Here is a 144,179-nt window from a genome sequence, read left to right as displayed (position 1 = left end):
TTGGTGATGACGACAGAGGGTGAGTTTCATCATCGTTTCCTAAGTCAGCCCTCGTCTCGATTACTTCCTGTAATCTTCGGGTTGGGAAAGAAGGGGAACGGGCGGATTGAGGGAGGCGAAGAAAATCACTCCAAAGATTTTCCCTCTCGAATACCTATCCTTATTCCATAATGAACTGGAACTTTGTAGTTTTTTCACAACTGTATTTTGGTTGCGGCACTGTGCGTGTATATTTCTCTATGGTGTAGAAATCATTCTCGCGAGCAAAGTGGACATGGTTTTGCATGTTTCACTTCGCACTTATTATGTCGTAGGATAGCGAGATGTGTCGCGTCACATCCAATCACATTCAGAAAAACTGTCAACTACCTTTACACTCAAGGTATCAAAAAAGTCCAAGAAGTCACGCCCGTCACTGTTAATTTTATATGATAACATATTTAGGCTGTTAATCTGATCGCTTTCAAGTTACGCGTTTTCGTGGGCTTGGTCATTATTTTCTACGTGATCCGCGTACTGCACCTGGGTATCCTCTGTTTCCCCAGTCTTCCCTGTGAGATATTTTATTCGGTATTCCTAACCATCGCTCACGATTAAAACAAAACGGGAGACAAGGCATGTGTACAGACTATAGGGCCCTTTTCAGTGTAGAGATTGCTACTGCATCATCATCACCATCACCATCATTCTTTGGCTCTAGGTTTTCAATGCTCTTTGGGTTCTCTGGTCTGATTTTCCAAAGACCCATGTCACGTTTCACGCTCCAACTCCATTCGGCGTTCTATGAGTTTAACGAAACTATGAAAAATCAGAGCTTGCACCACAAGGGCTCCGTGTAATTCTTAACAACTATCTAAACGAATGCAGCCATTTATTCCAATTAGCTTCCAGAGGATAAATATTTCTGACAAACTCTTGAAATCTATGTTTAATACAAATACATTTTCGTTGATTTTTATTGATGCGACCGGTTTTGTTTGGATTGGCATTTTTCTCCTTCCAGGAGAGGCCACATCAAAACGAAACCGGTTCCATCAATAAAATTCAGTGTAAAAGAACAAAGTTTTTGATTTAACACGGGCTTCCGTCACTTCCACCAGGTTTTGCCTGAAGTCATCAAGTTTCAATCTCTTTACACACGAAACACTCTCCGCACCGGATTCCTGACCAAAACAATTAGTTTGGAAGATTCGGTCTTTATATAGCAATGGCGCATTGCAAATATACTAGTGTGTGTTTGTGTTCATTTAATTATTTATTAATAAATTCATAGGTATAGTAAAGACAAACATCTGATTAACATACTGTAGAAAAGTGAATTTACCTATACATATAGGTTTCGGCACAGCAATGCAATCTATACGATGGCGAGAGTCAATGTCAACAAATGAGGTGGGAATCATTACTGAAGACCGGTTGTTGCCTCATCGACCTCGGAAGAAGCAACTCCCAGCATAAGGTGCTTTGCTTCGACCATTCCTAAATTTTATGTTCCAAGGTGAGAGAGTTATGCATGAATTAAATTTTTTGCTGAGCAATCTACTTAGTAAAACTCGAATGACAAAAAATATATATTTTGCTGTTATTTTCCAAATATTTGTATTTTTCCGTACCCTGCCAGCCCCCGCTAGGGTGTGTGACAGGAGGTGAATACAAACCAGAATAATATTGACCCGAATAATTTTACCCCAATTGGCCAGACAACATTATTCTGATCCCTCATCTTACGTGGAAAAAATGAAATCTTAAATCTATCTGTCCTGCACTTAATTTTTCTAACTTTATTGGCATGATCTCTCCTACCGTGGTTTTTGGGGAAAATATTAAACTTTCAACATCGTCGCTCAGGAGACATCCTTTCAATCTATTTCAGAGATTTAATCTTTAATTTAACATTCGCTCCGTGAGTGATTCCCAGCCTAGCTCTCGGTTAACAGAAAATAGCATAATGTCCACTCTCATTACGTGAACTCTTAATTCTTATGCTTCTATTTTTAGGTGTGTGTTATCATTAAATGTCTATTTTTTGATTTAAACTTGAAAAATCGACAGTAACTTTTGGACTTTGACGGAAGCGCCATGCAAAGAATAGCAAAGATGACATTTAGTGAAACATCCTCGACGAGTTACACTTTTGCATTTTTGAAAGTGTGTGGATAATAATTACTTTCCTCTCTTTGAACAAAGCACTTAGACCTGTTTCTTTCTTGTTTTCTCTTCGAGCGTCTGCCTCTCCTCTTTTGTTATTCCCTCATTGCCCACACTCCGCCTCTTTCCGATTCTCATTTGTTCCAAGACAGATCAATTATCTCGGGGCAAATGCGGACGGGGGCACCGAACCAAACCCATCCCCCCCACCCCCAAATCTCTTTTCTCTTCCCGCAGACCGTTCCTCAATTTTTTTCTCCCTCATTATTTGTAGTACTACGGGTTGGCCTCTTCTTTTTTGAGGTTTCCCTCGATGGCGGCCTGGCGGTTATTATGAATCACGATTGCTCTCTTCCTTTTCATGCCTCGTATCACTTGAAACACTACGACTTGGTGCTAAAAGTGCTTCATTACAACTGTTTTATTTCCGTTCATGGCTCCCAGCAGGGTGATTTTAAGCGCAAGGGAGGAGGAACCCCCTATAAACATGCCAGGTCAGTGATCAGGAGTCGGTTAGCAATCTGCGGGGATTGGTTTTTACGTAGCGGCTCCATCCTTTCTCCTTCAACTAGACTCATCTGCTTTTCTCGACACATTTACTTTTCCCTTGCCAGACTCCACTGAGAACCATGCGATCTGAAGTTTAATCTGTTATCTGCGCGAAGAAAGTCTCCGGAGACACCGAAAGGATACGTTGCTCGATAATTGATTGTTTTATGCATGGCATGGTGTAATGAAAGAAGTACAAAACCTTTTGGGTCTGGGCGTAACAAGATCGATTCAAATTCGCATTAAGGCAGATTGATAAATGTGAATATTGAAATGTGAATCGATCGGTATTTTTTCTGTATTCCAATATAATTTAATCTGTGGACACGAAGCTTAATTAGATAAAAGTGAATATTAAAATCAAATAGCTATGCACCGAAACTTTTGGGAACTCCTTTCTTCTAAGGGATAATTATTGCATGTTATCAGATACTCGATAAAATAGTAAAAAAAACTGGGTTAAGTTGAAAGTGTCCCATGTCATCGCAAATCGAACCCGGACCTTCCTCTCGACAGTCAAGACACGTTCCATCCACCAGTCTACAAGGGTAATCCCAGATGTACCCAACCAAACAAAAAATATATTTATTTTTCAACATAATATCCTTTCAGCTCTATACACTTTTCTCAGCAATATTCAATAAGTCTGTTACCTTTTTATAATAAGAACTGTTTTGCTCGTTTATTATTGACGGCTGCCAAACAAATAGTAAACAACGTAGCGTCCTCAAACTTGAAACATATGCTTTATAGATTGCATACTTTCTAAGACAGTGATATTTTTCAAACAACTATCGCCATCTCTAGGTCAGGTCGGGTACTTTGTTACGCGGATGCTGAGGGCTATAGTTTTTACTGCGGTAAATTGAAAAAATAACGACTTCATTTCCTCCTCTGACAAGCATGGCAGACCAGTCACCTGCTAAAACCAGCATATCCAAACTTAAAACGAGTTGATTCTGGGATGTTGGTACCTGGGCTAACGATGCATTTCGAAAGACCTTCTCAAAAGGAAAGCTACTACCTACGGTGTCTTGCAATTTAGTGTGTCTGTTGGTGTCATAACGCGATTGTTTTCCAATGAGGAGAACCATACAAAAGTGCCGCAATTGATAAATTTACGACAATATTCTTATCAGTATTCTGAAAATGTGCCTGTTTGAGTTGTAGAAATCAACATTAAGTCAAAATATTTAACCGTCTTTCCATAAAATACCAGTTCAATTAAGGAAATCTACACCACTTCCCCAAAAGTGTTCAAAACGGCTGAAAAATAAGAGCATTTTCTAATTTTGAGTATTTTTTAATTTTCAGGCCAGCTTTCTAGGAAATCTTCTAAAAGTTTTGCAAGGTCATCTTCTCTATGTTCCAGTCGAAATTTTTATTGATACTTTCGATATGAATTGTTTCATAAAACAATACTTAAACCAAATTTAACATTTAAAAATGGTATGTGCGTAACAGAAAAATGGTATGGATGTAAGGTGACGCGTTACATAGACGAAACACGTGGCGTAAATAAATTATCGAACGTAACATTTAAATGTAAGTTTTAAGTTCGATCGTTGTACTTAACCAAATCAGTGTGAATTTCATTAATGGAGAAACAAATCTAATTCCAATGCGAAAAAAATAATTAGCTGGGAGAAACCGTTGGTTAGAAATAAACATGCAGCTATTTCTTCATTTGAACTTTTCCAGGGACCCAAGAAAAACGTTTAAAGTGTTGTAAAATGCAAATAGTAGGAAAAGGAGAATTTTAACTATGGACCAATTTATTTTTTCACCATATCTTTCCATTTTGAAGTAGGATAATATTTATGTTCCCGTATTGATGTATTTACAGATTGCGTAAACATTACATCCATGTACGAGTATATTTACGTTCCAGTGCTTTAAGCTGAACGAGCTCGTGGCTGAGTGAAACAGAGGAAAAAAATGTAACTAATAGAGTTTAGGGAGGTTCCAAGGCCTACATTTGAGAGCTACATTTCCTGTGGGTATCTTAAGTCCATTTTCAGAGAATGCTCAAAGAAATTGTAATATTTCCGTGAGTTTCCAGGCAGCCCTTAGGAGGTTGCCAGCCCTAATCCCACGCCAATGACACCACCAACCCTCCGTAGGATTAGTAGCAAGAGTCCGTTGTCCCTCCGGGGCCAATCGAGAATCGAGAACAAGACGAAGTGCTCATCCCGGTGAGATTAGCGATTACGCCCGTGGGAGGGCGGCGAAGGTGGGAGGCAGAGGGAAGGGATGAGGGTGGAGGAGAGGGAGGGGGACTCATCGTTAGGGGCGCGATCAATCAAATTTACGCGGCGAAGGGCAACGGATGGACATTAAGGGCAGCAACCGAGCCACGACACGAGCAAATGATAAAGGGGGTTGGGAGGAGTGTTTTGGCGGATCAGGGGTTGATTGGTTTTTCCGGAGCGGGAGGAAGGGGAGGAGGAGGTGGCGGCGGTAGGGTGTTGGGGTTGGATGGGTGGCTGATGGCAGCCGAGGGGAGAAACCAGTGCTCAGCTGCGTGGCCAGTGGCCTGATAGTCCCGTGGATCACGTAGAGTGAAACGAGATCAGATCATAGCGTCAATTCCGCCCGAAGATCCAACGGAAGCGGGGAGATCTCATCGTTCGTACTTGGCGCATTTATTATGCTCGCGATTGGTTTGCGGCAACTCTCTAGATTATCCTGTTCTTCGCAAGTCTCCGCACTTCTCCAAGGCGCCTTGCGGCCAACAAAGCTTCCGTTATTTGGTTCTCGTAGTTCGCTCTCAGAATTACTCCGCGCATCTACAGGCGCGTGTATTCTCCTGTATTCGCCTGTATTCTTCGGGTAAGGTCTTCAATTACAGTGTAGCGCCTATGAAGGCAGCCAAATATTTTTCTTTCTCTTATCTTACTCTTGTAAATGATTCCATTCTTTGACTCTCTCCATCCATCATCACTATTCGATTGCCCAGATTTGCTTACACGCCGCTGCCCTTCTTTTCTCTGCTGTCACTGTCCTTCATTTCTTCTGTCGACTTTGCAAAATTGACGACGGGAAATCACCACATTGTCAATTCCACGAAGAGCTGAATTTCACCATTTTTCTTTTTTCTCGAAAACTTCATCTGCGATCTCTGTTCAACAGATCCTTCAATCTTTTAAGATTTTCGTAACTTTTTGAGGTTTAAGGACGTCATGAACGTTCGGCGGCTTCAACATCTTCTCTACCCTCCCGAAACAACTTGTGTCACTCCAAAGCACCCGATCTACCCATGGCGCAGTCATCATAACTTGCCTTGAGCATTTCATGAGCCTCTTACCCGGTTTTCCCAGTTTCATGAAAATGTGATGGTTTAGCGCGGTTCCAATAACCGGTTCATGACGGAGTTCAAGAGGTCAAGTTATAGAGGCTTCAAAAACGAACTATTCGGATTTGCCGAAGGCTGGAAGCCAATTTCCACCGACTTCCAGCCTTTCCAGAGACGATATTACATATATTTATATAATATATATATATATACATATATATATGTATATATATATTATATATATACATATACATACATATATATATATATATATATATATATTATATATATACATATACACATATATATATATATATATATATATATATATATATATATATATATATATATATAATCGTCTTTTTCGACTCCAAAGGCGTTCTCCGCAAAGATTTCGTGCCTCAGGAACATAGAGTGCTAGGTAGGTTTTACACGAATGGCCACTAAAAGCTGCGGAATGAAGTGCAACGCGTCAGGAACAACTTTCTTGCCAACTCGAGCTGTACCATGGCAACATGCCGTCCCACACCGCCATCCTCCTGACCGAGGGCCTGGCTTAGCAAAAGGTGGCAACGTTCCCCCGGTCACCCTATCTCGCCGTACATCTTTTTGTTTCCAATAATAAAAAGGAGCTCAAAAGACAACCATTTTGGAACGCTGGATGACATCACAGAGGCCGTGACGAGGAGCCTAGGCGAAGTTCCCTTCCAGGAAATGTACCGCGACTGGCTGAGGCACTGGCATCGGTGTGTGAATGCACTAGGCTGTCATGTCGAAGGACTATGTCGCATTGACGAAGCATAATTTCCATCAGAAGAACCAACTACTACCGACTAAATAGATACTCGAATTTTTATGAAATAAACAACATAAGTTTTAAACATGTCCCAATTTTATACAGGACTACACTCAAAGGTATTTCAAATACTATGAATCAGTGGCTGTAATTAAAAGTATATCCTACATTGAGTAGGTTAATAGCAATAGTAAAATTATTGTAAATATCTAAATTCTTCGCCTAACTAGTCAAGGATGCTTTATTAAGATCTGATTTATTTACCAGCTGAAAGTAAATTTGAAAAAAGCTGGAAAAAGTATAAATTTACACAAAGGTTCAATTTCTCGTCCCTTTGAGTAGTGAGAAACACATTGCTTAGAGAAACGTATTTAATAATTTAACATGCATCTTCCACCCTTAATAATTTCTCTTTGGAGTTTTTATAAATTCATTAGCATTAGTATGGCGGAACTAGAGTTCAACGGTACTCTCTTACATTTAACCAATTAATGACACAAATAGGTTTCGAGGTCGTACTAGTATTCTACTTCCGCCACTGGATCCTTATATTTGAATCCACAGATGACCCAAATTTTTAGTTCGGTTCCGAAAGTTTCTCCAAGTCCTGCGAGTGTACTTTGCCAGAAAATTATCGTTGATCCAATACACGAATGCTTGGAGTTGTCAAACTTTCATTTGATTTGGGTTGTTCTATCGTGTAAAGTAAACAATAACAGCATGACGAAATGTATTTAAAGAAGGGAGTAGGTTTCCTTAAAATACGTAAAACCAGGGTTAGTCCCTTTTCCCACCCGAAAGGGAACGGCGCGGTCTAAAGGATTTGAAATCATGATTTCCAGTTTGTATGAGCTTGACGTTAAACTCAAAAATGACCTCTTTATGGATAATAGAATCCACAGGGTGAATAAAAAACTTTGTAAATACTCTCATTGTATTCTATTGTTTCAGGCTTCACTTCGTGGAAGTATTTAATATCCATACTAAAAAGAATGTACCAGATGATGCCGCAAGTCGGTGAATCGCGTTGTACCGTATAATAAAATCTGTGGAAAAGTACGAGTCTTTCTTTTTAGTATGGATACTCTCATTGTGTTTTCAAAATAAAATGGCTTCAGTTTCGACAACTTATGTCACTTGAATGTAATTGTATTAGTCATTAGGAGCGCTTATACGCAGTAATATTGTAGATGGAAGGGAGAAGATCTGTGCAAAGATCGTACGTTTTGCGAAAAGGAATTGGAAGAAAGTGGGTGGGGATCGCGAAGCGAAGATCTACTGAGAAGAGCGTTGTGACTCACAAAAGATAGAAACATTGTAATAGAAGGCCGAAGAAACAAAGAATAAGGGATCAACTGAATATAGTCCAGATCATCTATTTCACAGGAAGAATTTTTTTCAGAATGTCTTGAGTTGGTTTAGATATTTTTAATATCTTGATTCATTTATGACGCAAAAAACCTATCCCAATGCGCACAATTATATGATTGAAAAACTGTCATTCTATTTTTCAAATATCTGATTTCACTTTTTGATGTAGTCCTGATTATTCGCTCTTCGAATTTTAACATTTTTATCTCTTGTGGCGCAGTGAAATTCCCCTCATAAAATGCCCTTATTGGTTCGTTTTTTACCTTGGTGTGGCGCACTTACACTTATACGAGTTTCCTTTTACTCATCTTTATTTGTATTGTCTTATTTTCAATTGCATGTCCTTATCTTTTTCTATCTCTGTTGACGTGCTTACCTTCTCACATTGCTGATCTATGTGTATTACCTCTAGCCTGTCCTGCCCATTTCTTCTTTAAGACCTATCCACTATCCCTACAATCTTAAGGTATGTATGCTCTCAGCCCTTTCACCTTGATAATAACAAGTTCCCAAAACAGAGTAGGACATTTGTTGCCTTAGGCAAAACTTTATGGAATGTACACAAAATATTGAAATAAATAAGTAGCTTCCTTTTCTTTTCCCTCCCATCTACATCCAACTTTTTAACTTTCTTTTAACCCCTCCACCCTCCCTTCCCCTCTCGTTCTGACCAACCCCCTCACTCCCCCCTCGGAAGGTTGCCTTCTGTAGGAACTACCTGATTATGACGTCCAACATCGAAACCTAGGTCGTGTTTTAAAAGAGAGTAGAACCATTTTGAAAATGAAGGGCGACATATATTCACATAGCTGTTCATCTATAATCATGGATGCTAGAAATTTTGTCAACGTCACAGGATATATTCCTAATGTCTCTATTTTACATAGAGTATGCTTTATACGTATTTCATTGACGTTCTATGATAGATTTTCCTGCTTAAAACCGTATTATTCAATACTTAACCGCTCCTCCATTAGTTCGAAATGTAGACCCTGGTTGTCATTAGGGCTTACAATGGGTACCTCGGGCGTAATAAACCGTTTGTTTTGCACTTGTTCTACCCGCGGGGGACCATCGCCAAGTGCCCCCACCGCCGTCTCAACTCCCCCGCTCGCCGATTCGCATCGCGCCAATGAATAATACTATCCGCTCCATCTGGGTCCAATCGCCACGGCCCTTATTAAGCCGTAGAAGGGCGTTATTGCGGGGCTTAAAGGAGGCGATGGGGTGTAGTGGGTGTAGATTCAGGGGGGGGTGAGGGGCAGGGTTGGCGGGGAAGACACGGACACCCTTCCCCATTTCCCCTACGTGTATCGGGGAGGAAGGGCTGTTTCCCCGCCGCCCCCCATTCTACCCGACCCCTCCCCCTGTTATCCAGTGATTTATCAACCGTGAAAGAGATTTCTCCCGGTTCGGTAGTCGGGAGGGAGGGAAGGTGTGGGAAATGATGATGAGGATGGAGTCTCTGGTCTTCCACATTTTTTTCTTTCACCTGAGTGACAGGTGATTGAAGGAGAGAGAAAGCGAGGGACGGATGAGGTGTGAGAAATGGAGACAGGGTGGGTGGGGGGAGGAAGAACCCTTTTGTTGGTCAAACAGTGTCGATATTGGTGTTCCATTCGCCCCACTCTGCGGGCAACCTTCCTTTTCTTACCGGCCAGCCCAGTGAATAGACGCGGGAGTCCTTTCCACGCATCTCATCTCACCGAGTCAGTGGGACAAAAAGCGCCAACCTTCCATTCCTTGTGGCGGGCGATTCTTTTCCCTCTCCCCGCCGCCCTACAACGCATACCTAGGCGCGCGCGCGCGTCTGTGTATGTGTGTGTCTGTATGCTCGGCCGCGACGCTTTTCAGACTCCTTCGCTCCGCTTTGCTTTCAGCGTGCGACTGGACGCTGAAAAACCATCGAAGGAGAGACTGCAAGAAGGGCCTTGTCCGTTGATGGCGGCGGAGATGTCGACGGCAAATAGAGCGCCGTGTGCCCCATTAGCCGCCGTGTGTGTGCGATGACCGGCGAGCGGTCGTCGGGGAGGGGGAAGAGAGACTGGGAGAGCCGGACAATGGGCAGCGCGGGCGTAAGTTTGTCTGTACTTACCCCACCCTTCCCATCCTTCCCTCCACCCCACTTTCCACCCTCTTTTCCCTCCCCGCACACCACCCCACAATGGAGAAGGCTGAAATGCGTTTCCTGAGTGGTCGAGGGACAATGGTGTGGGTGGCGCTTATCTAATGGGACAAATATTTTCCTCCAAGCGTTACAAACACCAATTTTGATGTAGTTAAGCCGGGGAGTTTGACATAAGGCAAGGTGAGAGCCATTGTTGCTGTTGCTGCTGGATATTCGGGGAAGGCGGGAAAAAATTATGGGTGGATGAAATATTGAGAAGTGTCAGGAAGTTCGATGTTGAGATAAACGGGAGGATATATTGGATAAGCGGAAAGAGGTATGCATTCACGACGGCATGAAGGCGGGAAGGTATTATGAAGAGGTGAGTGAGACGATAGAGGATTGGAAAAGGTATTTAGACGGTAAGGAATGGCCTTCCGTTTCGGGAACTATTCAACGCTGTACGTTCGAATTGTCTTGTGAAAATAGAATAGATTATAGCCATTGTCATGTTCAAACTGACTCTAAGTTAGCCGCTATACTGCTCCCTTAGAGTGGACCTAAATTTTAATTATTTAAGTAGCCATTATCCGCTGATAATTAAACTGATATCCGCTAATTCCTGAAAAAAAACTTTCAATACAACTTAATAACGGTTTTAGTGTAATAGGCACCTATTCTTTGGTTACGTGTTCAGTATCAAATTGTTGTTTTTACAACAAGATGATACTCATTGACCATGGCAGCTTTTTTGATAGACCCATTAACCAATGCCATCCCTTATTCGCTACTATTTTTGCTTTTAACCCGCAGTATAGCGGTATCAGTGAAAAAAGGAAATTATTCCTTATTCTGCGCGGCACTCTTGAGTCGTGTCGAGCAGAGCTCTCAAACACGCAACAGTCTTACTCTAAATCAAACCATTCTTTCACTCATAAAATTCTTCACACATATGCTACCTACTTTCTTTTCATTCAAATGGGCTATGTTTTCCTTCTTATGCCTCTCAGGCCCAACGTTTTCGCCCCTATTTCCCCACTTCAACATTCTATTGATAGTGAATATGCCTTGCATCAATTTGATCTTTTCTGAATTTCTCCCTTCTTCCCTCCTCCCTTGATATACCCTAAACTTCTAAGTTTACTTTAATTCCTGTTGATTCCAATTGTGTCTTCCTTTCCCGCGCTTCCAAAGGTATTAAAATCCTCCATTTTCCTTCATTTCCTTACCTCGAAATGAAATGTCTAAGCAGTATAGAAACACGCCCCACATCAAAGTTTTAACGAATCTTTTCGTCGCGTCTTTATTTAAGGTTCTTGGAATCACCTCCGTCCTCATTCAAAAATCTTTTTGGCCTATTTTAACTTTTATTTTAATGTCTACTTTGGGAAAATTTTCATAAAACAAATCCTACATCGGTGGCAATAGTTTTTGCCCATATTCATTCAACTTGTCATCTCAGCCCTTTTATCCCTCCTTGAGAGCCTTATTATCTCTGCTCCCTTATGATTCATTCACATCTCTAACTAGTCATCTATTTATCATCGACTTCCACCCATCAACTGAGTAATTAAGTTTGATCATGCCTAAATTTGACTAATTTGATTATTATCCCACTTACTTTCATTTCCGCCTCCATGTCTTTCTAACAGCTACTATCTTCCCAATTCCTCCACATATAAGCTGAAAGCTGCAATGATAGACACCCCCCAATTTACGCCCCTCACTATCACTGCTCGTTCTGTTTCTCAACTTCTTCCAGTATATGAAGTTGGTTTCTGAAGATCTCTACATTTTCTCACATTATGAAAAAAATCACGCATCGATGCATGAATATATCGTGATGATCTTGGAAATTATAAAATATATTCCAATTGGCCAAGTTATTTTCCATTTCTCTCAAAGCGGAGTTCCTTGCGCCGATGCATTTATTTTTCCTTGTTTCTTTCCACACGAAGGGCTCCCCTCTCACTCTTTACTCTCTGCTCTTTGGCCAAAAATATTTCATTCCTAGTTTCACGTGCGTGCGTTTTTCGTCTACGTCAATGGTACTTATAAAAATCGCCTTCCTCAACATTCTGCTTCTTTAAAAATGTTCTGCACTGATTGTCAATCCTACTGAACCCCAAAGATACTCTTACTCTACTTTTCTTTCTATCCTACCCCATAAATCTTTTCCACCCTTTTACCAACACATTTCTCACGATTCTTAAGTGTTGCGCTTCCTCGCACCCGAAGTGTCTCACCTATTTCTTCAGTTTAAAATAAGAAAGAAAGAGAAATATTTCCTTGTTACTCTTGAGCCTGGTCAATTATTTCCCTCCCGTAGGCGAAAGCCCTTTTTCTAGCGCATCTTTTTATCAAATGCGAAAATAAAACGTACGGCCAGAATATAAAACGAAAAAATTGCTGTTTCCCTAGGAGTCCCTTATTTCAGATTATAGGAATCTCTGAGCGAGAAGTTTAAACGTTCCCAGCGTGGAAGTATTTTTGTGGCATTTCAACCAAAATGTTGGACCACGAATTCCAAAAGGACATGATTGATATCCATTCAGGAAAATCTTATACCTATTATGGGAAATATTTACCAGCTGAGATGAGTCTCTACTTCCTCTAACTTGGATCATTTAGAAACTTCTTTTATGGGAAGTAATGGAGGTAAGTTTTTCAAAACCATTTATTTTGTTTATGGGGTTGGCTTGGATCGTGCTTCGTTATCATTAATTATACGAGGGTCATCCGGAAAGTAGTACCCGTTCGTGAAATAAAGACACAAAAGTAAATATTAACAAACATAAAAAATTTTATTTGAAAGAGGATACTTTAAACTACTTCTCAACATAATCTCCAAGCAAATTAAGGCATTTGTCATAACGTGTGACAAGTTTCTGTATTCCTGCTGCATAGTCCTTCGCCGCCAGCTCATTGAGATACGCGAGGGACCCATCTTGCACAAATTTTTGCATAATGCAGATGGTGTTTAACAATTTCATGAACAATTGTTCGAGAAACATTGGGAAAATGCTCACAGATGTCATCAATTGTGACGCGCCGATCGTTCCTCACGAATTCGTCAACTGAGCTCACCAGTTGGTCTGTAATGACAGACGGTCTCCCCGAACGCTCATCGTCGTGTGTGTTCCCCCTCCCCATGTTGAAGTTGCGACACCACCGCCGAACAGACGACTCGTCCATTACATTGTCTCCATACACCTCCTTTAATTGGCGATGAATATCACATGGGCGAACGTTTCTTGCATTGAGGAATTTAATCACTGCCCTCACTTCACAACTGGCGGCGTTCTCAATTTTTTTAAACATTGTAAACAATCACAGAAACAACACAGGCAATGCTAGCGTCACGCAACTTGGCTCAGAGAAGGCAGACAAGCCACTGAAGCTATCTGACCTCGTCCAGCGGCTACTCGCGTCGTCAGCACTTCATGCGGCACGAACGGGTACTACTTTCCGGATGACCCTCGTATTATTTAATCTTAGCCCCTAAAGAATTCTTAAGGAAGAGAAGGAAGGAAATGAGGAGGAGATTTTAACAGAAGGGAACGGGGACGCTGGATAGAAGGGGTAGGCGGGGAAAGGTTTGCAAGGGGAAGAGTTGGGAGGGGAATTATTAAAACTGTGGGAATAATATGGAAGGTTTTTGGATTGGAGAGGGAATGAAAATGTCTGAAGATTGGGGTAATTAATGTCTAATATTAATACCTGGTTTATTCCAGGAATCAAGGAGCTAGATAAATGCCTGTTCTATTGTTTTGAGTATGAGTGGAGGGTCAGAGGGTGGGATAGATGCTGAAATGGAGACACTGTAGCGATTATCTAAGGGAGTGTTGTGTTCGGAGAAATTTTTTGGGATAGAAGGCATCCCAATCCAGGAAGAATTCTTGCATTGGGTCCGGTAGTTATTGATCCTAATATTTAGGGGTATGGTACCCTGTCTAACATAAAAGGCAGGGCATAGTTGGCACTTCAGGAGGTAAACTACATTGCTGGAAGTACATGATGAGTAGAGAATTGGTGGGAGAGAGTTAAAATTCGGGTGGGAGAGGGTTCGGGTTTTGAAGATAGAACATTTTTGTATCTAGGTTTATTCCAGGTCATGGGAATGGCTTTGGGACAGGGTGGGAATTAAAGGAATGGATTGTTTGCCTACCCTTATCCAGTAGATTACCTTATAATAACGTACATATAATTCGATTTTATCGAATTCCGACATTTTTTTGCCGATCAACAATAACCTGGCTTGTCTTGTCCGATTCATATCCTTTGGATTTGACCAACGAACCGTGCACAGTGTAACAGAGTTTAGCTACCTGTATTCCTCTCCCAAAATTCAAGGGTCTGCCTTTGTTGTAGGATTCCCCGGAAGGGAGTTCATTTTGCCTTCATAAAACTGTCCAATTCGAACGGATTGGTGAGCCTGACGAGAAAGAGCGGGCGAGAGAGAGTGGCGGTGACGATGATGGGGCGATTTAGTTTTCGATTCCTTTCAATCGGGGTTTGATGGGGAGGGGCCGGCCGATGGGTGGTTGGATTCGGGGGGTGGCGGCTGAGGGGTGGTTGGATTTGGGGGGGAGGTTTCGGTTTACATCGGTGGTGGACTGAGGTTTCAAAAGGAAAGGAAAAAGAGAGGGAGGAAGAAGACACTCGAAATGGATTGGCGAAGATTTCCGAGAAAAGGGAGATGAGAGGGGGAGCTGCTAGCTGCGGGGCAGACACGCCTCGGGAAGATAACTATCGATTCGAATCGTTGCGAGGGAATCGATTCGACAAATACGTAGGAGCGATTGTTGGCTACAATGCTAATGGCTCTTTGGAAAGACTACTGTTTCTTTATAAAATATTTTCATAACAGGCTATATAAATTGATTCTCAGTCATATATTTCTTAAATTTGTGGGCAATCTTGGAAAAATTTACCTCGTTGCAGTATCTAAGGACGATTTAGGAATCTAAAGAGCGTAATTATGATTATTAAAGCCAGAAATCACTGCCAATCAAATATAATTTACGGAAGCAGTAAGGATGCTGAGTAAAAGTGTATTCAGGTTCAAGATATGGATGTTATGCTAATTCTTAGATATTTGTAATGGTTATATTAAGTATATATACATTGATATGAATATGTATATGTATAAATTCAAATATTATTTACTTAAATTTTCTATTGAGAACATGTGTTTTTTGAGCTAATAAACTTCTAAAATACTATGTCATTACCATTAGGAATTACATCATAATCTCATTTTAGGGATGTCTTTGTATTTTCGTGCTGTGTTTACGAATGGGGTCTCATCAGCAAAAACTTCTGAGGCAAAGAGAATTTCAGAGGAATACAGTCATGTTGGTATTTTAGAACAATTTGGAACTTAAAAATGCTACTTGGATATGCTAAGAGTCAAGTTGGTAGTTGCCAGAATGACAGAGTTGTAGACATACCTATAGACTTAAAAACTTTCAATTTATATTCTTGCATTCATGAGAACTGGCCAATGTGAATTCATACATACGAGGGTGGTCACTAAAGTAACCGACCAAGCAAAGAAAACACGAACATTTTGGAAAATATGTATTACTTCTCAACATTATATATATGCATTCAACATAATATACATTTTCCCCGATGTGCTCAATAACTTCTTCACGGTTGGAAAATATTTGAGCACCGAACCATTTTTTCAAGTTTGCGAACAGAAAATAAGCCAAAAAAGCTCAATCTGGCAAAGTGAGTGACTGAGGTAGCAATTCAAACTTTAATTCATGAATTTTGGCTATTACAATAACGGATTTGTGAGCTGATGCATTGTCTTGATGGAACAACACTTTCTTCTTAGCCAAATGCGGCCACTTTTGCTTAATGTCTTCGCTAAAACGGTGCAATAAGTTTGCATAATACTCGCCGTTGATAGTTTTTCCTTTTTCAAGATTGTGAATATAAATTATCCCACGCGCATCACAAAAAAACCGGTGCCATGACCTTGCCTACAGATGAAACGGTCTTCGCCTTCTTTGGAAGCGGTTCTCCCTTTTGAATTAATTGTTTTTATTTTTCTTTTTTTCAGGTGTGAAGTAACGGACCCTTGTTTCATGTACGGTTATGAAACGGCGCCCAAATTCTGCTTTGTTGGTGTGAAACTATGCTAAACACTCAATTGAAACATCTTCACGATATTGGTTTTAGTCGAGTGTTAGCAAACGCGGCAACCATCTTGCTCACAGGTTTCTCATGCCGAAATTTTCAGTTAATATGCGATGTATCGCACTTTTTAAAGTGTCTACTATGTCTGTTAGCTCGCACAGTTTAAGTCAACGATCATTCAGTATCACTTTGTGGATTTTCTTCACCGTATCTGGAGTCGTCACCTCATATGGTCGACCAATGCGATGCTCGTCTTGACAGCCCGTACGGCCTCGTTTGAACTCTGCTACCCAATATTTTACTGTTGTTAACGAAGGAGCACTACTCACCGAGAGTAGAATCCAGTTCAGCTTTTATATTGGTTGGGTTGAGACCTTTCAAATGAAAGTTTTGTATCACATAATGATGACCTATTTTCTCCATTTTCCAAAATTCACTGAAAACGGGCGCTGTTAATGGCTGCCAAACAAATATCAAAAAAAGTGTTCAAACTTGAAACATATGATTGATATATTGCATAATTTCTAATAGAGTGATATATTTTAAACGACATCTCTAGGTAAGGCCGGGTACTTATGGGACCACTCTCGTATCTTCTGTCAATAATATAGATAATAAGTACACACACAAAATATATATATATACTATATATATATATATATATATAAACATATATATAATATTATGTATGTATATATATATATACATAATATTATTAAGTAATATACCGTTTAAGGTAGATTTTTGGATGGACAAAACTACTAATTAAATATTTTGTGACTCCTAACAAAACACAAAATCCAGTATCTTACTCTGCATCAGGTCCCTCTTCATCTCTGAGTACTTTCTTCCTCCCTTCATCCCGTCCAACATCGTTATCCTGTTCCTTCCCTTTCCTCGTTTTCCTAACATTATCCCCTCTATTATAGTCTTCAACATCCTACTGCCGGTCAATACGTCCCACATCTACTTTTCCTGCCTCCATAGGATTTCTCCCAACAAACCCCTCTCTTCACCCCCCATGCCAAGTACTTCACATACGAATGTACCCCTGCTGAACCCCCAACAGAAGGAAGAATATGATATATTAATGAAGGCCATTAATGATGGAAATGGTGGCTTGATTTTCCTGGATCTTTTCAGGTCCCTCTTCATCTCTGAGTACTTTCTTCCTCCCTTCATCCCGTCCAACATCGTTATCCTGTAACTTCCCTTTCCTCGTTTTCCTAACATTATCCCCTCTATTATAGTCTTCAACATCCTACTGCCGGTCAATACGTCCCACATCTACTTTTCCTGCCTCCATAGGATTTCTCCCAACAAACCCCTCTCTTCACCCCCCATGCCAAGTACTTCACATACGAATGTACCCCTGCTGAACCCCCAACAGAAGGAAGAATATGATATATTAATGAAGGCCATTAATGATGGAAATGGTGGCTTAATTTTCCTGGATTCCCCTGGTGGAACGGGGAAGGCATTCCTAAAACATTGCTTTTGAACAATGTTCGTGCAAGATCGGACATTGCAGTAGTAGTTGCTTCTTCTGGCATAGCGGCCACATTGTTGGAAGGATGCCGTGCGGCTCATTCAGTGTTAAAGTTGCCGTTAAACCTACAAACTAAAAAAGGGACATGAAACAATTCCAAACAGTCCGCAAATGCCAAAATTTTAGTAGCATATATAATCAACATATAGGGCGAATGCACGATGGCGCACAAACGCGCGTCGAAAGCACTTGACCGGACATTGAAAGATCTGCGCAATGACTCGAGATGCTTTGGTGGCGCAATAATTTTACTGTCTGGCGATTTCCGTCAAACACTGCCAGTCATTCCAAGATCGACTGCTGCCGATGAAATAAACGCTTGCCTCAAATCATCAAATTTGTGGCGCTAAGGGAAGAAACTTCAACTGACAACAAACATGAGAGTTGCATTGCTGAACGATACATCTGCTGACTCCAAGCAATTGTTGTCTATCGGTAATGGCTACCGTGCTCCTGTTAACGAATCGAGCGATTTGATTTCATTTATTCGGAAATTTTTCAACTTCGTTTCATCGAAAGATGAGTTCATGAACAAAGTGAACCCGAGCATCATTGTTAGCTACACAAATCACAAATGTTTGAGTCAGCGAGCAATTTTGGCGGCTAAGAACAAGGATGTGGATGACTTTAACTTCGTAATTCAGAATCAAATCGTTCGTAATCTGCATTCAATCAAATTTATTGACTGTGTAACAAACGAAGGCGAAGTCATCCACTATCCATGTGAATTTTTTAACTCCTTGGATGTGCCTAGCTTACCAAAGCACAATTTACAGCTGATGTTTGGCTTGGTGGTCATGATGCTTTGAAACCTAAACCAACCAAAACTATGCAATGGAACGCGTTTGTTGATAAAAAAAATTTGATGATCATTGTGATTCACGCGACTTTACTCAAAGGAAAATTCAAAGATGAGGAAGTTCTCATTCCGAGGATTCCTATGATCCGAAGCTCTATGCCCTTTGAGTTAAAACGAATTCAATTTCCAATTCGTGTTGCATTCGCGATGACGATTAACAAATCACAAGGCCAATCGTTGAGTGTTTGTGGTTTGAATCAAGATAATTCATATTTTTCCCATGGTCACTTATATGGGGCATGTTCACGTGTTGGTAAATCATCCGCTTTATTTGTTCTTGCGCCTGTTAACAAAATAAAATATGCTAGATACCAGAAGGTGTTTGACTCAAGAGAATAAACCCGTATATATGTACGGATTGAATAAAGAAAATGTCTTTCTGACAAGCCAGTGTAATACTGATTTTTGTAGTTTTATTGATCTTTGTCCTTCTATTTTTAAAACAAGTCAAATATGATTAAAATCGATGCAGCCGTTTTTCATTTATAAATTGTGTTTATAAACTGTTCATTGATTACTAGGTGGTACGAAAGTCGCCGGGACAGCTAGTATATACCCTTATTCACGTGTATAATCTCTTGGCATAGCCAAACTAAAAATAAACCAGAAAGGAGATGAAATAAATAATTCCTTGCGAACTTACAGGAAACTTCATTCATAACATAATCTTAAGTTGAAACTGGCTGCCTGAAGAAGTCTTTAAACGGCTTATAAGGTTACCCAAACTTAGGTTAATTCTCATTAAGACCGCTTTCGACTTAAACGTTTACAGTTATAATCTACACATTTTTAAAGTTCTGTCTTTCGCTAAATATGGCAGATATTTGATGAGCTATTATTATGATTATTATTATTAGTAATCTACCGGTTAAGGTGGTTTTGGATGGGTACAAGCTGTCAAATGGTACAGCGAAAATTCCCGTGTATCTCCTAACATAGCGCAATCCAACATCCCACTCTATAGTAAGCCCCTAATTCCGGATACTTCCTTTCTCCCCTCATTCTGTCCAAGGTCATTATCCTATTCCGGCCCCTTCCTCGCTCTCCTAACAGTATTCCCTTTATCAATGACTTCAACATCCCATGACCAATCAAATTGCTCTGCACCCATCTTACCTGCCTGCTTGTGATTTTTCCCAAAAATCCTATCTTTTCACTCATCATATCTAGCACTTCCTCGTCTCTTCTTCTTTCACTCCAGTTCCTTCTCCATCCAATCTACGCAACTCCTCCCTTTATTTATTAGAAGAGTGCTGGGTAAATGTGAAGAAAAGTTGAAGAGAAATGTAGTCTTTCGTTGGTAAGGCCTGATATAGAATATACTGCTAGTATATGTGATCCTCTCGAGGCTGGATTAATCGCCGAATGGATCACGTGCAGCGGAGAGGAGCTAGATTTGTAAAACGTTGTCATGATAAACTTGGTATCGTATTGAAAATACTAGAGCAACTAGGCTGGAAATTACTCACAGAGTGATGGTTAAATTACAGATCATATTTCTTGCATAAATTGGAAGTCTATTTAGCAGTGATGCTGAAAATATTTTATTACCCCCAGCGCAATACGGTAGGAGAGATCATGCAAACAAAATTAGAGATATTAGGTCTGAAATAGATAGATTTAAGATGTAATATTTTCCATGAACGACAAGGGATCAGAATATCATTGTCCTATCAGGGCAGGGTTACATTCAGGTCAAAATTATTCTGGTGTACATTCCCTCTCAACCACACACCCTAGCGTTGGCATGCAGGTTACTAGAATAAAAATAAAATCACATTTCAAACGCCGCCAGTCTACGCCTATCATTCCGCTTCAATGACCATATTTCCACGTGGTACATACCTGCGCTCCATGCCAAAGTTAAGACAATTCTTTTCTTAAAATCCTAACTCAACCTCCCTGTCATATATTCCTGCCTTTTTATGAAAGTTTCTTTGCCAAACGCAATTCTCCTTCTTATGTCCCCACTACTTTGACCATTTTGTTTCAAAACACTTCTGGTTAGGCAAACCTTTCCAACTGCTGAAGTTTAGGAACCCTCAGTTCGATATACAAGGTAGTTTTTCTCTTTCTGGAGAACCGTATAGCCTTTATTTTATTTGTATTTATTGTCGTCCTATTTTATAAGTTATTAGTTATCAAGGCAAAATCATCTAAATAACAAATATACCCCCACCACCTACCCGAAATATAGGCATTATCAAAAGAACTAACGAATTGTGATCATGAGACATCGTATACGACCATTAAAAACCAAGTAGATCCATTTTTACGAAAATATTAATTTTTAACCTGCTACGAGTATTATTAAGTAGGCTTTCTGGATGAATTCAAGGCTAGCAGGAAATAAGAACTATTGATGGAAATAATGTGCACAACGGTTTATGTGGCAAAAATTTCAAAGGAGTCCATTTGAAATTCAAGATGTGCAATAGTGGAGGGTTTGTGAGATTTGCAAAATCTTTTAGGAGCCTCTTCCAATCGATAGATTGTTTCCATTAACGTTAAAATTGGTAGCCTACCGGTTAAGATAGGTTATGAGTGAACAAAAGAGACTCACCACCGATACACATCTCACACAAGCCTCGCTTGACATAACAGGAACGTCTTACACTGCAGTAAACTACATATCCGAGTATTGCCTACCTAATTTCTCAAACATTATCACTATACTTTTTATTTTTCATTTATTATCCACTTTTCACATGATTCAGTTGCTACCCAATATGACCCGCATCCATTTTTCATCCCGTCTTTGATGTATGTCCAACCGTATTCTCTCCTCCCCGGAAATGCCTAGCAAATCTTCGTTTTTGTTCCTTTCCGGCAGTTTTACTTTTTCTCAACCTTCTTCACATCCGCACTTTATCGTCCTCCTGTGCACACCTTTCCTCGTTCCTTAACGATCAAGTTTCCGGTCCGTAAAAACTGCGTTCCAGTTGTTGTTTTTCATTAATATTTTCTGCAATAACTTTACTCGAGGCCGTTTTCATAAAACCCCTCTCACCTTTACATAACGCATTTCTCTGGCTACTTTGCCAATCTTTAAGCGAAATGCCTTTTAAGTCAGTTAAATCTACCACCTGCTCCATATCATTCACTCCAGTTTTAATATTTAGCTTTGTCTTCCAATAGATGTATTGAACTCCTGATTGCCTTTTCAGTTATATGCATTTGTAAAAATAAAAGTAAGTACTATCGGAACTGTCACGAAGTCATTTATTCTGGACATCTGGAGCTGTAATGGATTAAAAGTTTTTCAGCCAAAAGGAAACCGGAATCGTCCCTCTGTTCAGCGAGCAGGAAGTGTTAAAGCGATGTGGGAGGGGTGGAATGGACTCGCGAATACTTCTGCGAAAGAGAGAGGGGGGAGCCGAGTGTTGGAGACCGTGGGGAAGATGGAGGAGGTGAGGAGGGGGGGGCGTAGTGAATTGGAGGCGGGTCGCCGTCCGGCCGAGGAAAAGCCATCGCCAGCACACAAAACTTGTGGTGATGCTCGCTGTCAAGGGCGCGTGTTATTAATGGTTTCTTCTCTGCAGCGAAGTAAGTGGGGAGGCAAAATTAGGGTTTGGGGGAGGGTGCATATACGATGCGTGTGTATATATATATATATATATATATATATATATATATATATATATATATATATATAGAAACAGATATAAGTAAAAGGGATAGGAACACAGATAAAGGTCTATGTGTGTTCTTATCCCTTTTCCTTATATCGGTTTCTACATAAATGAGTATTTGTTCGCCGTTTGGCGGTATTTCGTGTTTGAATGTATAAATATATATATATATATATATATGTATATATATAAATATATTTATATATATTATATTATATATATATATTACACATATATATATTTATATTTTTATTATATATATATGTGTTTATATATATATATATATATATATATATATATATATATATATATATATATATATATTTTATATATATATATATACGGATCTCAGGGTAAATTGACTATCCTCGATAGCTCAAGTGGTTAAGAGCATCCGCCCGGCAAGTGGAAATATCCGGTGTTCGAGTCCCGGTTGAGGAAATATTTTTACTCTTGTGATCCGTTCGATTCCGCCTTCCCCACCTCTATTGTGTTCGTCCTTTATATGTGTTCCTATCCCTTTTCCTTATATCTGTTTCTGTATATATGAGTATTTATTCGCCGTTTGGCGGGATTTCGTGTTTGCATGTGTATATATATATATATATATATATATATATATATATATATATATATATATATATATTTATTTATTTATTTATACATTCAAACACGAAATACCGCCAAACGGCGAACAAATACTCATTTATATAGAAACAGATATAAGGAAAGGGATAGGAACACACATAAACCTTTATGTGTGTTCCTATCCCTTTTCTTTATATCTGTTTCTATGTATATATATGTGTATATATATATATATATATATATATATATATATATATATATATATATATATATATCCACATTGCAATCCGGACCCTCCCGGAGAGTTTATCGGAGGGGGTGCGGTTGCGGTGGTAAAAAGCACAGAAATCACCCCGGCAGAAACGAGTCGACATACGCTCGCTGCTGGCAGATACGAGCGTAGAGTTTCGAGTATCGCCGAGCCATAAACTCTTAGAAAGTTCCTTTTGGCGCGGAGAGAGAGAAGAGTTCAACGCCTGCTCTAAACCCCAAGCATTTGTACCAGGTGTTCAGCAAATTCACCAAATTCTTCCTATGATTTAGAACATAACATTAGATTTTTCCTATGCAACTCAGCCGTTAGGGTTTGGTAAATAAACCGTTTATTGCTTCAAAACGTTCTAGTAATCGAACACTTGAGTTGAATCTGAATCCTTGTGACTGTTTTACTCATTGTTAAACCATCATGTGACTGATTTCTCATCTTTCTTTAAACTTTCGGATTTCAAAATTGTGTACTGATAATCTCGGCAAATATAATGTAATATTAATGGTTGTCATGATATCTGAAAATAACCGCTTAAGATTTAGAAGTTCGCATGCTTAAACTAATTAAAATATGTATTTATATTTTCAAATACGCATGCTCATATAAATACCAATACTATTTATTGTTCCATGACCATGAAGGTAAACAATGTTAAACTGTCTCACCGTTTTCTACCATTTAACTGTACTACCATTTTGGTTTTGCTTACGTGGATTAAAAAACGATTATGTTTCTTTGAAAAAATAGAAAGATTTTATCTCAATTTTGTAACCATTTACTCCGGATTATTTCCAGAAACAGCTAAAGGCTATACATATCGAATCTGCCTCGTTCTCTGTGATAAATCTGTCGTTATTGCGCGCAATGGGCATCGCAGAGTTATCGTTTTCAGGTAAATTTTAAATACGGCGATCGAAAGGCTTAATCTCAAAGCTTAAAGTCATATGAACTGCCTTGATTCCTTACAAACAAACCCCGTGCCACTCGTCTGTAGAAGCTATAGCAACATTTGTTTTGTTTCAGCAGTCATTCGCTTGTCTGTGCAGGCAAACAACAATGTCCGTGTCATCCCGCCAGCTGTGAATCTTGCATGCAAAAGGATTGTCGGCTGCTTAAATTCTTCAGGAATTATGCCTAGTCCAAGTACCTACAGTTATGAGTGAAAGAAAGGTTAGGCAATGGTACCGTGATTTTTAAAATGGACTAGCAAATGTCCACGACGAAGAGCGAAGTGGCAGGCCCAGTATTCTGACCGATGAAATTGTTTTGCAAGTGGAACAAAAACTGCGATGTGATCGTCGATTGACGATTAATGGCCTAGCTGAAAAATTTCCTCAACTTGGACGCACTACTGTCTATAAAATTGTCACGGAAAACCTCGGATACCACCAATTGTGTGCAAGGTGGGTACCAAAACACTGCTGCCAAAACCGATAATAAAATACAAGATTTTCGGTGGGAACTCTTTGACCACCCACCGTCCAGTCCTGACCTTGCACCTAGTGACTACTTCCTCTTCTTGCACTTGAAACGGTGGCTCGGTGGACAGCATTTCAAAACCTAAGAGGATCTCATGAACGGCGTTGTAAATTGGCTCAACTCTCAGGCGGCGTGCTTCTATGCAGAGAGGTTAAAGAAACTGGTGCAGCGGTACGAAAAATGCTTAGCAGTGAACGGCGATTATGTAGAGAAGTGAAATAGGTTTGTAGCTAATTGAAAGTCCCAATAATATGTGTTTCATATGAGTATATTTTTGTTTTCCTGTGACCAAATGGCGCTTACTTTATGTGCATGCCTCGTGTGTGTGTATGTATATATATATATATATATATATATATATATATATATATATATATATATATATATATATTCAAACACGAAATCCCGCCAAACGGCGAATAAATACTCATATATACAGAAACAGATATAAGGAAAAGGGATAGGAACACATATAAAGGACGAACACAATAGAGGTGGGGAAGGCGGAATCGAACGGATCACAAGAGTAAAAATATTTCCTCAACCGGGACTCGAACACCGGATCTTTCCACTTGCCGGGCGGATGCTCTTAACCACTTGAGCTATCGAGGATAGTCAATTTACCCTGAGATCCGTGGGTCTAATATGTCGCCAAGCGCCCCGATTCTTTCAGCCAAGAGATGGCGTCAGGGGGCTGTTTCACCCACCAAAGGAGAAATAGACAATACACAAGGAAAGGAAAGGACAGTGGGTTAGAATTCATACAACATCATACAGGAAAGGAACAGTGCGTTTCGTGGCACGCATAGCCAGAAGAAAGAGATGAGCCACATTGGCCAAATACACATTCAAACACGAAATCCCGCCAAACGGCGAATAAATACTCATATATACAGAAACAGATATAAGGAAAAGGGATAGGAACACATATAAAGGACGAACACAATAGAGGTGGGGAAGGCGGAATCGAACGGATCACAAGAGTAAAAATATTTCCTCAACCGGGACTCGAACACCGGATCTTTCCACTTGCCGGGCGGATGCTCTTAACCACTTGAGCTATCGAGGATAGTCAATTTACCCTGAGATCCGTGGGTCTAATATGTCGCCAAGCGCCCCGATTCTTTCAGCCAAGAGATGGCGTCAGGGGGCTGTTTCACCCACCAAAGGAGAAATAGACAATACACAAGGAAAGGAAAGGACAGTGGGTTAGAATTCATACAACATCATACAGGAAAGGAACAGTGCGTTTCGTGGCACGCATAGCCAGAAGAAAGAGATGAGCCACATTGGCCAAATACACATTCAAACACGAAATCCCGCCAAACGGCGAATAAATACTCATATATACAGAAACAGATATAAGGAAAAGGGATAGGAACACATATAAAGGACGAACACAATAGAGGTGGGGAAGGCGGAATCGAAGAGTAAAAATATTTCCTCAACCGGGACTCGAACACCGGATCTTTCCACTTGCCGGGCGGATGCTCTTAACCACTTGAGCTATCGAGGATAGTCAATTTACCCTGAGATCCGTGGGTCTAATATGTCGCCAAGCGCCCCGATTCTTTCAGCCAAGAGATGGCGTCAGGGGGCGTATATATATATATATACATATACACACACATTCGTCTGTATGTATGCATCTGTGTGTGTATATTTTTGACGTGCGTGTGTGTGCTCAGAGCGTTTGTGTGTGTGCGTGAGGGAGGAAGAGGAGAGGAAAGAGAAGGTAGGAGGAGAGAGAGAGAGGAACTCGCGGGGTGGAGGAAGAGGGGGTGTAGGAAAAGAGGGAGGGTTGGGCCTTTTTAGCTCGCGCCCCCTTTTATTATGCGCGCTGGAAAACAGTTTTGGAAATGATTCTCCGACTTAAAGGGCAGGCACTTCCACGCCCCACTCCTCCGCCGCCCCTTCCCTTTTTATGGCTCTGGGCTTCTTCGTCTCCGGGGAGTGTGAGTGGAGGGCGGGGGGTGGTGTGAATAGGGTTGGGCGAATGGGCGTGTGGGGCGGGGGGAAGGGGGGGAGCGAATCCCCCTCCCACCGCCCCCTCTTGCACCGTCACGCCCGATTTATCAGAGTGCGCGCGCTCTCTGCGGTAATAAAGATGGCAGTAATAATATTCGTTTTTGGGTCCGGTTCGGTGCTTTGCTACGGAGGAGGCCCCCCCTTATGAAACGGGGGGATGGACATAAATGTACTCCGGCGATTGGCTTTCCGGGGGCCTTGATGGCCTGAAATTGGCGTGAGCGGCGGTGAAGGATGGTGAGAGGGGGGGGTCTGGCTTGAGAGGAACTGTCGGGGGTTGGAAAATGGGAGGTAATTGGTTTCGGGGGATTTTAGCCAGTTAGCGATCACTTCCTTGCGCTCTTAAAAGGCCTCTCTCGGGCGATTAATATTGACGGAAGACCACAGGGGAGCTTGCTTTCTGAATTGCCCTCTGAAAACATCCGCGACGGTTTATTATATTGTGGGTCATTTTGATTGAGTCGTATAAAATAATTATTTATTAGTTATATAAACAGTTTGTACACGTCCGAGAGCTGAATCCTTATTCGGACGATGGGAGTGGGAAGCGGTCGATTAATGACGTCGAGGCGGCGTGAGGCATCGAGGGACGGGATGAAGTGGATTGCTCTGGATATTCGTGACACCAATGCTTGGTGCACTCTCCTTGCGTCGTGTCCCCGTCACGTCGTGTGCGCCGCAGTTTGGGCGGTGGTAAGCGCGCGCTAGCGTTGTCAAGGAACGTCGCTCCACGAAAAAGAACAATTTGGCACGGTGGCGGAAACTTTCAAAAAACAATCCACATTTCTAAGCGGAGGACGATCGAAGAAAAAAACCATCAGAAAATAAATTCCTGCTACATAAATACCTGGACCTTTTAGAAACCACATTATCAGAAATTTAGGTTTATTTTTGTCGTTTGCTTTTTAAAAAAAAGCAAAGCCCAGGATGAATAACGGTTTCTATGGCTTCTTCCTTTCTCACAGTGACAGATGTTTTTCTGGAGTTCTTCCATGCTTGAATGTTCTTATATATAAGATAGTGACTCAGTCAGTATTTTGGACAGAAAAAGTCAGTGGAAGAAAAATTATGAATGTGTGAATAAGGAATGATCAATATTTATGATCAAGGCGGGAAAGATTTCTCTATTTACTAATGTCTAACCTGATTTCACAGATAACCAAATTTGTAGTTGTCACAAGGTTACCATGTAAAAGCAATTCCCTCCATCATTTGAGGACACCACCTTTATTAATTAATGTAATTCTTTTCAGTTGACTGCCCACTGCCTAGTATGGATTTATAATGCTGCGATCTTCTGTATCCTTTTTGAGGTGTTGGCTCAATTCTATTGCTAAGTATTCTATACGTATTTGGCAGATATAAATTGCCTGATGGTTTCGGTAAGCTGACATGTTCTTTTGTCCCGTGGAATACGAATCATGTAGGGATCAGATGATGTGGGTTAGATTTTTGTCTAAAAATGTAGGTGACATTATAAAATATTTTTATATTTCTAATCATTTGCGGTGCAATGGAGCTTTTTGTTACGAAGAACAGTGAAAAACCGGTATTTTGATGATTTCCACACTTGCATTAGCAGGAGTTGCTTAAGTCTGATACTTTCCCTTTATTCGCAATAGTAATAAAACATTTGATGTATGCATTTAGGTTTGAAGAGTAAATTCAATGCTACTGAAAGAATGACATTGGTCAACGTATTTGCTATGGCAATAACTAAAATAATAATTCATGAGCCTCCGAAAATTGTTATTTTTTGGTATTAAAAATTGACTCAAGTAGATCTTTGTATTTTGCTCTAAAAAGTGCATTGGACCTTTGTTTAAAATATTCTAAAATAATTATTATATTGTAACTGACACTGAATACGTTAGTATTGTAATCATTATATGCTCAAGAAAATAGTGAATTTGAATTGGCTATTTCCGCCACGTGTTGCTCTTCTTTTTAGTAATTTTTTTAACAGGGAATTCTGCACCCCAAATTATGCAATTTCTGTAGTATCATTAACAAATGTTTTAGTGTGAACTTTGTGATGAGATGTGCAAAAAGATGAGAATCATTCAAAGAGACCCAGCATTTCATTTCCTACTTATTCTACATGGATAAACTAGAGCTTTTCAAAAACTATCGTTCTTAGTATTTGGACTTTAAGAGTAAGACCTCAGGGGTTAGCATGTGGGAACGCATATGTATAACACGCAGTCATTCCATCATCTCCTGTGGATCTCTCCGATCTTCTCCTATTTCCACCCGTCATTTCTCATTCTTCTCGTTCTCTCGTATGTTTTCTGAAAGGCTGCGCCTGGAATGCTAGTAAGCTTTCTCATCACGGCCTGTTCTACCGTTCCTACCGAGCCATGTTTACGTCCACCCAGCATGGACCTGAGGCTGGGGAAAAAGGAGAAGTCTGGTAAAGCTTTGTGTAAAAAAATTTGATCCTCATTCACAATGTAAAAAGGCTCATGGCAGATCCGAATGCGAGTTCCCTTTTGCTCGTCAGTGAGTACTCACGGTGCCAACTTCGCATACTCAGTTGTTCAGCCCATGTTTTCCTATTACAAGTCGATTAACGTCACTTTTAGGCTTGCTGAATATATAAGGAACCATGCGAACACTTAATCCACGATCCCAGTTCAACAAAATCTTCACTTTTGAAAGATTGTCGTCACTTTTTGCCCTATAAGGGCGTCTTGAATGTCAGGCGCCTTCAAAATCTCATCTGCCGTCTCCAAACAACTTAGGCCAATCAAAAATCCCGATCTCCAATGGCTCTATCACAATACGTTGCCCCAAGCGTTGCCTCCCAGTTCCACGCAACATTTGATGGCGTATCGCTGTTCCCATTTCCGGTTCATGACGGAGTATAATGAGGTCACGTCACAGAGGTTTCGCAAACAAAAGATGCTTTCTCCAAGAAGGCTGGGAGTCAAATACTACTGGCCATCAGCCTTTACTGGGACTCCCATCCCTTCAACCCAGCAAGAGAAAATGCCACCCGTCCGTCCGCATATCCCGGTATATGCATGCATATATATATATATATATATATATATATATATATATATATATATATATATATGTGTGTGTGTATATATATGTATACATACACATAAACACACATATATATATTATTATTATTATCATTAGGTAATCTACCGGGTAAGGTAGGTTTTTGGATGGACATAATTACTAAATAAATAATTTCCAGGTCCCCCTTCAGCTCAGAGTACTTTCTTCCTCCCTTCATCCCGTCCAACACACCTATCCTGTTCCTTCCCTTTCCTCGTTTGCCTAACATTCTACCCTCTATTACAGTCTTCAAAATCCCACGGCCGGCCAATAGCCCCTTCATCCACTTCTCCTGCCTCCATAGGATTTCTCCCAACAAACCCCTCTCTTCGCCCACCATACCAAGTACTTCCTCGTTTGTTTTCTTCTCTGTCCATTTCACCTTCTCCATTCTTCCCCACACCCACATTTCAAAAGCCTCCAATCTACGTCTATCCTCCTGCTTCAATGACCACGTTTCCGCACCGTACATAGCTACGATCCTTATCAAAGTTTTTACGAGTCTTTTCATAACATCTTTACTCAACGTCCCTGTCATTAACTCCCTCCTACTTGTGAAAGCCTCTTTGCCTAGCGCAATTCTTCTCCTTACGTCCCTACTACATTGACCGTGTTGGTCCAAAACACTACCGAGATACGTAAACTGTTCTACCTGCTCTAGTTTTTGCCCTCCTATTATAATGTTCAGCTTAGTCTTTTTCTTTCTAGAAAATCGCGTAACCTTTGTATTATTAATATTGATTCTCATCCCATACCTGTCGCACTGAATTTCCAATTCACTCAGCAATGCTTGCAGCCCCTTGGCAGACTGGCAAACTAAAGCTTGGACATCAGCAAACCTAACTGATTTTACGAATTCCCCGCCCACTTTCATTCCTACCTCCAGTTCTTCCCATGGCTCTTTAATTATTTCCTCTGCATACAGGTTGAACAGCAACGGAGATAATGGGCAACCCTGCCTTACACCCTTTCCTAACACTGCCCAACCAGAATCCCGATTCCCCACTCACACCTGAGCAGTCTGAGATATGTACAGTTTGCGGTTTAGCCTCCTTTCCCTCCAATCTATTCCTATTTTCTGCAATATACTCATCAGTTTTTCCCAATTCACTCTATCAACCGCTTTTTCGAAATCTACGAAACAGGCAAATCCTGGTTGTGTTCTATATTCCTCTCGATTAATAATCTCACTACTGTAATGGCATCACGCGTACCTCTCCCCTTCCTAAACCCAAACTGATCATCCCCTAAGTAATCATTTGCCCTACTCTCTATCCTTTTGTTTATGATCCTGAGAACAACCTTAGCTGCGTGGGATATCAAACTAATTGTCCTATAGTCCTCACATGACGTGGCCTTTACCTTTTTCGGAATAGGAACTAAAACTGATCTAACAAAGTCTTCCGGCCAGATTCCCTCCTCATAAATACTACGGATCAGCCCATATAGCCTCTTCCTCCCACATTTTCCCAAGCATTTCAAAAGTTCCACGGGAATGTTATCTACCCCCACGGCCTTATTTAGTTTCATCTCCCTCAATGCCTTTTCTATCTCATCGTCGAGTATGCCTGGACCTAAGCTATCTTTCTCTACGTCATGCTCCTTTTCTTTGTCTAACTTTGTTGGTCTAAGTTCTTTACTATGCAGTTCTTTTATATATTCCTTCCATCTTTCTTGGATCTTTCCTGTGTCAACTATTATCTTACCCGCCTTATCTCTAACTGCTAGCATAGACTTTCGTTTCGTACTTTTCGATAACGATTTAACTTTGCTGTACAGCGCGCAAATTTCACCCTTCCTATGCAAACTTTCGATATCCTCACACTGCGTCTTCCACCATGCTTCTTTTGCTTTATTTGTAGCCCGCCTTAATTTATTGATTCAATCTTTGTACTTCATTTTTCTTAACTCTGTATTAACATTCTTCCATTTTCTCTGCTCATACATCTTTGTAATCATCTCATCCGTGATCCATGGTTTCCTAAAGTGTCTTTTGCGGCTTTAGAAAACCCTTTCTCGTTACAATCCCATTTTTCTTTGATATTAATTAGCTCTTTACCATCCTCCATGACTTCCTCTACAGCCTGTTTGTACTCCTTTCTTTTCAATCCATTTAATGCTTCTACATTCCATTTTCTAACCCACCGACCCTGCCTTATCTTTTTGAAACGGACGCTACATTTCATAACAATTAAATTGTGGTCAGAGTCCGCATCCGCTCCCGGGAAGCTGTGGAATTCATCTCACTGTTCTTAAACCTGTGTCTAGCCAGGATATAATCCAGCCGATACCTTTCTGAGTCACCTGGCATTTTCCATGTATACCTGCGCCTTATATCTACTTGTAATAGTCTATCCGTTACCTGTTTTATGTTGACGACGCTTCTTCCTACCTCTTCCTTTAATGCTATGGCGACCCCTCGTTGGCTCTCGTCCCAGTCGCTGAATTTTATTCTATAATTATCACTCCAGTAATCCCCGCTTTCCTTCCATCTCACCTCGCGTAGACCTAAAATATCTATATTTCTCTCATGTCGCATAGACCTATTTTTCCCCTTCCCATTTCTCGCCAATAGTCTCCAATATTCCTATCCTCATAACTGTCATAAAATTCCACGTTCCTATTTTAACTAATTTGGTCTTTTTCTCCTGCGTACTCTGTCCTGCTGCGGCCGGTCTTCCCTTGCAAGGGTTTCGTGGGATGACGACCGCGGAAGCCTTGCCTCCCCTGCTGCCGGGCACGATACACGGCCGATTGGGCCGAGCCCCGTAGTTGTCAGGACTCAAAATATCTGTAGTGACCATCATATTTATCTTGGGAAAGATATCCAGTCACAATATAATAATTATTTTAGTATATTTTAAACAAAGGTTTAATGCACTTTGTAGAGCAAAATACAAAGATTTACTTGAGTCAATTTTTAATACCAAAAAATAACAGTTTTCGGAGGCTCATGAATTCTCATTTTAGTTATTTCCATAGCAAATACGTTGTCCAATGACTTTCTTTCAGTATCACAGCTCTAGGGGTCATCGGAACGCACAAACTGTTTCATCACCTCAAGATTGTAGTCCGGGGAGGGATATATATGTATAAATAAATAAATAAATATATATATATATATATATATATATATATATATATATATATATATATATATATATATATATATATATATGTGTGTGTGTGCGGTGGGTCGTGGTAGTCCAGGGGGTAGAGCGATAGGCTGCTGACCAGTGGGTCCCTGGTTCGAGTCCCGGGCAAGGCACTCTGGGCACCTACAGCTCCACCCAAGCTAAAGTGATTTTTCGGGTACCAGATCATCCTGGGAAACCATAACCGGCACAGGGAAAGGAACTGGTCCCCCTACCATGATGTGTGAAATTCACACGCCGTATAGGGCTGAGTACTGGGTGAACTCTACCATCACCTACTCAACCGACCTTCGGGTTGATTACTGTGTTTATGGTTTGTATATATATATATATATATATATATATATATACAAACATATATAAATATATATATATATATATATATATATATATATATATATATATATATATATATACATTCAAACACGAAATCCCGCCAAACGGCGAATAAATACTCATATATACAGAAACAGATATAAGGAAAAGGGATAGGAACACACATAAAGGACGAACACAATAGAGGTGGGGAAGGCGGAATCGAACGGATCACAAGAGTAAAAATATTTCCTTGACCGGGACTCGAACCTCGGATCTTTCCACTTGCCGGGCGGATGCTCTTAACCACTTAAGCTATGATATAAATTATTTTATTCGGTTCAGAATATTACAGAGTTTGTTAGCATTATGCATAATATCAGGTCGCAGATTATGGGTAAATAATGTTTTTCTTTAGTATAAGTGTATACATGGATACATACATGATACATATTCCACATACATATCCACTTGTACATACATACGCACACATGCACATCCACACGCACATACATAAGCATATGCATACAGACGCATACTCGCGAATTTGACCATTAACATTTAGAAAGAAAAAAAGAAAGGAAGACAAGGTCCACAGATATTAGGAGGGAGATTTTAGCTAGCAATGGAAAATTATGTATTGTAAGAAATTATCAATGGCAGGGTTGAAATTATCGATTCAATCAGTCATTCAGCAAAAAAAAAACTCTTCAACGATGGACGAAGTGTGTCCGGCACCGGGTGGCTACCGGACATCACTTCCCAGAGTTCTGATCGTGGCTAGCGTCGCTCCGGTCGCGACTCGACCCCGGGCGACGAGTGCTTCGCCGTTTCCCGGGACGCCTCGTCCAACGGGTCGACGAGCGAGGACGCGGCATTTCGCCACATCCCTCCCCCCCGGCCTCGTCCGAAGAGGAAGAGCCAGCCGTGGTCTCCACGAAGACCGGGTAACTCGGCAGCGTTCCACAGGGGGCCTTCTTCGAAGGAGCCGCCAAGGGGCAGGACGTACCCTCGGGGAGGGTCGGAGTGGCGGACTGGGGCTCATCTGCGGAAGGGTTGTGGTCGGGAAAAATCAGGGGAGATAGTTGCTTGTGGTCCGTATCTTGAGAAGCGCTGGGAAGATCGTCGACACCTTGGCTGTCCTTAATGGGGAAAGAAGATGGGGTATGTGGGATTTTTGACTTTGGGAAACTTGTATGCAGGTCGACTTCCGGGGTCGGTGACGCTTCCTTGGGATGAGCTGTTGGGGACGGGAAAACATCGCAATCAGATGCATCCTCCTTACCTGTCACCAGAGGTTCTCGGGGTGTTTGAAACCCGTGATGCAAGGATTGCGTAGCGAGGGCGTCGATGGCGTGAGCGGGGGGAGGGGGGGCGAAAGACCATCCCTCCTCATTTGACGAGCTCACGGAGACGGGGGCTGGAGGTCGTGTCATATTAGGCGAGGTAATAGGTACGTGAGCCATTTGTAGAACGGTATTCGAGACCAGGAGCTTGGGTTTGTCTGTCCTCTTCTTTTTCGGTTCCCTTTCCTCCGTTGACGATTTTCGCTCCCGCTGACATTTCCCTCCAATTTAGGGAAATGCGGGGGACCGACGGGAGCAGCTGGGACGGCACGCTCAATGAGTAGATGCGACCGCGCTCTCTCCTCCACAGCCACTTCGGGCTCGTCCATCTCCACGGCGGCGTTAGGGTTGGAGGGCATCGTCATTGCCTCCACATAGCTCTTACCTCCCTGGTTCATAAAAACACTTCCCAAATATGGCACTATTTAACTACCCGCTCAAAACGTACTTCGCCTGCTTCAATATTTACGTTCCTTTCTTCTATCTTTTCTTAATCTTTTCCTTCATAAATTTAAACGGTATTTATTGCCTCTAATTTTGTAATTATAATTTGAGGCGCTTTTAATGTACGTTTGCATGCAGAAGTACGAGAACAGAAGTGTTTTTCAATTGACATGATCGAAATTCTTCATCATTTATGGCTTGCATTGAATATTTCGATTTTTTCCACAATCTACTTTTCAGCTTGATTCTCAGATTAGTCTTTTATTTTTGGTGGCGACAACACTTCCATTGACCTTATGGCCACTAATTCATATCATTGATATGAGTTGGATTCATGAAGGGATCCTTTGCAGGTATGTATATCCTATCCCTTTCTGTGTTCTGTACGAGAGAAGGTACGCACATTCATTTTGATAAATTTCGCTTTTATAATATTATATTTTTGGATAAAATTACTTTTTATTTAGCTTTCTTTTTTTAAAGTATTTAGGGAAGAGGGAAATTGGGTTTTTAATGTTGAGGCTTGCTTGATGCTGCTTGATTTTTCCTGAAATTTCCTCACCGCCGCTTCAATAGTGATTTGTTCCTGGCAGACCTTGGGTCATGTTCTAAGGTAATAGGTATTTGCTCCTGGTTTAAGGAAGGAGTTTTTGACGTTGGCGTTCCCTGTTAAAAGGCTACTACATTTTGTGTGAGATGTACTCGGGTTCAATTAGTGGTGGGTTTTCTATAGATGAGATTATGAGAATTGCGGTTTAATTTTAACCAAAGAAATGTCTTAAATTCTCATGATGACTGGCCGTAGACGTTTCCTGGGGAACATCTAATCACATGAAGACTGGAAAAGAATTTATTCAATGATATTTGTGTATTCTATGTTATTTCCTACTAATCCATGTACTTCGGCTATTCATGTAGAGAACTTACTTTTTTGACAAAATTTCTCGGTAATAAATCAAGTTCAGTTGTGATTTGTATCACTAAAATTATTTAATAATTAATTTAGTCTAATTTTTATTGTTTTCTTCATAATTTATTTTTTTGCGATCAAAATCATCTATTAATTCGTTATTAATGTCATCAATGTTATATTTATCATTAATATCATCAATCTTCATATTTAATTGCAGTCTAAGCGACATTAATAATTACCGTCAGTGGTCAATATCTCCATTTATCACTCTTTCTAACCGTTATGTTCCTGCCTTTCTCTCCTGATTCATTTTCGACATACCTCTGCACCTTTGCCTTCCATGGTTCATGCCATGACTGCATGAAGCACGTTATTGCACCTCATCATCATATCATTTGTTCGATTTGTACGGCAAAATTATATGACATAATAATTTAGTTGATTCTACAATGGAAGGAATCATATTAGAGTAAAAACTACACAGCAGCTACTGACCACATCATTAATATTTCAATCCTAGGATTGGTTTACTACAACCATTACATTATTCTCTACTTGAATGCAAGGTTGCATATTCTAGGGAGAATAACGTGGTGGTTTTCCGTTGCCTTCCACATCGCAGTACTGCGGCCGATACCGCTAACTTCACTCCCGCCCGCAGCAGTGGCAGCTGATGCCGGACCGACCCACTCGGTCTGCGCAACCAGTGCCTGATGTTGAAACTGCTGCCTTTCACCATTGCTAGTGACTAATCGAGACAATTAAACAAAGACTTGAGGCTTCGTAGTTTTCCGGGTATTGTTTTTCTTCACATTGGAGAACAAGAAGTGGGGCTGAGCCTGGACGATCGATAGGATGAACAACCAAATGTATGCTGATGCTTGCGAGGTATTCAGCAACAACATTTCTTCTCGCGACTTCTCTTTTTTCTTTTTTCACGGTATCTCCACCCGCTCCCACTCCTCGCCACATTGAGACTTTCGGTTGTATACATAACATTCACCAAACAGACATGATCTTCTCCAAAATGACACAATTGTATATGAGAACCCTGATTTAGTTTTAAACAACCACAGTTTGCCTGAAAATTAATTTGGTGAGCTTAATAATTTTACGAGATAAATACCATCACATATTTTCGCAAATTGGCGAATTCTACTTTGGCCTCTGTGTTTCTGGATAGAGTACGCAGCTGCGTTTAGCCATCGTTAGGATTAATGGTCATTGATGACTGTTAATGGGGACAATTTCCATTGAAGATTACCAGTGTTTGGATCTCATCAGTTTCATTGCGAGGATGCTCTTTATCTATGAGCCAGTGCGATGGTGGATTAGCTTCGAGTAAAGGAAGAATTAATCGGTTGACTAAGAAGTTCCGTAGGACCAAATAATACTACATATTACTAAGTAGAGCTAACACCCGATAAGTCTTAAGTTTATCATAACGAATGCAAATAGTGATGAAAATAAAAATTACTGAAATGGCAAATTATGTAGTGATACAGATCCATTAATATTTCGATAGAATAATGAATTTAAAGTGAAACAAGGCATACGCACTGCCAGGCCGACTATGTCCGCAAGCACAAAGTTGACAGCCCACTGCTATCAGGAACTATGCTGCATTGTCTGCAATACTCATCCAATGTCGACGCCAGTTAATATACTCGTGTAGAAGATATCATTTGAATGTTAAAAATAATGGTTTTTTATAAATTGACGGAATTCCCCTCCTTCAATACAGTGTATTCATAAATTTTAACAATATAAATTGTTTGCATAAAGATTATCGAGAAAAATTTCAGAACAGATTTATTTCAGATATTGCTGCAATGCCGATTGCCTGCGGTTTTTCCACGACTCGAACGGTCCCTGGTGGGCGGATTCCGAAGGGTCCTTATGAGTGTGCGTACTAGCTTCTTTGACGGCACTTTTAGTCCCATGGTGGTGTCCTTTGAGGAGGGATTTCACTATTGGGATTAGGATATATTTTGCTGACGCCAAGTCGGGACTGTAAGGGGGGTACACTCGACTCTGCTCTTGGTCTTCCGTAAAGACCTTCGGGACGGGTTTAGCGAAGATCTTTCGCGTCGCCAATTTTCAGCGATAATAGGGTGTACTATAGTCTTACCACTGCAAATCCGATATGCGATTATGCGCAAAATTAACCGCTGGTCTGAATACAGATTTTAACGCACACGTCAGGAAAAAATTGCTACCGATACTTTTTATGCAAACCTTGTAGTTTCTATGCGTATTTCTATGAAAAGTTGTGTTTATCGCTGTACGTCGAAGTGCCTACATGTGCCTAAGATATCTTTATTAACCAAAAGTAAGATCTCAAAAGATATCTTAAACGGTAACCTTAATTGGGTGTAATTTTAAATTATTTCATTGATTTAAAAATATCTTTTGAGCAAATATTAAGAGTATAAATGTATGAAATCAATCAAAAATAATATGGAAACTCAGCAGCTACACAGAGTGCCCCGATTTAGGATAGCATAGTCGAGATGTTTCATTGCAGCCTTCTGTGGTCCCTCGGCCATTCGAATTCCCCGAGGGACGACGTAGGCGAGGGAAATGCTGCCGCCACCGCCCAACCCCTCCACCAACCACTTGCAGCGCAGTTGCACGCGGAGTGCTGCATCCCCACCTCACCCAGAGAGGCCCCACCTTCCTCTTCCTGCGGTACACACGCGTGCACGCAGCTCCTCGTACCCGCCCCTTTCGCGCCCCAAGGGAATCCGCGGCGGTCGTAAAAATTAGGGCCCCCGCGGTATGCAGTCGCGACCGCCGAGGACGGAAGGAGTCTGTAATTTGGGGCGCTTAATTCGCGCACTCGTAACTGTCCACGGGTGCCCTAACCGAGCCGATAAAGAAGAGTGCGATGTCTGACGGAGGGACCGACCGCTGCCTTCCCCATCCGCGAATCCTCCCTCTACCCCTCTCCTCTCGCCCCCGCCCCTGCCAACAGAATATTAAACCCGCCCCTGGGGGAGGGAGGGGCGAGGCGCGATGGGGTGGCTCCCACTCGTTAAGGCCCGGTTGGCTGGATAGGCCGTTCGGCAGGGGGGGTGTAGAGGGGGGATTCAATAATTCGCTGACTGGAAATTCACTTAACTGCAACTGGGTGCCGCTGTTTTAACGAGCAGGCGACGACGGATCTGGCGGCCATTATCCAATAACAATAATACCAACGCCGAAATGCAAAGAGGGGTCAGCTACCTGCGAATCGAATTCTCTTGGCAAATGAGTTCTTTGGGGGTATCAGTCCCGCCATCTCATCCTCTTTTTTTCGGATTGACTTCATCAAAAACCTTTAATTATGAATAAGGCATCATTAAATCTCTAAGTATGTTGCATGTCAATGTGATAGTGAAATTTCGCCTTCTTGCTTTTCAAATTCTAACTTTCACGTTATCAAATAAATTTCTTACTACATCCTAAGGTGCAATTATTTGTTAGATGATGGCACACTATGTATATGCACACGTGTAAAATGAAAGGTTTTTTACTTGGATTGCAATTTTTGTACCACTGTGGGTATGGGTTTGCATACTTGGGTTGGTTTTGAATGTGGTTTTCTTACCTTTTACGGGTGCGGGCTAACACCTCACGTCACACGCCCTTGCGGCGGTTTGCGGGGCATTATGTAGATGTAGATAAAATCATATATTGTCCCACGTGTTGTATATTTTTATGATTCTTAAAACTTATCAACATTACTATGATCGATGTAAATTTGTGAAGAAAATTAATAATCCTTCTGTCTACATTAAAAAGGTTTCCACTTAGTTTCAATACTCTCTTACACAATAATACCTAGAAATATTCTTTTAATTACTATGAATGCTTGCGAGAAATAAATATCATTTTTGCATGCTTGGATGTGATTGTCTGAGAGGGAAAAAAGGCTGCTCTCTTTTAAAGGGAAGAACGTGAACAGCTTATACTAGCATAAGGTGCTCTATAGCGCCAGGTTGGACCAAAGCCCCATAACTGTTATTTTAACCAAGAGATATATCTTCTTATACTCAAAAACACCTGATATACCCATGGCGCTATTACCATTAGCTACCTTGAGCACGCCATAACTCTCTTTTCCAGTTTTGCCCAGTCTCACGTAAAATTTGATGGCGCAACGCTGTCCCAGTAACCGATTAATAGCAAAGCTTAAGAAGGTCAGTTTCGCAAACCTACGATCCGCACTGCGGAAAGTTTGGAAGCCAACTACCACCGACCTCCAGCCTTTCCTGAGACTCCCCTCCCTTGAACCCAGCCAGAGAAACACTCAACCGTCTGTCCATTCGGGAAAATATATGTCCTCCTACGTTTGGGACAAACCATATTACATATATATATATAAATATAAATATATATATATATATATATATATATATATATATATATATATATATATATCCCACGCAGATAAAGTTGTTCTCAGGATCATAAACAAAAGGATAGAGAGTAGGGCAAATGATTACTTAGGGGATGATCAGTTTGGGTTTAGGAAGGGGAGAGGTACGCGTGATGCCATTGCAGTAATGAGATCATAAATCGAGAGGAATATAGAACACAACCAGGAGGTATTTGCCTGTTTTGTAGATTTCGAAAAAACGGTTGATAGAGTGAATTGTGAAAAACTGATGAGTATATTGCAGAAAATAGGAATATATTGGAGGGAAAGCAGGCTAATCCGCAGCCTGTACATGTCTCAGACTGCTCAGGTGCGAGTGGGGAACGGGGTGTCCGGTTGAGCAGTGTTAGGAAAAGGTCTAAGGCAGGGTTGCCCATTATCACCTTTGCTGTTCAACCTGTATGCAGAGGAAATAATTAAAGAGGCATGGGAAGAACTGGAGGTAAGAATGAAAGTGGGTGGGGAATTCGTAAAATCAGTTAGTTTTGCTGATGACCAAGCTTTAGTTAGTCAGTCAGCCAAGGGGTTGCAAGCATTGCTTAGTGAATTGGAAATTCAGTGCGACAGGTATGGAATGAGAATCAATATTAATAAAACAAAGGTTCTGCGATGTTCTAGATAGAAAAAGGCTAAGCTTAACATTAAAATAGGAGGGCAAAAACCAGAGCAGGAAGAACAGTTTACATATCTCGGTAGTGTTTTGGACCAACACGGTCAAAGAAGTAGGGACGTAAGGAGAAGTATTGCGCTAGGCAAAGAGGCTTTCACTAGGAGGAGGGAGTTGATGACGGGGACGTTGAGTAGGGATGTTAAGGAAAGACTTGTAAAAACTTTGACATGGAGCGTAGTTATGTACGGCACGGAAACGTGGTCAGTGAAGCAGGAGGATAGACGTAGACTGGAAGCTTTTGAAATGTGGGTTTGGAGAAGAATGGAGAAGGTGAAATGGACAGAGAAGAAAACAAATGAGGAAGTACTAGGTATAGTGGGCGGAGAGAGGGGTTTGTTGGGAGTAATCCTATGGAGGCAGGAAAAGTTGATGAAGGGGGTATTGATTGGAAGCGGGATGTTGAAGACTGTAATTGAGCGGAGAATGTTAGGCAAACGAGGAAAGGGAAGGAACAGGACAGGGATGTTGGACGGGATGACGGGAGAAAGAAAGTACTCAGAGCTGACGACGACCTGATGTAGAGTTGGAGGTAGGGTCACAAATTATTTAATTAGTAATTATGTCCATCTAAAAACCTACCTTAACCGGTAGATTACCTTACAATAATATATAAATTTATATATATGAGTCTCAGAGCTGAAGAGGGGCCTGATATAGAGTGGGATGTTGTGTTTTGCTAGGACTTACAAAATATTTATTAGGAGCTGTGTCCATCCAAAAACCTACCTTAACCGGTAGATTACATAATTACATATGTATGTATATATATCTTCGAAGTGGATCGCTCTTCGGTGACGCACAAATATATAAAAACACAAATGTAGATTTTTACACCATAGGAACACAAATACGAACGTCGAAACGTTAAAACAACATATGTGAGTGTCCTTTTTTTGTGTTTATATGGTTTTAAAATCTACATCAGTGGTTTTATATATATATATATATATATATATATATATATATATATATATATATATATGTATATATATATATATATATATATATATATATATATATATATATGTATATATATATATATATATATATATATATATATATAGAGAGAGAGAGAGAGAGAGACAGAGAGAGAGAGAGAGAAAAGGGTTAGGAAAACACATAAAGGACGAACACAATAAAGGTGGGGAAGGCGGAATCGAACGGATCACAAGAGTAAAAATATTTCCTTGACCGGGACTCGAACACCGGATCTTTCCACTTGCGGTGACTTCTTTCCGGTGTTCGAGTCCCGGTCGAGGAAATATTTTTACTCTTGTGATCCGTTCGATTCCGCCTTCCCCACCTTTATTGTGTTCGTCCTTTATGTGTGTTCCTATCCCTTTTCCTTATATCTGTTTCTATATAAATGAGTATTTATTCGCCGTTTGGCGGGATTTTGTGTTTGAATGTATATATATATATATAGTATATATATATATATATATACATATATATATATATATATATATCTACAGCACAATAGATGAGAATTAGCCCGGTAGCAAAATAGAACACAACATAAAATAGATAACACGCGAAAGGACACACATTTTTGAAAGTTTGAGCTTCCGGCATTTTCTGAGGCTTTGTACAGATCAGAGTGGAAGGCCACGGACAAGGGGAATACGGAGTTTAGGTGGGGAGGCCCAGGGTGGGCTGGGAAGGCCATTGTAGATGCCGGTTAAGAGTGAGAATGTCAAAAGATAGGAAAGCTAGTATATAGTATATGCCGATTCGCAAGTTCTCACCTCTTTATTGGTGGCTGAATCGGGTAGGGATTCTAGGATGGTAAGGGAGAAACTGGTCGAATCAAAGGTTGTGGGAAATTGCGTGTGAAAGGTTAGAAAGAGAAGAGAGTGAGGCAGAATAGCAGGACTAGCGGTGTTTGTTCATTCGGATGGGGAAGGAGGTAATGCATTCGCCTATGTAATATGGAGTGCAATGTTAATAATAGGTAGATAATGTTTTGAGAGGCATTTAGCGCGGGAACGAGGTGGGGTGGGATAAGGGGATGAGGGGAAAGTGGAGTATATCTGATAAGTAGACATGCTTTACATCGGGGGTGTTTGCAAGTAGGGGAAATTTGTCATTGAGGGCGCCAAAGGGTTAGTGGATTTCGAAGGTTCTTGAGATTGGCAGCTCGTCTGTATGTGAGAGAGGGGCGTTGGGACAATGAGGATGAGGGAGCGTTAATGCCATGTAAAATAGGCAACAGTTCTTTAAGAAAGGTTTTCAGCCTGCCGAATTTGGGGAAATAGGTGGTAAAAGGGTTGAGTCCTGCATCAGATGTGGGGCTGTTTTTCTGTGGTGTGTGAGGTGGAGTGAAGTGGTGGATTTTATTTTATAGAAGTTTTTCTGGTTAACCGCGTTTGAGGAGTGCAAGATGTAGATTGTCAAGGTATTTGCGAGAGAGTGGCTATATGAGAATGGCTGTGGTGTTGCAAAACCGGTGTTCAAGAAATAGGAATCGAGCGTTTGGTCTGAAAAGGGTGACAGCTGGTGAAATCTAGGTTTTGCTGATGGTTAGTGGCTTTTATATGTATTGAAGTGGTGAAATTGTTATTGTGAAGTGATTTGTGTGTGTTAAGAAAGGTGATGGTGGAGTCTGAAATGAAAGAAGTGAATTTAACAGTGAAAGATGAATTTAAGGCCGATAAGAAATTATTGAGAAACTCAGAGCCATCTGAGTAGCGGCCATGTCATCTATGTAGCGGACTCAGAAGAGAGGTTGGAAGGGTTACTGTAGCAGGAAATTCTCTTTGAGATAGCCTATTAAGAGATTGGCGTATGCCATCCTAGTTCCCATCGCTGTGCCTTTTGTCTGTAACTAAAAACAATTTTGGAACGAGAATGCGTTTTTTGCCAGGGAGAAAGCGGAAAGATTGAGGAGTAATACAGTCGAGGGGTGCTGGGGCAGGGGGCGTAGAGAAATGTAATTCCGGAGGGAGGTATAAAGCGAGGTGACGCCGATGATGGCCATAAGTAGGTTGGGAGTGGAGGGAATGGAAACAGAATTTAAACAGTTGAGGATTTGATGTGTGTCTTTCGTGAAGGAGGGCAAGGAGAGTACCAGAAGGTGGTCGTCAAGGAATGTTGAGATTCTATCGGTAGGAGATTTGAAACTGGAAACTATCGGACGACAAGAGATTTTAGGTTTGTGTGTTTTTGGGAGGAGCTAAATCTGGGGAATTTTGGGGTTTAGGTGTGAGAATAGGGATATGTTTTGGGAGGGGAGGCCTTCTTCTAATCCCAATTGGTGGAGGAAAGATCGAATTTCTGTTTGGAAGGAAGGTATCGGGTTGTTGGTGAGAGTGATAATGGTAGATGTACCATTGAGGTGACTGAGGACTTTGTAAATGCTATCTATAGTGTTTACAGTTAATACGGAGAAGCATTATTCGGTGGTGGTGACTACGATGTTGGAGTTGTAGTGCAGGGTTTTTAGAGCATGCATGTTTAGAGCATGCACGTTTGTTCGTAGGGAGGTTATTTTTATCTTTAAGGGATTCTATGAAGGATTTATCGGAAACTTTTGGAGAAGTAGACGTATGAAAATTTCGACAACATAGTTACTTACTTGAAAGGGGTTTTGGTTCATGAATTGAAGCGGGGCGAAATTTGTCAAGTGCGTAATTGGCGTATATGTGACCGTTTATTTCCAGGAGGCGGGCCATTAACGGATTTGGCAGAAATTGAGGTTATCAGTGAGTATGTTGATGTGGTTAACCTGTGGTTTAGCAGAGAACGATAGCCAAACTACACACTCCATCCACAGATTTCCTTATCGAGCTGAGCCAAATCGTCCTCACCAAAAATGCTTTCCAATGCAACGACAAAATAAATTGGCAAATAAAAGGCACTGCAATGGGCACGCGCATGGCTCCTGAATACCGAGAACGCCATTCTGATAACGACGGCCGTGCAGTCAAAACGTCAAAGCTACATACATTCAACAAAAATTCACTTAGCTTGGGTGGAGCTGCAGGTGCCCAGAAGCCTGTCCGGGAATCGAATCCGGGACCATCCGGTAAGTAGTCCAAATACAGAGAAAGACTAATAGCGCAATCCCAGTTCTTAATTTTAATCATATATATTTTTTTGTGTGTATTTAATAAATATATATGAAATAAATTTAAAATGAGCAATATGAATCTGATGGCAATGAACTTATTTTTATAACGCCATGTGCAATTAGCAAGCAGTATTATTCTGCATGTGTACTTTTTGTATTCATTGGGTTTTTTATTGTTTCCGTATTTCCTCTCAGTAATAACTGGCAGGACGTTATTTTTTATTTGCTATTGTGCATAATAAGGGGCCGTTCTCTTGGTTAAGCTCCTGCAACAAGATTTTCAGTGATTCTTCTCAATGGGGCGGTGAAACAGCGTCGACGTGCCTGAGGAATGGCTTTGGATTTTTTGTCAGGTGCATTCAAGGCATTTCGGTTTTTGCTCCAATATTCCGCTACCAGGTTTCAATGATGGACTAACGAAGAGAGCCCTTTGTCTTGCCTTTTGTTTGTTCATACACCTTCCCTACAGAAATCGTAATGAATGTTCCAAATGAGAATTCCGCTCTTTAGTGAACATTTTTATTGGGATCAAGATACATTCGTCGACGAGAAAGTTGGTGGAAGGCAGTACCAGGTCAAAGAATACTACGAACGGAACGAGGAAAAAGAAAACGTAAAAATTACGTTTTCTTGTTACACTAAAGGATTACGTGGGTCTGTGGTCATTGCCTTTTTTGTTTCACTGAAAACGGCAAAAGTTCACAGAGTAAAACGGTCTTCAAATAGCTGTTAACCCCAGTTTCTTCCATAGTCTGTACCATGTAGCTTCCTTATTAGTTATTATTTATGTAGAAGTACATAATGTGCATGGTGCAAGAATGTGATTTAGTTATCACAATATTCCATTTCAATAAGAGCACGCTGAAATGGATGTAGCTAAAAAAATTCATCGGCATTCATCTAAAAAAATCTTCGGTAAAAACCTATCTACTTACAACTTCGATAGAAAATAAGATATACGTACCAATGACTTTCTTAGGGTTCCATATAATGCTTAATATCGGCAAAACTTTCTTGTACTAACTACATGGCATTCAATTCTTTGTAATTGGAATCATTAAAGGTCAAGGAAAGGTCCACATTGGTCTATTTTGCATGCAATTTCAGCATGAGGAACATCTGGAAGAAATGTTAGGATTCCCTCCAGCGCAGAGAGAAGTATTTAAATACTCCTCAGCAAATCAGTCAACAGTGAAATTAGAAAAAGCATTTTGGCATCTGATATTCATTTTACGAACAATTTGCGCTTACCTGTAATTCTTAATAACTTCCTTGCCACACGCCTTGGTCTAGCTTGCTCATGATACATGCACAAAACATGCAAACCAGCCGCAGCTTACAGGAAGAAGGTATCAAATTGCGTGATGGTGCAAAGTCTTTAAGCGGTAATTAATGCAAAATTCCACCTTGCCGTACAGGCAAATATATATCCTGTATATAAGTATACCTGTGTTTTGACATAAAGTTCTTCATTAACTACTGTCACTTGATAACCATGGTGATTTTAATTTCAAAGGAATTAGACTGCAGTATAATCAATAGTTTATATCCACTATAGACCTTGGTAAAGTCTTTTAAACAATTCTGTCCATACTCAAGTACAAAATCGTTTTAACTGCGAATAAAAAAATCTTCATAAAAAGGAGAAGGAATAAGAATTAGGATTATATTATTACTGAACTTGTTTTATAAGTAGACTTATCAATAAAAAAAGAAAATATCAGAATTACCCAATAAAATACGAAGCACCCTATCATTTTTTCCGTAGTAGTATATTAATGTATTTCTTAAATTGAGGTTCAATAAAATGTAGATAACATATATAAAATATAAATTTGATATAGTTTATCGGTAGTTTAAATTTCCCCGAAACTTATGTAGCGTGCCTTATGTTTGAGGTTGAACGTACTTGTGACAACGATTACATTTTTAGGACTCTACATCATGCCAGTAGCGCTGATAAAATTAGAAAAATACCCACCGTCACGGACTTGTGGAGTTACTGCTTCGTTCCTGGGAAACTTTCGGTTGCAACAGGAACAGTCATTACGTATTACACCAGCAACGAATAAAGAACCTCATTTTAATCTGAAATTCCTATTTTGCACATCAAAATCACCTGCACTTGCACGATAATGGCTTTTGTCCTAACATCTACTGCCAAACAATCCTATCGTTAATGTGGATACGCCGCGAAAGCTGTGTTGCGCCAACTTTAATCATCATTTCAAAATAGAGTAAATGAATTATAGTGTTATGTTATTATGGCATCATAAAGTTTATTTGGGTCAAGGAAGGAGTGAGTCAATCAGATGGCAATATAGGAAGGAGGAAGAACCTTTACATATACTTGCGAATGAAGAGGAAATCCTAGAGGACGCAATGGCGAGCGACGCAGTGCGGGGGTGAAGTGGGAAACACGCGGCCCTGGAGAATGCAGTCACGTGCAGTAAAAGGTCAACCTTTTACTTCGGAAAGCATGCAAGCAGTCGTGAAAGGTCTTTATTAATTGCCAGGAGCCGTTCAAAAGCATCCCTCGACGTATTAAGATGACCGATACTAATTTCGTTTAATCAAAGTAATCTTATCCTTCCATCCCCAGTGATTTGCATGCCTTTTCTATATGTGGCTCTTCACGCTCTCATACTGATGGGAACTTCACCCTCACCTATCAAACAGGCATTCAGGATATATAGACTGAGGAGATTATCTTGATAATATATGTACTTAAAGCCAGCCAGATGTGCAGGTTAACTTTTCATGCTTAACGAAAACATTCCACCGTTAAAAACACTTCAAGTTCGCCGGTGTTACTACTTTCAGTGTGCAATGTGTCCTATATTGATTGTTCCAAAATTATATTTTATTTTGGATTTAGGCAAATTACATGCTCAACATGTCTCTAATGAGATGAAATCCAGTTTTAAGATGGACTAAATATAATTTTTATGAACCCGTTAAACCCTGAGGGAAAAATACTCCATTTTACATTTAGTAGCATTTACAACACAAGAAATTGAAAGTAGTTCAAGTAAACCTTCAACTAATCCTTGATGCTAGCGGCTCGGCTGCCAATGCGCGTATGCGCATCGCCAGGAAATCATTACGACGTGAAGCTGGAAATTAAGCGTCGCAATTGGTTGGCTCGAGCTGCTCATGTCGCTAACAGCACTCACAAATCGGATAATAGGTCTCGCTTCGTTTCCCCACTTCATGGCATCACCTCCCACTTTCCCCCTCATTATTTTTAGTGTCTGTATCTAACATTATTTATTTTATCGACACCCTTGGTTTTCTTCCTCTCTAGCTCTTCCTATCATGTCAATCCTTACATTGTTGTCTCGTAACATGGCCAACCCATTTTCTATCTCGTCTTCTTCACTGCGTTTACAACAAGCTTCTTTCTTCCCCAGTCCTTATTCAGACTTCTTCAGTGGTGATTCGCTCCGTCCATTTAACTCCAATCACTCCTTTGTAACATTACACGCCATTCCAGCTTCCAGTCGTTATCTTTTCCGCTGATAGCAAAAATAATTATCCGGAGCCACCATCGAAGTGTAATGACTGTCTTAATGAATTAATGTTAACTGTTAACACTTATGGAATGATATAGAGTTCTTATAGATTACCATGAGCGTATTAGCAATTTACTCGGAGAAAAAAAAACATAAAAATCAGAACAACTAGTACGTATCATATTGACACACAGTTTAGTGAGCTACTTCCTCTATCCATGCGCTTGGTTGGTGTCTTTGACGACGAATGAGTCGCAGGTGTTTGGTGAGGAAGAGGGTAGTTGGTGAGGGGGTCGGTACACCTTTTGTGTGATTTCGCCGCTGTACCCCGGAGTGATCGATCCTTCATCTGCCCCCTCAGGGGGTAGGGCCCCCCCTCGCGGTCGTTGTGTGGGACCCCCGCACTCCCATTTGTGGCACTCCGATATATCTTAACGAGATCTCCCCCCTCCAGCCGAATCCTCCCCTTCTCATCCTCTCCATCCTCCCCTCCCCCACTCCAATCACACCCTCCCCTCTTTTCCCTCCCGTCACCCCTCTCCCCGCGGCCCTGAGGCATGGGGGGGGGGGAGGGAGAGGGAGAGAGAGAGGTCATTTACTTTGGGGAGGCGCGATGATTGGACCCAAATAGATAGGTTTGGTACACGAATCAAGGCCCTCTCCTTACTTATGGCGGTGCGGTTCCCGGTTTAATTTTATAGCGTCCACTGTTGAAGTTTCCCAGGCGCATCGAAATTGCACCCATTCCTTCCAGCTCGCTCGAAAGTGGGCAGTTGATTCCCTTCCAGAAAAGACTTGGAAAATTCGAATGCCGTGAAATAAATCCTACTTCTTCCTCCGTGCGTTTGCGTGAGCCGCCTGTGTGGGTTGTTTACTTTGGGCGAATAAGCGACCAAAAGTAGCTCCTGCTTAGTTTGAACTCTCCTGTTCAACTCTCCATTTCCCGCTGTAATCATTGGCTTGAAAATCACAGAAAATGAAATCCGCGGATGAGTCCAAAAGAAGGGGGAGCAAACAAAAGGTTTCTATGGCGAAAATCACGATAATATTCAAATAATCGAGCCAAAAAAATGCTATATTGCCAAAAAATCAATTCAGAGTACATGGGTAACCTAAAAAAATCATTTATACACATGTGTAATACATTTTTATTATGATGAATAAAATGTTATGAAAAATTGAAGGAAACATGTATTTGAATGAAAACATCCAGAAAAAGCAGCAAAATACATTTACATAATACCCCGCAAGCTGCCACAAGGGCGTGTGGCGGGGGGTGTTAGGTCAGCAACCGTGAAAGGGAACAAAACCATGTTCAAAATCAACACATACATGCAAAACTATACCCACAGTGCCATATACATTCATGAAAAAATACTTTCATTCGACACACATTCAAATACATATACTGACATCTAACAAATAATGGCACCTTAGGATGCAGTTAGAAATTTATCCAGTAAAGTGCAATTTGAAAAATAGGAAGGTGAAATTCCATCACCACATGGACATGGTATAAAACAGTCTCCCCCTCAAGGAAACAGGTAGCAGGAGGGTCCCGCCACAGAGAGAAAAACCTTTGTGTCTTTCGTGTCCAGTATTTAACCAATTGCAAGTAAATAAATTTAAAGCACAATTTAAATCAATCTTGTTGCCACCGACGTGTACATAGATATATTTAATGATGTATTGCGAGCACGCATTCGAAAATCATAGAATGGGTTTTGCAAAAGCCCTTACAGCGCCCCCCCCCCCCCTTTCCCTCGATTTCCCGCTCTTGAGTAATCAGCAGAAGAAATGTCTTTTGCGCGGAGCTGCGCTTCCGTCGATTGCTGCCTTTGACAGCCGCCGTTATTGATGGATTACGGCGCAGCGGATGTTTCCGGCGTGTTTGGTGTCGGGAAATTAATGAATAAATTATCGCAAGGGTGAGTGGACAGTATATATTTTTGCACGCATGTGTGTTCAAACTGGTTATTTAATGTATTCATTCAACATTCATTAATATAGGCTTCGAAAACTCATGCGTCGGGCATCGCCTTTGTGTGCCACGGCGGTCTCGTTTGATTTTTTTGGACATTGATCTCCAGTCTGGACGTGGACTCCACAAGATAATGACCATTTGAATTACCGGAATTATGGGATTTTCCATAATTCGACGAGCGAGGGTGCATCTTTCTCTCTCTCTCTCTCCCTTTCTCTCTATACCTCGTCCTGTTGATTGATGTCATTGGGGATCAAATAGTCTACAGATTCGACATTCTGTTGAAACATTTCAAAGTTAGTCACCATCGTCATTTTTGTACGAAAAAATTGATTGAATGTGGTCCTCTGTTCTTCCCAATCCATTTCTAAAATTCTTAAAACCTGAGATATGCCTTTTGTTTGACACTGCTCTTTGTGTATTCGTTCCTTGAATTTACCTTTGTCGCCATCTCTTCTGTTCCCTTGTTCATAAGAAATCCATTATCTCTATGTGTACCCATTATATCTAGTTCGTTCTCCAAATGTAATTTTCCTTTACTACTCTTCTCTATGAATGAGCATTGAGACATGACTAGGAGGAAATTCTTCTAAGATTCGACCGATGCTTGTGAGAGCTTTGCGGAGGAAGAAATTTTGATTTGTATGAAAACGTAATGCCAGAGAATAATGGCGGAATTCCACGTGCTGTGTTCGACTGTGAATTTACAAAAAGGTCTAGACAAGGAAGGATACTAGGCATGCATGGCCTTCCTGCAGAGCTACCAAGGTCATAAGGTACACAACGAACTATTTTGATTGATAAGTTGAGTTTATAAAACTTGTGAAATTCCATTGATGATTTCCAAAAGGGCATGATTTTTCCCATTGAAAAGGCAGCATCGGCAATTGAATGCGAGAAATACAGAATCCTTAGCCATCATTTTGTGGTGACTGCCAAAAGGATGGAAATTTCTGGCAAGGAATGCAACAGGGCTGTCATTTTCAGTCTGATTCAACTGCCATATTCAGATGCAACTGGGTAAAGTGGGAGAGAAATTGGAATGAGAAATTCGCATTCGGGGGAGGAAATTGATATGATTCGCTCTGCGGAGAACATAGCCGTGCTGGCCGAGAATGAGTACGACCTAGAAAACATTCCGACTTCAATGGGCACCTCCTATGTATAATTTCATCATTTTCAACGTCAAAATGAAAGCAATGGTGCTACTTAGCGAGGCAAGTTGGCCAACTACTTGTAGAATCATTCATATACATTGGAAGTTGATTAACACTGCGACGGTAAATCAAAAAAAGATGTTAACATTCGCATAAATTGAAGTACGAAGGTATTTAAAAATGCTATCGTAGACTGTTAAACATTTCCCCTGTGTTGGCAAAGTACCAAATGAAAAGGCTCTGCGAAGGGTTCGAGAGAAATCCCTCCATATGAGGGATCCTAAAGAGAAGAGGACTAATGCAAATCGAGCAACTCATAAGAAAAGAAGGGCTAATATTTGTGTCAAAGGGACAGGCCAAGGTAGTAATTCATCGAATTCAACTCAAGGAGGTTACCGTCTGCCCCACCTTCATAGCGATGAAAAGAATGAGCGGAGGCAAAGAATAGTGGAGAGCAGCTACCAACCAAATACAGCGTTGACAAACAATGCTGAACATCTCATCTCCATAAATTGTTGTTCAATTTAATTGCCCTCCGTTTAATCCTCAGCATCCTGAACCAGTGCCAAACTTCTAAGGCTTGCAAGACTTCATTCAGAATGATATGTTAATGGCACAGATGGCACCTAGTATAAAAGTTTAAAGAGTGATGTCATTTGAAAGTTAAACCAGTGTCGGAGTCATCATCTCGATAATTAAGATATGCCATCATTTCTTACAAGGATATATTCTTATTCATAATTCTTTTGCGTGGCAGAGAGCCTAATGGTGCGTGCTTTTTGGCTTACGTACTATAATGGCAAGATTAAAATGATTTCACTGCCCCAGCTATAAAATCTTTGGCTCTTTATCCTTCTTTTATCAACCTTTACCCACTCATACCTTTCACAATACACGACGAGCAACCCCTAAGATTGGAAGTGAGTGTTTTACCCCTTAATACCATGAAATACCTTTTTTATAAAATGTTATTGCATTCCCATCTTTGAGATCTCTCCACGGGACAACCAGAAGGGGACTGACACAGGTGGCTGACCCTATCCCAGACGCGCATCGCGGGCCACTCGACTGTCTCCCCTCCTCCCCAGTCTCCTCTCCCCACACCCTCATGCACCCCTCCCCCTATTTCCCTCATCATCCACAATCACCACCATCATCACCGCCTCGGTCGGCTCGAGGAACGAGAGTTTGTTCGTGCGTGAGTGTATCGAGAGCGGAAGGTTTTTGAGAGAGTGAGGGACACGGACCCTTTTTCGGAAAACAATCTCTTCCGTCTGTCCGCACCGAAAAAATCCCTCTCTCTCTCTCTCTCCCGATGGGAGAAACCAAATAATGCAATTACGTGGATAAATAGGGCGTGCGTGTGTGTTCGCGCCTCCCTCCACCTCAGCCATCCTCATCTGGAGCAGAGAAATGTAGGGGTGTTCGTTCGTTGGATAGGGAGACGGATAGTAGAGGTGAGGGTGGAGAAGATAGGGGAAAAACACGCCACCCTCCCCCGTTCTCCCTTCGAGGGCGAACAAAGGGACAGTTAATGAGACCCTTCCGGAAAAAATTCCTCCCCATTCCCTTCGGTGGTGATATAATAACATGTCCAAAGGTATCAGAGGGAATGGCACCCTATTGGTGTTCACATATTTCTCCCTCCCTATCTATCCGTCATAACGCTCTGCAATGCCCTAGTACCCCGCCGCAATTTGCTATCGTATTTTCGGCTTTTTACGATAGGTTCATTGAAGTTTAATATCGAAACCAAAAAATCAATATCTATTGTTACTATTTAAAGAGGATAGAATGAAAGGATGAAGAATCCCTGTACCAGTCCGGCTGCGGATGGTTTGTATTGTGAACAGGATACTCTCTAAGGGCAGTCAATATTCGTTGCCTTCGTTACTTGGAAGTGGAAGGTTTTTTTTATTATTTGACTGGAATTGAATAATACGAGAGCGATGTGCGGACCGTATAAAGGATATTTAATGTTAATTTAGAGTGTGTAAACCTTTGGTAGAGCATAAATAAAAAATATGATGAATCGTATCTGCGGAGATGAACAGGCTCTGTTGTAGATATAATAATATTGGCAGATAAGAAAGAGGAACAGGAGGTGATGTCAAATTGCTTATAAAGGATAACGAAAGGATTCAAATTTAGGATTAATGTAAATACACAAATAAATTCAATAGTTTTCGAAAAATGACTTGGTACAATGAATATAAGACTGGGGCAGGCAAATTAAACGTTCGGAAGAATTTTTTATTAAGGGAATTGAATCACCTCTGACGAATTATTGGAGCATAGTATGCCGAGGTGAGTTACAAAAAGGAGGAGTCAGAGGAAGGGAGCCAACATTACATTTGTTCAGATAAGGAAACGACTATTAAACCCACACATTTAGAGTATAGTAGTACGTTGTTAGCGAGGCACAGGTGGTCACTGACGCATGTGCTGTTAAAATGGGAATGATGGAGATTAAATGGACCAAAAAAAAAATCCAAAGGAATCTATTTGTTGCGGAGAGCGTTTGTTATGAGCACTCAGATAAAGACCGAGCACATTAATTAGACTGTTTTTACCTTGATTAACTTTTAAACCCAGGGAGCGAAGGAAGGAGAGGGGAAATCCAAGGGGACAGCCAAGAATGGAGTACGCCAAGTGGATAATTAAGAGTCATGAGTGAAGAGAGTGAGGCTAATTCCGACGGAGGGCACATCTGGAGCAAGAGAGGGAGGAGGATAGTTACCGCGAGCAAATTTTCGTAGCGGAAAATGCTGGTGAAAAGAAAATCTCCAATTCAATGGATAAATTAGGGAAGTAATTTGCAACATTCTCTGGGAAATACAGTTTGACATTTTAGCCACTCGTCAATTTCTCCTTGGGTCACCTAAATTGTTCCCTCTTTGTGTTTATCTGGGCAATAATACTCCAGCTCATAAAATGTAATTAGAGATTCATACATTTCTAGAAAGAGATGTAGACTTCGGAGGTGACACATTCCTTAGAACAATGATCATTCAAGTGATTGCTCACCGCGATTTTAAACCCATTAAACAAATCTTATACTATAAATCTCAAAAATATTATTTGGCAAAGTTTAGTGAGTTAAACCTTGCGGAAACCATGTCGTTCAAGTTCTACAAATTCCATGTGTGTCGTCAATAAATGTAAAAAAAAACTTATACTGGAGGTGGTGATTTTATGCAATCGTCTCTCGCCCTATTATTCATTGAAATCAATGCTGGGTTTTTATTATCGTGAATTCGGCCTGACAGAACATTCGATCGACCGCCGATGTTTTGGAATCTTGTATTATCCCATTGATAGAATAATGGCAAAGACTATTTAATGCGTTTGTAATTTACCGAATTATCATAAGTCATTATTTTTATATCAATTGAAGATAATTCCACGCTCGCGTTCCATTTGTTAGGGCTTATTCTCGAAGAGATAGTTCTCTTTGTTATCACATAGAATAGATTATAGTCTTATTATTGCCATTAATCGGCCGTTCCACTAAATACAGGGTCTGGTTCGGCAACCTTGCATTAGTTTACTGAGTAGGTGCCTGCCCCTGGCGCCTATTTCATTACCCACGCGCTACGGTTGGCCGCCGTAGTCGGAGCAATCATTATTGGTCCAGGTGCAGCAGTTCTTTGCTGCTAAAGCAAAACGTTTGCCCTGCCATAACAATGAAGTACTTTGTCAAGGTAAGATGCTAGGATGGCGCCAATTGAATTTAGGCCCATGGTATCCTAGTGGAATAATTTTCATTTACAAACATAACGAAGAAATAAATACGGAAGATGCAAACGCTCTTTCAACTTTCTTCTGCTAGGCGTTGAAATTTTTATTTTTTCTGCAAATTCTATGTTTTTTACTACAAAGATTGGGTTGGTTGTTAAATGTTATGATGAGGTAGCTATTTGTTTGTCTATATATTTTTCACGTAAATCGTCAGTATGAAAAATAATTTTTTCATGCGCTTGCAAATAAAAACGAAATCCTGGCGAGAAAGTGGTACAAAGTTAACACGTTGAACGGCTTTCGCTTTTACCGTAAATAGATTTACCTGCAATTACGACATCCAGGGCAGTTGTCTCACCCGTAAGGTTTCCAAGAATAAAATTCAATCTTTTGTGGAAGTGGGGCATGGATTCTAGTTCAGAACGTTTATCGATGCTATCCCAAAAATCCTCAATGACTGTTTTTCCAGTTTTTCTCATAGCCTCACAGTATTTTTTTGGCAACTAGATTTCCACGCAAACCTTTTAAAAAATGAAAACAGGAGCAAATAAAGGTATGAAAATGAAAATATTTTGAAAACAAAGACTTTGGAATTTTAATCGACTTATTTTTCTTTCTTTTTTGATTAGCATATGCACGCATTCGCTTCTTTTGTTGATTGAATTTGATCTTAATCACCATAAATCCTTATGGATATCCTTGAACTTGCCTTAGGATTTTCCTTTAACACCTGGATTCGCTATCTAATGTAAATGAAATGAAATGGAAAAAAATGGTATTGAAAGGTATGCAAAAATATTAAGTGACGGAGCACCATAATAGGTCGCTCAAATCTTTTCGATTTCTCTCTGCTTTTCGAGTGGCCATTCCACAGTGGGAGAAGTCTTGCATGCATCAAGTTAATGAAGAAGACACAAAATATACTCTAGCAAGGAATGCTGAGACATTTTGTGTCATAGTTAGTATAAATTTTAATATAATTAAATATATGTTATCACGGTCTCGTTTCTGACTGACTGTTGTTACGCTGTGTTTCTGTCGAACAACAAATGTTATGTCGACATGTACTGACGGGCCAATCAAACATAAGCCCTAAAATTGACCATTAAGGTAAATAGATGAAGATTTATGAACACAAGGTAAGCCTATTCCCTTGTTATAAAGAATTAATTTTGATTTATATGGTTCACCACACGATACGCCTTTGTATATATGTATTAATTTCTCCTTATTGGCTATAGTTTTTATTTATTTTGAATAAAAATAGAAAAAATGCATGGGTGCCGGTGCTCAACTTTTGAAAATTAAAAGATTGCACTTAGTATTGGATGATTGTAAGATCAGTATTGAAAAATATTTTTTTCAAAGCCACCTCAAGCGTCACATTAATTTGTGTCATTCATTAACCAATCGAAGGACTTTATGATGTTGAAAGTAACTATAATGGCTTAATTTTATCAAAATTGGTTGCTGAGATTACAAAAATGGCTTTTTCGTTCGATAAAATGGTGCATGGAACTAATGATTTTGCATATATTTTGATAATACTATATGAGGATCTCATTGTAAGTAAATATTTTGGATACGGCTATTTTCTGATGTCAGGGCAATGTTGATTTGGCAATTGGTTGATTTGGCTCCTTCTTCCTCAGGCACGCATCCTTTCGCATTACCGGCCCCGGTGGTGGCGGGGTAATACCCTGTAGTGCCAATGAAATGGCGCACCACTCTGTGGCTCTCTGGGGTACATGCCGTTCCTGAAGACGTCGATTATAGAAACCAAAAGACGCCTGTCTATATCCTTAACCAACTATCCCACCGCAAAGTAAACCTACCATTGGCTGGTTCGAATAAAATGCTGTTTCAGCATCGCAAGCCTGTCCTTCAATAGTGACGAGGACTTGTCCATGTCTGAACCAAACTCGATGTTACCATCTCATTTTGGGAGAGGTCTGCCCCTTCCTATCAAGTCCTTCTCTCTCTTCTGACAGGCGAACTATGAGATGAAGCACGCGGGCCTTTTTTTGAAAAAAAAACATTCTCCCTGACTCTCTGCTATCATCATTTCAGTAACGCATTTCCTATATCCATATTTCGGAACTCAGGTGCTAAAGGATCCATACCTTGACCCGTTCCCTTTACCGACGGCCAACCCAGTCTTCCCGGGTTCATACTACCCCTCGAGTCGATCCTGTTCCACAGTGAATACAACGACACTCCACGAATCTCTCTACAGGGTTCAAGCCCCAACTGTTTGCTTAAGCATCCCTCAATAATTTTCCATCATACGTCCTGGATATTATTATTTCTGAATCGTCAGTATCCTCGTTTTATGGGAATTGTTTATTTTCATCTCAGTTACGACCGGCCAATGCCTCGGTCATTAATTATTACCGGAAATGTACTTTGCTCTCGTCTACTTGCATAAATAATTTTATGACTCCTATTCAGTACACTGTTGGCCAATTTATTGCGCATTTTAAAAAGGCAAAATGCATGATCTGAAGGGAGGAAAATTATGTTGAGACACAGGCTCCGAAATAAATTGCCACCGGCTAATGCTTAATTCGCGGCGATGCTCCCATAACTCTTTAATTAAATTCCGATATGATTCATCGATAGACATGTAATCATTAGCATAAATTTCTCATTTAAGCAAGTGAATTTGTAATAATCCAAAAATATATATACCTACTTAATACTCCGTTCCTCGTTGTATTCTCCGGACATCAATTACGCTCTGAACTGTGTTTCCTCTACTCCGGGATAATTTCTTCCTCCGTCAAAAGTCGTCCGCCTGCTTTTCACTTTCCCTCGGACGGATGAAATCTATCTCCCGACATAAATATCACGTTACGGCTTCCGCAAGGTTCAGCAATCTCTCTCAGATGGTTAACTCCCTTTCAAATGAACGTGTCAGCAAAGTTCTCCCAAGCTCGCTCCCTGAATGATCTTCCAACGAATGAAAATTATGAATTTCTGGTTTAATGAATTTTCATTTTAATAACCAAACCCCTATTTGAGTACTGGAAACCGCGACTGAATCCAAATAAAATTTATTTGCGACACACTGCCGTTTAATTCCTTATTATCAATTAATTTCCTTGCTAAAACTACTAGAGGAATTTCACTTCCATGTCTGATTACACGGAACAAATTGGTAATTTATTTCGCAATATATTATGTTATGAATCTAACGGTCACGCTTGTGCCTGATTAATTTTCATGTCATTTCCACGGAATATAATCAGTAGGAATGGTCCGAGGTGAAACTTCGTTTTTTTGCAAGGTGTTGTTGTGCTTAGATTTACGCTAGATAAGACTAGCTAAGTATATCAGTGCTCAATTCTTTGATATCTCAAGACCCACCTCCTTTGCTAGAATATTCTTATAAGAAAACCAATCAGTGCGTCTGAAAATCGAAGAAATTATTAAGATCACTTATCTTGAGTGTTGTCATCTTTCAAACATCAGTCACAGTCAATAGCTTATTGATAATAATTAGTAAAATTAATGGATTTATCAAACCGAACGGTATTAGGGTTAACCCTGTGAAATTTATCCATGATGGAAAGGAAACAAACTATGAAAATTTCACTTGAATAGATATTTATTCACGACCCGGGTTTCAAACACTTAATGTCATCTTCAGGTGACTATACAGAGTTACATATCCTATATATATGGCAAGCAATCTAAACCCCTACCACCCCCCCCATTGCTTGTCATATATATAGGATATGTAACTCTGTATAGTCACCTGAAGATGACATTAAGTGTTTGAAACCCGGGTCGTGAATAAATCTCTATTCAAGTGAAATTTGCATAGTTTGTTTCCTTTCCATAATGGATTTATGTTCGCTTAACAACGAACAGGAATATTTCATATAATGCTTAATTTTAAAATACACGTGTAATGTACAAATTATTTGCCAATTTAAATTATTCAATTTTTACTGCAAGCCATAACCGTTACAGCTGCTCACAAATTAGGACACTCCAGAAAAGCTTCGTATTACCCTGTTCGTACTATTCTAAAAATGTTGAATGGTATGCCTCCTTTATTGCGGTCCGTTTGACAATGGCTCCCCCCAGTGACGTTTACGATTTTTCATCATGCATGATAACCGCAGGTTTTTAATTGTTTTGAAAGGGGAACACTTCTAATCATTTAATAGAATGTACAGGTATATTGATGTGAGATATGTGTAATGTGGGACGGAAAAACCATTTTATTAAAACAAAGGTTATGGGATTTCCTAGTTAAGAAAGGCTTAAAAAAGGTTAACGCAAGAATTGGAGGGCAAAAAGTAGTGCATGTGGAACATTAGTCAGTAAACCAAGGGGTTGCAAGCATTTGCTGAGTGAATTGGAAATTCAGTGCGACAGGTATGGGATGAAAATCAATATTAATTTAATAAAGGTTATGCGATTTTCTAGAAAGAAAAAGGCTAACCTAAACATCAAAATAAAGGGCATAGACTAGAGCAGGTAGAACAGTTTACGTATCGCGGAAGTGTTTTGGACAAACACTGTCAAAGTAATAGGGACATAAGGAGAAGAATTGCCCTAAGTAAAGGGGCTTTCACAAGGAGGAAGGAGTTGATGACAGGGACGTTAAGCAAGGATGATGTTAAGAAAATAATCGTCAAAAACGTTTTATGGAGCGTAGTTATGTGTGGCGCGGTCACTGCGTAGATTGGTGAAATTTCAAATGTGGGTTAGAAGAAGAATGGAGAAGGTAAAATGGACCGAAAGGAAAACAAATGAGGAAGCACTAGGTATGTTGGGCGGGGAGAGGGGTTTGTTGAGAGATATCCAATAGAGGGAAATAAAATGGATGAAGGGCGTATTGACTGGCACTGGGATGCTGAAAACTGTTATTGAGGGGAGAATTTTAGGCAAACAAGAAGAGGTCAAGAATAGTATAGGGATGTTTGACGGGATGAAGGTAGGAAGGAAGTACACAGAGATGAAGAGGGATTTGATGTAAGTGGGATACTGGATTGCGTTTTGTTAGGAGTAACAAAATATTTATTTGGTGACTGTGTCCATGCAAAACCTGCCTTAACCGGTAGATTACCTAATAAAATAACAAATATCCCATTTATTAAATGATCCCTTCAAATACATTTGCAACGGTATTGAATCGAAAATATGAATTTACACAGAATGGGAATGTATAAAATGTAATCCACTTTTTTTATTTTTACCATATTTTAGAAATTCTGTTTCTACTTCTAGGTATTCGATTTCTAAAATTCAAACAGCATACTGTAATTGAGTTGCTAGAGGATGCATTTATACTATGCCTAGCAGTAATAACGGAAATTAGCCCAAATGGAATTAATTGATTCAGTCCTAGTCATAGTTTTTTTGAGGTGAGGTCACATGAAACCAATTGGGATAGCATTTTAATCACAGCATCATTGGTAAGTAAAGGTATGACAGGGTAATTTTGGGCACCTGATTATTGAAAATCAGTAAAATTATATTGTTCTTGAAGAATTGAAAAGTCGTTTCTGTTAAAATTTAATTTGTATTAACTGACAGGGAAGTTATACTTCTCAAATTTTTACTTCTCTGTTCTTTTTCGTTACTACTTCGTTATATTTAACTATTACAACGAAAGTACATAGTTTGTGATAAAAAGGGAAAATTAGAACAAATTTTTGTGCAATTATCTGCATTATATATATATATATATATATACACATATATATATAATATATGTATATATATTTTTTATCCATATAATTTACATTTTAATGTGTGGTTTTGCAATATTGCATAATATATGTAATATTTATCATGAGATAAAAATTTGGTTTGTCTCTATCCCGATTTGTTCACGTTCTTCCTAGCCTATAAATATACCGAGATGTAATTAAAAAAGCGTTTGATGCATACGTAGAAGTTACATTTACAATATTGGATATAAACTGAGAACTCTTTAGGGAGTTAGTGCTTGCCCGCGAAACGAATCAACAGGCCAGGGTTTGGTCCCCTAATCTGGATGGAACGGTGACCTGCCTCCAAGACCACCGCCCCGAATGCACACCAACTCTATCTGCGGCTCCCGGTGACCCGCCCTACGGCAAACGCAACAGGTCTCGGTTTCGAGTCATGGCTAGGGTCAGGTTATGTGCGTGTTTGTGACGGAGAACTTTTGTGACACATCGGAAGGACGTCCAAATTTGGAATGGACCGCCACATGAGTAAGATGCAAGCCAAGAATGAAATGCACCGCAATCGAAAAACACATCAGTTCGAACGAAGATCAAGATCTCCAGCGAGCCATCGGGAATATACTGATACTCGTACGTATCTGTGGAGAACTGTGACCGTTGGGATATTTTTTTCACCGTCAATGCGACACCTTAGTTGAATTTCGACAGATCCGTTTCGTAAATAGTTTACAGCACGGATTACAACCCAAAGTATACTATATATGTAAAACAGAGAAATATCGTTGAAAGAATACTAAACTACAGTTAAATAATTTTTCAGCATGAAGAGTAAATTTATTGACCGTAGTTCAGTTTCAAATAAAAAATGAAATCATAAACACATGATCTAGATGCACAATTTTCAACAAAATATTTTCGCAAATAGGGTTTTCTTTTGATGGTCACTCTTCTACTTACTACCATATTGTCTTCACTCTGACGCATCCATTATTACTAAGCGAATGTTATGAGGCAGTTTAAATCCACTCACACCACAAGTAGTTATCAATTGTAGCATCTGAAGAATGAAAATAAAACTTTTATTTGCAACGCTCATCGGTACGATTGACCATCGTTGATACAGGTGATATTTGACACAGGTATACAAGGATTTGATTTTTCCCATCTGCTCTGTCCTCCCGAGACACTCATTATCGCGGACGATCGGGAGTCCCATTGTGTACACTCTCTCCGTCAACAAATGAGCGATACGTATATTATTATTTGCGTTTGTACTACTTTATGCTTTCTCCCCCCCCCCTTCCCAGCATCCCTCGCCCCTCGTGAAGGGAAGGTGGTGCGGGGAGGAGGGGGCGGCGAGAGATCGGTGGGAACGCGGAGGCGAGAAGCGGCCGGAGGCGGCGGCGGAGGCTGTTCATCCTCCTCCCTCCCCTTCGAATTCCAGAGAGGTGTGTGTGGAGTATGTGTGGTTGTGGAGGAGGAGGGGCGGTGGGGGATGGAGGCAGGCGGAGGGGTTTCGGTTTGCTAGGCGTCGTTGTCGGCGTCCGCAGCAAATAACAGAGGGGAGCGGACGGCCTCGTTCCCCCCGATCAAACGCGCTGCCAGTTTGTAAACATCAATTAAGGCGCCCATAACCCGAGTTGGGAGAGGAAGGGAGGGAGGGAGGGGGCGGACGGGTGCACGGCGGGATGGGGGGAGGGGGCGGAAGAGTGGGCGCTGGGAGCCTCTCCCCCCGCTCTGTATACACGTACGAACCCACCCCAACTCCTCCTCCCTCTCCCACCCCCCTCCCTTCCTCTCCCCTCTCTCCCCCTTGTGTCCCGTTCTTTCCTCTCCTCCTCTCCTATCATACCCTGCTTAACCCCTTCCATCTTCCCCTCCCGCCCTCTCCCCTTATTTTAGCCCCTGGGGGGCGCAAAAACGCGGTCACCCTGTATCCCCCCGCCCCTCCCTTTTTCCCTCCTTGCCTTCCCTATCTCCTCTCATCGGGAATCGGAGAGAGGAATGGAAACTCTCTTGGCTCGGAAGCGCGAACGTGACGATGAATAATTTATAGAAATCGCCGTTTTGAAAAAGCGCCCGGCCGTTCACTCTTTTCGCCTGCCATCCCGATGATTCGTGTACGTCCGTGTGTGTGTGTGTATGTGCGTAGAGTGCTGTGCTTTAGTTTGGGATGGGGCAGGAGACTCTAATGCCTGGGTCGGCCGCCGCGAGCTGCGCCGGCGCTGTTGGCTAACTCCTTTGGCCCTTCTCCTCCAACTACTCTCCTAATCCCTCCCTCCATCCCCACCCCAAGAACTCCCTCTTCTTCCAAACCCCCCCAATCCCCCATCGTGCATCGGCCCTGTACTCCATCGGCCGCCGACGCTGCTCCGGATCTCTCGAAAAAGGCACTCTTCACCCCCCCCCTCCCGCCTTTCCTCCCATCCCCCTTCTCCGTAATTGCGCCTCCACCCAACCCATCCACCGCCATCATCTCCCTCCCCGCCCCCTCCGGTGCTCTCTCGGGGCGGAATTAGAGGGCGGCGAAACAGGGCGAGAAGGAAAGATAGGAGAGAGGTGTTGCTCGGGATTGCCTGCCCGCCTGCCTTCGTGTGAGAAGAGAAGTGGTGGATGGGAAACGTGGGGGGGAGGGGGTTTGAAGTGTTTGTACCCCCCCTTCCCTTCCCTTCCCTCCGCCTCGCTCGTCCTCCCCGACACTCCTGAGGGAGTTTGTGGGGCGATTTCTTTCCCAAACAGCCCGAGAGGGAGCAAGGGAGGGAGGTCGATGAAGAGGGGATGGAGGGGAATATAGAAAGACGTGAGGTTCTTCACTTCCTTCTCTCTCTCCTCCTTCATCGCCTTGAATATCGACAGAGACATGCTCAAACGGCGTTGCCAAATTAGCGCCGTTATTTCGGCGCTAATTTTAGCGCTGGTCCGGACGTATGGTTGGTAGATTGGTTCTCCACAGTAGCGCGAGAGTCTCTCCTCCTCTGTCTCTCCTGTCTCTCCGTGTCTATTTTCCTCCCCACACCTCCTTGAAACCTCCTCATCCTTCATCTTCCCCGAATGGTGGCATGCGCAAACACCACCGTTGCCAAATTAGCGCTGTTATTTCAGCGATCTGTTTGAAGTTGATCCGGACGCGTTGGAAGGAGATTGGCCTCTCTCACCTTTTGTCTCTCTCTTTATGCCTGTTCTTCCTGCAAATCCTCCTCCTTCATCACCTTCAATTTCGATACATAAGTAGAGGTGTGTGTGTATATATATATACATATATATATATATATATATATATATATATATATATATATATATATATAGCAAGACTGTATATATGTGAACAAAGTAACCATTATATTAAATATTATTTATCACCGCAAAACGCTCAACATTTTTTGAAGGATATGTGTGTGAAGTCTGCGACGTATCACTCTTCAGGCAGACTCCCTGGAGTTTATGATGATTTATATATGGATCAAGAAGATCGTAAGGTCATGTCGGTACCATCTGCCGATCGCGAGTAATTTCATAAAAATTATATTTAAATATTAAAAAAAAACCATACACACAGCAATCAACCCTAACATCGGTTTGGTAGGTGATGGTAGAGTTCACTCACTACAGAGGGGTGTGAAACCCCTCTGTACTGAGTGAACTGTGTTACACCCAACAGGGTGTGGATTTCACACGTCAAGGTAGGGGGGGGGTAGTTCCTTTCCCTGTGCCGGTTATGGTTTCCCAGGAAGATCTGGTAACCGAAAAATCACATAGTTCTGGTGGAGCTTCAGATGCCCAGAGAGACTTGCCCGGGAGTCGAACCCGGGCCCTCTACTTTTTAGCAAGGTATGCCGCGATTACGTCTGATGTAATTTCTGTAATGCGAAGTGCTTAAGTCATGCTTAAGCTACACACTCGAATATTTACTTGAACTCAGGGCAATTCTTTTAAAACTAAATATTTTTCTATTACATGTTATTGCTTAATGAGTTATGCTCACATTTAGGCGCGAAAAGCTCGCCGCACCCGATCCAATAAGGAAAAATTTCCTGGCCCCGGAACTACTATATAAATACAGCGTCTTGTTTCCGGTGCAAGTTGCCTTATAATTTAACGTGATTAGTCCATGCTTTGTTATATCAAAATTTCTCGAGTTCACAGCTGCCTGTGCTTATATCACATTTAAATACGGTTTTAGATCACGCTTCAGTTAGAATTAGCGAAGCTAATTACCCGGCGCACCCCCGAGTTTTCGCTGCCTTATATCCTGACAACTTTACTTACATCATTAGACATTTATTGCTACGTCATGGAAAATTAATCCAGGGAAATAATTGGGGTTATACTTAATTTTTCATTCAAAATTAATATGATACAATGTTGAAAATTAAAGTTAAACCGATGAGTTGTTTTGGAAGACATTTGGACATGGATATTCAAATTGCTAAAGCACTTCCCTAAATATGCTTCGCAATTCTTCGGTATATTACCAATTAATAAAAATGTTGCACCCGAGGACAAGGGCAGAGGGTTATCTGTACACCACTACGGTTAAATCGTTACAGGAAAGAATTATGACCCGTCCTCGTAATACCGGTGAATAAAGAAAAGTTCCATGAACAGGAATTTCACATTGATAACGACACCAGGGAACAAACATCAGTTTTTAAGCGTACATCGGCCATGACTCGGCAAAGAACCTCAAAAGTTCAATCTTTTTTATCTGCTTAACCTGGGATTTTAATTCAACAACAAAATCGCGTAATCAAACAAAATTAGTCAATGGGAGAAGTTATGGGATCATATTACCGTTTACTGATAGCGTGTTGAGACATTGCGTCACCTATTGGCCAATATAAGTAATTTCATTAAAACATGTTTCATTACTGAAAGACTTCATTCTCGGGATGTCACCGCGTAGGTTGTTTTTCTGACAACAGTTTCGCCCCTGTTTCAACGAGCGTCTTCAGGTCGAAGTGCCGAGACGAAAAACGATCTACGCGGTGACATCCCGAGAATGAAGAGTCTTTCATCTGAACGCCGCGAAAATCTACGATCCCAATGTTTCATCACTGTTTCATGCTATATACATAGTATGCATGTTAGGAGTAACAAAATATTTATTTGGTTTTTGTGTCCATCCAAAACCTACCTTAACCGGTGGATTACCTCGTAGTAATAATAATAATAACAATAATATATATATATATATATATATATATATATATATATATATATATATATATATATATTATATAGATATATATATGTGGGTCGTGGTAGTTCAGGGGGTAGAGCGTTTGACTGCTGACCGGAGGGTCCCAGGTTCGATTCCTGGGCAAGGCACTATGGGCAGCTGCAGCTCCACCCAAGCTAAAGTGATTTTTCGGGTACCAGGTCTTCCTGGGAAGCCACAACCGGCATAGGGAAAGGAACTGGCCCCCCTTCCCTGATGTGTGAATCTCACACGCCGTCGGGCTTAGTACTGGGTGAACTCTACCATCACCTGCCAAACCGACCTTCGGGTTGATTACTGTGTTTATGGTTTATATATATATATATATATGTGTGTTCGTCTTTTATGTGTGTTCCTATCCCTTTTTCTTATATCTGTTTCTGTATATATGAGTATTTATTCGCCGTTTGGCGGGATTTCGTGTTTGAATGTGTATATATATATATATATATATATATATATATATATATATATATATATATATATAATGTATATATATATATATATATATATAATGTATATATATTATAAATATATATGTATACACACACACATATATATGCATATATATATTCATCCATACATATATATGTATAGTATATATTTATATAAGCATATATGTATATTCATACACGAAAAACCGTTAATTTGGCGAACACATATGCACATGTGTAGATATAAGGAAAAGGAGCAGTAACACATAAAAGACAAACCCAGATATTGTGGGGAAGGTCTAAGGGTGCGGTTGGCAAGAATGTATCAAAGCATTCAGGAATGTTAATAGTTTAAATTGAGCTCTTCAAATTAATTAAAATGTTTTTTAGAATTACCGTCTTATGCTGAGCGTTTCCTATCACTTAACACCGTCGTGATATATTTATACTCTCGTGCATTAATTTCTTAATAGAGTTTGATTTTCTATCACCAGTGCTACAATTGGCTATCCCCGTCGCTGTAACTTTCCGTTCACTGCATCGTCACCCTCAGACATGGGTTATTTGCGTAGAAAATAAAGTGGAAACGTATCGCGTGGGACTTAAACCGGTAGCCGTAATTTTCGGTCGACTCGACTTTGTTTGCGCGTTTTTCACCACCTGATGTCGTCTTTCCTGTTTAGCTCTCTCTCCGTCCATTCGCTCCGTATTTTGGTCGGATAATATTTTGCTGACGAGAATGGATTTCTTGCCGTGGGCCATTTACTCCCGTATGCATAATGCACGGGAACCGAAACACGAGCAGGCTTTCAACTTGACATGCCTAAATCCTCATTTAAAAGCGACAGGCGAGAACGTTAACAAGGCCCTCGGGCACTTGCTGTAGCTGCCCCTCTCATTTAGTGATCATCGGCACCACCGTAATTACACGTCAAGGAACAGGTTGATCCAGGCATCTACTTCATTCTGTTTGGTTCTATAAAAGTATTCTGATGGACAAATCTAATAAATTAGTTACCATAAGACAGTTTATAATACACTTGGCCGGGATCGTTGGCTTAATATTGTTATACCATACGTTTTGGAAGGGGCTGGGGGTGGTGAAATCCTTTAATGTCCGAAAGGGGAGAATAAATCCCTAGATGAATGTAAATATGCAACGCTGTGATTCATGAAACTCTTCTCGTTCGCCTCATGATGTCATCGAGTGCGGAGCTGAGGGTGTGACCGAGAAGCCCATGGCCCTTGGTCATGCGTCTGTTCATCTTTGTCACTGGGGACTGAGTCCCAGTCACTCAGCGAGCTGTACTTAGGGCTCACGAATCGCAAAAGTTGGAAGCGCCGTGACACAATCGGAGGAGAGGGAGCGCCCACGTGGAGGGAGGAAAAGACTCGGAAATCGCGCACAATGAGCAGTTGCCGTATGGACTCGTAAATGAATAATGAGTAAATTTGCAACGAAACCATAGTCGTGAAAAATAAAAAGTCCCGTGGGTATCGTGGAGTTAATTTTCATCCATTTACTATGAAAAACTTCCACCAAGTAACGCCTAGACAGTATTTTATATAGCCAATAAAAGGGATATGTGCATGTATGGGATGGCTTAGTACTGCAGGTAATAAATAAATATTCGAATATATGATAGGCTACTGAACGAATGATAAGCTTTTCGTATTGGAGAAAATTGTTACTGCCAACCTGAAGGTTGTTTTTTTAGAGGTAAAGTTTGAGCGCACTCCATGCTGATACGTGAAGCGTTTTGAGTTTAACATTTCTAGAATAACAGAATAACGGGGACCGTTTCTTTCTCTGTGTCATTGTTTCGCGACAACTAAGACCTAGAAATCTGAAAATTGGATTTCATTTGAGGTTGTCACGGGGAGCCTCCGGGTAGGATTTTATCGATCTATCCTAACCAGTAGGTTAACTCTCAACTTGAACCAAATTAGATATCCTAAAATTTCAGTATTCACGGTAGTACGTTCACAAAAAAAGACCTATCATGAATATTTTGTTGATATGCACATGATTATTTTGTGATATTGCCCATTTCCCTGTTTTAGGAGTGATCTCGTATTTCGTAAATGGTTCAGCAAGAATGCGGATGTCCTCGCATCCATAGGAAGGTTTTAGTGTAATGGCATTTTGTCCTTGGCGTGTATCGCAGCTTTAATATACGCCTGTAGTGGCTAAGTACTATTGAACGCACTCGAATTGAGGTAAAAAGGAATGCATTATATGCCTGATTAGGCATATGGATGAATGAGATTGAAGAGTTGATTGGAAGAGTTTTTATGAGCTCATTCGCTTATGAGAGAGGAGTTTGTTCAGAAGCCTTTGTTACCTTGTTTGTCCAGGAATATTTATCCCACAAAAAGACAAAAACACACTCGGGCTGACGCAAAAATATTTTTCTTTTTTGAAGAAAATTTGTAGAACTAAGGATCATCAATAAAAAAAAATTATTGCCATTAGTCTACCGGGTTAGGGTAGGTTTTCGATGAACCATGGCACTACACATTGCTGTGTTCCCTGACTAGCATTTCAAGAAAAAATTGTCATATTTCATGCTTCTAATTCCAATTATCTATTCTTTATCCCTGCATAGTTTCCTCCTCGCTAACTCCATTCAAAATACCTTCTCTTTTCCTATATCTACCTAGCTTAACCAGCGTTCTACCCTCTGGTACCCTCTTCAAAATTCAATTTCCTCTACGTACTTACTGCATTCACTTGTCCTGCCTTCTTCAAGTATCTCACAACCTCCTCTCTTCCTATAGAATTCTCACATGCCAGTCTTTCTTCTTCTATCACGCTAGAGCTTCATCGTCTGTTTTTATTTCTTTCAATTTTATGTTCTTCACACTCATATCTTGAAAACCTCCAAGCATCTAAACTAAGCTTGTCCCCTTTCCCTTACATCTAAAACCAAGTGCCTTGGCCATATTCGCTCATTTTTAGAGTTTTAACTCGTCTTTACTTTGTAACCTTAAATTTCTATCATCTATCGCCGCCTCAATACAAAATGTTCCTTCTTTGAATATCCTTATTAGTTCACCCAGTTTCTTCAAAAATACTTTCTAGATAGGTAAATAGTTATGCCTGTCATAGTTAATATCCCGCGACTTAAATTTTTATACAAACCTTCTTACTTGTTTAGGATCTCATTGATTTGGTTTTATAATGATTAATTCTCATTCCATACCTGTAACATTGATTCTGCAATGCGCTAAGTAATGGCGATTAGACTATGGCCAACTTGTTAACTAATGTTTGGTCATCCGAAAATCTGAGTCACTCACGTTCAATTAATTTTTCCTCAACCCTCTCTATGCCAATTATAATTTCTCTAGCATGCACAGGAAAATGAGTAGGTGACATCGGACTTTCATATTTTACACCCCATGCCCAGCATCGCTCATCCCTAATTTTCATTCGACATCCCCAACTGTGCAGACAGATACAATTTCCGGATAAGATACCATTTACTCCTGTAAACTGTAATTTCCTGCAGAATATACATAGATTATGGCCAGTTTTCTTTTTTTTCGAGTGCCTCATTGAAATATATGAAGTATACAAATATATTCTGGTTTATACTCTAAGTTCCCCTATACTAGTGATCTATGATTTCCTATGGTGGCAGGGGCACCCATCTCTTTCTTAATTCAAATTGACCTTCACCTGAGTAATCCTTTGCTCTCCTCTCCATCCTTTAATTGATGATCCTAAGTACTTCTTCTCCTGCATGTGAAATCAAAGTTATAGCCCTGTAGCCCTTTTATACTGCTAATTTTACCTTTTTATGATGTTTATTAATATTTAATTTTAACCTTTAACATTTTCCAATCGAATTTCTCACGTGCAAATGCTATGGATGACCCTATTGCAACTCTTTCTTCCCCGTTTTGATAAATGTTTTAATAATTCACCATGGAGTTTATCTATTCCCACAACCATCTTGGATTCATTTTCCTTTAATACATTTTCTATTTCATATAAATGTATTCCTGGTCCTGAACTATTCCAATGAACATTATACAAATTTACCTTTTCTGTATCCAATTCCATTATCCTTCAGCCTATTATGTTTATCAAATGGCTCCTCTCTTTAATATTTACATCTTTGCGTATTCTCTTATGCTTCGAATAATATTTTCCCGTTCCATTTCTAATAATGTAATGCAATTTCTGGTCTTAATCTGTTGTGATCACACCTTTCAGCTTAGCACATGTTAAGGGAGGTTTCTGGGTCCACAGCGGGCTAAATTCTGACAGTTCCTTGCCTCCAACCCTTCTAGACCTGTCTACGCCCACTCTTCATGTCCTCGCAATGATCTTTCCACCATGTGTCTTCCACCTTACTAGTTTCTCGCATCAGTTGAATGCTTAGCCCTTAATTCTGTGATTACGTTCTTCCATTTCTCTTTTTCTTCCCTTTCTCCAATCATATCGTCTGCGATTCATTAATTCCCGTCTCTTTTTCTATTCACCGTTATTATAGTATAGTTCGCCGATTTTTTATTCTTTCTTTTTTGGTTTTCTCGCTGTTCTTCTGCTGTATCCGTCTCATTGTTCTAATTCATAATTTTGCCAACTCTCTCTTGGTATTGTATTTTTTACGCTCCAGTCAATCCATCTACAACCTATTTTCTTATCTCCTATCTCTTCCCTTTCCCTTAAATTTAACACTAATCTTCGTGAGCACTAAATTATGATCCAAATCCGCCGCTCAAACTATTCCGAAATGTATGCCGAATCATCATATAATTTAACTGTCTCCTGCCTTTACATCGCCGGATATTACATTCCTAGTACGATTACTTTGGTGTTTAAATTAGGTTTTAGCTATAATTCAGCTATCTATTCTGCAAAACTATATATATTTCTCGCCACGGTCATTCAATTCAATCTTTCATCACTGTAAAGTGTTTTCTTCCAGGTCAATTCGCAAACATTTCGTCAAATTTGCCATGCGTACTATCCACTTCTATCTTCCTATCACTCCTTGTTGGCATGTTCACTTAAATTACCCCTATATTGACTGAGTCGGGTTTTGTTTCTACCAGATCAGAAAAGAAAATACTTTGTTCTTCCACTTATATTTTTAATTATTCACGACCTAGGTTTCGACTCACAAGGTCATCATCAGGTATCCTGATCGTGATGATGACTTTGTAAGCCGAAACCTAGGTCGTGAATAATTAAAAACATAAGTGGAAGAACAAAGTATTTTCTTTTCAGATATGAATAGCTCCCACAATGTGACGCCTCAAAACATTTCAATATTCTACCATTCGATTATTTTACGTTCACTACTCGAAGTATCCTCAGCTTGACCTTTCTTACTATAGCTACCCCCGTTGGGTCCCTTTTCCTCCACTATATATTACTCAGTTAGCTATCACTCCAATAATCCCGGATATCTTTCTGTCTCACTAATTTAAGATAAACTTAGAATCGATAAAATTCTAAGTAACGTATTACAGCATAAAATTAATGAAAAAATAATTTATAGGAATGTAGAATAATATAAGTAGAATGATGTTGTGTGCTTCTTGGATTTTGGAAGGGGTCATCAAAATGCTATCGAACACTTGGAAGCTCAAGGAAGTGAAATTTTAAACCTTTCAATTCCGAGATTTAATGGTAGAATCTATGAAAAAAGCCATGGTTATATTGATATAAAGACATTATCACTTTGAAGGATGAATTTTAGACCTGCTAAGAACCAATCCTCTGCCTGGAGCCGATGGCTTTGTTGTACATATACTACGGAAGGAGGGATCATGTTAATAACATTAGAGTGATTACGCATGTAACAGATAAATTTAGGATGACATTTTTTTTCACGAACCATAAGGAACCAGAATAACATTGTCCGATCACGGTAGGGTTATATTCGGGTCAAAATTAGTGTGGTGTCTATTCAATCCCCGCCACACACCCTATTGGTGGCTTTAAGGTACTAAAATATCAAACATCAAGTCGTGGATGAATGTTTTGTCCAGAAAACCTATTTATTTTTTTTAAGGACAAATCTGTTTGAGAGAATCCATATTTTATCCAGAAAATGATTGTACGTATTAGGCGATAATTCCTTCATATTAGCGGATGAGCGTAGTGGATCAGCAATGGTATTGTACACCAAGGTCAGCTACAGACTCGAGGGGAAAAACTTTCACTCCGGAATTTCAAGGAGCCATCTAACCTTAATTACCAACTTCCCATATTGGAGTGAGATGCGCTCGATAAATGCGCCAGGGAAAAGAATTAAGGGTACGTAACATGTAATTTTAGAAGAGGATGTGGAAGATTAAATGCGCGGACAGAATTGCGAATTAAGAAATTCCTCATGAGAGTCTTTGAGGAAACAAGTCGGCGAGAAATTTTGAAAATAACGCATTCGAAGTCCAAAATAACTACTAAAGATTGCGTCCGGAGATGATGAAGCTTTGTGGGTAATTTAAAAGTGCTTATAAAATTGTCAAACTTTTTTCTTCTCATACTGGGATATACTTGGCGCTGGTATTGTGAAGAAATGAAAGGATAAAGCACTTGAGTCGCTCCCGTTATTGGGGAGTAACTGTGGACAGCTTAAATAAGTTTACAAAGCAATGTGAGTGGGTTGGCGCTGATCATTTATGGGCATGTTCACTAACCTGGCTGGCATTCACATTTGGCGTACAAGACGCTCTTCTCGTTTCCCGTGTGTAATCCGGTGAATTTTAATTTTTAGCATGTATTTATTAGAAGAGTAATCCGTAAATGTGATGACAAGAACAAGCAGAAATTTTATCTGTCGCTGGTTATGCCTCATTTAGAATATGCTGCTAGTACATTGGAACCTTATCAAGTTGCATTAATTGCCAAATCAGATCGCGCACAGCGCAAAGGAGCTAAATTCGTAAAACCTAGATATGATACACTTAGTAGCGTATTCAAAATGTTAGAGCAGCTAGGCTGGGGATCACTCACGGAGGGGAGAAGGTAAAATTAGGGTCACTCAATAAATGACACCGTTTCAGGGGTAACATGGTCGAAATCCTTCATAATGAAAGAAGTTTTCATCTTTAAATTACAGATTAAATCTCTTGCACAAGTTTTAAGGATGTCTCTTTAGCAATAATGTCGATAATGTATTATTTCCCCCATTGTACTACGGTAGGTGAGATCATGTCAATAAAATTAGAGAGACTAAGAGTAGGACAGATACATTTAAGATATCATTTTTTTCCACGAATGATTAGTGATCAGAATAATATTGTCTGTCCACGGTAGGAATAAAAATATTCAGGTCAAAATTAGTCTGGTTATAACCCCCTGTCACATAACTTATTGGTAGCTCGCAGGGTACTAGAAAATATCTCGATGCTTTTTGCTTGAGGCTTCGACGAAGTCTAGTATTCTCTCCTTTATAACTCGATTATTGGCTCCTTAGAATATTAGCGTTTAATCTCAACTCAAATATTTTTGAACAAATTGTTTTTAAAGTCAGGTAAATTCTTGTTTTAAAAGTTATAATGCTTAGTAACGTCTATATTTATTTTATGCATGAGAATCAAGTACAGCGTTCATAAATTGAGCCGTTAATTAGAAACCACCTCTCAAAAGTTTTATCCCGGTCCCTGTAATCGGTCGCTACATCGTTTCGGCCACCTGCACACACCCTAATCTTCACATTCCCAACGGTAATGCTCTGCTGTGCATTATTTTGAGTTACCTTTATTCCATCTATAATGCTCATCATTTTTCTCTCCCTTAGCCGCCAAAGTTTTCAATACTATACTATTCCTACTCGAATAATATATACTCTATCATCATCTTGCTCTTTTAGATTTTTTCGATAAGATTTTTTTTCTCGTGCCAGTTTATTCATTAGCCTTCCTTTTATGTGCAATCTTATCTTCCATTCTTCCTTAAATTAATTACTTCGAGGTTTAAGAATCACTTTTCTCCAAGTAGACGGATCTTCAAAACACTTTCATCTTTGCTTACCTATCTTTTCTTCGCGTACTTTGGTTTCAATGTGTGCTTTGTCCTTCTAGCTAACTCCAATTTTGCGAGTGCGGTCTTTCTTTCAATCCACTTTATTAATAATATATTTTAGATTTCATTCGTGAGTAATTTTAGAGTAATACAACAGTACCAGTCGGCGTCTTCTGATATAGTGCAATGCATTATGCTATTCTGGCTAATACGGACAGAATCGGAACCACCGTGGCCTTGCTGGCGCGTTCGTATTCTCTCCCCATCTATCGAGGGCGAAAGTACACGTGTTTTCATCAACACCGTTCCTCAAAAGGCGTCTCCAAATATCCATAATGATACAAGCATTTTCTTCCGAAAGTCTATAGAAATAAGCCAAATTCCAGTTGTTCTAATGCATGCCTTCGTAATTTGATGCTCACCTTATCCATTATGCGTCTTGATGGTCCCTTTATTTTTTCCCATTTCGACCAAACTTCATCATCATACAAGTTGTAATGCACTCATCTATAATACGTCCACACACGCCATCTAGTTATAAAGTTCAGTTTCTCTTCAATAGTTGACTGCGCAAATTGAGCGAGGGTGGATCGATGATCGTGTGGACATCATGTGCTGCGTGAATGCAGAGAGGTGGAAGTGAAAGGTGGACAGGTATTATTGTCGCCCACGTGGCGAGGCGTCGGAGCGAATGGGTACGGGATCAAGTGTCGGGTGGCGCACTTTTATTCTGTTGATTTTGCTATTTCCTCTCGCGGAAAGCGAACGGGGCGAAAGGGGACGCCGCCCACTGCGCCGGGCCCTTCCCTCCGCTTCAAAGGGGCGACGCCCCTGCACAAAGTTCAGGGCCGGCAACTTGAAAGTCTCCCCTCTCACCACCTATTCCTCGTGAGAGACGAGAATGACGCGGCCGAGGCTGGCTTTGGGATAAAAAGCAACGCTTTCATATTCGCCGAAAGCACCCTGACCCCCGTGCACATGAAATGTCAACGGACGGGGGAAGGAAAGATAACCTTTGGGGACTTCCGAGAGAAGTGAAAAGAGAGACTAGAAGGGAATCGTTAGCGGGATGATGACACCACAAGAGAAGGCTCAATTACGTAAAATGGGTGTGTCTGGGATTTTGAACGAGCTGATACCTACTTCACTCACTTGCTAGGAACAAATAATGTCAAACGCGGAAGTGACAATGAATATAACCCGAAAAGGTTAGACGATTGAGTGGGGTGCGGCGTCAATCCATTTCCTTAATAACTACATATCCTGGTGAGGGATTCCGTTTCTTTTGTCAGGACTTTCTTAAAAATAAAATAAACCGAAACACAGCCGTTTTCCTTTCGCTCTCGCATGCCGTGAAATCACACCTCTCTACCCTTTCAGCAAATATTTTCTCCTTTTCATTTTTTATAGAATTGAAAGAAAATCATTTTACTACTCAAGTGATACTTTTTTTATTTTACATTATAGTCTCCCTCCCTATACACAAATACATTTGGTCCAGCAATGTTCCAAAGTCAAAATCCCATCTCTAAAACTCGATTCCTTCTCGCCTGCAAAATACCCGATTACTTCAGCTGTTAGTTCTTTGTTTGAAGAGAATGTCCATCCATCGAGGAAAATTTTGAGCAGAGAAGGGAAGAGAAGGCAATCTAATGGAGCCAAATCAGGTGAATAAGATGGGTGAGCAACAATTCGTATTCTTAGTTCACGTATTTTTGCCATGGTAACGATACTTGGGAGTGGACATGCATTTCCATAATGGAAGATGACTTTCTACCTGGCCGAACCTGGCCTTTTTCCGTGGGTCTTTTACTGTAATTGGTCCAGGACGTTAGCGTAATTTTGACCGGTGGGAAGATAATCAATCAGCAGAATACATTTCGCATCCCATAAAACTAAAGTCATCACCTATTGCCTTTGCTTTCTTCGGTGGTAGTAAAGCAACATGTTCTCACTGCTTCGTGGGTGTTTTCCTGCGTGGGGCTTTGCTAGGAGAGTAATGCCACGCTCTCACTAGCTTTTCCCGCAAACCTTATTCTTTGCTTAGACTTTCCTTTTTAATTTTTCCTTTTCTTCACTGCTATTTACTTTGAGTATGTGTGCATGTGTAGGTGAATCCTAAATTTATATATGTTTATGTATATATATGGATATATATACATATTATTTTATTTATTTATATATATATATATATATATATATAATATACATATACATTTTTTCTTCCTTTTCTTTTCGATGTGCATATCTGTGCTAAATGAATTTTAGTCGGTCTGTATGTATTTATGTGTGCGTAGGAATGTAACTATATGTTTTATGCATAATATAATACGTTTACGACGATGGGTTAAATGGAAGAAGGAAACATTAGGTCTCAATTTCGCCCAAATAAGGACCTCTATCTGTCTATCTATCTTTCTGTCCATCTATCTTTAACTTTCTTCGCTTCTGGGGTATAATGGTGGACCCAAGTTTCATCTGTAGTCACAAACTGGCGGAGAAAATCTTTTTAGTTGCACTAAAATGGACCAAGGATTGTTTGTAAATTTCTATTCTGTTTCGTTTGAGATTCTCCGTCAAGAGCCGCGGCATGCAAATAGCCGATAATTTTATCACATCCAATTCCACAGTTAAACAGCACTAACATCTGGTGGCGATTCTGAGACACTTTTGAGCCACCCTCATTTGAGGATACCATATGTATTTGGCCCGAGAAAAGCCCTTAAGTGGGCCAACAAATGGTTTTTACAATCAAACTATAGACCGTGGAATGTGCCTAATGACAACCGCTGACTCTTGATTGACCCTGCTTTCCAAAAGAAAGTATCTTACCCTTCCTTTCGTCTTGATACCTCCCTCCTTACCTTACCTTCTCTCTCTCTCTCCCTCTCTTCCACCTCCAAAATTATCCTCTTCACATCTAACCCCCATTTTCTCTTGGAATATTATTTAACACCTTGTATCGAAATAAGTTTGTTTTACGGTGCCGTTTATAATGACGTTTATTCTTTAAAACTGCGGTCTTGTTTTCATTTCCCCTGTTTGATCAGTTTATTTTCCATCATTTACCTCCTAAATTCCATTTATTTTCGTTTCTCTCTTGCTACCACCTCTCTATCCCTGTCTCCATCTTTTTTCACGATGTGGTCGGCAGTGACTTATATAGCGCGAATTCATTAATTATATCATCGACTAATGGCGAATTTCGCCGAATGCCAGGCTGGGGTTGAAGGTTGAACTTTGGTGGGGACGTTGCCGAAAGCGAACGCGTCTTTCGCGAGACGTAATGCAGATTTGTGGCGACGAGGGACGAAGTCATTAAATGGGCCATGATTCATGTAACTCATTACCGACGAATGACCTCTGGAGACGGTGCCCATTCTGTTAGGGACGAAAACGCGGAGGATGACCTCAAGGACGCAGCACCGAAAACCGAGCAATCATTGGGTTACTCCAGCCGGAATTGAAAATAATTTCGGCTTGATCTTCTAGGAAGCTGGGAATGTTTATTTAAGTTTTGTATTCTCCTCTTTCGAGTAACTGGTCAATGCCACTGCCAAGCCTAATAGCCAAAATGTCAAAAAGATCTCATCACACGAGTGCCGTGAAGTGTCACTTGATAATCATTTCGCGTTCAAAACTTGTGCTACTTAAAATTCTTATTGCGAAAATTTTTTTTTTTTTAATCTCTGCTCTCGTTTCTCCGTCCATTGTTTATAAAGAGCAGTCAAATGAGGAAATCTAGTTTGTTGGCACATGCGGGAGTAGTTGCGATAGCCCATCTTTCTTTCCTGCTTAAATCTGATAATCTTGGCTGAAACCAAGTATTCGGGATTTATAATCTTGGTTACCTAAGCTCTAGAGGCAAAAATAGCAAACCCGATTCACACTTCTCCATTGTGTTTCGCATGAAACATTATCTTTGAGTTGCTGAAGATTCGCGTCCTTCGTCCGGAGAGATGACCTATTCACGATCACTGGGTGGAGGACAATTATTATACCACTAGTGGATTATTTAGGTTACGTCTACATTTCCGATTAACTATGAGTTCTCTTTTAAATAATTCATTGTAAAATACTAGCCCTAAGTACCGGAGTAAAATGGTGTCCCATGAAGAAGGAGATGGGAAGGAAAAAGGTGGTAATTATTCATAAGATACTTTTCTTAATATGTATCCCATATACAAGGTCTGTCCAATAAATACACTTCCTGAGGCCATAAAAACTTTATTTTGCAAAATTTAGCCTACATCGATTTTTTCCCCTTCAAAGTACTCTCCATTCGTTGCTATGCACTTATATGATCTTCTTTTCCACTCTTTAAAGCTCCCTTGGAAGTCCCTGGCAGTTAGGTTTTTTGATTTTCTCGTCGTTTCTTGCTTTATTGTGCCCACATCTTCCCAGTGATGTCCCCTCATCACATTTTTGCATATTGGGAACAGGAAAAAGTCGCAGGGGATGAGATCTAGCGAATAAGGAGGATGATCAAGGATGGTGATTGAACTTGTTACCAGAAACTGACAGACAATCAATGCTGAATTTGCAGGAGCAATGCCATGGAGAAGTATCCCATTCATCATGTTCGCTTAAAATAGTGTGCACTGTTAATTTTCCTAAATTCAGTTCATCAGCTATCGTTCGGACAGTTTTTCGACGATCGGTAAGGACAAGGGACCGAATGCACACGATCAATATTGACGTCAAAACAGGTGGTTGAAGGCCTTCCCAGCCTTGAATCATCCATAGCGTCATGTTGGCCATCTTTAAAATGCTTAATCCATTTGAATACTGATGTTTTCTTCAAATCATTATCACCGTAAACAGCTGTCAACATTTCAGTAATTTATTGATAACTTTTAACGCAGTTCACCAAATACTTTAAGTTGATCCCTTTCTCCGTGATTTCGTCAATTTCCATTTTCAAAAAACAGTAAAAACAAGGACAGCAGAAACTAGCATAACTGGCACCATACGCACAGCTCGACGATCCGCCAAGCGCAGACGGCTCATTGGGTCTCAGGCAACTGGCGCCGCTAGTGGGCGGGGCTATAGTCCGCGTCATGGCCGCCAGATTGCACCAGTTAGCGTATTTATTTATTTATTGCCTAGACCTCGTATATGGGACACAGATTTCAACCTGACCTGCGTTAATGCTCAAATATCTATCTTTTAGGATGGAATGCTTCCAAAATTACCCAATGTGTTTTTCCTTTATTTTAATGTCCATAGATACTATTCTTTCTATCCGGTAATTTTTCATTGATGTATCCATTAATGATAGAGTTGTAATGCGTATCTCCAAGAATTATATTCCCCAAATTACACTTTCAATAAAAGTCCCGTCTCAATTCCCAACTCCACTCGCTCTGATGCGCATTCAGCTCCTTGCCGTGCCCAATGTATTAGTCCCATTAATTCCTCCGTCTTGTCCCCCGGCTTCGCACCCCTATCAACCCCTTCGCACCCCCATCCACCGCGTCCCCGTCATGACCGCTTTATCCGTCAACCGGCACTCCTCTAGAACGCTCCATTTTTGGGTGGGCAAAAAATATACCAACATTCCGCAACGGAAGCGTGTACCAAACATTACGAGAGAATTCCTTTTCAATCGGATAGGGAGTTCGGTCGGGATAATGTCTCAGTAAAGTTTTTGCGCAAAAGTCATAGATTTCGCTGAAATGTATGTTCGTTTCTCAACCAAACCTACTATATTGCTCTATGGAACTCCGCGTGGATGGATGGAGGGAGAAGACGCGAAAAGACGTTAGCGGCTGCGTATGAGAATTATTTAGTCTCAGAGAGAGAGAAAGAGACACCAAATACGAGTAATGCTTGAAGAATTCGATGGTCTTGAGGCTCTACTTTGTTCAAATTTATGATGACATATTAAATTAACTTTTACGCAACGGTAAGATTTTAATTCCTGGTCTTCGAACATTATCCTACATTATCGCGGGCAAAGCAAATGATGCACTGATTTTTTTTACGGTGACACTTCTCTTTGTTAAATCCATAAAAACATTCCACATGAAATGTATATGTGTGCTTTCATTCAAACTTGTGTAAAATTACCTTATCATCTCATAGATAGACCTTCATTGTGAAATACATGACCACTCCACACTTATTTTTCAATATGAAAATATTCTTAGGCCATTAAAAAACGCGTAAGATGCAAATAATCCTAATTGTGTAAATGACCCCTTAGTTTACAATAGAGGATATTTTAATTTGACGAATCGTTTTCCAGATCACAATTAGAATAAGCATATAAATCCCCCGCTACTCAATCTCCATATTTTTCAGTTCGGCAGGAAAAAGTCCACATTTTCTCGGTTACATGCAGGAAGCAATCATTTTGTAAGAGTGGCGGAAAAATGTAATAAACTATACAGTTTACTATTATGCAAATTCATCCACGTGTTTATCCGCCATTCACCATGGCGCGGATATCCGCATACCCATCCGCGCGGGTTCCATCCCTCCCCCTCCACCCTTCCGACGAAAGCCGACGAGTCAGAAGTGGGCGTGTCTGTCTTCTCGTGAAATTGCAGAGATGCGGGAGACGGAGGGAGGGAGGGTTCGCGCGCACCTCTCTCCCCGTCCAAGGCCACGCGCCCTCGCCCCCTCCAACCACCCCTGCCTCCCTCCTGCCAACCCTCGCGAAATGCCAAGTCGGCGTCGGAGCGGGCGAGAGTCCTAGCCCAGCCCAAGAAGACCGACAAGGGATCCCCGCGCCGGGAGTGGAGAAGGCAGGTGCTGGGCAACTGGACCCGTTCAGGCGATCCTTGCAGCTGCACCGATGACTCGGAGGATTTCATACTATGATATGTTTATATTTGTATCCATTCAATATAGTTCTCACAATGCTCTATCGACACAATAACTGTATCTAATCTGGGGCCATCTTGTGCACGCACATTTTTTCTGAATTCTCCTGTTTTATTTTGACAAAAAGAATAGATTTGAATGACAATAATCAGACGTTTTCTAAACTCAATGGGTTGTTGAAATACGTAACCACCGTTCATTGTCATTAAATTATACTGTTTTGCACACACGTTTTTAGTATTGTTTGCTAGTATATGGGATCCTCATGAAGTTAAATCGATTGCCTAATTGGATGCGCCAGAAAAACAGATGGAAGTGAGGGAAACACAGCTACAGTCTACACACGTATATACTCACAGGAAAATATGAATTTATTTCAATTGGAGTTGAAGAGAGTTGACGGAGCAGCAGTACTAAATGCAAATCTTATTACAAACAAGTTCAAAGAATCTCAATTAAATATTAACTACTACTAAGACATTTGCTTCCCATTGAAAAAGCCAGCCATAAAAAATAAATGAGGCAATAAAGGATATAACTGGATAACAAATGAGGTTCTGACTGCTACAAATAGGCTTCACTACTTAACTAAGGCTAGTAAAGTGGATGGTAATCGGATTCCTTTAAGAAATACACTGAAGTCCGGGTACAGGATGCTGCTTAGGAAAGAAAAATATGACCATGTAAAAAAAATTATTTCAAATTCTTCCAATCAAACAAAAGCGTTGTGATTTGTAGTAAATGATGAAAATACCAGTAAAATTTCAGGGCCTAGAAAAAATAAATGTGTCTCAATAACAATTGATGGCAAAGAAATCAGCGATCCTCAAAATATGGCAAATGAATTATATTATTTCTTCGTAGATCATTAGCGAAACTATAACACAAAAAAACGGACTGATTGATAGCATATAAAATGTGATGTGTAGAATGGAATCAAGTTAGCTAAATTCCACCACAGAAAATGAAGTTACCACCCATCCTGCAACCAAGAGCCCAGCTAAACCTCAAAACAAAGAAAACATCTACACTGCAATGATCCGCCCCCTGCTGAGCTATTCTGCCCCGGTCTGGCTTCAAGCCGCCAAAACGCACCTAAAGAAAATACAAACAACGGAGAATGAAATTATAAGGACATTCGTTGTAGCCATGCCATGGTGCGTACGAAATAGACAGCTAATAAAGGACCTCATTTGATCCCAACACCAATTCTGATCATTGCAAAAGAGATGGCCTTGGGCATGGAAGCATCACTATGAAGTACCAAAAATCCCCTACTGATGGACCTATGGAGTTATCCTACTGCGGATTCTACAACGCACAGGAGACCGAAAATTGGAACAACAGCATACGTCACTGTACTATACTAATAAAAAAAAGAAATTAAAAAAATAATATTAATAGTAAACAAATAAATAGATGGAAAGAAAAAAATAGTATCCCACCTTAATAGAAGTATGCTGTAAACAGCTTCAGCTGGACGCAGCAAATCAGACCGTCTAGTGACCGAGAAATGTCTGCCTGCGCTTTTTAAATTTTCCGTCCGACGCTTTCTGATTCATGTTAAATGAACTTTTGCTAGCACTGACCTGTTTCATTTAAAGCTAAACAATTTAGCAAAAAAGACCTGAGGAATCCACTTTTTGATGTTTATGCTGATCTACACTAAAATAACAAAGAGCCCTGTAGGCCTCGAATCTTATGAACGGAAGACTGCATCACTCCGAGCGGAGAAACCACCAATCAAGTACAGTCAACTTACACGCGACGCGTTGTCGCCATTTCTGGCACATCATCTTTGCCACATAAATAATTTGTCCGGCACTTTGTGAATAGTTTACGATCGCTTATGAGCCTGCCAGGCTAAATGATTTTTCCGTATAAATGTTTGTACCTCTTAGGGCGAATGTAGTGTCATCTCACGGGGGCTGCCATAAGCCTAAGTGCACGGCACCATTAGAGCTTCGCGTTCTTGCCTGTTCAAACCAAGACTCGGGTTGATTACTGAATTGAATAATTAAATAAATGTCTGAAAGCTCTAGTCACTTTCTCTATGCGTGAGAATGGCTGAGGGTCTCCGTCACTATTAATCATTATAAGTCCACCAAAATGGAATAGGTTTTTACGCACCAAGTGAAACTATTATGCATTGTAAACTACACTTCTGGCCCATACTTAATATGCACTTATTATTAATTTTATTACATTAACTTAGTACCACTAAAATACTTCTTTCACTTGAAAACGAAAAACCATGTGTAGGTCCTTTTAATTTTTATTTCCAATTCTGTAGTCCTAAAATAAATATTCTTTTCAAAACATTCCGGATCTCATTGCCTATCATTAGAAATAACCTCATCCACATTTACAATCTTCTTCCGTATTTCTCTCCCTGATATGCTTACTACTTATCTTGGTATGTCTGACTTACGGTCCTTTACGATCTTTGTGCCCTCTATTTTTATCCAAAACTAGCCTCTAGTCAAAATTTAACACCCCTAATCAAAGATCAAGCTTCGTATTTTCTTTATATACGAGTATGATCGCTCTAAGGACATCTTTCTTGATTAGTATTTCGTGGATACGGAATCGATCAGAGAGTTGCTCTTCAAGAATGATATAGTCTGTATTTATTTTTGGCCTCCAGATTGCGACTAGACCTCTGGATCTTTGAATTTACCTTTGTCATCGTAATTCGGTGCCTAATGTGGACTTATATTAAGTAAAACGAGGCTTTTCCAGGTTTTTCCCCGTCTTGGCACATCTCTTGAAACGGCTATATTGTAGGCCTTTTTTCTTGTTACTTAAGACCTCTGAAAAGCGAATAAGTCTTACAGGCTATCGCGAAGTAAAACCTGAAAAAGGGCATATTTGAAACTAGCCTGGCGGAAGCCTAATCTCAGTATTAATCATAGCCGATCAGTAGTGGGACAGACGTAAAATTTGCAAGACGTAAAATGAACTTCAAGCTCATGGTAAAGTCACCATATTTCATCAAAATATTTCGTTGCATTATGTAGTCGTGACAACTTTGACAGTATTATAAAATAAATAAGGTTAATGTAAACCCAAGTGGCATAAATGATGACATGTGGACACCGAGTTTTATTATGAAAACCAAAATGACTGAAGTAATTGTGAAAAATTTTATAATCATTCGGAGAAAATTTTCGCGATGTTTACCAGAAGGAATATAAATGATTATTTACTATCAAAAGAAATATCCATCCTCCGATTTTGGTTCAGAGATAGATATTTTACGTGATTGGCATTGGTCATAGGATTTTTGAACGTGATATTCTGCTGTTGGATTGCTTCTATTTGCAGGATGAAACATTGCAGGTTCAAGACTGTTTGAAATGGAATGTATTCATAAGTAACTCAACGTGAAGCTCCATTGCATTCTGGAAACCCAGTTGATGAGTTTAATATGCTGTAATCTTGAAATGGCAATTAGTTTCCCTATGAGAAATGATTTGTCATTTTTTCTTTAGGAGTAGACCCGCCCTTCAACCTCTTGTTTTCTTTAGCCGGGAGCAAATTGTATGAAAATAGCATAGTCAGAGAAATTTAAGCTTTAGTTACCTATTCAGATTAAGATAATTCCAGTATTAATAGGAAATGATCATCTTTTTTGCCGTAGGTGAAATTCACTTAATATAAGCCGCCCTGTAAATAGCTACTTAACGCCCAAAATACATTATCATCGGTAGTGAAAGTACTTTAAAAATACTTCGATAGATTTTGTTACATTTTACAATTACATTTGTAATTGATCCAAAGGGCAGTCCACTGCTTCCTTGATTTTAGTAAATATTTGGCCGTAATAAATTTCACACCTTTGCATCTCTTTTAAAATCTCCTTCTTATCATCATTAATTGTTATCACTTGCAGGGCTTGGCAACTATAGAGGCTTACGACAGCTCTAAACTAGACTTTCCTATCTACATTATGACCATCCTAGAACACCTACCCGTTTCATTCACCAATAGTTTAGAGGTGAGAACACGCGAATCCATATGTGTACTAGCTTTCCGATCTTTTGAAATTCCCACCCTTAATCACCATCTTTAATTCACCTCTCAGCATACCCTGCACATCCCCCCAGACTCCAAAGTGCTTGTACATCGACTATATATATATATATATATATATATATATATATATATATATATATATATATATATATATATATATAGAGCATCCGCCCGGCAAGTGGAAAGATCCGGTGTTCGAGTCCCGGTTGAGGAAATATTTTTACTCTTGTGATCCGTTCGATTCCGCCTTCCCCACCTCTATTGTGTTCGTCCTTTATACGTGTTCCTATCCCTTTTCCTTATATATGTTTCTGTATATATGAGTATTTATTCGCCGTTTGGCGGGATTTCGTGTTTGAATGTGCATTTGGCCAATGTGGCTCATCTCTTTCTTCTGGCTATGCGTGCCACGAAACGCACTGTTCTTTTCCTGTATGATGTTGTATGAATTCTAACCACTCTCCTTTCCTCTTGTGTATTGTCTATTTCTCCTTTGGTGGGTGAAACAGCCCCCTGACGCCATCTCTTGGCTAAAGAATCGGGGCGCTTGGCGACATATAAGACCCACGGATCTCAGGGTAAATTACATATCCTCGATAGCTCAAGTGGTTAAGAGCATCCGCCCGACAAGTGGAAAGATCCGGTGTTCGAGTCCCAGTTGAGGAAATATTTTTACTCTTGTGATCCGTTCGATTCCGCCTTCCCCACCTCTATTGTGTTCGTCCTTTATACGTGTTCCTATCCCTTTTCCTTATATATGTTTCTGTATATATGAGTATATATATATATATATATATATATATATATATCCCTCCCCGGACTACAACCTTGACGTGGTGGAAGGGCTTGTGCGTTCCGATGACCCCTAGAGCTGTGCTGGCGGGAGTAATAAAAAATTTCTCCTGGTAAGGTCACCCATGCCAGATAGGTCGAAGGTTAGGAGCCAGACGAAAGGTAGTCCACGCGGCGTCTGTTCCTCAGTGAGGCGGCTGCAATGGCGTCTGACCCCAGTGGGGCGGCCAGTAAGTGATGGTGTCACGTTAAAAACACTATTGAGGAAGGCAACGGGAAACCACCTCAATTATCATTCCCAAGAAAAATATGATGGACTATACAGATATCTTGAGTCCTGGCAACCACGGGGCTCGCCCCAATCGGCCGTGTATCGTGCCCGGCAGCGGGGGAGGCAAGGCTTCCGCGGTCGTCATCCAACGAAACCCTTGCAAGGGAAAACCAGCAGCAGCAGGACAGAAGACGCAGGAGAAGAAGACCACATTAGTTAGAATAGGAACGTGGAATGTTAGGACAATGATGAGGGCAGGGAAATTGGAGAATGTTTAGCGAGAGATGGAAAGGGGAAATATAGATATTTTAGGTCTATGCGAGGTGAGATGGAAAGATAGCGGGGAATACTGGAGTGATAAGTATAGAATAATATACAATAAACAAAAGGATAGAGAGAAGGGCAAATGATTACTTAGGGGATGATCAGTATATATATATATATATATATATATATATATATATATATGTGTGTGTGTGTGTGTGTGTGTTTGTGTATTTATGTTTGTTTATTTTTTACCACCAACACCAATACATACAAGGGTGGTCTGGAAGTTTCCGACCTAACAAAGATGCAAGACAATTTTTTCTAAACTTTTTAAAACTTTTGAGGGGGAATTTTTCAGACCACCCATGTATAAATATACATATACATATATATATATATATATATATATATATATATATATATATATATATATATATATATATATATATATATATACATATACATATATATATATATATATATATATATATATATATATATATATATATATATATACATATACATATATATATATATATATATATATATATATATATATATATATATATATATATATATATATATATATATTGGTGATGGCACCCTGTATAAAACTTGGACATGAATTTCTCGACATAGTTTCTTCTTATTTTGGACCAAATTCTTGTGGTATGAGGGGATATTTCTTCGTTCGGGAAGGGTTGGATGCTATTCCACTCTGTTTTTACACCCACTTCCTTTGGTGACATTCTTCCCAAAAAAATATCCCACTTTCGATGCCCATTCATAAGCGTGTTTTATCGTATGGTATTAAAGACTTTCGTGTGTCATAATTTTAGTTTTATATTTGGTTAATTTAAAGTGGCTAGCTTTATTCCGTTTCCTCAAAGGAAATATTGGTATTTTTAAGTTTTAAAATAATTGTTTTACTTAAAATTGGCTAAATATTTTCTGTTTTTACGGCCTGATAAGGTTATTTAATATTTCATGCCACGGTCAAACATAATTAGTGCATCCTCCTGTCTTATGAGATCAGGTATCTGCCTTGGTAGCTACGCCGGATGGTAATGAGGTTTGAGGAAAGGGAGGGGGAGAAGGCTGTGCGCTGGTGCCCTCTCGGAAATGTAGTCAAGTCTGGACCACTTAGGAGTGAGGGGGTAGGGATGGAGAAGGGGGAGGGTGTGGGAGGGGAGGGGGTAAGAAGTGAGGAGGGAGAGGTGCCCAGGACAGCGTCTCATATCTCGTTCCATCAGTCGCCAGCCACGACGGATCCCTAATTTTCCGACCATCGTGAGGAGAACCCTCGAAGTAATCGTACCCTGTCATTTTCCCCTTTACCCCTTAATCGTCCCCTTTCACGCTCGTCGCGTCACCCCGAAGGAAAGGACGTGAGGGGGTGGATGCGGTGAGCGCGAGAGACGTGCAATGCAACAGGCTTGCCAACGAAAAGTGAAGAGTCAGGCGTGATATTGTGGAATCGAGACATAATGAAAACTTCGTTGCAATTTTCCACAGTTAAAACTTTATTGCCGACCATGGTTTCGATACACTGTATCATCTTCAGGTCTTGAAGATGATACAGTGTATCGAAACCATGGTCGGCAATAAAGTTTTAACTTTGGAAAATTGCAACGAAGTTTTCATTAGGCTTGCCAACCTTCCTCATTCTAACCATAAGGGTCTCTCTTGAATATTGCACAGTAAACGTTGACTTAGCATGTAATGCATCCTTCTGGAGAAACGGGTGTTGCTTCCGTTCCCATGAAGTGCAATACGCTCGACAGTGAAAATGTAAAACTTGATGGGATAAATAAGATTGATTTTGAAATTAATCTGTCGCAAAATTATAGAATTAGAACAAATTGAAAAAACTGGGCAATCAGATTTGTAAAAATTGAACGAACTTTTATATTTAAGTAAAGAGCTACGTTAGTTATTAGATGTTATTTACTTACTATTAATTTATCATTGATTAACGAATAGCTTAATTATTACTAGTCATTATATAAACTATTACTGGCTAATAGTGGCTAAATACCCTGGTGAACTTCACCTAACTATGCTATTCAGGTCGTTAAGTTAGTGAAGTTAGGCTGGTAGCTTTATGTTAGTTAGTATCACCGGAATTATTAAGATCATGGGTAAAAAAGAGTGCCACGAAACCAAGAATACATTCTAGAAGGGGAAAAATTTTCTCACCGTATTCAGAATACTCACATCTACAAGTTAAAGATCCTCAATAGGCCAAAAATAAAAAAATGAACAGTGTGTGGAAAATGTTTTACGAAGAACTGCAAATGTCAATGCTCGCTGAGTTCCACGGCTACTCCTTTTCAGAAGCAAAAATGGCGCGACCTGCAATCGCGACCACGGCGCGACCGCCGATCAAAGCGATGTGGTCTCGAAATTTTGCCACATCCCCCCTCTTCTCCCGATGTCGTCCTAAGCGACTTTTGCTTATTCCCAGAATTTAAACAAATAATTGTGTGGTTGGATATTTGACAACGCAAATAACGTCTTTCAAGGGGAGGAACAATGGTTTTCGACGCAGTCTGCTGAGTTCTACAATGACGTCCTTCGAAAGATCAACAAACTCTGGGAGAAACGTATGCATAACTCTGGATGGCGATTATGAATGGTAAAAGTCCAAGGAATAAAATATCAATTAAGTTTCTATCTTGGTTATTTTTGGTAATAATCAAAGGTTTATAATATCCCCTTATAAATGTAATACAAGATCTGTCCCAAAAGTAGCGGGACTGATTCAATTAAAAAATATATTTTCAGAGTTGATACATTCACTCAAAAGCCTTCGAAGCAGCCCCCTTTTGCTTCCACACACCTCTGCCAGCGGGTTTTCCACTCCTCGTACGCCTTCTGGAAGGCGACGTCCGGAATGCTGCTAAGCTCCCTCGTCACGGCCAGTTGTAACGCATCCTGAACGTTCGGCGTCTTCAACATCTTCTCTACCCTCCCGAAACAACTCGTGTCACTCAAAATACTCGATCTATCCATGGCGTCATCGCCATAAGCTGCCATGAGCATAAGATGAGTCTCTTTCCCTGTTTTTTCCACTTCCATGCAAAATTTGATGGTGTAGTACTGTTCAAAGAGCCGGTTCAAGATGGAGCGTAACGAGGCAATGTAATAGAGGTTTCGAAAACGAACAATCCGCATTCCGCAAAGGATTGGAGAAAACTATCACTGTCTTCCAACATTTCCTGAGGCTCCCTTCTCTCGAATCCAGCCAAAGAAACCGCCACCCCTCCGTCCGTCCATCCGGGAAGACTTAAATCATACCACTTTTGGGACAGGCCTTGTGAGTACCCGGGCTGAGCTGACCTTAATTTATCAAGCACCAAAATGTTCCGAAGGGTTTCACTCGTCAGGCTAATATTAGGAAAGCTCATCGCTTATGGAGCATCTTTAGGAGTGTATATATTTTTCATACACAGAGTTAGCAAACATTCGGAACTCTAAAGAACTATTAAAACTGCAATTTATCTTGATTGGTACACCTAAGGTATAAAAACCTTTCTTTGCGGAATGTTTTATGAAGTCATTTTGAATCTATTAAAGTCACAAATAAGGAACGTATTCATAATGTTCATCACGCACCGACAATCGAGAATGATAACGAGTATTTTCTTGAATCTTTTGCACCCTCTTTTATTTTATGCATGGTCGTTTCATGATTTAAATCAAATTAATAGTGGTATCAGAGGAGAAATTCGTTAAAAAGAAATTATGTATTCTGCAAATTTTGTATTTATTCAAAAGGCAGAACTTAAGACTTTCTGCAAGATAGCATGGAACTTCACTGGAACTCCACTGGTATCATTTCGTCTGCATCAAACAGATATTACCGCCTCGTTCGGTAGTCGCTGAGCTAAGAAGATCGCTAGGCTCCCAGAGAGGAATTGGTACAGCCAAAAATCAAATTCTATTCTTCATTAGTTTCTCATTTATTGCTTGATTATTAATTACATAAATTCCATATTTATTCCATCTAGTTTCCACTTTTTCGCTCATTGTAGATTTTACTTAAGTAATTCATTCATTTAAATTCTGTCTTTGAAACTACTACGCTTACCTCAAAATCTTGATTAAATCGTTATATGTTACATCTCGCACTAAATTATGACACAAATATTAGGAATTCAGCGCAGAAATTAATTATGCAAGGATTTAAATGAAGGAAAACCGCAATTTAAAAAAAATCATCTCTTCATGGCCGTTTTCATGACAACTTCCTATTGTATTCAGTGAGTTGTGTAGCCATTGTAGACCATGCATTCGTGTTACCGAGGGACTTCAGGTAAAAGCAACACTATAGGTCAAGTGGAAAAGTTAGCAAATATATTTGGGAAGTAAACAGTTTTTTTTACCTGATTAAAATTCAGAAGTCGGATGTCCGATGGGGAATACATTCCCATCAATATTTTTCTACATTCTGAAATTATGTCTCAGGATATTTAACATAGTTTGAATATCGTACATTCATGTGATGATAGGTTAGTTATTTAAAGTAATTCATTTTATTATATGTTTTTTTTTATTTTTAAAGGCGTTTTGTTACGGTCTTCTTGTTCACAGCCCTTGACCAAGCTCTCCTTTCACCTAATACTCTCCTCTCGACGACGGGATGACATTCTCTCCTCCCAACGCTGAGGTCGTGGGTTCGATTCCCATTCTAGGTGTATCTTCCTCCAACTAGGGCTTGGGTGTTTGTAATTGTCGTTAATGTAATATGAAGGGGTTAGGTGGAAGAGAGAACTATAAAGTCTCAATCTTGCCCCAATTAAGTCATTAGATCAATAAATAAATAGTTCATTGAGGTTTACTCTACTATTTCATCCTTGGCCTTCCTTTGGGATGATTCTTTGTTATGAGATTCCGGTCTATCGTGTTTCTATTCAGAGAACTAAGGAACAGAAAACTATTTTCTGAATAATATTTTGACTAACTGTGTCATTCATTCTATTCATTTCATCAACATTCAGTCACTTCAAATTGCTGTCGATTATAATCCGATTCTTCTCTCCGCTGCTTGTATTGACCAAGCTGCACTAAAGTAGGAAGACTAGCTCCATTTACGGATTTTTATTAAGGGTTTCTATACGCTAAAGGTTTCAACCAATGCCATTTGCCTCTTATGAATTCACACGTTAGAGAATCTCTGTCACTACAACGTCTTCTACCACCGCTTGAGATCCTGCTGATTGTGTGGGAATACTCTTTCAATGCCCCATTATGTGCTTTCCCCTCAAATTATCATCCTATCATTTTCTAAGTGCAACGACACTCGTTTCAATTTTTTATGTCGGATTTTCTCTTTCCTATTCCCTTTCCCGTCAATGTTATTACGCCTTCTTGGTCTTCTTTCTCCTCCGAAAAATTACTGCCAACCGCAGCGTGGGTTTTCATCCCTCCGTACACCCTAACACCTCCATTTGCCTTTACCCTTGTTTATTTGATAGCTTTCTGATGTAAATAAAAAATCAAGGTTAATTTACAACTTCTTTTCCTTAATCCCTTCTTTCCTGTGGCTTCTTCACAATGCCATCACATCTGATGATCGAATGTGTTTTACACATGCAATCACATAATCTTTTCGTATTAAAAATTACGTAATTAATGGAACGGATACAGAAGACAGAACAAGAGTGCGAGGTCGATAGAAACAGGACAGAACGACCTTCAGGCAAAAAAAGTTGACAAGAATTCGCGAACATTTGGTCCACCTATTCGTTAGCACTCTACTGTTCGTAGTGAAGGCGTACATGTATTCATTGGCGATGCGGGGGCCTGCATTTGTGTGGAGGCGGAGATGCATGTATTTGTCATCCGGGGGAGGAGATCTCCCCTCCCAGTCCGTCCCCGGTGTTCGTCAAAAGGTAGCCACACTTAATCCCCTCGCTCTGTGGGGAGTCGGTTGCACCTGAGATGCAAGTATCCCCGCACCTGATTTATGCATATGCACACACTTGAACACCACACATGCCCGCCGGCTCCCTCGGGTGTCTCCTAGGGAGGGCGTCACTGCTCAAATTTCCCTCCCCCTCTGGGGTGATATAATGGCGATTGCCCCGCACCGGGTGCTCGAGCGGTGACGCGGCGGGGTGCTACCTATTACTCCCGCTTCCCTAATTGCTTTCGGAAGGGCGAAAAGGCGGGGGGGGGGGGGGGAGTGGGTTTGGCGGGGAGTTAGTCCCCCCGACAGTCGGCCGAGAAAGGCGGACTCTGGGGATTTTTAAGAATTGGATCATTTGTTGAGCACGCGTTCCCCCCCCTTTCACCCGGTCCTCGTATCACGCCAATCTCAACCTCAAGCACCCCCTCATTCTTATGGGCCCCCTGCGCGTGTAATTGCCCCCTCTGCCTCTTTAATTTCCGCCTTTGCGAGGTGGGGTGGGTGAGTAGGGTGAATAGGTCTTCCCATTGGGGGTTGGGAGAAGGGGATGGTGTCGTAGGTGAACGGTGGAGTTGGAGATGATGGGGTGAATTCCCGAATCTAACCAACCGACTCTTCGTCCGACCGCCTTCAGCTGCGCGGTGTGTCTGGGAGGGTTCCCCCATTCGATGGGAGGTGATTGTCGCGCTTGGAGATGCCTTCACAGACAGCCTCAAATAGCGCACCGGGCCCAGCCGGTGTGACCCACGGAGCGTAAACGAATGATTGACCGCACAGCGTCAATTCGTGCATCACAGAGTGCCCTCGAGTGCGCCACATAAAGTGGGTGTTCTCGATAACGATCGCCCTAGGGGAATTAAGAAGTGCCAAGTGATGGGAGGGGAATTGGTCAAATGAAAAATTAATGGAGTAAATATTAATATTAAAATTGAACGTACCTTTTTAGCTATTTAAAAGCGAGTATGCGTGTGAATATTTTTTAAAATTGCCATGTTTTTAAATTCTCGTTAATATTTAATTCTACTATCTAATGTACCTTACCAACTTTTTAATTATATTCTTCTTATCCATCCCAATAATTTGAGGTTATGAGTGTCTCTATCTTCCCCTTCAAAAACTTGAAAATTTCGTACCAATTTCCGGGCATCCAGAAAAAATTGGAGTTTAGGCTCTACTAGCTAAGCTCTCACTCATACTCACGTATTTTTTTAATGTTTAAAGATTTCCGCATGACCTTTGCTCTCATTGCTTGGGAAACCATTATGTGAGGTATTTGGAGCTGAAGTTTTCGAAAACTGACTTACCGCGGCTGCTGTGAAGGGCGACCGTTATTCAGAGGTGAATTTATTAATGTCTGCAATCTGCGTAATCTGGGGCAAGTATTTCTCTATCTTTAGAGCCGCTAGTGAGGATGTTGGTAAGTAGATATTATTCTGTATTTGAACTAGAAAATTTAAAGCATTTAAGTGCTCGGTGTACTTGATGGATATCAGAGCGGCGTGCACCACTGTTCGTGCATCTCCATGGCCCAAAATGCGATTCCCTCCCCTCTTATCTCCCTGTCTCTCCCCCTCTGCCGTGGAGGCCTCTACATTCAGGCCAAGGCCGAGTAACGAACCCCCATATCAATTCTCTGCTCGCATACAGGCGTATGTAATTTCATCAATTGAACAGCAATATGCGGGAGTAGCGGATATGCTTTTCCTATTTTTATGGCCTTAAATCTCAATATATTTTGTTGAAACCCTGTTGGAATAGGAATGGTTCCAAGATTTCTGTTCCTGTAGTGATTATCGTACACGATATCCTCGAAAAGTATCTGTGACATTGTATTCAATGATTAGTGAAAGGGGGAAAAGTGTTCTGTGTCAAAGTTCTCTGGTGTGTGATCAACCAATTGTCCCACACCCAAGCGGAAGTTTGCAGGGACCATAAGATTGATGGATAGCTTGTTTTGGGGATATTGGTCTTCCATAATTAAATTATCCGCTTCGTAGGCGTAATGTGAATGCTTGGTGAAATGAATTCTGCCATCAATTTGATGAAGTTATGGAAACCACAAAAATGGTGCTATAATTGTCAATGCCCTTTCGGAAGTCTGATAGCCAACCCTTCGGTTTGATATCGAAAATGTCACCGGTTTTTGTACATGCGTTCTGTATCATTCTTGTGGTTTGGCGCTCAGATGGTTCACTGGCGAGCCAAGTGTGGATTATCGAGTTCTAAGGTATCGTTACGGTCACCAGTGGTATCCGCATAGCGCAGTATACTGTGACGTTTGCAATCGCTGATTCAGCTGTGTCAGTGCCAATGATTCGTGTTAAGGACAAGAGTCGACGAGTTCCGTAGCGCGATACAGAAAAGGTGATAACGTTTTTGTCATCTATCACATTAATTGGTTACTAATTTGGGCCCTGTATTACTATTCGCCACCCTAAGATTCTCCATGGAATTAAGATGGAATTCTTGTGAATTAAAAATGATCAATCGCCAGCTTTCTGAATCATTTTCTGCCGAAGATTGAAAAATAATAACGAAACTATAGAAGTTTTTGTCCGCTGCCAGATAATTTTCTCACCTCGTTTGAAAGATCCTATCAACTGTTGAGAGCAATGATATATTTAGACCCCTCTAGGCCAAAGATAAACGTCTAAAATTATATCCATCGAATAAAATTGTTGATGTCCTTTCTCAGTAATTAGGAAAGTCGAAATAATCTATCCACATCGGCCGTCCCAATCCCCTAATTCAAAGGTTTTATTTATGGATTCCATTCTTAATGTTTCTCGAATCGGAATGCACCTGTCATATTTTTTCTTCACGGTTCCCGGTGATCTCCTCCAGATGGATTTTTAATTCTTGTTGCCGTTTATAGTGTAAGAATTAGATCGACATATGCACAAAACCCCGCAAAGTCTCCGCAAGGGCGTGTGCCGGGGGGTGTTAAGTCATCACCCGTAAACCAGGAGAAACCACATGCAAGAAGAAGATTAATGTAACCTATTAAAAAAATATTCGTTTATTCATGCACTCGGCAAACCTTTATCAAACGAAAGAAAGTATTTACATGCAACAATATTTAATAACAGCGCACGTACATTGAAATTATGACGTAGAACTATTAAAAGATGAGTATATTAAAAAGAATAACATGCAGGTAGAAACATGCAAGATATCAATTCTTATATACACCACCCATTCTAATTATCTCCTACGCGATTTACTGCCAAATATATTATGATCTCTAATGGTTCGAGGAAAAAAAGACATTTTAAATTTATCCGTTCTGCAATAAATCTCCCTGATTTTACATTAGTAATCTCATCTAACATAGTAAGTGGGGGCCTTTAATATGTCCTTAACATCCTCAGATATGTAACCTGCCTCAAATTTATGCATTAAATTTAACCTGTATTTAAGCCTTCGGTCAACTAGTGGCTCTCATTCTAATTCTTTCAATTATCGCTAACTCAATCCACATGAAAGTGTTTCCTCTGCGGAGGTGTTAAAGCTCGGGTATAAACCTGTATAAACCGCTCTCAAGATTTCGTATTACAAGTATAGAGGAGTGCGGAAAGAATTATCACAGTACTTAGATATTCCTCTGTATGTGGAATCATTAATACCGATCCGTTGCGCTCAAAGAGTCATAAAAAACCATAATCACAGTACTCAACCCGAAGGTCGGTTTGGTAGGTGATGGTAGAGTTCACCCAGTACTAAGCACGACGGCGTGTGAATATTCACACATCAGGGTAGGGGGGCCAGTTCCTTTTACCTGTGCCGGTTATGGTTTCCCGGAAAGATCTAGTACCCCAAAAAATCACATAGCTTGGGTGAAGCTGCAGGTGCCCAGAAAGGCTTGCCCGATCCCGGGCCCTCCGGGAAGTAGTCCAACGCTCTATCCTTGGACTACCGCGATCCCTTAGAGCCATGTGAGGGGATATTTAAATTTTGTTGCGGAATCCGAGTGTAACTTCGATTAAATATATTCTTCGGCGATTTTTTAGGTGGTTTGCTCATGGAATATCGTACTTGAACTCTTGGGACCTCAATGAATGCATGTATAGTAATCTGTAATTGCATCATTCCAATTTTATTCGAAATTATGAGTACTGTATTAAAAACTAACGTCGTTAAATCAGAGTCGGTAAACAGTGCACAGGCAGGACAAATACCTTTTTGCGGTTCTTTCCGCGTATTTATCCGCTTCTCGCCTTCCTACCCAATTGCTCCCCCATCCGCGCATGGATTCACTAGTTATAGGGTGCGGGACACGAGCGGACTGCGCATGAACAGCTCGACCGCGCGTGTCTGTGTGTACGACAGAAATTGGCGTGATAAGTGTCCTAAAATGGCCGTCGATTGAAGGGCCGGAGCCGGTGCCCACCCCTCCTTGGCCATTTATCCCTCCCTCCTATCAATTTTCCCTTCACCCTCGGAATTGGGGTGCTCACCCTTCGAGGGTTGCCTGAGGGCTGCTCCCTTTTTTTCCACCCTTTCCGAGGGGAGGGTGCGAGGGGTGGCGTTTAAGGGTTGGTTCCCCGGGCGCCCTCCCCACTCTGAGTGCAACCACCACGTCCAGGGGTGTCGCCCCGGTGATAGCGAGAGGCAGGTGGTGGTGTCAGGGGTCGCTCTCGCTGTCCTGCCGTTGTCCAATTACAACGGTCGAAGCCCACCCCCCCACCGACCTACTCCCCCCTCGCGGCACGCCTACTCCACGCTTTGGGGGTTGGTAGGTGGGTCACCACCTTTCGAGCCATCCAGGAGGAACGCCCAATGCTTTGGGTGAACTTCAAGTCGGTAGGAACACGTATTTTCTTCCCTGACATTCTAAGAATTACCCCAACTCCCCTTTCATAGTCTCGCCCAGAAGGAACGACCTGGCGAGAATATAGGTCCGTTAGGTGCGTAAGAAGTTATCAGCCATTTTTCATTTTCAACTTTTCAATATAAACGGGGCATTATATATTTAGTCAGTCATTGCAGATTAAGCTGAAATATTGAGTAAAGGTTAAATAGGGGAACCTGAAAAGGGTCGTTGATAAAAATAAGTGAGAGAGGGCGAGGGTTGACTATGTAATGAAATACTGTGAATTAGATGCACGAGTAAAAGTGTGGTTTTATAGAACTATGCTTCACTATTATGGCCACGTTGAGCAAACGGTTGACAGGCGAGTCCCTGATCATTAAATGAAAGAATAGTTAGTGCTAAAATGTCATGGGTAAATGATCTGTTTGAAATGAGAACTTTTTTACTTTGCTTACCCTGGAAGGGTTTGGCATTGATGCGAAGGAGCAATGGTGATTCGTGGATGTGGGTAATATCAATGTGAAGGGAATGAAGTTCCCGGATCCGGTTGATAGGTCGAACGTAGACTTCTCAGAGGTCCATCATCTTCAGGGTGAAGTCATCGACAAAATTCACCCTGGAGTCCGTGGTAGGATCAACACCAAAGATGCTAACGCTCGACGCATCAACCGGGGTGACCTTTATGACAGCAATGCGCCCCGAGAAAAAACAGCTAATGCACGGTGTAAATGTGCGTCATCCATTTTTTTTATTAAAAAAAAAGTTCAATAAAATAATCCTTCGTCAGCATTGTAATTCATCAGTAACGGGATTGTTGTAAAACAGCTCTCCTCACACTCCTCCGGCTAGCCCCTTCCTGCCTTCGTGTTTCTTTGCTTCACGATCACAACCAACCTCAATTGAGGAAACCATATTTTTGCAGCATCTCCTTAATCTCTTTCATCTCCTTAATCTGTCATTCGTTAGGCGATTTGAAATCCTCAATGAAATGTTCATTTATATTTATATATATGTTCAATGTTCATATATAATAAAGGGCAGTGGAAAGATGCATTGTATTCTTCATTTAATAAACATGAATTTCCACAAAGTTGCGCCGGGAACAATTGAAATGTTCATTTGATAGACGATTTGAAAAAAGTGATAAAATAGTGAAAGAAATATTATTTCTCGTTAGCACGAATTTGTGGATGAAAATTTGGGATTGGCATAAAAAAATAGACGATCGGAGAACGGGGTTCTCTGAAACCTTGAACTCTCAATCGGATGAACACTAATTAATATGGTATTACTTTGGTGATTTTAATGGCGAGATGTCGAGCAATTAATTAGTCCTCGGGAAATTTATATCTCTTTCTGAGATAGTACTGTCGCAAACAGTAGAAACCTTTAGATAGATCAATTTAGGTATTGCAATTTTTTCCCCCTCACACTAATTAAAACCACAAAACAAAGATAGAGAGAGAGACACACAATTTTATTAAAATGCAGTCTTCTTACTAAGTATTTACGTGGTATGGTGACGGTTTATCTCTCCTACGATTCTAATTCTCAAAGAGCAATTTTATTTCCCTGCTCTTATATTTTGGCATTGTACAGCGTTATACAGTTTTCCTTTGCTTCTAATCGGCAGATATACTTGGTATTATTCTTACGAAAAAATGTGTTATTTTACTGCCCCTTTCTACATTATAATATATCTTCTTCATCCTGCCTCATTTTCTAGCAGCTATGTTGTTCGTCGGAGAAATTGGTTGCCTTAATTTCTACTCGGTTGATGTGCTCCCTTCCCTTTCATCTTGAATTACATTTGTGCGCATTTAATACTAATCATATACTTACGTCAAGTATTATTCACGGTGGAGGACTTTACATTTCAGATAATGAATTATAAGATCCACTTTTCAAAGAACTATGCTTAACTTTGTGCTGATTTCACTCTTTGTAATCATTAATCGTGTTCCTGTTTTCAAAGATTAATTCGTAAATGTTGTCGCAAATAGAGCCGCATTGCTTCAGTGGTAATGAATTTCTTACTTAGATGTATATGAATCAGAAATTCCCTTACTCTATAAAAAGTAAAATTTGTTCTTATGTAAACCTTTAGGGTCGGGTCAAAAGGAAATGATGACGAACTGAACGCTCTTGAACGAAGGGAAGAAGATATTGAAATTGGCCTTAATGGGTTAAGCGTGCAGAATTGTTTGGCCCATTTCTGCTTACTTAAGGGACAGAGATATGTGTTAGACTGAAATTACTAGTGCTTAATTTGTGCAACGTTTCACTGATTGTACTTACCGATGGAGGGTATGGTTCTACCATATCGAACAATTTTACCAGATTGTTTGTGCTTATTTTCCATAATATAGACCTTTCGAGGTGAAATGCGTCTTTAAAGCTTTATAAAAAGTAAATAAATATGTATCACTTCATTTGAGCTTCAACCGGTTCATATGATAATATATTTAGATTGGATTCAATGTTTATGATCGGAATACTTTTAATTATTTCTATCTTAAGCGTCTTTGCTTTTGACGTAACCTTATACAGACAGGTTTTTGTTGTGAATAAGTTTGTGGATATTATCTTAATTGCCTTGCATTGTTTTCTTTGGGATAATTGGTCCTTCGCTTCATCCGGTATCGGAGTTAATTTTCACTGTTTTATCGCCAAATGACCCGTCCTCACTTGGAACACCTGGATTCCAAATTGCCGTCCTCGGCGGTTTCCGAAGCACGAATTGTGTCCCTTGAAGGAATTCTTCATTTTAGCCTTCACTACCCTAAAAACCCCTCTCAATATACTCTCTTCTGCATTTTTTTCTTCCATAAATTTACTCTTCCAGAAAAAAAGGAGAGCTGACAAGATCAATAGCCTGTATAAACGAGTGGATGTAAAAGTACTAATCCAAACAAGAATAAAACTGGGGTAATTAATGAGAAGAATGTAAAACGTAAGACTTTGCGTTTCAACTAAATATATCCTGAGGAAACATGAGACTATTATTTGTAACATCCTTTTCATTATAATGGAATTCCACAAAGTATCGGCCTCAACTATCTCTCAAACTGAGGTGTCTTTTGAGGAAGTGTAGAAGATCATCTCAAGTATAAATTGGAGTATGTTGCATTGAAAAATTTCGAAGAGTTTAAATACTTAAGCAAGATCACCAGTATTAAGAGATTAAAAGAATAAAAATATATAGAGTAGTTTTGCGATTTATCTGCAAAAGATAGCAACCTTTTAATGTCTGAAATATTGAAAATGTAGTGTATGTGGACAGTTTGGCTCTGAAATCAGACTCTTAGGACCCCGTGGAACCCGTGGAACGCGAACGGAGAGCGGTCAGCTTATCATTCGTTGTGCCTAAACGCATGTGTGTATTTGAATCCAATAAAGTTGGAAGTTTAATTTCAGATGGCAATTTTCTTCGAAAGAAGCTTTCTAACGTTTCATCACCAACTGCGACGGTAAGTCTCTTTTTGCAAACTAAATCTCCATCAAAACTGGTTATTTTTAAAGGTAAATTATTTAAATTAAATAAATTTGGTAATAGCTTTGGCACTTTCAGTTCTCGAAAGAACTTCCATATCCTTTAATGCTTTCAGTTTTCGAAGGAACTTCTATATTGGTTAGAGCAACAACTATAAAGGAGATGCCTATATCTCTCGGAAATATTACGTGGTCTATTGTGATTCCGTCTTTGACAGGTTTCACTGCATTTGGAGTGCATACTTCTATGAATATGATATACGAACCTTAGGAGCTGCTGAGAAAAGAAGATTAGAAGTAATGGAGACGTGGGCCTGTAGGTCTCGATGAAAATAAAACAGATGATAGCAAAAGATTTGCTGAACTTGAAATAGAAGATCCAACCACTCCAATCAATGTTATCCTACTCTTTTATCACATGTGTATTAAGATGATCTTCTAAGAAGTGGATTAACAAGCTCAGTAAACTAGAAAAAAATGAAGCAAAAGTGTACATCTGTAAATGAATTAAAAGAAAAGTCTAGGAAGGCACTCGAAGAGAGGAGATTGGGTACATTCTCTGAGGTGCTAGTTATCAGGATTGATGTAATTGACAAATTGATGTGAACATGGGGGAGGGGATATGCGGAGAAAATTCAAGGATGATGCGTGATTGACGATATCGGTGCAAAGAGCTGTGAGGGAATGAAGGGATTGGCAAAGTGGAACACGATACTATATAAAAAGATGCTACAATCAATCTTTATCTTGATAACCCATATTGATGAACGCTTACTCACAAAGATGTGTGTCCGTCATGTGTTCAATACTACTAGCGGCCATCAATGAAATATTGCTTTGGCCCCAACTAAACAGTTTTCAAATCACGAGCGCACTGGGCAAGTTTTTCAATGCTACCGAACTCACTTGTGCTTCCATACTAATGTTTTTGTAGAATACCTTTTTTCTTCGCATTAGAAATAGTTTTGGTAATAGCATAGTTCAGCGCAAAAAAATAATGGAAAAGTAGACTTAAATGAGTTCAGGAATTGAATCTCCTCGTCTTGATTTATTAAATTTTAACTTTGAGTTAATATTGAATGATGACAACCGTCAGGCACTTACTAGATCAGAAATTGAAATACCGATTGTTTTTTAATAAAATTAGTACTTGAAATAATCCAACAATGAATTCAATCGTAATTAAGTGTATAAATGAAACCTTGGTCACGGAGAAGTAATCATCTCGTTGAACTTTACGCTGAAGTGAAAATTATGGCGAATGGGATAGAGTAGGTATTATGGCAGAAGAAATAAAGTTATACTCGTAGTGAGTAAAGAAGTGTGGGTAAAGAAAGCTTTATACGTCAAACAAACTTTTTAAAAGATTCAGAAACACCATCTTTGGAGTAAAGGAGCATGTCATGTAAGCATAGGCGTAAGTATCTGGAGCATGTTCTTTATTAGTGAGGTAAATACAAGAACCACGACAGTTAAGGGAAAAGTAAAAGCTTGTAAAAAATGATTTACGACTCTTTTGACATGCTTTGTGACGAGACAATTTACTTTATGGGCGGAAGAATATATGTGAAGATGTTCATAAGGATGTCTTGACTGCAGTTTGCCGAACAGATATCCAGTAGGAGATGTAAAGATAATGGGTTTTGAAGGAACGCAGGAAGAGATGGATTGAGAGGAGGACGGAGGGCTGTGGGGAAGCACTCTTCGGCTGATCAGGAAAAATTGATTTTAGACAATAGAATTGCTTCGCTTTGCAAGAATGATACCCGTTTATTCACAAGCTTCTGGTCGCTCTATGGAAAGAACAGGAATCCCGAATTTGTTTTGCAAAGTTTTTCTAAGTCCTTCTTAAGCGTTTTTCTCTCTTTAATATTGTATAGGCATTCTGCTATCCGCTTTTTCGAGGAAATTACCTTACTTGATTTCCATTAGTCCCTTCTCCTTCTGCCTGTTAATATAATCTCTGCTATCGCGGCATTCAACATACCAATACCTATCCGTCTCTTCTCTATTTACTTCGTCTGACTCACTCAAATTTAACCTGAGAACCATTAAAATTCGTCATTTTTCCCCTTCTCCATGCATCCAAATCCTCTTAATTCACTCATTCTCTTGCCACAAAGAATAGTTTTCTCAGAAATTGTGTGTGCCGTGCTTTATATTAGTTGGAGAGTGCGTGATTTTGGACGTAATTTAATGCTGGTCCACGTGTGGTATTACTTTTTATTTTCCTCGATTATCCATGTAGCGGTTTAGTTTTGATTTTTTTAGTGATCGTGTGAATGGTTATATTTCTTAATGATCGCTGTTGTTATTGTGCTGTGCAAAATCACTCACGACCTAGGGTCTGTTGTCCCACGTGATAGCCTGCACATATTTTAATTAATAATAATATTTGTCACACGCCCAAGCGATGGCTTGCAGGGTAAATAAATAAAATATTATCAATCTTTACCTATTATGATAATTACGTTCGTTCGTCTTTACATGTTGTCCCTTTCACTTTCTCACAACTACAGTCTTGATCGTACAAATACCGTCTACATATATGAATATTTTCCTCTCTTTGACTTAGTAGTACCTGGGAGTTGTGGTCAGACTCGAGTTATGGGCGCCGCCACTCCTCGTCAAGAGGCCCCTAGGTTCTATAGTATTCTTTTGCACAAGATATCCATGCTTCCTCCGATCGATGATGCCAGTGAGTTGATATTCTTTTTAATTAATGAGTAATGTGAGAGCAAAATATTTTGAAGAAAGACCTTTGGCGATTTTCGTCGTGAGTAAAACGTCGTGTAAAAACCCCATAAAATAATATCCTTATACCGGTTAGGCACGAGTAGGTGACAGTTGCGTGGGGGATCAGTCTTTCCCGAACGGTGCACACACGTATTAACAATTTGGAAATCGCGGGCCGGTGCCCCATTCTTTTAATTCATTTGAGTTTATTTCGTTTGCCCTATTATCTATGAGTTTTAACATACAATAGGTTGTGCAACGTAGTTATATCTCAAACGCATCGAAAAAACATCTTTGAGAATTGTCTCAGTTGCCGCCAGTAGAATGGTTCCATCTTTTGAAAGCAGAGGGCATCACCGCGCTAATTGAAACCTTAATTTCCAGTTTGGTGATGGAGTTTCAGTTCTTCGCTCACTGGGCTCGTACTTTGACTGGCCGCTCAAGTTTCTGAAACGTTAATTTTGGAGGTCTTTGGATATCTTTCGCTCATATATTCGGGTATGGTGGAAGATAATCGGGTCGCCGTCCGCTCTGTTTAATTTAATGCGCTTCGGAGAGCCGTTCGGGAACGCCCATCGACGGAAATGTGATGATAACATCCACGTTTAGTGCCTGCACACCGGTTTGAGGCACAGGAGCACTTGAGCAATAAATCATCTCTGCCTTCTCTACTGCGTTTAGCTAGCGGATAAATCGCCCGATGCTTCGGACAATCATTTCCGTCTCATCAAGTAATGGAAATGTGTGTGTGCTTGGAACCAACGCAAATAAAGTGTAAACAGGACTTATTGGGGTGGAAAAATTAAAATCTTCGTGAATCCTATTAATCTTTGCAAATCCGCTGAACGTATTTACGATCCTGGATTAGGCATTTTGTAAGGATGGCGGATCGGAGGGTTTTCTCAAACCTTGGTGGAATCTCTCCCAGCTGATTTATATTTTTAATTAATCCCCAATGAAATAAAGTTCAAAGTATTTTATCGTTTCATGGCTGGGTGGTGAAACTGTTTAATGAAGTGGGCGATAAAGCTTTGCCTCTTACCCGGAGAAATGTTTCCTTTTGCTACAACAGGTCTCGATGCTTTCTGAGATCGTTAGTTTGAAGTTATGCCAGGGAGGTGAGAGGAAAGAGTGCTCTTGGATCGTCAATTTGAAGGAGGGAGGGGTCGAAGGATTTGTTGGTTGCAGTAAACCATGGCGGAGCATCCACGTGCAGGAGGACCCAAATCTGAGCAGAGTAGTAAGAGCAAATAGGTATTCAAACAAAAGAGATACCCATGGATGTATGTAAACGAGCATAAAGATTGGGAGTTTTAGTCAGTTGAGCATAGTTCTGCGGTGCTAACCGGAGGGTATGGGTTTAATTCCAGGTGAAAACTATGATCAACATTATTTTTCACCAATCTTTGTAATTTTACGTGTGCCAGATCTTCTTGGGAACAATCTTGGGTCACAGGCGTCTCAGAGAAAGAAACTGGCCCCACTACCCTAATAATGTATGAATTTCATACCCCGATTTAGTATACCTTCATGATTCATCATAGCACGCCAAAGGTATACCAAGGGTAAATCAAAGGTAAAAGGTAAACCTAAGGTAAACCATCGTCCTCTAATCCTCTGGGCTCCCTCAGCTTCAATAAAGCTGTGTAATTTTTTCGGTTTGCATCAGATCTCTCCGGGGAACCACAGGTGGGGCAAGGTAATGAACTGGCCTTCCTTATTAATCAGCTATTGTGTAAATTTCACACACCGTTAGGCTTAGTACATTTGGTTGAGATCCATCCTCGCCTAATCAAACCAAACCTCGGATCTATTTATTACTGCAGTGTGGTTTATTATAGAGATAGAAACGAGAACAATTGATCAAAACACCTCTGAATAGATTACCGTTAACGGAGACATTTTGGATATCGATTCATGTCTACTGTGGTGAGCCTACAATGTAAAGGTAACGATTTGCAGATTTATATTGATAAATCCTTATTAGTGCTGACTTTTATTCTGCATCAGTGACATAGTGGGTAGCGCACTTAGCTACTGGTCGGAGGTCGCGGGCGGGTACTAGGCGATAGATATATCTCTGGTCCCTCAATTTCACGTAAGCTGAATGATTTTTTGAGCAACAGATATTTTAGGAAACGAAATGCAAGACAGGGAAAGCAGCTGACTCTACCACCTTGATGTGTGCATTTTACTTGCCATTGGGCTTCATTATTGTGGATGAAACGGTCTTATTGTACGAATAAAAAAATCTGGGGAATACTGCATTGCTGTAGAAGGTTAGCATATTCCGAGATTATACATGTGTGTGTGTATATATATATATATATATATATATATATATATATATACTATATATACATATTTTTTTGTATATTATATATATATATATATATATATATATATATATATATATATATACTATATATACATATATATGTATATTTTATATATATATACCATATATATGTATATTATATATATATATATATGTGTGTGTGTGTGTGTGTATGTGTGTGTGTGGGTCGCGGTAGTCCAGGGGTAGAGCTACCAGGAGTTGGACTACTTACCGGAGGGTCCCCGGGCAAGTCTCTGGCAGCCTGCAGCTCCACCCAAGCTATGTGATTTTTCGGGTACCAAATCTTCCTGGGAAACCATAACCAGCACAGAGACCGACCATAAATACATTACTGTGTTTATGGTTGGTTATACACACGAGTATATGAGGCAATTATTCATTTTTTTGGTGGATGAAAACTCATTAAGTGTGTAGTTAATATGTGCAAAAAGAATAAAGGCCTACTTCACCATGATATCAATGCAGAAAATATTTCAATATAACGTTGATATTATTTTGACATGGTTTTTAAGAAATGCACAGCACACATAACGCTTAATATAATCGCTGTGGATCCGAAAGAGTCGTCAAATTTTCGAAGTTACAGAGCATTGTTTCTACTTAAACGATATTTGTAATCGACTTGAAAAAAACTACTGTATATTAATCACTACACTTTGATAGATCAGACGAGATCACATTACTACACTAAAATAGACAATGCAAGAGCATCCAGTTTTAGATGCTTCATTAAACTTTTTACCCCAGGTCACATACTCGTATGCCCTCTCTCTGCACTTGTCTGCTGAAGATAAATTTGACGTGTCCGTTTCGCTGGTTGAAATGCGCTCGGTGTTGAGCACCACAATCAGTGAAGATGTGTGATCTTTCTTTTTTTTATCTCCGGTGTGTTGCCTCTTGCGGCGTTTGTTTTTTTACTTCAACCCATTCCCTCGAAAGTGCTAGAATGTAAAAAATTCTGCTAAATACGACACTTGGGAATAGTGAAATATGCGCCGACCTCGAAAAGCAATATAGCGCCTATGTGTTGCGCCTTCTCATACCATGATGAAAAGAGGTACTTATCCCCCCCTATTCCTCCCGACCCCCCTCACACCCACCCCACACCCCCGCGCCCTTTTGCCCCCTCCATCCCGCTCCCAACCCACTCCCGTCCACATGGTCGCCCCCTTTCCACCGTACCTCCCCTTCCTTCAGTACGTCAGTGAAGAATCGACTCTCGAAATACTCACGATTCGATTATCTCAAATCAATTATTTCGTATTTGATTTCGATTCAATCTAATCGATTGTAGCCAAACGATTTTTCGACAAATTCTCTATTCGGATGCTCATTTCTTTCAGGTCGAATGGGCCCCTTTCCGATTAGAATATCGATTCAGTTTTAGTTAGACTTCATATTGAACTTCCACATTGAGTTTTCCTGCAAATGAATACAGTTTGCTTTAAAGGGCGTGGTTTGTTCACACTCCCCTCGCTTCTCCTCCCGTCACCTGAATAACTCCCCCCCCCCCCACCTTCGTTCTGGAATCAGCCGCCTTGATCGGATGAGAACATAATTAAAAGTCATCCTTCATCCACACTCTCTATCCTTGCGTTTTTTTTAATTTCATCTTTCTTGTACTTATTTAGCTCGAATCAAATCCACAGGTAGTACCTCATTATTGCAATAGCGGAGCTTAGGTAATTTTTTCTTGGGTAAATTTTTTTTCGTTGAATCTATTCATAGAGTATCAATATGTTTTTCTCACTGGAGTGTTCCATTTATAAGCAAAAATTTGGATTATTAGAGTTGATATGTTGGGGTAAGATAAACACCCAATAACCGTGTGTCGTCCAGCAACGTGACCGCCATCTGGCATTAAGTGTGTAGGGAATTTGTCGAGATCAGAGGACCACTTTGCTCCCAATTGGACAAAGGACGAGCTCTATTCTCCCTATTGCGACCGAGGCAAATAAATATGACCATATATAGATATATTTTCGATAATTTTCGTATCAACCGGGTTTAATATATAGTCCTAGTCATACGATTTTAGAAAATTGTATTATCAAAAGTCAATTGTAATTGTGGAAATTGGAATGTACTTTATTACTAGCGGCTCTGCCCGGGTCTATATCCGAACAGATGTAATTGGATTTAGTTCGTATGAACGCCTATTTATGGTAGTCGATAGCTTCTTTGTCGCGATTTTATCTGCGAGAACTTGATTTTGCAAATGCTTTGGACAAGTGTGATTTATAGCGGAAATCTCTGAATCTATCTCTCCTACTTGTTTTGCATTTATTTCGTCATACCCCTCTCCTCCTCCACCACTTCGTCGTTTTGTTTTCCTTTCTGTCCACATCACCTTTTTTATCCTTCTTCACACCAACGTTTCAAAATCCTTCAGTCTAAACATTTTATCTTGCGTAAATGAACATATTTCAAATTCGTTCAAAACGTAACCAGAAATTTTACAGAATTATACTAGAGCTAAATTTCGATACATAGTGTTTGATGTCGCGTACTCAGTATATAATCACCCCTGGCATACACCTTAGTGTTGGCGGGTGGTTACCTTATAGATAGAGGGAAGCTGAGAGTAACCAGCGACGCCACCCGGAACCGAACGCAGGCCCTCCGGTCTATCAAGAGGACCACTGCGCCCCGAAGTTAGGAAATTATTTCAAAAGTAATCATTGCATGTGAGTCTTAACGACGCTGAAAATGTTATCCGACAGTTTTCTCTCCGGGACATGAAATCTTAGCCACCGCAAAATTAAAAATCTGAACTCAATAGAATTGATGATGTAAATAATCATTAGAAATTATAAAGAAACTCGAGCATCGGAAAAGAGTCTCGATAGTCTTTCAAAGTTATAAATGAAAAAAATTTCACATGAAAAGCATTTTAAAACAATGACATAATTGTATGGTAATGTTTTGGAAATTTTCGGAACTATTCACACCGTCCTATCTCAGCTCTTTTTATGCGTCTCCTTTTAATTTGAATTAATCTGGCCTGAAGTTAAACTTAAAAGGTTCTTCTTCTCTAGAAGATATCTTAATGGTGTAAATAATGAAACAAATATGCTTTGAAGAATAGGCGAGAGTAATATTAATTACTAAGTTAATAGACGGAAGTGCTTGGTGGAAGTGAATGTGCGTTCTCATCACCCCGAGAGGTTCTAAGCACTACCTTAGACGCCGTAGTGCATGCAGCTGTAGTTAAACTGATATAGATTATTTAAATTATTTCAAGAAACAATAATTTACGTAAAAGTTCAGAAAAACTCATTTTTTTATGCCACATGCTAGGTGTGTAGTCATCTCCTGCCACACACCTTAGCGGTAGCTTGCGGCCACCAGGCAGACGGATAAGCTGATAAATGTTGACAGGGATAATGAACACTGAAATGGGTAAATTACGAACTGATACACTTTAAAACTTATATCTTAAAGAAATAACCCGTGACTATCAAATATAGCGGTAGCTGTTTACAATGTACAAATCGTCTTACCAGCTGTCGGCTTAAATCATAATATACTTCTATAAATGATATAAGATTTAGATAAAGGTTGCGACAGTTTAATTAACGGTCATCATGGAAGCGTATGAATTAAAGTCTTAATTCTGAGTCAAAAATTGCTATCATCTGTGTGAGAAAGAGAAATATTTTTTCAAAAACTGGTTTTTTCGATCTCAACAATATCCAGGAAAGTGTATGCTAATTGGATTAAGCCTATTATACTCTATGAATTATCGCCCTATTTATGCAAAAGATTCTAATCCCTTATTCCCTAGCGTTTTCTTTTCATTTGTATACATTATTAAGATAAATATATGACAGCACATGTACAGTATATTCGAAATGAGGTGTTTATTTTAAAGTCTATTTTTTGTATAATCTATGTTGCTGATATGTCCTTATGGACGAAACAGTCCCCATAATGATATTACCATATACCCCATGCACAGTGTAGTAGATATTGACGATAGTAAATATTTAAATAATTTGAGTGTTATTCCAGGAATGCTAAGAGAAGATATGCTATCCCAGTGACATATGAATACTATTTCACAGTTAACAATATTTACATGATTTTTTTATAATGATCATGTAGTCGATACAAGGCATGATCTACATAGGATATGGTAGATAAATACATTAAAGATTATAGCTCGAAATACCCGCTTTGGTAAATATTCGATATTCGACACACGATATTTTGTGTATAGTTATACATGCCCACCCGATAATTATCATGATGTCTTAATATATCTTCTCCACGATCGATATTTATTTTATGTCGACGATCGTCAATCTCGCGTTCAGAATCCTGCACAGCCCTTGAAGTGCCTCACGAAAATATTTCATCTGCCACCTCCTTCGCGGAAATATCGAAATTGGAGTTTTGTCGACACACCACACCTTATTGGCTCTAGGATTCTACAAGTTTGTGCACGACAGCCGTGCATCATCGCTTCGACCGTTCCCATCGGAGGAGAGGCAGGGTTGAGGGACAGGCACGAAGGCGTAGGCGCGCACGCACGCCCCCCCCCCATTGCCCCCCAGCCCCCGCACTCCTCCCGAGGGATGGAGCAGCCGTCTCCCCCATCCCCCCTCTTTCTCTCCCGTCCATCTCCCCTCCCTCTCCGCCTCCAGCAACCCCCGGTTGAGGGGAAAGGGAGGTGGGGAGCTGTGTGCGGAAGGGCTCCCCCCCCCTACGGATCCCACCTTCGCTATAAATCTCGCCGGGTCGTGGGGAAGTGACGTGGGGAATTTGTAGAACATCGGGAAAGGTGTCGGACAAAGGGACCGCCAGACGAGTCGGTTGCTTGGTTGCCTCACTCCTCCTCCGCCCCCTGCAGCGAGAAGTGGAGGGGTTGGGGCGAGTGATGGTGGGGGTGATGGAGCTGACGGGGTGGTGCAGGGGGTTGGGGGATCTCCCTTTCCCCCTCCACACCTCGGACCACTCCAAATGCTCGCCCCGGGCATCCTCGGCTCCGACCCCGCGTAGTACATACTTATTTTGGGAGCGGGCCACGAGGGGATGGGAGGGAGGCGATTTACCCGGGACGGTTCCCGCCCCCTCCCCACCACTCCTCCTTCACATCCACCCATCTCCCCACTCACCCCTCTCTCTCCCCACCCGATTCACGCTCGAGGGGGGTGTTAACCCACTCGGGTTGAACCGGTTCCCGTTGATACAGTTCAGAGAAGCGAGTCGTTCTCGGGAATCGCTCCATTCGTTCCTCTACATGCGTGGATATATAGTATACATATATGTACTTATAACCTGCTCTTGTGTGTGCCAACGCTTGAGAGCAATGATTTCAGGCGTTCGTTTTGGGTGAAAAATTCCTTTTTTTTGCGGGTTTCCCGCTTGAAAATCTTGGAGTTTTTCGGTCAGATGTTTGATGTTTTCGGTCAGATTGCATATATTTAATCAACACATATTGTGTATCTTTCCATGCCTTAAGATGGATGCTAAGAAAGTTCTACGGTCGCTTAAATTCACCTTATCCAATATCTCCAGTTCCTGTTTGAATTGCCCGAAAACGGGAAATTTAACCACGTACTGGATTTCCAATTTCCAATTTTTGCTAAGGAGGCATATTTCTCGACATGCTTTATAAATAGTGAGCAATATCCAATTTTGGATCCTATATTTGGGGGTCAATTTTTGAACCACAATTAGATGATTTAAATTTGAAGGAAAATCAAAACTGTGGCAAAATGTTAGTGAGTGGACTCTAATTTTTAGTTGTCCATGGGCCTGTGGCTGATATTAGATAGATTCGTGGCCGTTCACATTGCTATGGGTCTATGATCACTTTCTTTACTCACACTTTGGGTCTTCTTATTGAATTATTTCCTATGACACAAAAGATAACACTCACGATTTGTTTTTTTAATATATTGATGGTACAGCCATAATTTCGAAAGGAAGAAAAAATAACTATTTTTTTCTCGTGAGGTACCTCACGAGAAAAATAACAGCCATGAGTCAGCATTGTGACAAGATGTAAACGGAAAAAATATACGGCAATAAGGTTGTACCTAAACCAATAAAAATATAAAAGAGATTAAGTTTTCGAAGTCATATCCTAACATTAGTTTTTTTACCGTGACGCCCTCAAAAGGGATCCAAGTATATGGAAGAGTTTCAGAACATATATGGATGTAAATATTAAACCCCTAAAAGCGCAAAAACTCGAGCAAAAATTTTTCATGAACACGTTGAGACAAATTTCGGAAGATTCCGACAAGCGTAATAGTTCGTTTGCAGATGGATAGAGTCAACTAGGGTTGATCTCTCCGGTATATTATCACTCACGAAACCAGCGATCCCGTACTTGGTGTAAGAAAATCTACGCTGAATACACACAAACTGAGAACACAAAGAAATACCATGCCTAGACGCAAGCCCCGGGTTCTAACTTTGGTGCTGTCTCGCTTCAGATCGGGATTCAACCAGTTGGTATAATTTTCCGAATGTTTAATTTGCAAGGGCAAATACTGATCTCATTATATTCAAGGATTTAGAAAATATGTAGATTTTTGCCCTTTGAGCGAGGATAGCTGTATCCTATGCACAACTGCCTAATTAAAAAACTCAAGGAGCAAGGAGTTTAAATTTTATATATAAATATATATATATATATATATATATATATATATATATATATATGTGTATATATCCTGTGTTTTCATTTTAGGATATATATATATATATATATATATATATATATATATATATATATATATATATACACATATACATATATATATATATTTATATATATATATCCTAAAATGAAAACACAGGATTGGTGGGGAAGGTGGAATCGAGAGATTTACAAGCGTAAAAGAGTTTCCTTGACCGGAACTTGAACCATGGATCTTTCAACTTTTTTATTGTAATCGAACGTGATATTCGGTGCGTATCTTTCATCCTTTGTACCACCTTGCACCGCTAATTCATAATCGCTTTAAAAAAGTAGGCCCCTGAGTTGAAACGATGTGAAAGATGATTACCAGTTGAGACCATCTCAATCAAATTTATCTCTAGGGATAGTTCAGTAGAGCGAGCCGTTCACCGGATGGGTTTTGGTGGTTCATTTATTCAACGCTGCCTGAGAAGATAATATACGGTGGTCGTTGCATCGAACTGAATATCTCCGCCGTCGGCTCTCTTAAATAAGAAGAGCGATTGGCGTGAGCCTCGCCACCGATCGTCACCTGTTTTAAATCTGTTTACACTCCCACTTAATCACACTCTACCCGTTTGCGACTAGGCATTTGGGTTCGCCCGTCTTCTTCCACTCGAGGAATGGGCGTTAATTAAAGAAAAAGATTGGACTTGCTACAGAAATATAGGTGGCTTCTTTCTTAGAATGCACCTTGATTAAGAACCACCGATAGACGATGCTCGAACGCTCATTGATTTCCCAGATGAAGGCCGATGGAATATCTATGATCGCATAGTCCACTTAGGCAATTAGCTGAGTGCAGTGGCTGCGACCAGATTGCACCCGGCTGGCGAGTAGTTGAAACGCTTCAATGTGAGAATCTCGTCGTCGACTTGAGTGTTACTTTGTAGAAATACGTATATGCTTCCACGAGTGTTTTCCTTCGGCTTATAAATTTCGGCGACAAACAGCTGCTTCAGGGACCTTAAGTGAAATATATTATGATAACTGTATCCTTTAACTTGTTTTGATTTTTCTTCTCAACTAAACAGTTAGTTAAGTTCATATGCTTCTCTTTCCTCATTTATTTTCTTCTTTAAATTTTTTTCTTTAATATTTCTCACTTCTATATTATTAATCCGTTATTTCGTTTTAATGAATTTATATTTGTTCATCTGTTCTCCTTTTGTTTCTTCTCTTATTTTTCATGCATTGGTATATTTTTGTTTATTTATTTATTATTTTTATAATTTATTAGATTATAAAATTAGCATTGTCTATCTGTAAGTTTTGGCTGATTTTTCACACCCCCTTTCATATGTGGGTGTTTTCCTGCTGTTAGGTTTTTCGTCTAGGATAAAAGCCTTTTTCAATAAGTTTTCCTACAATGTTGTATATCTTTATACACTCTTTGTACTCATACATATTAATAGTAAATCGATAGTCATTATGTAGTGCTTTTTTATATTATTTAGCACTCAAATGTAATTATATTTTCACTGAATATATATATATATTTATATGACGACGGGTTAAATGGAAGAAAGGACCTTCCACAGTCACAATCTTGCTCGAATAAAACCTGAATTATTATTATCTTCACCCTAGATTATTTCTAACAGTGGTCAGCCATTTCGTTCCATGACAATCTCTTTATTTCTCCTCATTTCCGTAGGCCGATGTCTTCAATAATTTGTTTCTCGTCATCCTTGGCTCTTCCCTGTAATTATCCCCTTACATGGCTCCTTCCATTACGGTTTTCAGTAAACTCCGGTGCCTTTGGATGTGCCCAATTAGCTCACCTTCTCTTCTTCTTCTCAGTGTCTTTCACAGACTCACGACGCTCTTCGAAGAGCATTCCCCATTAGTCACTCCATCTGTCCATTTTATTTTTCCATCATTCCTCTGCAGTAACGCTTTTATGTAAATGTTTTGCTACAGAAGAAGTAGCTTATAATCTTCTCTTCTCCCTCTTGAAGTTACCCATGTGCCCAAGTCGTAACTAGTAAACTCCCCGAGAAGTTAATGCGAGCCTCCGCTCGTTAATCTGGAATGGGCAGTCGTGCGGGAGACGAATGGGGAGAGGTGTGAAGATGGAGGAAGTCGAGAGACAGGATGGAAAGGATTTTAATAAAATTATCTGAACACCATGTCCGCTAAATTGTTCTGTTGATTGAATTGATAAGAGTATCCAAAATAATAAATAATAATGTAAAAGCTATGTCGTTGTAGTTTGAAAACGCAAAGAGGTCGATGTTTAGATGTGAAAGACAGTTTAAATTATGAGTATAGGGATAATAACCTGACATTTGTTTTTTTTGGAGGAATCAAAACTATTGGAAGAGAATAAGGAAGAAAGAATTCAGTAGAATTTGAATCTTCATTTAAATGGAGCACACAAATTTCTCTTTCTTCTATTAATCCCGAAGGAAATAATCAAATGAAGACGGAAGAACCCGAAGACTCGTTTTGATTGGACAAGGTTGAACTTGCCTCGTGCATTGGGGTCACAAGGCATCGTTCCTATCTGTGCCATCCAAGGCTTCATAGAGAGATCTGGCACCCGGAAAATTTTACCATTTGTCTTTCAGATAGAATTGTCCAAAGGCCCAGATTTTAAATCCAGGAACAAAATACGGAGTAAAAGTTGTAAAAAAAATAATTCCGTATTGAATACGCCTAATGAGTGAAAAAATTCCTTGTAACCTGGTGCAAGAATCGTCATTGATTTGGAGATGAGACTAAATAAAAAAAAACATTTTGGAGAATACAGTGATAAAGCGGTAATTTATGTGTAGTCACAGGAAAATGAGGAAATATACATGGCAATCGCTGAGAAGAGACTGTTTAGAAAGACGAGTCTCCTTGGAAAAGGTAGAGGGAGAACTAGGGAAAAGGGTAACATCTACATAATATCCCGCAAGCCGCCGCCCAACCACACCGCAGGGGTTGTAAGGTCACCGGCCATACGAGCTCGTACATGCGCAGTCACGATTGGCATGTTGCAAAACATGACATGAATAATAAGAGATGCGCTGATGAATACGGATTCACAAGAAATAGATGGAGGGTAGGTTGACACCTTCTGCGAGACAGTTGTCACAAAGGAAGGAGAAATAAAATAAAAAGAAACTAACTTGAGTTAAAGCACTTCTTCGAAGAATGGAGCATGAACGTTGAATATCTATTCACTGCCTTATCCATAGTAATAATCAGTAGTAGATGAACGGTTGCATCAACAGCACATGCCTAAAAGACTGGAAGCCATGTAAATTCGTCGGTAAGGTGGGGGGGGGGGTAAATGCGATGAGTATCTAATGGGCGGAGCGAATCGCCAATGGGGAACGAAGGTCCACGAAATGAAGGAGGCGGGGGCCGTGGGAAGCGATCGCGGGGCGGGAGAGGACGGCCCCCTCCGGATGGACACTCGACGGCGCCCCACGGGGATGCGCTGAACGTGGCGACGAGGGAGGCTGTCGGCGGGAGACGTGGGCGGCTGAGGGTGGGAAACCGCGGCGGTAGAAGGGGAGCCGGAGTCTGGGAAGACTCAGGACGGGGAAGTAAGAGTCATGAATCGAGTAAATTGCGCCAATTTCAGCAAGGATTCTCCCGAAGCACTCACACTTTCCTCTCCATCTCAACACCCAATACGGTGCTTCACTTGGTTTTCCGAGAGAAGAAGAATTCTTCCACGACGGTGCTTATTCTTTCCCAAATTTTATACCCACCCTTGATGAGGGCTGCTCTATCGATCAATTTGGTTAATCATGCTCGATTATTTGTATCAATCATAAAGGGGACGCAATACAGAAGAAGCAGAAGAAAGAAATTTACAAGAAAATCAAGAGGTAAGTAAGCATTGATCAATGGGGATTCAAGGCATCTGAGCGTTCGGATAGGGGAGAGTGGAGAGTGATTGTCGAACAGCCTCCGCACTGAAGGACTGAATGAATACATTAAGAATCGAAGTGAGATCGAATAGAAAACTGTGAAGAACTTCCGTCTTATCTCGATGCTTCAAGTCTATGTGCACAAATGTCGATATTATTTGTCCTAGCCGTAATCCTAGCGCAGGTTCAAGTAAACTTCGTTGAAAATTAAAATAAATGCTCGTGCGTTTAACTATCAGTGTATTTAGGTGGAACTTACTCATCTGCGTGCCGACACAGTGAATGAAATATTCAAATTCCGACTGTATCAAGAGGAGGGAAAAAGGCAGAAGGAGGGAGAGAGTGGTACAGCGGGGATTCGACGCCAGGGCCGCCTGTACCAAGCGCCCCGCGTGGATGAGTGGAACCCTTTTCCGCCCTCTCTCCGGACGACCTTCCCGGTTCCCTCTCCTAAGAGGGTGGGGGGTGGAGGGAGGGAGGGCCGGGTTGCCCATCACGGCGTCGAGAGAGGTGTCGGTGGGGCCTAATCGTCCCTCGTCAATCTTCTTCCCTTTCGGGAAAGGCGGCGGGACCAAGGGTGTGAGAGGGGGGAGGGGCGGCGACCATTTTCTCTTTGCCTTTCCTTTTGCGGTTCGTTAATAATATTATCGGCCGCCCTTCGGCTTCCTCTCCTCACCCCCCCTCCCCCCCCCCGTGCCCTCCCCTCCCAGCCGTCACCCCTCCCCACCAGCCCCATCATACCCACCCCCTGTCAGAAAAAAACCCTCTGTTGTTATCCAGTCGGGGGCCGTCGAGTGACGGAGCCCTGTATTCGTATAACGCACTAGAGATGTACCGAAGGTTCGAAGGAAATATTATCGATCGCATTGATTAATCATGAGTAATTGTATTATTAAATGCGGTCGAAATGAATCCGCTGTTTTTCCAGGTCGACCGCCGAGTGATTCATGGGACTTACTAGAAGTTTAAATAACGACGGATTGAAAGTAATAATATCGATCACATCCATTATCACGAAGAATCTATTCGCTAAAAATATCGTATTATAAAAATATACAAAAGATGTGGACGACCATCATTATATTGACTTCATATTGATCGTTTTGCGACTCGCGATTGTTTGATTTTAATATTTGTTTATAACTATTAATTTTCTTATCATATTTAATAATAGTTTTGTCGGCTCAGAGTATTAACTGATTAGTCTTTATTGGCTTGAAAATTATACTATGCTATTTTATTCAGTTTTGTTAACTTTGTAACATTCGAGTTAAATGGAATTGTTCCTGAATGATTTTTTTAATGATGCCCTTTATCAGATCTACATATTTGATATTTATATCAAAGATCAGTCGATCAGGGGCTTGTTATTGGCGTAGAGCCGTGATTAATCCCGAGAGGTCGTCGCAATCGATTCGTCCCCAAGCGCGCTCAGACGACGCAGTGTACCTGAAAGTCGCGATCGAATCGATTCGAGGAGTAATCGGAACCGTGTCGGAATATCTGACGTCGCATTGATAATTGGTATCAAGACGATTTGAACCGAAATCGGATCGAAATCATCCATTTGAATAATTCCGAAATCGAATTATGATAATCGAGTTTCGAGCGAATCGAATCGGGATCTCATCCCGTCGTCTCCGGCTCGCACCCCACCCCTTCGAGGGCAAGGGGGGTGGGGGGAAGACGGAGGAGGAAGGGAGGGGGTTGGGAGGGGGGCGCGCATTATGTATACGCATGCATCGCGACCGCTCATCATCTTCTGCTTATGTAAATATTTCTGGGGGGTTGGGGGAGAGGGAGTTGTTGGGGTGGAGGGAGGGGTGAGAAGGAAATATTCCCCCGTCGTCAATTATTCCTCCTTGAAGTTCTGCCGAAAGGTCTCCTCGGTTCCGTGTGATGGAGAGATGACCCGAGGGGGGGTGGGGGGGATAGATGTTCGTTTTCGCGCCACTTCCTAGCACCTCACACCAGTACACATACGTACACACCCCTCACTCGCTCTTCCCCCATCCCCTTCATTCGCCCCGTCCAAACTTTAATTTCGCGGCGATGAGGTCAGCTCCGTCCGTGAGCGCGCTTCTTGCCTTCGTGCCTCCCCCATCCGCTGCCCAACATCTACGAGCGGCGGTTATCTAATCGCCGGCTGGGTCTGAATGTACCATCTGCATAATTAAATTCCAGGATGCAAACACTCTTCCTAAACGCTACCTTGTCGCCTTTGTTCGACGTTAGCATGCAGGCGTCGGCGGCGGTGATGGGTCCTCTCTCCGGTTTACCGCGGTAAGATACTCATGGTGACATCCGGAAAGAAAACATGTCCAGGAAATTTTACATATTGTTCTTACCTTTGCTTCCAGAACTTTGATAGTGAAATTATATCCGGCTGAAACTCTGGACGCTTCACGATAGTATACCATAGCATAATGGTATTGGTAGTATCAGAAAATTTTCTCAACCTTTTACCCAAAGGTGCGCAATCTTAAACCTAGATGGTGGCTACGCGTACTTAGGGAAACGGATGATGAAAATGAATAAATATTTAGAACTGCATTAGTTTACTCACTTTCCGGAGTTATTTCGCTGCCAAATGGTCCAAGAACACCACCTCAAATTGTGGAGTACTTCCTTTGTAGATAAGCAGCGTCGGTTATTTGAGACATTTAATATATCTTGCTCGGTGATTCTCGGAAGCCTTTTTTTTTTAGATGATTTTCGACATGGACATTTCAAAATACGCTAAAGTTTATTCAGGCATTCCGTCAATATGCAATTATTTGTCGTTAATATTTGGATCGAACAATGCTCTTACTTTTTGGACTACTTCTCGATAATATTTTTATTATTAATAAGTATTTAGGCAATAGAAATTTGTGTTTACGTTATTCAAGCTGAAATTACCACCATTTTCAATGCAATATTAGTTTTGTAGGAGTTTTGTGACAAAGCGTTAATTGCATTGCCGTTATCTTCGGAACACTTTTTCGATGAAGGATTGTTAATAGCCAATATAACGTTTGGAGATCATGAGAGGTTCCAAAGAAACTGCGGGAGATGCCGCAACAGTAACTTTTAACGGAGTCATCCGCTAATGTGCATTTTAATGCAACAATTTCAGAGCGTAAAAATCATTCGCCTTGACTGGGACTCGAACCCAGATCCCTCAATATCCGGTCGAGTGCTTTAGCCACTTAAGCTACCGAGGCGTCCTCTTAAACTCTGAAATTTTGGGGCTTTTAAAGGAACTAGATGTTATGACGAAATACCGTACATACAATGTCACATGCATTCGTAGTCGTGCGCGAGGCGCCACTGTCCACGAGGTTAAAAGCCAACTTTAAACACGTATGGTGTTTTCCCTTTGACAAATTCCAAAGAAACTGCGGGAGATGCCGCAACAGTAACTTTTAACGGAGTCATCCGCTAATGTGCATTTTAATGCAACAATTTCAGAGCGTAAAAATCATTCGCCTTGACTGGGACTCGAACCCAGATCCCTCAATATCCGGTCGAGTGCTTTAGCCACTTAAGCTACCGAGGCGTCCTCTTAAACTCTGAAATTTTGGGGCTTTTAAAGGAACTAGATGTTATGACGAAATACCGTACATACAATGTCACATGCATTCGTAGTCGTGCGCGAGGCGCCACTGTCCACGAGGTTAAAAGCCAACTTTAAACACGTATGGTGTTTTCCCTTTGACAAATTCCAAAGAAACTGCGGGAGATGCCGCAACAGTAACTTTTAACGGAGTCATCCGCTAATGTGCATTTTAATGCAACAATTGTTGCATTAAAATGCACATTAGCGGATGACTCCGTTAAAAGTTACTGTTGCGGCATCTCCCGCAGTTTCTTTGGAATTTGTCAAAGGGAAAACACCATACGTGTTTAAAGTTGGCTTTTAACCTCGTGGACAGTGGCGCCTCGCGCACGACTACGAATGCATGTGACATTGTATGTACGGTATTTCGTCATAACATCTAGTTCCTTTAAAAGCCCCAAAATTTCAGAGTTTAAGAGGACGCCTCGGTAGCTTAAGTGGCTAAAGCACTCGACCGGATATTGAGGGATCTGGGTTCGAGTCCCAGTCAAGGCGAATGATTTTTACGCTCTGAAATTGTTGCATTAAAATGCACATTAGCGGATGACTCCGTTAAAAGTTACTGTTGCGGCATCTCCCGCAGTTTCTTTGGAATTTGTCAAAGGGAAAACACCATACGTGTTTAAAGTTGGCTTTTAACCTCGTGGACAGTGGCGCCTCGCGCACGACTACGAATGCATGTGACATTGTATGTACGGTATTTCGTCATAACATCTAGTTCCTTTAAAAGCCCCAAAATTTCAGAGTTTAAGAGGACGCCTCGGTAGCTTAAGTGGCTAAAGCACTCGACCGGATATTGAGGGATCTGGGTTCGAGTCCCAGTCAAGGCGAATGATTTTTACGCTCTGAAATTGTTGCATTAAAATGCACATTAGCGGATGACTCCGTTAAAAGTTACTGTTGCGGCATCTCCCGCAGTTTCTTTGGAATTTGTCAAAGGGAAAACACCATACGTGTTTAAAGTTGGCTTTTAACCTCGTGGACAGTGGCGCCTCGCGCACGACTACGAATGCATGTGACATTGTATGTACGGTATTTCGTCATAACATCTAGTTCCTTTAAAAGCCCCAAAATTTCAGAGTTTAAGAGGACGCCTCGGTAGCTTAAGTGGCTAAAGCACTCGACCGGATATTGAGGGATCTGGGTTCGAGTCCCAGTCAAGGCGAATGATTTTTACGCTCTGAAATTGTTGCATTAAAATGCACATTAGCGGATGACTCCGTTAAAAGTTACTGTTGCGGCATCTCCCGCAGTTTCTTTGGAATTTGTCAAAGGGAAAACACCATACGTGTTTAAAGTTGGCTTTTAACCTCGTGGACAGTGGCGCCTCGCGCACGACTACGAATGCATGTGACATTGTATGTACGGTATTTCGTCATAACATCTAGTTCCTTTAAAAGCCCCAAAATTTCAGAGTTTAAGAGGACGCCTCGGTAGCTTAAGTGGCTAAAGCACTCGACCGGATATTGAGGGATCTGGGTTCGAGTCCCAGTCAAGGCGAATGATTTTTACGCTCTGAAATTGTTGCATTATCATGAGAGGTTTTTAATTGCCTCCTTCATGATACAGATTCACACACATAACTTATTCTATCTTCACTGACTTCAAGAAAGCCTACTTTCTATTTATCCCTATTTTACGCCTGCCTATTGCTCTCCAATCTCATAGTTCACAATCATATTGCCAATCAATGTCTCCTAGGTCTTCTTTTGATGAAATTATAAAAATTCAAAATATGAATTACGTTAAAATAATGGAAATAAAATTCTAAATCATATAAATATAATTATTACATATTTCAATCAATATAACAATTATTTTGCACGTTGAGTGGTAAAATCTGAGAAATTAAACTCTATTGCCATTAGTTACAAAACGTGAGCGAGTGATAACACATCTGATTATCAATCAACCAGCCGCATCTCATTTTATTCCTGGGGGATTAAGGATATGAAATAAGTTTATGCTAAAGCAATAGATATCCCCCATATGTTTTCTGCAAGAAGAACGATATTTAATTTTAAATAAACTTTGGACGCACGATAATCGCTAATCATGAAATGGATTCCATTACTCATCAATATCCAGACGTTACCTCCCTTTCTATCGATTCGTTGCTACACCCGATCATCGCTTTCAAACACAGGGCGACATACCACTCGTTCATCGTTTGATGGCGGTTAGCAGGGTTAACGTGCGGATGCGGACCAATTGAATTCACTTCGGCTATGTATCACGGAATGGGCTGAATTGCCATTGGTTCTCAAACGACAGCTGGCGCATTACCGCGGATGGACTTTATGCAAATCCGGCTGCTCTGGCGCGAGAGTGGCCCTGCAGGTTCGTAAACAACGAGCCAAGGCTTAATTTGTTGAATGTTGGGAAACTCTGGAAGTTATTACAACTCAAGCGATTAAGAAACCGGAAGTAACTTACAATTCATCGCGAGTTAGGCGGTAAACCATGCCCTCGCTAGCCTTGAAACTCTTTTCTTAAGCCCATCTACGAATGCAGTTAGGATTCTGATTATATGCTTTGCTATATCTCTCCAACCAACCTTTGCATGTCAAAAACCCCATCAAAGATAAACTTTCCATTCGATTTGTTCGTAGGCTGTTTTAATATTACGTGTTTAACCAGTGTTTTTGCTCATTGCTAGCTTAAGTTTGATCCGCGAGATCTGTCGCGCTTTTCCTTGCGTGAAACTCCCACATAAAAGCACTTGTATGGAATGCTCAGTGATGATTTTTCTTGATGCATTAGCTCAGTTGTCTGTCATCGACCCAAGAAGTAGAGGTCTAGCAAGTGTTCCTGAAAATTCGTTTAATACTCTGTAGATCAAGATGAAATAAAGATCGCTCCTGGTTGGATCTCGAATCCCAGATCTAGCACCATTTACGTTTCAAAAATCAAAGGTGCAAGTTCGAAATTTCCAGCTACCACTAAATTGCATAGTTTTATGAAGGCAGTTACTTATTCTGAGAAAATATTTATGGTAATTGTTGAAATTAACTTTTATTCATTATCGTTTAGGTAATTTGTTTGCGTTGACTACTGGGAGGTGGAAGTTGAAATTTGATTATTTTAGTGGTTTGAGATGCAGGTGGCAGGTAATCACTCAATTCTTATTCCGTGAATCGTATGAAACTGCAAAAAGTTTATGTGACACACACACCCACGAGAAAATATGAACAGAAAATTAATAGGAAAGAAAATAACGACTCAATTTGGAGATATGAAGAGCTTATAGATTGAGTGGAAATTTACCATACATTTTTTAGCTAATGTCGATGCTCTGTGGAATGTACATACGGAAGAGAAGTGATATTACTTGTGTTATGCTATTCTTTCCATTCTCATTTTTGACTTATTGAGTCTCCAATTGTCCGTATGTTCCTTGATGAATCTCTGGGGCAAATAAAAAAGTATGATGCTTGTCAATTTGTTATGTCTGCGCGTCAGGAAAATGTTGGCCGTGCTCATATATCGATTGCGAATTTATTCCAGGCGAGAGGAGTTCGAGTATTGAATCATCACTTGCATATTTTATTTCATCTTAATGTTTTCTAAGACGAAGAAAAAATAATGCAGCGTAATTTTCATCTTTCATTCTCTGTTTTCGTTTGCCGCACGAAATGGCGTACACATGTTCATCCATGTTTCACAATAAATTCATTCGCGGATCTCTTTTCGGATTCCAGTATCCATCATTGATGTGTTCAGAGTATAAATGCGTAAAGTTTCTTCTGGGAAACGGGAACTTTGTATGCAAGAGAAATTGAAGCATGGGAAGAACACGGTGTATTTTGAGAAATTAAGAACTATTATGGAAATGCGTGGAGGGAATTCTATGAATAAAAATAGGAGATATTATGGTCTAGGTGTCCGGTCTTTGCATTATTCTGCGCAATGAAAAGATTTATGTTCAGATTAATGACCTAGATAGTAACTTGATTTTCGTGAGAACTATTTTAACGGAGATATAGACCCTAGGCTTTCATAGTAAAATAAGTTTTGTTATTTTTTGTTTCTTCGAAGGAGGTTATCCAAGCTTTTAAACATGATTGTGCAGTGGTAATGTTTCAGTCCAAGGTGCTTCGAGGCCTATGGCCACTCCATAACTTTCTTGTCACAATTTATCGTGAGAGGGAAAAAATTTCTTGAATTCTCAATTCAAATGTGCCTCATCGAAGCATTGAAGGTGACCTTCCTTTTAATATATTTGTCATAACGGGGTTAAAAAATAATAATTTGAATAAATATCAAATGAATATCAGTTGCGCCATTGGAGTATTTTACCGGAAGGCCCGTTTTCAGTTCCTATTTTAATAATTTTACAGTTATAGGACCCCTTTTTTCCTCACCTCATCAAACACAATGATTACTGGAACGAATTTAATTGCATATCTCGAATGGTTTCTGAATAAAAGTGAAATAAATTCCGGTTATATCTCCACTAGAACAGTTCTCATGGAAATATAAAGTGACTATCTAAGTCGTTAATCTCTACATAATCTTTTATTTGGGAGAATAATGAGAGGATCGGACAACCAGAGCATATGGTTCCCTCATTTTAATTCACGGAATTCCCTTTGCCTATTTCCATATTTATTTTCAGCGGCAAACTTAATTATCTAACTGAAAGTGGAAGTCCACGAGATGAGTCCGAGAGCATTTTGAAGAATCCACGCCATGCTGAATACGAATTGCGGTATTTTGCTCGCTCATCTCATTTAATGCAAAGTGATTCACAAGGTTAGAGCGTGGGATAGCATTTATCCTGAATGACTTTACCGCTTCGATTCCGATAATGTACTGATCGTTCAAATGTCATGGAAATATGATGCAACGCTTGATCCCGTGATAGCAATGACGTCAGTTCATTCATTTTCCCAGTTTACCACCGTTCAGTCATAGGCAATGAACGCCTCATGCAATAGCCAAAGTCTTATAATATATGTCACCGTCTTTATTACTTCCTGATATGTAACGTCACCCTGATCCGAGTGTTTTAAAACAGCTTTTCACTTCCTCTCCTTTGATTGCCATCTCCTTTTGGCCTCCTACGGCTCTGCCTTCCATTCGCTTTCGTGGACAACATTTTCTCTCTTTATTTTCACGTTCGAAATATTCATCTATTTTTCAAAAGGATTTTGCTGTAATTTTAGACACACTTCACATTTCCGTCTATATGTTAATGAGTAAGATGAAGTGACGCGATTCACGTTTAAGCAAGAGATCATCAAGCCGTATTTAATAAATTATTTCCATGAACTTTTGTTATCATCGAGTAAATAAAATGTCTTGAGGAGATTAAATGACTTGTATATCGACACAATAATCTTAGTTTTAAAATCTCTGGAAAAATACAATATGTTGGCGTGCCAAATGAAAATGGTTCATAATTGGTTCATAATTACGTATCCTCCAAAATAGAGGTTGTCTATGATTACGATTGATATTTTCTAAATTATAACCAAACGAGTATCTAAGAGTTTAGATAACGATGAATGTGAATGAGAAAAATAATTACCTAATATTAATAATCATAATAATCATTTAGTTGCACGCAACATTCAGAGGTCTCTATAAAATCCATTACTTTTCCTGTTGAGCCTCATTGACCAATTCATCACGGCATTAGCCTATTTTACCAGGCACGATTTCCCTCTTAGCTTTTCAAAATTTTCGTTCCCTTCATGCCATCTTCACGATGCCAATCGTTTTTCTCACTCTCCCCATCGTCATTTGCCCTTTAATCTGCCTTTAAAACCCCATTGCTTGTCAGTATCTCGTGCGTCCAAGTTTTTTATCTTTTTTTAATCTTTCCCATCAACTTCCTTCCATCCTCTCTGCCGTGTCTATCTCTTAACACTTAGTCATTCGTTCGTCTCCTCCCTTATCTTGTGTATTCTCCCCATCCTCCGTAACCGAGGAGGGCCAAAGAGCATCCAGTCACAGCTCGTTGTAATTTCCTTGGTGGCTAGGTTTTTAATCCGCTCAATGCTATGCTAGATGGGAAATTGCACTCTTTGTCTTCCGGGGTTTCTGTCTTTATCATTTACTTATATCCCCCTCGTGCATGCGTTTTATGCAAACCCAGTTCTTCTCTCAATTACTTTCTGATCTTTTAATCCTCACCATTTTGATTTCAAGTGCTATTTCTGCTGAATTCATGTGTTTCACAATACTCTCGTATTTTTATTTTTTTCAAGATTAACCTTCGACTCTTTTCACTCACACTCTTTCTTAGATGAACTCAGCGATGACTGTGATCTCTCGACTGACTGGATAACTTAAATTTGATCACCGGAATATGTAACTGGTTTAACCGCTCCCGCGCCCACTTTCATTCCCACCCCCTCTCGCCATTTCCTCGTCGTTAAATGTTAAAAACCACTGACGAGATATCGGACAAACCCCGTGATTACTTAACGTTAAGGAATGATTGCCCACCGACTGAACGGGAGATGAGCGAGCGGAGCGGATGGCGGGGGGGGGGGGGAGGTAAGATGAACCGAAGCTCAAAGGGATCGTAAAATGATCGTTTGCGAACGATATCCAAACGACAATGTTTGGTGGCCGACTAATGAATGGCGGTGCAGTGAGGCCATGGAACACCCCCGTGGGCGATACGCCAGGGGGTGTTCCACCCGGGCATGACCACCCCCACTCCCTCAAACCCCTAATTTTCCCTCATTGGTCTCATTTGGGAAGGACGCGAAGTTTGCGAACCGTAACAGTATCGGGAATATGACGTCGCAGCCTCGGGAAATCCAAAATTTTTGCACACAGACGTTGGCAATTAAAGAGTCTCTGACGTCAAAAAGCCGTCGTTTTCAAGGTCAAAGATTTCGAGCCTTCGTTCAAAGTGTCTATTTGAAACTTTTTGTGGAAATATTAAACTTGACTTGGTTGGAATTTTCTGCTGTGAGCACTATTTCACCAAACTCTGGCCGAAATGTAACTTAGGATGGGCATTTTTAAAACTCCTAATATTTTCCGTGGAGCGTATTATAGCAATTCTTTCCCTTTGGCGGTTTTGACAAGTAGTATAATGTCATCACATTAGTTTGCCAAATGCACGCAACTGAGGTCGTCTGTAAGGCGTCCTATATTTCCCGTTGCTCAATCGATGTTCCAAATATCTCATAAATATCATTACAGTCGTTAAACCCGACTGTTCTATGTTAATGCAGAAATATGGTACATGAACCCACTCTTCCAGTTAAATGATTTATATGGCTCAGTAAACAGAGTTGTAAAATATTATAAGTTAATCTACCGGTTAAGGCAGGTTTCGGGATGAAAAAAACTACAAAATAAATATCTTGTGACTACTAACAAGACACAATCCAGCAACCTACTCTACATCAAGTCCCTCTTCATCTCTGAGTACTTCCGTTCTCCCTTCATCCCGTCCAACATCCCTTTCCTGTTCCTGCCCTTTCCTCTTTTGCCTAACATTCTCCTCTCTATAACAGTCTTCAACATCCCACTACCGATCAATACCCCCTTCATCCACTTTTCCTGCCTCCATAGGATTTCTCCCAACAACCCCTCTCTTCGCCCACCATACCAAGTACTTCCTCATTTGTTTTCTTCTCTGTCCAATTCACCTTCTCCATTCTTCTCCACACCCACATTTCAAAAGCCTCCAATCTACGTCTATCCTCCTGCTTTAATGACCACGTTTCCGCACCGTACATAGCTACGCTCCATATCAAAGTTTTGACGAGTCTTTTCTTAACATCCTTACTCAACATCCCTGTCATCAACTCCCTCCTCCTTGTGAAAGCCTCTTTGCCTAGCACAATTCTTCTCCTTATGTCCCTACTACTTTGACCGTGTTGGTCCAAAACACTACCGAGATACGTAAACTGTTCTACCTGCTCTAGTTTTTGCCCTCCTATTTTAATGTTAAGCTTGGCCTTTTTCTTTCTAGAAAATCGCATAACCTTTGTTTTATTAATATTGATTCTCATCCCATACCTGTCGCACTGTATTTCCAATTCACTCAGCAATGCTTGCAACCCCTTGGCTGACTGACAAACTAAAGCTTGGTCATCAGCAAACCTAACTAATTTTACGAATTCCCCGCCCACTTTCATTCCTACCTCCAGTTCTTCCCATGCCTCTTTAATCATTTTCTCTGCATACAAGTTGAACAGCAACGGTGATAATGGGCAACCCTGCCTTACACCTCTTCCTAACACTGTCCATCCGGACTCCCCGTTCCCCACTCGCACCTGAGCAGTTTGAGACAAGTACAGGTTACGGATTAGCCTCCTGTCCCTCCAATCTAATCCTATTTTCTACAATATGTTCATTATTTTTCCCAATTCACTCTATTAAACCCTTTTTCGAAATCTAAAAAACGATGTTAAATATTCATGTGATAATAAAATGGTTATGCGAAGGCAAGTAAGTTGGAGTGAGTTAAACTTAGTGGTTAGAGCACTAGACTGCTCACTGGAAAGCCCGAGTTCGATTTTCTGGGCAGCCTTAGCACTACCCAAGGTGTGGTTTTTCGGCTATCAGATTTTTCTGGGAAATCATAGCCGGCGCAGGGAAAGAATGATTCATGTGGCGTGAATGATATACTCAATGATAATTAATTCGATTCGTAGCAAAGAATAATGCACTACAATGCAACAATTTCAGAGCGTAAAAATCATTCGCCTTGACTGGGACTCGAACCCAGATCCCTCAATATCCGGTCGAGTGCTTTAGCCACTTAAGCTACCGAGGCGTCCTCTTAAACTCTGAAATTTTGGGGCTTTTAAAGGAACTAGATGTTATGACGAAATACCGTACATACAATGTCACATGTATTCGTAGTCGTGCGCGAGGCGCCACTGTCCACGAGGTTAAAGCCAACTTTAAACACGTATGGTGTTTTCCCTTTGACAAATTCCAAAGAAACTGCGGGAGATGCCGCAACAGTAACTTTTAACGGAGTCATCCGCTAATGTGCATTTCAATGCAACAATTTGAGAGCGTAAAAATCATTCGCCTTGACTGGGACTCGAACCCAGATCCCTTCCTCGGCAGACGCAACAACCCACACAGGCACACACACAGTCGACGTCTAGCAGACATGACGTGAACGCTCCATATTCGACTTATCAATTTTTGGAATCCTGTTCTTTTCCATTGATGACTAAATCAAGACATAAACTCCTTTATGTTACTCTTTTGTGTTCTTTTACCACCTCCTAAATCCTGCCTTCTTACTCACTTTGAGAATGTATTTTTGCAATATGCTCCCTTGGGAAAAATATTGCAATTACTGGTGATTTAAATGCAGAGATTTTTGCGTAGCATTTGTTAGTATCGAAATTTCAAACTTTGTTCATTGTAAAATATTAATATTGAGCCATATAAAACACCAAGCCACACTGTGACTATTCATACTCTCTTGAATATGCGTATGGTTAATGATATAGATATTATTATTTATTTATCGACTTATTGGGCGAGGTTGGGACTAATAGTCCCTTCTTCCACCTAACCCTACATTACAGACTTTATGGTGAAGACAATCACATACAACCAAGCCCTAGATGGAGGGAAATCCACCTAGGCGGGAATCGAACCCGCGACCTTTGGGATAGTAGGCGAGGACGTTACCCCGTCGCCACCGAGGCCGGCGGCGGCCGGCCTAGATAAAGTGTTTAATCAATCCCAGGCCCCCATCCCCTTTCACGCCATTTGCCTTCATTTTAATGATTAGCTGGAGCATTATACATTTGTAAACGGTCAATGGGTGATGTCCAGAGCAGAGTAATTGTATGTTTTGCTTCTTTATTTAATACATCCGCAGATTTACAAGGTGCTGTAAATATAACAGACGTTTTGAGGTTAAAAAATTAAGTCATACAAATAGAATATATTTATTTATTAATATTTTCATCCGAAGGATTCAGGGTTCCATTAGATTTGATTAAAAACTGCAGCCTCACATTCATCATATTTCTATTAACCTTTCTTTTGACAATTTCTATTGATTTCCTTCACCAAGAAGTCTAATACATCCTTCTGTATATGGTCACCGTACCACCTAACATCTTTAAAGCCACGACGGATTGTTTATATTTTCCAAAATTAGTTGTTTCCAGCAGATTCATCATGTTCCCGAGGATACCCAACCATCGATGTGGTTTACCGATGCTAACAAAAAATTTATGAATTTATGCAGAGCACTATTTTATTCATCGTTGAAATAAATGACCTCTAAGATTTTTAAATGCCCTGCAGATGTCAAATTTGGTATCCTCTCATGATTTCGGCCGTATTTCGTAAACAGCTATTCTTAATAACTGTTGGGGAGAAGGGTTTTTGGGACTCTGACCGTGAGGTGAAGCTGCAACGTTCAAATTCCGCGACGATACATCTGTGTGTGTGTGTATATATATATATATATATATATATATATATATATATATATATATATATGCACACGTTTGATTTTGGGAGAATTTTAAACATTATATATTGAACAAAATTCTCGCGGATGTGAATGATAAATCAAACCAAGGAGTGGGATGGCATTAGCCAACAAAAATTTAGAAAAACACTTGAAAGGGACACTAATATGTATTTTAAATTTATATATAGTATAAAGTTAGAAAAGGAAAGAATGGGAGGGGTGGGTAGGAGGAGGGCTTGTGGTCAGGCATTGCGTGACGAGGCGACTGCACGCGAGGATGTCGGATTGTTATCAAATCCATTTAGCGCCTTTCACGAGGTTATATTGTTTGTTTCATTATTTGGCATACGAAGCTGTCTATCGTCATCCTCTGAAAAAATTATAGTCATAATGAGAGAAAATAATTTTTAAAAATCAATATTTGTGGAATCTGGCATCTGAATGTTCCTCTGTGGGCGATGGGATGGAGGACTGAAATCGGAGAAAATTGAGGAATTAATTCTAGACACGTTTTGTATTTCGATTTCGAACTTTTTTAATTTGCCACGCTTTCTCTCTCTCTCTTCAACAGCGCGTGTGCAGTAAACCATGGCATGTTTTAATCTTGCTTTCACTCATTAAAAACATACAGGTGTTCAAAATTGGACATATTTTGCAAAAAGCGCCAGGGCTTGAATATTATCAGTTGATCTTAATTGTGTTGCTGTTTCGAGGGTCTAAATGAAGTCTGCCTTTCATCGGTAGGCCGGAATGTTTAAAAAAAAGCTTGAATGCAAACACTTAAGTCACTGTATAAATAAACTTAGTATTTTTTCACCCAAAAACTTTAATATACAGGTAATCAATATATAATACCACCGGTTTCGATGCGTAGGCGACAGCAGGTATACCGTATGCGTCAAAACCGGTAGTATTATATTTAAATTTTTTGCTTGAAAAAATAAAAAAATTATTAAGTCAGTGATCATAAATTTTCGCAAAGCAGAGCCTCAAACCTTTGAATTGATACTGAACTACTTGTTTATTTTATATTTGTTTTATAAAAGATAATGTGGTCTAATAATATCACCCTAGGTAATCAACTTAAACGATTGAAAATAAAAATTGTGTGTTCATTTCGATCATTTAATTTTTTTTTTAACTGGTCACTTTTAGTGAATCTACTGAGAAACATTTTCACCAGTAACGACACCAAAATGTTACTACGCACATATTTTCCTTGGACATTTAATAGAAAACATGTATATTTGTGAAAGTTAACACAGCAAAAGATGCGAAGGATTAAAGAATCAAACTTCTTAATGCCTTCTTCAAACGCTTTTCCCAAATTGATTTTAAAAAAGCCTAACCTCATTTTGGGAAATTCATTCCATTTTGAGCCCTTCTTTGTTGAGAATTTGTTTAAATGATATCAACGCGTGATACGTAAAGAGGATTGATCAAGTGAATTTTTGAAATGAAAAGTACATACAATTTGTCCCTCCTCTTTAATTTCGTTGGGTCAAGCATGTCGTAGTAGGGGGCACGAACATGATCAATTCGTAGGGAATAGTAACTCGTTTACTATCAATCCTTGCTCGAACCTGATTAAATCTTACTTTGTTCCTTCCCTTCCCATACCCCAGCCTCTCCCCCTCACTTTGCTATCTTAGGGGAAACTTTGCACATACCAATAATATGTACCTGAATGTGGCGAAGTGTGAACTCCTTTCCAGTGCCACACTCCCCCCCACCCGCTACTTCTAATCACATCTGCACTGCATTCATGCAAGTTCCCGCACATTTACTGCTGTCCATTTGCCAATAGATGGAGATAATTAAAACATACCTGTATCGGATGCCACCCATTCGATGGTATTGCCACCGTTTAGAGGCGATTGTCAGTACACAGGACTGGAATTTGGGGATCATTATATGATCAAAAACCTGATCGACATAAATTCCGACCTACGAATGGGCATAACACAGATAAAGGAGGTTTAAAAATGGCCGCACATCTGTTGACAGTGACCCTTGTTCTGGCCGACATTCGCTGACAACAACACTGGAAAACATTGGGCGTATGCGACTTGCGATTGAAAGTGATCGTCGATTGACTGTTTGTGAACTAAAAAAGTATCTCAGAAAATTGAAAACTACTGTAAGGGAAATTTTGAATGAGAATTTGGGAATAACTCGCGTGTTTGCGAAATTCATTCCGAAATTGCTCACGACCGAGTAGAAAGACCTTCGCTCTGAAATCGCTCAGGACAACTTGGAAAAGGTCAGTGGGGATGAAAATGTTCTTAAGAAAGTTATTGCTGGTGATGAACCATGGGTGATCCTGAAACTAAACAACAATCTTCACAGAGGCCGTGACGCGTCCAGACGAGTCACGGCCGAAAAAAGCTCGTCTAAGTCGGAACCATGTCAAATTAATGCTTATTTATTTTTTGATTCTCAGGATGTTGTGCACTACGAATAAGTTCCAAAAGGTCAGACGATCAATAAAGATTTTACGTTTGAAATTCTGAAAATATTGCGTGATGCCGTGAGAAGAAAACGACCGCGTCTCTGGTCAAACGGTGACTGGCTTCTTCACCACGACAGCGCCAGCGCATTCATCGGAACGTTTGCAGCAATTTTTGTCGAAACACAAGATTGTACAGCTTTCCCAGCCTCCATACGGTCCGGACATAGCTCACTGCGACTTTTGCATGCTCCCAAAATTGAAAATGGCTCTAAAAGGAAAGCGATTTGACGACATAGAGTAATGCGACGCGCGAGCTGAAGGCCATTCCAAAATCTGCGTTCGAGGACTGGTTTAAGACGTGGAAGCACCCCTGGGAGCGTGTAGTTAAATCAAATGGGGACTCCTTCGAAGGATGCCACGGCCCGGATGACGAAGAATAGCAGCAATTCGGAGATACGAACGCAGGTCGGATAGTTTTCGGACACACCTCGTATGTCAGCGCATTCCAATATAACAACAAAATAGTTGCAGTGATTGCAGCTCCAACAATCTTCAGGAATGGAAGGAATTATTAATAATTTATCTCATGCTCACAACAAATTATTTATTTAAAGTTACTGCCAAATATTTATGTAAAGTTATCATAAACTATTATAGAAAGCTACCACGGACATTTTCCTAATATGCCGCAAATTGTTTTATCAAAATATTCGAAAATACTTATGATAAAATGCGGGGGATAGAGATGGTGCGGGGGCTAACGTAGTGGCTTCCCACCCAGAGGGCCCGGGTTCAAATCCCGGCGGTGTTAAATATTTTTCAGAGGTATCTCGCCCCCTAATGCTTTGTGGAGGCCACTTTGAGTGAGTACGCCGTCCGTCGGCTGGGACGTTAAGCTGTTGACCCCTTGGCGCCTTTCGTAAAAAGTAGGCTAATGCCGACGCCGGGTTTCTCTCCACCCTTCATCCTTACCTATACATCCCCTATGGCGCAAATGACCTCAGCTGTCGGTCGCCTCCCCTAAATACTACGACTACTACTACTGTGATGGCGACTGACAATGATGCGGTGGTTCCAGACCGTGGCCGATGTTGAACTCGCACGCGAGAGGAAGGCTGTCAGATGGAAAATACGACCATCCCAAAAAGCCCTTGTACGAACGAGCCAACTTCCGAGTTTGATCCCTTCTTCAGACTCCGATGTCATATCCATAGATTGTATTTTCCGTTAAAATGACCCACACTCTTCCTACCGCCACCCCACTTTCCCAATACTCTACCTTCTATCGCGGCTTTCAACATCCTGTCAATATTTCCTCCACCCGCTTCCTCTGCCATTTTCCGATTTCCCTATGCCCAATTTATTCTTCGCCTGCCCTATTACAGGCGTCAGCATTTGTTTTCCTCTCCCTAGAACTTATTTTTATCCATTCTCCGCCACGCCCACATCCCAAAATCCGCCAAACCATGCTCATCACCTTTTGTCTCGATAGCCAGGTCTCACATCCATTGAGCACAATCCTCCGACAAACACCATTATTGTGGATGCATCACGTGAAATTTCTCTTGGTTTATCTATATTACCTCCTTGTTTCGTCGGCTCTTCTTACATTAGTTTATGTTATAAAATAAGCCTGTTTTCTTCTATTTTTATACCGCTTAGTTAGCATTCCTTCTTCGATCATAACATCCTTTAACGTTCAACTACTAATTAATATTTGGTTCAGACACTTTTCCTGCCTCTTTCGCATCTCCCTCAGCAACTGCTTCCTTTTAATCAGAATCTGTAAGAATGTGCAATTTTGCCTCTCTGTCGACCTTTTCTCAAATTCTCTCCAATATCACATTGAAAAAAAGCGTCTAATCTGTGTCTATTCTCTTACCTCGATGGCCATCGAATCTATCAATAAAGCTACGTTCCACGTCCAAGTCGCAACTAGTCATTTTCTTACTTAGCGTACCTGTCCTCTATTTTATTCTTCTTTCAAATAATATGTAATTCCTCCATTTTATTCTCATCTGTGCCTTCTGTTGGGGCATTTATGTTGAGAAAAGGCGCATTAGATACACTAAGTACCATATCCTCGTTCTTTTTGTTGTTCTTATTTCGTCCTCTCCACGTCATTTGATGTATAATTGCAGTATATGTCATATACTTCACAACCTCTCTTACAACATACTGCATTCCAAGACTTCGTTGTATTGTGAAAGTCAGTTCCACAAGGAGAGGGGAGGTAAACAAAATGCCCTTTCTGCGCCAAGGCAATAGACATTCTGTTCAGTGCACCATGCGCACAGGCATAGTGCACCACGAGTTCTCGCCACAAGGACAAGCAACCAAAAAAAGAGTACTATTTGCAAGTTCGACCCCGTTTGTGTGAAGCAATATGAAAAAATGTCCGTATTCTTGACGAAACAAATCATGGATTGTGCGTCACCACGAAAATGCACCTGCTCACACTGCTCACTGCTTGTTGTACTTGAATTTTTTGCCAAAACAGCACTGCAATGATGTCCCAGCCTCCATTTCCATCAGACATGGCTCCGTGTAACTTTCCTCTGGTTCTAAAAATTAGGAGAACCTTAAAGGGATATCGTTTTACAAGCATAGATGAGATTAAAACATGAATCGCTGAGAAAGCTAAAAGCTATACCAAAGATGGAGTTCCAGAAGTGTTTCGAGGATTCGAAAAAGGGCTACATCTACATCTACATCTACATCTACATAATACCCCGCAAGCCGCCGCAAGGGCGTGTGGCGGGGGGTGTTAGGTCACCAACCGTAAAAAAGAAAAATACCACATGCAAAAAAACAACACGGAAAATTACACCCACAGCAGCGCACACGCTCATGCAAAAATCCCTTCATCCAATACTCATGCAAACACATATACCGCAAAACAACTAAAAAACTGCACCCCATGATGCGGCACGAAAGCCATCCTACAACACGGAAGCCAGGACACAACAAGCAAGAAATTGAAACACCACATGAAAATGCACCACGAAACACTCTGCCCCCAAAGAGTCTTTAAAAGGCAGGGAATGCGACCCAACGTTGCAGGTAGCAGGAATTTCCCGCCGCGGAGAGGGACGAGGGGTTGAAAGGGAAACTTAAAAACAGATGAACAGAACACGAATGAGGTCATTCGGAAAGAATGGGTTATTATAACAAAACACACAAGGTTAGTGGAAGAGCATGCATTTAACATGCATACAACTAATTATTTTTTAGACGCTGAGGGTGGCAAGTGGAATTTTTGCTATCTATAACCCTGCAGTTGCTATCCCGTATTGTCCGTGGGAAGAAGGAGTCCTTGAGTCGGCTAGTTCTGGCATCTATTTCCCGAATTTTATATGCATGATCCAAGCGACCAATGTATGTAGGAGTACGAATAATTTGCGAGACCTCGGTGCTGAAACATGCGGATCTAAATTTATTTAATAATTTCAATCTTGCATTGAATCGTCTCTCAGCCAATGGCTGGCAAAAGTGTATGAATATCTAGTTGGGAACTGTTTCATAGAAGATTACATTGATATAGATGAAAAAATAAAATTCTTCCCAAATGACACATATTCCCATTATTTATTAAACACACCTCGTGTTAATCCTTTGTGATTTGTCAATTTTTATCTTTTGAAAATGTAATCGTTTGGTTTCCTAGCTTAGATTATTCATTTCTCCAATTTAAAAAAACGGTCGAAAACAAAGTATTTTTACTCAATAATGAACGAAAAGTAATAAGCGTTTATTCCTGTAGTCCTGAGCGGGTGAGAAGGACTTAATCAGTACTTCATTTCGTATTAGATTTTCGTCATTTGATGGACAAATTTCGGCAGTTCCCCGTGGAAATGAGAGAAAATTTCGAGGTAAGAAAATGGTGTATCATGTAACTAAATGAAAGACCAGGAAACCGGTAATGATCTATAACAATCACCTCTATCGTAGTTTTCTCTCTGGCTATTACGCCTAGAAGTTACAGATTTCCCGCTCCTTAATTTGGTAGCCGTCAAATATAGTTGCTTCGTTCAACCACACCCAGATACAGGCGCTTGAACGGTCTGTATCGATTCTCCTCCCCCTACGTGACGCAATCCTGCATTCTCTCCGAAATATGTTACCTTTTACATCGCGCTCTAATTGAATCTCTTGATATATCGCTTTGGCTTCTAAACACGTCACCAATGGTCTTGCAGCTAATGCGATGTGGCAGATCTGGAGGGGAGCGAGGCTGCTTCAGTAGCTCTTTTCTGCCCACAAATAAGCGCGACCAATGAAAAAGTGATGTCGTGAACTAAGTGCCTGCTCTCAAGATCGGAAAAATGATGCCAACCCTATTAGTTTGGAAGAAATTTAAAAATAATGATGAATGAATTTTCAAAGTAAACCTAATGCTAGCCTTGCACGAGTTTTAAATTCAAGTATTACTCACTTTTATTTAAGAGTAATAGTAATTGCACCGATCATACGCTACTTTGAGGTGATAGCTGCGTACTACACCTTTACCCTACTCTGGCATTACCCCTAAGGAAGGAACAACTAAATACAAGTGCCCTATCATTTTCCTATACATAAAAGAGCATATCACCTCGGTTGTCCCATACCTCCCTTAATCCTTGTTTTTGTGACGAGGTAAAGCTTCTGTAAATAAAATCCAATGACCATTTGAATAGGAAATGTTCAAAGAAATTTTGAAAATCTCGCTAAGGGCCGAGTTTGTCGGTCGTCCAATGGGCTGCGTAGACTTTTGTCACCTGGTGATAGAAAAGATATTCTAAAGGTACGAGCATAATTCTAAATGGTTCTGTATGGCCAGATGTCTTTTCATATGTTTATAGCAGTGGGTTGGGTGAAGAAATCAGGGAAAAATAAACCTTGGTTCGGTTTTCATTGAGAATTTCGTGTGCGCGGCGCCATGTTACTTGATGGTGATTGCCGAGATCGCCGAATGTTATGCACAGCCGAAGTAACTTTTCATATTTTAAATTCACGGCTAAAATTATCTGAAGGAATATATATGGCGACTGCTTCATTTAATAATTCTATTTTCTGATTATAGTTTAAGTACGATTCGGATTGACCGTCGTTCGGATCGTCTGTTGACGAAACAACCAGGTTTCAAACCGAAATTATCATATATATTGGATTATGGCATCACCATTCGCAGTGCCGCTCTGAGCGAATTGATTCGGCAAATTGAAAGGATCCCAAAAGCTTTTCTTGATGATTTTCACAGTTATTTTTACTCAAATTATTCAGATTAAATTCCTTTTTGCGCTCATATGAACAGCAAGATAGTTAATGTCATTCAAAAGATTAACATTTTCACCTACATCATCATTATCTAATTTATATACATATATATACACACTCGTAAAAACTTAGATATGGAGCGTAGCTATGTACGGCGCGGAAACGTGGTCATTGAAGCAGGATAGACGTAGACTGGAGGCTTTTGAAATCTGGGTGTGGAGAAGAATGGAGAAGGTGAAATGGACAGAGAAGAAAACAAATGAGGAAGTACTTGGTATGGTGGGCGAAGAGAGGGGTTTGTTGGGAGAAATCCTATGGAGGCAGGAAAAGCGGATGAAGGGTGTACTGACCGGCAGTGGGATGTTGAAGACTGTGATTGAGGGGAGAATGTTAGGCAAACGAGTAAAGGAAGGGAAGAGGATAGGAATGTTGGACGGGATGAAGGGAAGAAGAAAGTACTCAGAGATGAAGAGGGACCTGATGTAGAGTGGGATGTTGTGATTTTCTAGGGGCCGCAAATTTTTGAATAAGTAATTTTGTCCATCCAAAAACCTACCTTAACTGGTAGATTACCTAATAATAATAATAATAATAATAATATATATACATACATACATACATATATATATATATAAGCATAAACTTGGATTAAAACATTTAAACACAGAGAAAGGACAATCAAATATATAGTTTTGACGTATCCACGGTACGGCTGACATCATCATAATCTTTTTGATGATTTCGTCGCTGAAGAGCGTCATTTTTCGAATAAATATATATACATAATTATAATATATATTATATATATAGATGTATATATATATATATATATATATATATATATATATATATATATATATATATATATATATATATATATATATATATTGTAGAAACTGCCGAGAAAAACTTTTGCATATTATGCTTACCTTTCCCCCTGCCGCCACTAGGTGATGTTAAATAACCAGCCAAACGAATAATTGATAATGTGTTTGTCGTAAATTGTTTCCTATTTTTGGTGGTCACGAATTCCACGATGGAAAAATGATTCCCTACATCGATAATTTCGATTAGTCTCCATGAAATTATTACTCTATTCTCACCTGCCAATATAATGCAAGGGTAGGAATTATACCTTCTTTACCTGCGTTAAACTCGAATTGTGTTTTTCAAAATAATTAGGCCGCGGCTATAATCTTCGTGCTTCCAGTGTCTCCCAACCGAGGTCAATCATTAATAATGTGACTGCTTTCTGTTCTTTCGGAACGATTATTTGCGAAATTGGTAGTTTCTTTGGCATTCTGTTTAATATCGTATTTTAGTCCTGTGAACGGTCCCACGTGTATTCCAGATGAAGCCTGGCAAATGTGAAAAAACACCTCGTCTCAGTTTTTTCTGACGAAAACGTATTTCCTTACATTTCATAACTATCCGTGATTTCTCCACTGGTAAGAAACCAGAAGTGACTAATTGTACATGTACTAGGCAACAGCAATTTATTGAAGACCCTTAAAGGGAAAGAAAATAGGAGATGGCAGAATAACACGGGAGTAGCGAGGATGAATTACGAGAATCATACAGTGGAAGTATTAGCGCAGGGGTCAATAAAAGGGCGAGCTGATGAGCATCTTTCAGTGGATGGCAAATCAATCCAAGGATTAGAAGGCAATGACGATGTTGTGAAAAATGTAAGGGGATTGCATGCCCACACGCCCAGCAGTGTCCCTGGGGGAGGCTGGACACATTTGCCGCGGGGCGCGCCCGAACCTTCGCTCGGAAACTTAGCAATCACACCCTAGAGGAGTAATGAGCGCGCGGAAACAAGGGGGAGAAAATGAAATCCGTTGAGTGTGAGGGTTGGTGCCAGGAGTGACGTCCTTGTGCGTCCCCGTCAGCGCTGCCGGCAATACGGAGAGAGGCAACCGACTCTACGCATGTAGATTGCGGGGGAGCTCCGTTTGGTCAACCTCCCCATTCCCAGCAGCGGTGGCCTTCTAATTTGTTTCTCCTTGACGTTTAAGGGCCACGTGGGGAATAAATAGTGGTGCTCGGAAGGAGATCTTATTTCTTTTTGTTTCATCCCCGTTTCGCGAGTGGCGCGAGTGTAGGCGGGGTCTCCGGATGTGGCGAGACCGCATCTAGGAGGGGTCTTGGGCAGCGTGCGAACTGGAAGGTCGCCGGCCCGCTTCGCTCATGGATATTGCAATCCCGCTAGATTTAGATGGTTGCCAACTCAGTATAAAAAGTGCGAGCTCCTTCACTGGAAATCTGCTGGTCGCAGATTCTAATGAATATAATCAAGCGACGATGAGTAATTGATTGATTGGAGGGATTAGATTTTTGCTGTGAAAAGTGTAGTGACCCACACGGAATTGTGGTTCTAAAGGTTGAAAATTCAGTTGCGGGGTACCTCCATGTATGGGCCCGCATTGATTGTTGTCCTCTATCTATTTTGACCTTTAAAGCGTCTTTAAATGCCAGAATATTCCATCTAATTCCTACGTGATGTAACTCGTAATTTCCCGAGTAATGTTATATATTATTTGAGGAAACTTCTACGTCAAAAACCAATTAAAAGAATATTCTCATCGAAGATACCTTAGAACAGAGGTGGATTGAAAACTGGGATTGGAAGTGTCACAGAGAGGAGAGAATGTTTGCATGGAGTGCGGTGGTTAATAATTCCTATTCAAGTGTTGTCACATGCTAAACAATGTAGAATGCAGGGCTTAGTTGGCACTTCAGGAGATACACTACATTTCTGGAGGTGCAGGAAATGTAGGAGATGGGTGGGAGAGAGATGGGATTTGGGTTTTACAAATAGTACGTGTTTTGCATGCACCTTGGCTGATTCCAGTGCATAGGAGTGGCTTTGGGACAGAGCGGTGATTTTATAAGTGGGTCGGTGGGAGAACTGATAGGTTAGCGGGGCGTTTGAAAGTAACGGAGGGGCATTTGGGAAAAAGGTTGGTCGTGGAATTATGGCTCTTGAGGATAGGGTAGAGGGTTTTTTTTTAAGGATGGATCTCTGTGCCAGGGAATAAGGTGGTGCAAATTTAAATGGGGCGAGTGTCTGTGGTGGAGGAAGGCATGGGAGTGCATGAATGTCTTTGGATTCTTTTGCTGAGGAGGGGTTCAGAGTATCCTCGTTGGAGGAGGGAATGACGTAGGTTTGAGACGAATTTATTAAGGGAATCGGGGTGATTGCAGATTCTGTGTCTGCGCATAGGAAGGGAGTAAAAAATTGAGCGTTTGATGCGTATTATAAGAGTGGTAACAATTATATTGGAGGTATTGTTGTTTATTAGTTGGTTTTATGCATATAAAAGTGTAGATCTTTTGTCTATTTATGATATATTGGCATCTAGGAAGTTGATTTGGGAGGAAGAAACGGTAGAGGTAAAGATTTTTCTTTAAATAGTTGATATGCTTATTTAAACTAATTTTTTTCTGAAAAAGGTAAAAAGTAATTTATTTCTCGCATAGGAAAAATCTGCAAAATGAATACCTTCATAAATTTATTTATCAAATATCAAAGAATGGACGCAAAAATCCTTTCCGTAGGTGAAGAAAAATCTAGGCGGCATTCGAACGAACGACCTTTGAGGTGCAACAGCGGGCACCGAGACCGCTGTAGCCCAAAATGAATCATTGACTTCAAAATTTGAAAACATATGCCTAAATATAATGAAAAAAAATGAAGATTAAATTCGTACTGCGTCAGACCACTCATTAATGCGGTCGTTTTTTTATTCTTCGTCTTTCGACATTTTCAATGGTTCAACTAAAACCATAATTTAAGCCTGAAAACACATATGTACACCCACCTTGGTTGATGTACTCCAGGAAATGCCATAGATTGCAATACATAGTGTTCATCACTAATATTTTCCAATTCCTTGAGTTCATCTTTGTATTCATGTTAAGTCTAGATTTATCCACAAATGACTTCAAATTATTATTATCTTACCTCCGAAATCTTCATCTTTCACTCTCTACGTACCATCCTCTTTTCGTCATTGAACCATTGCAGTGAATGTAACTCGATGAAAATGTGCTGTGTGGTTACAAACTAAGTGGATGCATTCTCACAGGATGACGTATTGAGAGGGCAAACGCATGTAATGTGTGCATTTCTCGAATTTTTTCGTGAGTGTTTTCAAAGACCCAATTGTGCGCGCAAAGATAGAGTGATAAACATCAAAACTGTGCCACGTAAGTCAAAAAGGCAGTGGTCAGTGCTCTGCTCTGGGGATAAACTACAGAAAATTTACGAAAATGTAGATCACATTCCTCGCTGGAAGAATATCACTAACTTGGCACACTGCATAGGGCTACTTACTTTTTCCGAAATCAAATCCTGTGAGGGTGTCTATGGTACCTCGCCTGCGTGAAAAAAGATTTTTAAAGAAATTTCCCCATCGGACTGGTTAATTTTTTCACATAAATAAAACTATTATAATGTTGTACAAATATGTGAAATATCTAAATGTAAAATACATGACAAAAAATTAAAAAATTTAAACGTGGGTCCAGTTATCCCGTATAGTCTCGGGAGAAGACCTGGGCTGCATTTGCGTGGAGGGTAATCTTGAGTAGTTGATGGCTCTTAAAATATTCAAAATTCACTTCAAACCTCAAGACTGCCACCTAATTTCGTATATCGCATGTACTGTTAAGGCGTTCTAGAGGGACGAGATTGCGACTCATCTCGGTTCCCTTACGTTTGCGTAAAAAAATACAACAGAACACGGAGTTGCCTACAGTTCAGGATGCAGCGGGACTCATCCGATCTCATCGTTATCAGTATTTTTCATTTACTTAGAACAACCGCTTAAAATGGCTAAAAGGTGCTGATTAGTGACGCTGCATTGCGACCGAAACAAAATAACTATTTTCGTAGAAATTTAGGAATCTTAGAGTCTAGTTCCTATCTCATTAATTCTTAAAATATTCACGCTTTAATTGAGCAATTTATCACAATTTTAATTTCACAACAATGCTTTCAATTCTATTTATACGACGAGCTGTTTTTTTGTCTGCATTGATGATTGTTTCTTTGCATCATAATTGTTTATTTTGACCTTAATTACATGAATATTATCATAATTTGAAATTGAAATATAAGAGCTATATGAATAGGTTAATTTAAGAAAGCGATAGGGATAATTTACAATTAATCCAAGTGTTTTAATGCTACCAAATCCACGACATAGCAAACCATACGTTTTTTTCTGAGTCACAGTTGTTCGCATGATTCATGTTTGCGTATAATAAGCAGTTCGGGGTGTTTTTCAGGTTGCAGCTATTAATCCGGTCTCTATATTTTGAAGTTAGCTGCAAAATATAGACCTGTAAAATAGGTAATCATCGGCCGTAAGGAGTGGTGGGAGAA

The sequence above is a fragment of the Hetaerina americana genome, unplaced genomic scaffold (assembly GCF_022747635.1).
Source record: "Hetaerina americana unplaced genomic scaffold, ioHetAmer1.1.p SCAF_1, whole genome shotgun sequence".
Taxonomy (NCBI): domain Eukaryota; kingdom Metazoa; phylum Arthropoda; class Insecta; order Odonata; family Calopterygidae; genus Hetaerina; species Hetaerina americana.
The sequence above is the reverse complement of the archived record's forward strand: the minus strand, read 5'-3'. Positions refer to the sequence as shown.